General features: G+C 34.2%; 16 protein-coding genes across 26 annotated transcripts; 7 read left to right on the top strand and 9 right to left on the bottom strand.

The window, feature by feature from the left end:
* Positions 1–35,403: 35,403 nt before the first annotated feature.
* LOC105157290 (trimethyltridecatetraene synthase) lies at positions 35,404–41,094 on the bottom strand. The gene is made up of 3 exons (XM_011073666.3): positions 40,093–41,094; positions 36,818–37,066; positions 35,404–36,087 (listed from the first exon to the last, which is right to left on the bottom strand). The coding sequence occupies exons 1-3, from the start codon at positions 40,984–40,986 to the stop codon at positions 35,707–35,709; spliced, it is 1,524 nt and encodes a 507-aa protein (XP_011071968.1). The 5' UTR covers positions 40,987–41,094; the 3' UTR covers positions 35,404–35,706.
* Positions 41,095–54,231: 13,137 nt separating this feature from the next.
* Positions 54,232–55,126, bottom strand: LOC105157289 (high-affinity nitrate transporter-like protein). Its single transcript, XM_011073665.3, has 2 exons — positions 54,878–55,126; positions 54,232–54,771 (listed from the first exon to the last, which is right to left on the bottom strand). Exons 1-2 carry the CDS (start codon positions 55,005–55,007, stop codon positions 54,287–54,289), a joined length of 615 nt encoding a protein of 204 aa, XP_011071967.1. The 5' UTR covers positions 55,008–55,126; the 3' UTR covers positions 54,232–54,286.
* Positions 55,127–60,634: 5,508 nt separating this feature from the next.
* Positions 60,635–64,726, top strand: LOC110011696 (uncharacterized). Its single transcript, XM_020692423.2, has 9 exons — positions 60,635–61,206; positions 61,302–62,014; positions 62,150–62,364; positions 62,529–62,609; positions 62,712–62,798; positions 62,899–63,031; positions 63,133–63,204; positions 63,328–63,453; positions 64,440–64,726. The coding sequence occupies exons 1-9, from the start codon at positions 60,716–60,718 to the stop codon at positions 64,541–64,543; spliced, it is 2,022 nt and encodes a 673-aa protein (XP_020548082.1). The 5' UTR covers positions 60,635–60,715; the 3' UTR covers positions 64,544–64,726.
* Positions 64,727–66,121: 1,395 nt separating this feature from the next.
* Positions 66,122–67,943, bottom strand: LOC105157288 (uncharacterized). The gene has a single exon (XM_011073664.3). The coding sequence runs from the start codon at positions 67,526–67,528 to the stop codon at positions 66,590–66,592; it is 939 nt and encodes a 312-aa protein (XP_011071966.1). The 5' UTR covers positions 67,529–67,943; the 3' UTR covers positions 66,122–66,589.
* A 5,084-nt stretch (positions 67,944–73,027) lies between these two features.
* Positions 73,028–76,574, top strand: LOC105157287 (large ribosomal subunit protein bL19cz). 3 transcript variants are annotated; one of them, XM_011073662.3, is made up of 7 exons: positions 73,028–73,184; positions 73,280–73,469; positions 74,826–75,086; positions 75,182–75,268; positions 75,400–75,533; positions 76,053–76,186; positions 76,280–76,574. In XM_011073662.3, exons 2-6 carry the CDS (start codon positions 73,302–73,304, stop codon positions 76,156–76,158), a joined length of 756 nt encoding a protein of 251 aa, XP_011071964.1. In that variant the 5' UTR covers positions 73,028–73,184; positions 73,280–73,301; the 3' UTR covers positions 76,159–76,186; positions 76,280–76,574. The 3 variants fall into 3 exon arrangements, with proteins under 3 accessions (XP_011071964.1, XP_011071963.1, XP_011071965.1); XM_011073661.3 differs by having other exon boundaries at positions 76,053–76,574; XM_011073663.3 differs by having other exon boundaries at positions 73,029–73,184; positions 74,844–75,086; positions 76,053–76,574.
* Positions 76,575–78,522: 1,948 nt separating this feature from the next.
* On the top strand, positions 78,523–83,121 carry LOC105157286 (putative serine/threonine-protein kinase WNK3). 2 transcript variants are annotated; one of them, XM_020692738.2, is made up of 9 exons: positions 78,523–79,053; positions 79,265–79,302; positions 79,429–79,656; positions 79,754–79,977; positions 80,064–80,221; positions 81,109–81,292; positions 81,412–81,507; positions 81,603–82,479; positions 82,556–83,121. In XM_020692738.2, the coding sequence occupies exons 1-9, from the start codon at positions 78,961–78,963 to the stop codon at positions 82,575–82,577; spliced, it is 1,920 nt and encodes a 639-aa protein (XP_020548397.1). In that variant the 5' UTR covers positions 78,523–78,960; the 3' UTR covers positions 82,578–83,121. The 2 variants fall into 2 exon arrangements, with proteins under 2 accessions (XP_020548397.1, XP_020548396.1); XM_020692737.2 differs by having other exon boundaries at positions 78,525–79,053; positions 81,370–81,507.
* Positions 83,122–84,669: 1,548 nt separating this feature from the next.
* On the top strand, positions 84,670–86,406 carry LOC105157285 (elongation factor Tu, chloroplastic). Its single transcript, XM_020692285.2, has one exon. It carries the CDS (start codon positions 84,784–84,786, stop codon positions 86,215–86,217), a length of 1,434 nt encoding a protein of 477 aa, XP_020547944.1. The 5' UTR covers positions 84,670–84,783; the 3' UTR covers positions 86,218–86,406.
* An 836-nt stretch (positions 86,407–87,242) lies between these two features.
* On the bottom strand, positions 87,243–90,219 carry LOC105157284 (protein DEHYDRATION-INDUCED 19 homolog 5). 2 transcript variants are annotated; one of them, XM_011073656.3, is made up of 5 exons: positions 89,877–90,219; positions 89,250–89,389; positions 88,816–88,893; positions 88,499–88,737; positions 87,243–87,614 (listed from the first exon to the last, which is right to left on the bottom strand). In XM_011073656.3, exons 1-5 carry the CDS (start codon positions 89,950–89,952, stop codon positions 87,515–87,517), a joined length of 633 nt encoding a protein of 210 aa, XP_011071958.1. In that variant the 5' UTR covers positions 89,953–90,219; the 3' UTR covers positions 87,243–87,514. The 2 variants fall into 2 exon arrangements, with proteins under 2 accessions (XP_011071958.1, XP_011071957.1); XM_011073655.3 differs by having other exon boundaries at positions 87,243–87,617; positions 89,877–90,202.
* A 14,048-nt stretch (positions 90,220–104,267) lies between these two features.
* Positions 104,268–106,333, top strand: BIR6 (Pentatricopeptide repeat (PPR) superfamily protein). The gene has a single exon (XM_011073654.3). It carries the CDS (start codon positions 104,339–104,341, stop codon positions 106,214–106,216), a length of 1,878 nt encoding a protein of 625 aa, XP_011071956.1. The 5' UTR covers positions 104,268–104,338; the 3' UTR covers positions 106,217–106,333.
* Positions 106,334–106,958: 625 nt separating this feature from the next.
* LOC105157281 (pachytene checkpoint-like protein) lies at positions 106,959–111,860 on the bottom strand. 2 transcript variants are annotated; one of them, XM_011073653.3, is made up of 14 exons: positions 111,595–111,860; positions 111,359–111,422; positions 111,101–111,207; positions 110,862–110,929; positions 110,520–110,623; positions 110,340–110,444; positions 110,041–110,130; positions 109,868–109,943; positions 109,140–109,209; positions 108,977–109,047; positions 108,798–108,888; positions 108,043–108,176; positions 107,781–107,900; positions 106,959–107,599 (listed from the first exon to the last, which is right to left on the bottom strand). In XM_011073653.3, exons 1-14 carry the CDS (start codon positions 111,779–111,781, stop codon positions 107,459–107,461), a joined length of 1,428 nt encoding a protein of 475 aa, XP_011071955.2. In that variant the 5' UTR covers positions 111,782–111,860; the 3' UTR covers positions 106,959–107,458. The 2 variants fall into 2 exon arrangements, with proteins under 2 accessions (XP_011071955.2, XP_088735258.1); XM_088879132.1 differs by lacking the exon at positions 110,041–110,130.
* A 4,247-nt stretch (positions 111,861–116,107) lies between these two features.
* Positions 116,108–116,870, top strand: LOC105157280 (uncharacterized). Its single transcript, XM_011073652.3, has one exon. It carries the CDS (start codon positions 116,303–116,305, stop codon positions 116,735–116,737), a length of 435 nt encoding a protein of 144 aa, XP_011071954.1. The 5' UTR covers positions 116,108–116,302; the 3' UTR covers positions 116,738–116,870.
* A 153-nt stretch (positions 116,871–117,023) lies between these two features.
* LOC105157277 (pentatricopeptide repeat-containing protein At1g08070, chloroplastic-like) lies at positions 117,024–121,633 on the top strand. Its single transcript, XM_011073645.3, has 2 exons — positions 117,024–117,251; positions 119,537–121,633. Exons 1-2 carry the CDS (start codon positions 117,239–117,241, stop codon positions 121,591–121,593), a joined length of 2,070 nt encoding a protein of 689 aa, XP_011071947.3. The 5' UTR covers positions 117,024–117,238; the 3' UTR covers positions 121,594–121,633.
* A 176-nt stretch (positions 121,634–121,809) lies between these two features.
* On the bottom strand, positions 121,810–126,370 carry NBR1 (ubiquitin-associated (UBA)/TS-N domain-containing protein / octicosapeptide/Phox/Bemp1 (PB1) domain-containing protein). Of its 6 annotated transcripts, none has more exons than XM_011073649.3 (8): positions 126,230–126,370; positions 125,972–126,110; positions 124,207–125,564; positions 123,989–124,109; positions 123,656–123,889; positions 123,057–123,206; positions 122,300–122,971; positions 121,810–122,193 (listed from the first exon to the last, which is right to left on the bottom strand). In XM_011073649.3, the coding sequence occupies exons 2-8, from the start codon at positions 125,999–126,001 to the stop codon at positions 122,095–122,097; spliced, it is 2,664 nt and encodes an 887-aa protein (XP_011071951.1). In that variant the 5' UTR covers positions 126,002–126,110; positions 126,230–126,370; the 3' UTR covers positions 121,810–122,094. The 6 variants fall into 6 exon arrangements, with proteins under 6 accessions (XP_011071951.1, XP_020548687.1, XP_011071949.1 ...); XM_020693028.2 differs by having other exon boundaries at positions 126,201–126,366; XM_011073647.3 differs by having other exon boundaries at positions 125,972–126,082; positions 126,201–126,366.
* A 5,038-nt stretch (positions 126,371–131,408) lies between these two features.
* On the bottom strand, positions 131,409–131,810 carry LOC105157276 (uncharacterized). The gene has a single exon (XM_011073644.3). It carries the CDS (start codon positions 131,808–131,810, stop codon positions 131,409–131,411), a length of 402 nt encoding a protein of 133 aa, XP_011071946.1.
* Positions 131,811–132,601: 791 nt separating this feature from the next.
* On the bottom strand, positions 132,602–134,941 carry LOC105157275 (plant intracellular Ras-group-related LRR protein 3). Its single transcript, XM_011073643.3, has 3 exons — positions 134,206–134,941; positions 133,468–133,634; positions 132,602–133,390 (listed from the first exon to the last, which is right to left on the bottom strand). Exons 1-3 carry the CDS (start codon positions 134,884–134,886, stop codon positions 132,745–132,747), a joined length of 1,494 nt encoding a protein of 497 aa, XP_011071945.1. The 5' UTR covers positions 134,887–134,941; the 3' UTR covers positions 132,602–132,744.
* Positions 134,942–135,906: 965 nt separating this feature from the next.
* On the bottom strand, positions 135,907–141,403 carry LOC105157273 (C2 calcium/lipid-binding and GRAM domain containing protein). The gene is made up of 9 exons (XM_011073642.3): positions 140,845–141,403; positions 138,767–139,972; positions 138,498–138,680; positions 137,878–138,161; positions 137,686–137,802; positions 137,198–137,460; positions 136,914–137,088; positions 136,368–136,640; positions 135,907–136,287 (listed from the first exon to the last, which is right to left on the bottom strand). The coding sequence occupies exons 1-9, from the start codon at positions 141,197–141,199 to the stop codon at positions 136,090–136,092; spliced, it is 3,054 nt and encodes a 1,017-aa protein (XP_011071944.1). The 5' UTR covers positions 141,200–141,403; the 3' UTR covers positions 135,907–136,089.
* Between the last annotated feature and the right edge of the window lie 1,369 nt (positions 141,404–142,772).

The raw sequence follows: 142,772 nt of genomic DNA, 5'->3' as shown, positions 1-142,772 counted from the left end.
ACAAAGTAAACAATAATGTAAGAATTAAATAATAAGTTAGAAATATGCAAATTCTGGTGCTATGCACGAGTTAATTATTTAATATTTTATAAAATAAAATTAATTATGGGGTTGACAGAAATATTTTTTTAATTAGATCTAGATATAGGACAAAGTTATGTATTTTTTTTCCCTCTAAATTATTAGAATGCATGGTTATCAATTAAATTTTGTACCAATTGATCCAACAACCACATGTGGATGTCCCCAGTAAATGGATCCTCAAGCAAGTGGTCTTGGATGTGCAGAAGTGCGCCCTTTGGGTTCCGTGGAAAAAGAAGAGGGCTTCCCCTAATTTATGTCGTTTACAACCTAATATATTTTTATGAAAAGTTTGCAATAAATATTGCTTGCTAATTTTAAGATAATAATTTTTTGATTGATTACGGAGAATAAAATATAAAGTAATTTAATCGAAAATTTTCTAATCATCTAGATGACTGATGCATTGAAAAAATGCACAAGCCCAATGGATATGGACTATTGTTCGAAGTTTGAGCCGAACCGAATGCAAATTTTCAAGGAGGGACCTGCAAAAAAGGCGTTAGCACTCTGACGCTCAAGTTAGTATGGATTTAAAATTGAATAAAGCCAAAAACTAAATAAGTATGATTGAAAATCGAGATATGGTAAATAAAGTCGGTGAAAAATATAAAAACACTTAATAATGTGCTTGTAAAGTGCTTAGATAATGTTTAGAGAGTAAAAGGAGTGAGGGACGTGAGGAGTGTCGTCCAAAGTGTAAGAAATGTGTCAGGAAGGTCTTAGAAAGGTGTGAGAGACGTTAGAGGGTGTCTGGGAGGTCTCATTCGTATGAAGTAGTAAACCCTGTATTTATAGGGGGTGTCCCCCTATGATAGGGCTCTGTACGTTTCCTTCATTCTCGAGGAGAAATTGATAAGGGTCATTTGGATAACCATAGTCTATTTTTATCTTCTGTTAATCTTGTTGTTGAATGCTTATCTCCGAGTTGGGCTCATCAGCAAGGTCTCCTAACCGCTAGGTAATCCTAGCCACCAAGGAGTCTAGAGCTTTGGGAAGACCTCCCTTGTCTACAAGGAGTCACAGCCATCAGAGAGTCCTAGATTCCAGGGAGTTCTTCCTTACTACGGTTAATGTGGTTACTAACACCTAAGCTAATTGGATATCGAGGTGGAATGTGGGCTGCCACGTGGGCCTTTTAGGCCGAATGTTTTATTAGGCTTTGATCATGGTCCGTGTAGGGGGATGTCTTGGGCCTCCTCCCTTTGCCAATTTGTTTTGGGGGACACCCACCAGAGCAGCCTGACAGGTTCCCTTACGCCTCAAAGGATGTTATGTACCTCTCATTTCTCTCTTTCTTTTTGGATTGCTTGTGCCTCTTTGGGTCTACTTGTTTATATGCACATCACTAGCCCCCAAATCTAATTTTAGTGGAGATTTCGAGACTTATTATAGTAGACCTCTTTAGAGGTGAGGTGCGAAGAAGAAACTTCTTCTTCTATTTTCTTTTCTGAATTCTGCAAATATGTTAATAGCATAAGCATGTTTAGAAAAAGAAAAGCTTATATATATATATATATATATATATATATATATTACGAATAACTTTTCCACGGAGCAAAATTATTGTGCCTCGGAGGAGGAGGGCTTATTTAAGGGGGCCCTCCTTGGAACAGGGCTTAGGAGTCTCTCTGAAGGAAGCATAAGGTGTACGCCTGAAGCATAGTTTAGATGCCTCCGCGAGGAGGGCTTAAGTGCATGTACGAGACAGAGTTTATAAGTTCCCTAGAGAAGAACGTAAATGCCTGCCCGGAAGGAGGCTGGGGTGTCTCCCTGGAGTAGCCTTGCATGCCTCCTGAAGGAGAATTTGTGTACTTGTGTGGAAGATATGGCTTTATTTTGAGAAGGCTGAGAAGGATGCCTCCATCATGAAATACCTACAAGAGGCACATGTTAGCACATCGAAGGTGGTAGAATAAACCTCCAAGGTTATAAATTAAAATATTAAAGATACTCCTTAAGGTAAGCTTGTATTTGAAGATTTATTCGCTGAGGGGGATGCCTACTTAAGGGCAAGGCTTATTCCATTAAGGATGTCTACTTGGGGGCAGGACTTTTTTTCTGAGGGGGATGCCTACCTAGGGGTAGGGCTTATTTTCTGAGGAAGATGCTTGCCTGGGGGCACGACTTATTCTTATTTTCTTAGGAGGATGTCCGCCTTGGGGCAAGACTTTTTTAGGAGGATGCCTACCTAGGGGCAGGGCATATCTTTTAAGGAGGATGCCCCCTCCCCTTTTAGGGGGATGTCCTGCACATTAAAGATCGAATTAGTAGGATATTAGAATTAAATAATGATAATGATGGGGCCGCTGAAGTTAGGTCTTGAACAAATGTAGTACTCATCCGTAGGGGGTCTTCCAGCGTGAGGGGGGGTCATCTTTTTGGGGGAGTCATTTGAGAAAGTGCGGACTCCTTCCATTATTCTCACGTCTTAGATCTGTGTTTCCACAGACGGCGCCATGAAGCATTCAAAAAATTGCACTGGTCTAATAGATATAGACTATTGTCCGAAACTTGGGCCGAAGCGAATGCAAATCCTGAAAGGGAGACCAAAAGTGTTATTACTCCGACGCCCACGTTAGTATTGGATTTGAAATTGAATGAAACCAAAAACTAAATAAGTATGATTAAAAATCGAGATATATTGAAAAAATCAATGAAAAGTATAAAAACACTTGATAAAATGCTAGTAGCGTGCTTAGAGAATGTTTAGAGAGTAAGAGAGGTGTGAGAGACATGAAGAATGTCGTCTAGAGTGTGAGAAGGGTGTCAGGAATGTCTTGCAGAGGTGTGAGAGACGTAGAGAGTGTCTGTAAGGTTTCTTTCGTATGGTGGAGTAAACCTGTATTTATAAGGGTGTGTCTCCTAATAATGGGGCTCTGCTTCTGTTAATCTTGTTGTTGAATACTTATCTTCGAGTTGGGGGACCCTTCATCAGCAAGGACTCCTAACCGCTAGGAAGTCCTAGCCGCCAAGGAATCCAAGGCTTTCGGGGGACCTCCCCCATCTGTAAGGAGTCCCAGCAATCAGGGAGTCTTGCCTTACTAGGGCTGATGTGGTCCCAAGATGGCTGCTAATACCTAAGCCAACTAGAGGCCACGGTCGAGTGTGCACTGCCATGCAGGCCTTTCGGGCCGAATGTTTTGTCGAGCCTTTGATCATGGTCCGAATAGAGGGATGTCTTGAGCCTCCTATTTTTATCAATCTAATTTGGGAAACACCCGTCAAGACTACCTGACAGGTCCCATTGGGCTTCAAAGGATGTTACAGGCCACTCATTTCTCTCTCTCTCTCTCTCTTTTCTTTCTTTCTTTTTTTTTTTTATCATTTGAGCCTTTTTGGACTAACTTATTTTTATACACATCAACGACCATTAATGGTTTCATTGGTAAATATTAAAGATATCCAGTTTTCAAAATATGTACTGTTGAGGTAAATTCAAGATGATAACATTCCCAATTAGGAATTTTAATTCAAATACATAATATTGGTATATGTAAATAAAGTCAGTTAATTATATATTTTAAGTCCAGCAACGAAGCCGGATTCAACGAGGAAATAATATCTTATTGATAATAAGGAAAACTAAAACTAATTAAATTCTGAAAATCTAGGAGTTCAGCCAAAATAAAGAAACTAATATTCAAAATTATGAATTTAAGATAAATAATATTGATAAATTTAAATTAAAATTAATTAGCAGTATTTTTTAAATCCGTAACAAAGCTATATAAGTTCTCTATGCACTGAGAAAACAATTTAGAAATTATAATGCAGTAAAAAGTTAATTAAATTGTAACAAAGTCTTTCATATATACAATACTCCATATATATATATATATATATATATTTCCGAGGGTGTGGGACATATACATATATATTTATGTTATAATCATTATTTTTAAAATTATAAAATGTAATAGTAAATATTAAAAAAGAATTAAAAATTATGAACATCGTCATTAATGCTTACCTACTAATTAGAATATGTTTCTTATAATTTAACAATTCGAAAATCTACAAAACAAATAACATTTAGTCAAAATTGAAAGATTGAAGTCCATGACCCCTTCAAATATATATAATAATAGATAATATATATGGATATCGTGATCATCTTGTCGTGTTTTCCATATTAAATTAATTAAACTATAATTAAAAAATTGAAAGTTGTTATATAGTTCAATCATTGATGGTTAACCTTATGTACGTCACAGCTATTAACAAAATTAATTTTTTTTAAAAGAAAATTTGCACAAATACTGCAACACAAGAAAACTTTGCAATTTAGTGCAAGTCGTAACTTGAGGATTGGCACTTTTTGTTTCAAATAAAAAAACTGGAGCCGTCACCCGAAGTGTCAAATCCAAAAAAATTAAAAATAAATTGTTAAGTAGTGATGTTTTATTTTTTTTTAAATCATTTATTTAACCAATAAAAAACTTACAATTAACTTTTAATAATTAATTGATGCTTAATATTATTAGAATGTTAAATTTAATCATAAAATAAAATTTTAATTTATAATTAAGAATAAATCGAGTATTTTTACGAATTATATGTACCAAGAATTGACAAAATTAATATTGTTTAACTTTGTGAGGAAAAATTACTAATATAAAAAACTGATACAAGGATTAATTTGAAAAACTAAGATTGTGTGGCTTTATTAACATAATGTATAAATAATTGACAAAATAATAATATTGTGTAACTTTGTATAAATTAAATGACATAGACAAAATACAATATGAATTGACTGGATCTGCGTGCAGCATACCACATCCAATAAATTGTCAAGTGGCATAGAAAATACAAAATAATTGTTGGACCATCGGTCGAGAAAATTATGATTTTCGTTCCTGTACTTAATTATTTATTTAGTTTTGATCACTAAATTTTTGGGCTTAATAATATTAATTTTCAAATTGATATTTTTTTAAGTGCTTTTTTTACCTATCGTGCATTAGATTTGGTGTTACAACAGAGAAATATCATGTGATGTGCACGTGAAGCAAAAATGATAGCAAAAAATAGGAAGAATTATGATTTTGGTCCCTAAGTTAACCACTTATTTTGTTTTGATTCTCAAACTATTGGATTGGGGGTGGCAACGGGGCGGGTTGGGGTGTACCAGGGACTCGCCCTGCCAAGTTCTGGAGGAACTCGAGGCCCGCTCCACTTTGGACTTTCTTCTGTGTAGCCCCGCCCTACTACAGAATTAGTCGGGACATGTCTAACCCGATTGACCAGGATCCTCTTTCTCTCTCTCTATCTCTCTCTCTCTCTCTCTTTTCAAATAATGAAAAGGAAGAAAAGATGGAGAAGGGAAGAGCGGTGGAGCGACGGCAAGGAACAAAGGCGACGCAACGGCGGGGAAGAGAGGCTATGTGAGGCGGCGAGGAAAAGAGGGAGAAACATAAGACAAAATAATAAAGAAGAAGACGGAGAGCAGGTGGGGTGTTAAGGGCCGCCCGCACACTCGACATCCTTAACGGGCATTTCGGCCACTCAACTGTTTTACATGGCCGACCAATCAACCTTCGCCGACAGACGCTGGACTTCTGCAATCTTAGAATTTTGGGTGTTGGTCTTTTACTTTGCATTGTTATGTTGCTTTATTTTGTTTAGAATGCTCAGGGGACGTTAGGCCTCTTGAGCTGCATTTTTCAATCCTTTTAATGTCTATTGCTTTTAATAGGATTTTCTTTTTTAAGCCTATTATGGGGGGGGGGGGAGAATGAGTTCAAGAAGCTTGGTTTAGTGACGTGTTAGAATCCCCCTCAAGGCGATCCCCTTGTTCTAGCATCGTTGTCCACTATATACGCATTTTTCAGTTCAATAAAATCTCCTTTCTGAAATTGCGTGTGCAATTTGTTGTCGTTGCTGTTGTTGCTCTCATTATTGTGATTCCTATCAGCACGTTGCGTTTAGTGCCGAGTGGGAGTGTGTTGCGATTAGCGGAAGTAGTCAGCAGACTACTAACCACACGGTGCGCATCGCGGAAGGCGCCTCGTGAGACGGTGGGAGGAGAGAGAGAGAGAGAGAATTGAGAGAAGACTGAAAGAGCAAGGGTTTTGGCTTAGTACATAATTTTTGTTTAAAAATATGTATTAAATCAGTTTCTGGGCAGGTTCTCATTAATCGGTCCGGGGTAGGTCTTAATTTTTAAGACCCGCTACCTGCCTCGGTCTTTATTTTCTGGACTCGAATTGGCAGGTTGAGGGCGGGTTTTATTGGATCCAAATTTAATTGCCATCCCTATATTGGGCTTGACAATATTAGTCCTCAATCTAATTATTTTTTAACAACTTGTGCTTCATTCTCTTATTTTTTCAAACTCCCATTCTTTCCCAAAGGAACCGTAGCTCGATTTCCACTAGATTTTCTCAAATTCACTGATAATTTTTATCTATTCACTAAATTAAACCAATTTTCCTCATTTTTCTTCAAAATTCATTTGATATTTTTGAGTTTTTAAGCCAAATACCCAAAGTTTAGAACCCTCAAACTCTAATCATAATTTGGACAAGTTTGAATTTTTTTTTTCCAGCCCGGAATGCAAGGAGTCCACAATGTTAAAAATGGATGCTTTTTCTAATGAGAATTATTTTTCCCCCAATTATCTCTAAAGTAAACCGTCTTCCTTGAACAAAAATGGTAAAAATTGATGTTTTTAACCAATTTCATAAAGCATCCAAGTTCTAAGGTGGGAAAAAGAAGGTTTTTTTCCTTCCAACCTGGCCTCCGTCATTTCTAATGGAAAATCTAATAGTAGAGACCAAATTTGTCAAAAAAAAAGTGTCAGTTTGTGATGTATATTAGTAAAAAATATTAATTTCTAAGGGTAAAAATGTAATTTTATAGTTATGAGACACACCTTAAGCAAATAGAACCCATCACACCATATAATTTACCATACCACTATAAATACCAAAATACTAATTTTTTAATCTAAGCCACTATTCATTGACAAGACCCAATTCTCCTGAAATTTACACATTTTGCGGAAATTACATTTCACCTGGTGCGCACTTTCGTCGTGGTAAAATCCCGATTTCATCTTTTAACAAAAAAAATCTCGACCACATCATTGGCGCCGTCTGTGGGAAACATTTACCTCGACGTTGAGCATGCAGACCAGGTCCCGAGCCCATGACGTACACGATCTAGACGCAATCCGAGAAGCCCAAGCAAACGGAATAGAACAGAACCCCTCTAGCGAACAATCAGTTCCTCAGGAGGTAACCCCCCTAACGCACCAGCAGACTCCCCTCAATGGGGGAGTCCCCTCGTCACATCAAAAATCTCCGACCGTACCCCCAACCGGAGTACTCCCCTCGGATGCTCCACCCCAAGAACCGATAATTCGGCTGACACAGGAGGCCTTGGTAGCCTTGATACGAGACGCGTCTACACGAGCTGCGGCTCAAGCCGTGGCCCAATTTGTGGCGCAACAACCAGTGAACCCGCCCCCTCCTTCCCCTCGCAGAAGTCGAGAACTATCCTCGACTCCCGAGGAGGAGGAACAGAGGCGAGAGGAAGTAAACAGTCAGATCTCCAGACCCGAAGTTGCACAAACTAAAGATCGGAATCTCTATAATCGAGAATCTTCTACCCCCCCACCAACTCGGAGAGCCGAGGATTCCTACTCGCCGTTGGCTGTGGCACCTACAAGACGGAGCCCATTTGCCTCCAACATTCTGGCCGAAGCGCTCCCAGCTGGTCTCAAGGTGTCGAATCTATTGGAGTATGATGGAACGGGAGACCCACAAGAACACTTAGACAAATTTTATGCCAAGATTGATTGGTATGATCTGAGTGACGCCGCCTACTGTAAGGTTTTCCGCATTACACTCTCAAAACGAGCGTTGGCTTGGTTTAACCAACTGCCCGCTGGAACTATTTCTAGCCTCGAGCAGTTGGTTCAGCGCTTTTTGCACCACTTCTCCATGAACAAAAAGGTCCCGAAAATAGCGGCATATCTATTTACTATTCGTCAGAGGGAAGATGAGACTCTGAGAGACTTCATGCAAAGGTTCGTAGATGCAGTGCATGAGGTTCCTCATGTTAATCAAGAGTTGTTAGCCAGTATTGTCCAACAGAATCTACAATCGGGAAGATTCAAAGAGTCTATAGCCGGCAAGCCCCTAGCACCATGGAAGACTTACTCGTACGCTCCCAGAAATACATCCGAATTGAGGAGTCTAATGCTTTGAATCCTTCCCTTAGCGAAAAAAGGAAGGGCCGTGAAGAGGAAAAAGTGCCGAAAAAGAAAGAGGAACGCAAGCATGTACCTCCGGCGGGGTTTGCTCACTATACCCCCTTGAACGCTCCCAGGGGGGAGATATTAATAGTGGCGGAACAGCAAGGGCTAATCAGTCAATGGACGGCAAAGATGAAAGAGAACCCCAAGAGACTAAAATCCGATAAGTATTGTTGTTTTCACCGGGACAGGGGACACACGACGGAGGAATGCCATCACCTGAAGAATGAGATAGAAAAATTGATCCAGCGGGGATACTTAGAGGAGTATGTCAACCACTATCAACAAGGACGCACTTTGACCGTGGGCTGAATGTGCCAAATCCGCGTGACGATAACTATCCCACCGCAGGAGTCATCCCGTGACCTCAAAAAGATCAACAAGCCACGAAGGAGTAACTCAGAGTTCAGGTAGCGGAAAAATTATGTTTTGGCTATTCACTTGTAATAGGAGAAAACTCGAGTAGTAGCTCGACATATCTTTCTCCTCTTTTGATTCTCCAAAAATATTGTACTTCGAATTTTAAGTAATGAAGTTAGTTTTCTTGTCGTAGTCCCAATAAACGAAAAGAATTTAGGCGTAGAGATCCTTGAAGTTTCAGGAGGACCCTAGAGGCAAAAATCATCATTGTCATATAGACAAAATTCGCCATTGCCCCGGGACCCCCTAAATGGAACTTTCATTGAGATCCTCATCGATAATATCGCTCCGGAAATTTTACATCCCTTTGAAGTTGGTAAAAGACCGATTCCAGGACATGAAGTATCCTTTGAGGCAACATCCCCTTATCAAATTCTTGAGGCAACGCCTCAGCATAAAAATGTTGAACTCGAAAAATTTTGCCCCCCCCTTCCGAAGTTGGTAAAAACCTAACTCTGGGGCTTGAGCAAAAACATCCCTTGAGATAGCATCTAACGAATATAAATCATAAGAGAACAAAACAACAGTTTAGTAAGTGTAATAACTACATTTATTAATATGGAATACTATCGGATTACCCACCAAAAATTTCAACCGTGTGGATGGTGAGAAAATCACCCTAAGAGGCAACGTCTTCAAAAAAAGAAAAAAAATGCGTCGCTTCAGTTTCTCCAAAGTCTTGGGGGGCTCCATCACCACATGTAAGAATCATTTATGGGAAGTCTCTCTTGAAAATGATGTCGAAATCCTCATGACAAATGAAAAAATTTAGCGAAAGAGATGAATAAACTCTGAATAACTCCTACTAATAGAGAATGGAAACAAATATTATCTAAAAATAAGTGATGGTGTAGTGGTAGGAGTTTCTACTTACTATTTTTTTGACCTGGATTCAAAATCCAGGGGACGCAAAAATAAGTACCTCCTCTCAACACTTGAAAACTCAAGCCAAGCTTGAGGAGGGCTCGGGGTGCACTAGGTGGTGCACCCCGCCGGCCTCAGCAGTGAGCGCGGGGTGCGACGCCCCCCACCTCCCCGGCTGGCAGCAGCTCGAGGCTCGAGCTGGACGTGGGCGCGGGGTGCGAAACGCACCCTGCCCCCCGGCGGACCAGCACAGCTCGAGGCAATGCCTCGAGCTGGACGTGGGCGCGGGGTGCGTTTCGCACCCCCCCCCCCAGTAGACCAGTAGCTCAACGCACCCTACCCCTCCGGCGGACCAGCAGCTCGAGGCAATGCCTTGAGCTGGTGGTGGGGTGCACCACTTAGTGAATCCCCAGCTCGAGCCGGGCACTAGATACTGTTGGCCAAGAATTCGCACACCCCAGTGAATTAAAAATAAGAAACGACTGCCCAACCATCCACTCCCATGTGTTAACTCAATCCTGAAAAGTGTTTTACTCTCGGACGAAATATTACAACGGGTGTGCATATTTCATCCGAGAGTGGGGGGCTATATGATGTATATTAGTAAAAAATATTAATTTCTAAGGGTAAAAATGTAATTTTATAGGTATGAGATACACCTTAAGCAAATAGAACCCATCACACCATATAATTTACCATACCACTATAAATACTAAAATACTAATTTTTTAATCCAAGCCACTATTCATTGACAAGACCCAATTCTCCTGAAATTTACACATTTTGCGGAAGTTACATTTCACCTGGTGCGCACTTCCGTCGTGGTAAAATCCCGATTTCATCTTTTAACAAAAACCCTCGACCACATCAGTTTGAAAACTAATATTGTCAAGCTCAAAAGTTTGGAAACCAAAACTGAATAAGTGGTTAAGCATAGGGACTAAAATTATAATTCTCCACAATCGGTAAATTTCAGATGGCATTGATATCAAATTTAAAATATTATGTGGTAAAGTTTTGCCATAATTTTTGCAACAACTTACTATTAAAGTGTGCCACCTTACAGTTGATTAAATTTTTACCATGAAATTTACTATGAAAATTTAAAATTTAAAATTATATAATAAACTCGTGACAAATTTGCCACGGATTTACCTTGTAGTGCAAGTTCAGTTGTTTGTGTTGAAGTATTCAGTAGGAGGTAAATGAATACGTGCAACAAAAGACATGCACACAAAATTGGGGAAAAAAATGCAATTTTGGTCCACTAATATACCGGTGGTAGCAATTTTTTATCCAGCGAATTCGAGATTTATTAAAAAGACTATAATTTATGAAAATGACAATTTTGATCCAAAAAACCCGAACTTGGCTAGAAATTTAAAAATTCTCAATTTTTAGGTATCACGTGCAGGCTATGTGATAAATTTCGTCCAAATCAGGATTTGTTGGACCAAAATTACAATCGTTTATTATAAATTTTGAATTAACATAAATTGAAATTGCCACCATCCTTATGTTAGTGGACCAAAGCTGATTTAGGGAATAACAATTTTTATCCACTAACATAGGAATGGTGGCATTTCCAATTCGTATATTCATGCGTATATTTGTAAAAGTAGCACTACACTCTAAAACATGCCGCTAATATCCACATTCGCTTACACGAATTGTGTGCGTTACAAGATTGGCATACTAGATATGTTGTGTCAAAAGAGTTCTTTCAGGGCTAAGATAGCTAAAGCATTATTTGTTCATGATCACGACGTCAAGATGCTTTTGCTGATTCAGAAGCTTGAGAACTTGGACACCGGTATGAACGATGACACTTGTATTAATGTGATCCTCCAATCTTTTCCACCCTATTTTCCGGAATTGATTAATATGTTGACATATATGGCTAAGAAATATACACTCGTTATGCTTGTAGCCCTGTCCACTTTTGGATCCAAAGGAAAGATAAGCTCGGCATTGGAAAAAGAAAGGGAAGCCTAACAGACAATAAGGAGACTCAAGAGAAGGGAAAGAAGAGGAAGAAGTCCAAGAGCAATGAGACAAATGATAAATGTCATTACTATCATGAGAAAGGCTACTGAAAGAGGAACTTTAAAAAATATCTTGCATTGATCCAAGGTATCTTTATGGTTGAAATTAATATGGTGGCTAACACCAGTTCTTGGGTATTAGATTAATTTTAGTGCCCATATTTGTAATAATTTGTAGGTGATGATAAGAAGCAAAAGACTAAATGAAGAAGATGTGATCATAAGTCTAGAGATGGAAGATTTAGACAACCTCTCAACTTGTGAATCCTGACTAAAAAAGAAATTAAAAAAGAAGTCATTTGTAAAACAAAGTAGTGATGGAAGGATATGATTTATTCAATTGTCTGTGAGACACTAAATAATCAAACAAGAGATGGGTTTAGCTACTCCATAACCTTTCTCGACTACCATTGTGATTATGGTTATGTATGCTTAATGAAGCATAAGTGTGCGGCCTTTGAAAAGTTTAGAGAATTGAGACTTGAATTAAAAAACCAAACTAGTGAAAAAAAATTAAAAAATTGTTCTATTTTATTAAGGTGTTGAGTGTTTGAGTGGATAAATTATGTGGGGAAAGTTATTTAAAAAAGAATGGAATTCTCTCTCAATAAACATCCCCTGCCACTTCACAACTCAATGGCATCACTGAAAAGATCAAACCTCCCTGGACATAGTTTCATTTATGATGAGTTTTATCGAGTTAGCACTATCTTTTTGGTTTACCCAGTTGCTTCTGTACGTTTGGGCTAAGCGGTTGAAACGACTGTCAAGTTGTTGAACATGGCGTAGTCTAAAATTGTGGCCCAAACACTAGATGAAATGGGGTATGTCAAACCTCCTTTCTACGAACTTAAGAGTTTAGGGAAGTTCAGGCTAAGTTAACAGACTAGGGAAGATAAGTTGGACTCTAAATCCACCTTATAAGAAAACTGTTGGATACTTCTTTTATGAATATCGCCAGGAACAAAAAGTGTTTATTTGGAGAAATGCAATATTCCAGGAAAGAAGTTGCCCATCGGATACTTAACACTAGGAGTCGCTACTTGAGGAGTCAAGTGGAGCAACGCCTCAACATCATCATGAACAACTGAGGTTCCTACTAACGACATACCAACCCTTCAAAGGTCATCTAGAGTTTTTGCAACTGCCTAAGAGATACAATATGCTAGAAAAATGATTAGTCAGCAGTTGGATAAACGATCCAAAGACATTCAGACAACCGATGCTTGATGTCAATTTGTGAAAATAGTTTCAAGCTATTAGATCCGAAATGGACTCTATGCATTCCAAAAGGTATGAACCTTGGTAGAACCACCTAAAGGTTTAGGCTAATAGGAAAAAATTGGGAAATTACAATTTTGGTCTTCATATATTACCACTAATTCGTTTCCAATCCCAAAGCTTATTGAAATTCTATTTAGTCCTTCAACTTTTAAAATATTAACATTTTTTGTCCTTAAACATAACTAATAGATAGTCCAACTATATTTTTCCTATGCTCATGATCAGACCCATCAAAAATAAAATTAAACCTCTATAAATTCATACACTAGAAAAAAGATTAATAGTGGCTGCAATATTAATGGCTATGGCTAAAAACCTTGGTAAATAACTACGATTAACTATGGTTAAACAAAATTGAAGTAAAAAACTAGCTTTTCCACCATGAAAAAATTATTTTCCATGACTAAAAAACTATAGTCATAAAATCCATGGCAAATGTTTTAGCCACCTTTACAAAAATCACGGCCAACAACCATTGTATGGTCGTGGTTAATAACTATTTGCTGCAATTATTTGCTATTAATCATGACAATCGATCGTAGTTAAATGCTATAATTCTTCTAGTAATACCTTTCTTTGACCGCCTTGTTCCCGAAATATTCTAGGTCCTCGATTTTACGGAGCTCCTTAAACGTTGATGTAGGAAGAAGGGATAAGGGGCAGAGGTTGTCCCACTAGGGGCAAGATTGTAAATACGAGTCCCTCGAACGGTTCAAACTTAGCAAGTCCTACCGATATCAAGTCGAAATCCACGCCTTTCGCTATCTTCCCCACCATGATTACTAACGTGATCGCAACGAAGGAACAATTAGCACAAATGGTCCAAGCCATCGCTCTTCAAAAGATCGCCGAGGACAAAGACCTCCAGATCAGGCAATTGACGAGCAACCAAAAGCATACAAATGTTGAAGAACCTCATGACAACTACAAGCACGCCTCCTTCTCAAACCATGTTGAAAACGAGAAACAAGTAGATAAAGCACCATCGACGCATGACTCTGTGCAAAGTCTACATATTCCCAAACATTTATTGCTACATTGTCTATTCAACAATTGCAAGAGATGATCACAAACACCATCAAATCCACTACGGCGGAACAACCCAAAGGTTGTTAGCATATTCAATGACATATAACAAGCATTGATGCTTGAGGATGCTGGTAGGATATCAGCCACCAAAATTGCAACAAATTGATGGAAAAGGCAACCGAAGACAACACTTCGCCCACTTTATCAAGACATGGGACATTGCCGGCACTGATGGTGATCTCTTAGTGAAGCAGTTTGTCCAATCAATTAGAAAAATGCCTTTGATTAGTACGTCAATCTTGAGCCCGAGTCAATAAATGGATGGGATGAAATGAAAAAGAACCTCCTAAGTCGCTTCTACAGCACAAGCCGAACGGTGAGCATGGTTGAATTCACCAGCACAAAGGCAGTGAAAAGATGAGCCAGTCATTGATTACATTAACCGTTGGCTCGCTCTAAGCTTGAACTGCAAAGACAAATTTTCAGAGGGCTCTGAGATGGAAATGTGTATCCAAGGTATGCATTGGGATCTCATTACATTTTACAGGGAATCAAGCCAAGAAAATCTGAGGAGTTGGTTACCCGTGCCCATGATATGGAGTTAAGTATTGCCAATCATAACCAAAATTTTCAATTGGCCACCAAAACAAAAATTCAAAGGATGAAGGTTTCAAGTGAGAAAAGAAGTGAAGGGTCTCAACACCAACATAGCCCATATTACAATGGTTGGCTTACTTTGGATGACGAAGACATGGCAAGCACGAATATCACAAGCGTTACTCCAACAAAAGACATGCATGTTTCGAAAAACGAGTAGAAAACTCTGCCATCTCGCCACCAAAACTTCGGCTGAATAGTCTTAAGTCCATACAAATGGAGGCCTTTGTTGCCAACATGGAACCCTTCACCAAGGCGGAGTCATACTTGGTGATGCCAAGCTCTACCTCAACCTTGACAAGATGCAGGAAGCAATACATCAAAGTTTTCGACCAATCAACTAATCAAAGAAGTGCACTCGAAAGTCATTCATTCGAAAAGCAATGTCAAAGAATTCAACAAATTGACCATCAGCGAAGTGCCAACCAGTGAAAATTATAATTTAAAGAAGCCATCTTACTCGTTAGTATTCCCTTACGTGGCTCACTGAAACATAAAGAAACGAACAATGCTTGTCACAAGACCATGCTCCTCCACTATCCAAAGGGATCAAACAATCAAGTAAGTGAAATTCAATGACTCTAAGGTGCTGAGGTTGAGCTAATCGACCCCGTCGCAGGTCTACACCCGTTGGTTTCAAATGAACCACTTCTTCTGAAAAATCAACCCAAAGAAATGTCGAGGGCATTCAGCTCAAAAGCTTACCGCCTCTTGGCAAAATCAGGGTATGACTTTTGCACTCCACCCTTTGCCGCTTCGGATAACGATGCTCGGTATAATTCTCGAAGCCCATCTCTGTCAAAGAAACAAATAAACACAAGAAAATGAGAAGTTGGGCCAGATACATGTTTGACTACAGCCTTTTATAAGACTCACTTATGTCAAAGCCCACGGTGCACAAGCCCAAGGAAGTGAACCCAAGCTGCCTAGAGTCCTACTCAAAGGCCTTCACCTCTCACAAGTCATTACATACGGACACACACAAGTCACAACAAATCTAAAAGGACTCAAGTTCAAAAGCTCTCTGCCACAACAAAGCACTGCAACCGCGAAGGTTATACATCTTCCTCGGCATCAAATTATCAAGCCTTGATACCAAATTTTAATATTATATGTAGTTTGCTCCACAAATTTGGAGGAGATTACACATCAATGTCGAAGAAAAAGCTTCAAGCCCTTTTTCTTCATATTCAAACTGAAGAATCAGGAGATTATCTTCATATCAAAGATTGCATCAACTTTTTCTTTAAATTAATAAAATTCATTTGTCCACATTTTCTTGTTTTGTAATTATTTTTACAGATACAAAATTGTGTCAACACTCTCCCCTTCCATTAGTTGTCATTGACAACGTTAAATTTTTTTGCTGAACTACCATTATACCCTTATTATGATCGTCATTGATCTTGAATAGTTAAAAAAATAAACGATCCAATTTATAGTAATGTAAAAAATATATTATTTATTTATTTATATATAATTATATATATACCAGACATAATATGATATATGTATATATAACAGAGGTGGCAACGGTAGATCCAGGGGGATTGCGATCGCCTAGCACAACATTTCTACTGGCCGGAGGAGAGGCGGTGGAAAAGAAGTATGATGATGTTTGTTTTTTTCTTTTTTGAAAATTCAGTAAATTTATGTAAAATTTTCAAATTTCAAATTTATTTAAATACATTCGTTTGAAATTAAATATTATTTATAATAAATAATATTAATTTAAATAAGTATGCTATAATTTTTTATTTTGATATTTAATTAATATTATGAATAAATATAATTTATTGAAACATATTTAAGTAAAATAATAGTTTGATTTAGGTAGTATTACGTAATTATATAATTGATTTTTATTTATATTTATATGATTATTTAAATTTTAAAAAGTGATTTTTAGGATATTAAATTTCGTATTGTGTTTTTTAGATTTAAAAGTATATATTTTTTAGGTATTTTATATTTAAATTAATCTAATTCATTAATAAAATAATTTTTTGAAATATATTTTAACTCAACAATAATTTTAGTTAATCAATTATACAATTTATTAAAATATAAATATAAAAGAAAGACAATGGACATTTTTACACTTACAGTAACATTAAGAAAGATGAAAAATGAAGTCCACTCGCACAATAGACGAGTGTAAGACACTAATGAAGAGGATTTTTTTTACTGTGTTTTAAAAAATATAGGGAAGGTTTTTCCTATAAATTAATATAGGAAAATTTCATGCTATTTCAGTAAAACATAAAAAGGTGTTATACAATTTATCAAATATATATATATATATATATATATATATATATATATATTTGTTGTTTCGTGTACCGACGCTCTGTAAGTTAAATCTTTCTGAAGCAAATTTGAAAGCACAAAGGTTCTACACATGAAATTATTAATTGGATTTAACATGACATGATTGATCCAGGTTTGTGAAGGTTAATATATATATATATATATATATATATATTGATAGAGAATTATTGTTATTATTGCAAAATGATATAAAATACCCCCAAAGTGGAGCTCCTTTTACAATTTATACAAAGGATCTGCATTTTGACCCGCTCCATCGACTTGACTTAAAAGACTCGATTTTTAAAGCCGTTTACTTATCTGACAACACCCAACGAGAGAGCAACACATGACTCAAGCAAGTACCCACATTTAACCCTATAAATTCATGCATACTTCATTTATGGTAAGACACTCATTTCACCCATACTCACATTGAATACACTCAGATCGTATTATTCTATCTCGATCTCAGATCAATTTAAGTATCGAACGATTTTAATTGGGGTCATCTTAGCAAGTATACCAATCTTCTCTTTTCTCAGGTTTCAAATACTATTTCGAATACGATTAAGGTGAAAAACGACCTCCTACCCAAATCATATATATATATATATATATAATTAGCACATTTTGATGATCTGAATGTACCATATGACGGGTTCCTGCGTACAAGTAAACCAAAATTAAGAATTGCAAGTTGCCCTTAATTTTAATTAAAAAGCTAGCCTGTCGTCTTCAGCGGCTATTAGGTTCCTATAAACGCAATTTTCTACGCTCTCACACATATACCAACTACAAATATTAATGAGTTTTTTTTTTAATAAATTGTGTTTGGTGTACCAGTAATTCTTCCCATCTCATGCCACATATATAATTTTATGAGAAAAATGTATTCAATCTCGAATAATATTGTAAATGAATAAATTATTTTTTATAAAAAAATAGCAATTTATCTCCCCGTATTTTCTAAAATACAATAATTTATCTCCTTATATATTTTAAAATTAAGTAATTTACCTCCTTAGACAGGGAGGTAAATTATATAAATTGCTCTATATTAGAAAACATAAGGGAGGGTAAATTGCTTTTTTATTTTTTTTCATATAAGGGTAATTTATTCATTTACAATATCACATAGGAGTAAATTGTTATTCACCCAAAATTGGGAAAATGACACTTTTTGTCCCATAACTTGGGGTTTTTTACTTTTGGTTTCATTTGTTACAAAATTCTCAATTTTGGTCTGGTAACTTTAAAAAAATAGCATTTTTGGTGCCGTGACATCTTTTCATTAGATATTTAACGAAAAAAATCCACGTGGCTGTAAAATAATGAGACTAAAAATACTATTTTTTTAAAGTTATGGGACTAAAGATGCTACTTTTTTAAGTTATGAGATTAAAGGTGAAATTCCATAATATATGGGACAAAAAGTGTAAAAGTTCTAACAGCCACATGCTAAGCACATGGCACATTCCATTAAAATATATAACGAAAATGTGTGATGGAACTAAAAGTGTTATTTTCTAAAAGTTACATGATCAAAAGTATTATTTTCTAAAATATATAACAAAAATGAGTTATGAGATCAAAAGTATTATTTTCTGGCCAATCTTTAGTTCTCAATTGTTTAGCTTACCAAGATGGAAGGCATGAACTAGAAGTTAGCATCTAAGCAGAAAATACAAGAATGGGTAATTAGTGAGCTTAAATGCAATTTTTATTTCATAACTCATGTAATTTAGTATTTTTATTCTTTAATTTTCTACTATCGTATTTTGTTCATACATCTTTTTAAATTTTATAATTTCAATCTTTTTTTCAACCGAAAGTCATATTTTTCGTCGAAAAAATGCATGGTACATCTCACATGACCTTTTAAAATTGGGTATATTGTTCCTATTAGTTCATTTTTTCTTCTTTTAATTATTATGATAGTATTTTAGTCGATCGTACATATCTTTAATTTTCATAATTTTAATCTTTTTTTTTTGTTGGAGTTCACCCTTCTCATCAATGGGGGTGAACTCCAATGGAAAAAGGCTGAAATTATTGAAATTAAAAAAATACCTGATCAAAATACTATATTCAAAGATTAAAGAACAAAGACATCAAATAATTTAAATTACAAAATCAAAAATACATTTAATCCTTAATTAAAGGGATCGATCAACAATTTAATTATGTCATTGTTGCAATTGAAAATTAGTTTATTTTATAAATAAGCATACAATAGTTAACTAGTGGAGTCCATCAACACTTTTCGCAAATTTGTATGTGTTAGATGTCAATAATTAAAATCATATTACCAAGCACGGAAGGCATGTTTGTCGCAAATCTATTATTTGTGTCCGATGCCTTTGTTACAAACGGGTATTTTGCGATTGTAGTTCAAAAGTTGTCACAAAGTAATCGCAAATGTGCAACAAGTTTAAATTCTCAAATTGCAGCAATCAGCTAGTGTCACAAATTTGCCACAGATTTGTGACGACTATCAATAAATTGTGACGAGTTCTCGTGCTAAAGTCCTACCAAATATACGAATGAAATTTGTGATAAATGAATTCTTGCAAATTTTGGTTGTGATTTTGCAATCGACACTGCAATAACTTTTGCTAACAATGAATGTTTGTCAATATTCTATTACAAGGTTCATCACAAAATGCACCAACTAACTATAAAAATTGTATTTTGTAGTGTATAAGATTACACATATACATTCTTAAAGAAACTACTCATAGATATATGCATCAAGAAATATTGTATTTAAGAATAAATTAAAATTGAGGAGGTGAAGATGTTGAGCATGGGTAATCTGTAAAATAGGCTTAGTCAACAGGTCTGTTGTGTATTCCAATGAAGTAAACACGATCCACCTACACGTCATCTCTTCCTACTATGTCTCTGATCAGATGGTAGCATCTAAGGATGTGTTTGACCTTGTGATGAGATCTTGGTTCTTTTGCTAGTTAGCGCAATCGCCCTGTTGTTATCACAATATAAAGCTACTGCCTCGGCACCACATCCAACTCTTGGATGTAGTTTTTCATCCACACTGCATCCTTAGCAACTTCTGAAACTGTTATGTAATTAGGCTCAATGGAGTTGTAGCATCTTGGTTGGAACCCTTCCAATCAACTACTCCTCCGTTGAGCTTAAATATATAATCAAACTGAAATTTGACATCATCTACCAAAAAGCTAGCATTATTATACACTTCAAATATCAGCTCTCCATCTTCAATAAATTCTTTGTTATTCTCAAGTATTTAAAGATAGTCTTGATGGAAATCCAATGTTGACAACCAGCATATGCCTGGTAGCGGCTCGTGACACTCAAGGCATGTACTACATCAGGTGTTGTATACTGGAAAAAGTATTGTATGCATGCCAGTGTAGGCATAGGGAACGTTAGGCATTTCTTTCTTAATCTCCTCATCAGTCTTAGGAGACTGATTTTTGGGGAGTGCCACACCATGCCTCATGAGAAGAAAACCTCATCTCAAACTCTCTATCAGAACCTTTTATAGGCTTTGTCGATGTACAAGGAACGAGTCAAACCTAACATCCTCTTTGATCTATGTCTAAAGATTTTGATGCTCAATATATAGGATGTGTCATTCATATCCTTCATAAAGAACAAGGTAGATACCCATACTTTAGTATCTCTTGACATCTTCGCATCATTTCAAAAGAAGAAGTTTTCATCCATATAAATCTCTTCGGGTTGATCCATATAAATTTCTTTTTCAACAAACTCATTGAGGAACGCCATTTTTACATCACTTTGTCATATTTTGTAGTCATAATATGCTACTATGACAAGTAAAATCCTAATTAATTTGGACATGGCCATTACGGAATAGGTTTTCTCAAAATTCACTCCATGTCTTTGAGTATAAGTCACTTAACACCTTTAGGTGTATCTACTAAGGTCTATACCTTGTTGAAATACATGGAATCCATTTCAAATCTCACGTCCTCAAGCCATTTTTCTAAATCAATGTCGGACATTGTATCTCCGAACATCTTTAGATCATTGTCGAACTTATTAGTCAATTCTAGTATATCGTATCTCTTAGGCGGAAGACATACTCTAAATGACCTTCAAAGGGTTTGTGTGATGATCAAGCAACACCTCCTCCCATTGAGTATCCGATGGAAAACCTTTATACTATTATCAAGATTATATCTCATATAATCATGGGCCTTGATATCTTTTAATTAGACTCCTACCATTGGGTCTCCACCCATTTATATTTTACAATAAAGTGAAGTCATCATTCCTAATATATTTTCAAATACAACTTAAATGAAAAAATCCCAATCATACTTTACGGGGAGGTACATAGAAGAGAGAAAGAAGTCCTTTATTTCAAGATAAAAGATAAGAGAGAGAGAGAGAGAGAGAGAGAGTTAAAGAAATATTTAGGTCTCATCATACATATAACATTAAAGAAACTAATCAATCACATGGGTCTAAGCGTTTCATGATCATCATTATTTGTTATTCTCACATAAATAACAAACACATATCATATATGTCACATAATATCTTATATTGAAACTGTTATAAAAATGTGGCCGAAAACTCAAGCCCACTTGGTGGCCCACCAACCGGACTAGGCCCACCTGGAGGCCCTCGACCCAATTTGACCCACCACCACTACCCGACCCAGATTGCCTCATATTTAAATCCTAACATAACCCTAAATCTATTATTATGTGTTGAAAATATAAACTAGATTAATTAAATAATTAGTCAAAGTTCATAAATAAGTTTTTGGATAAACATTGAAGAATGCATGAATGACCTTTGAACTCTTGGTCAATACATGCATTTAATTCATTAGTTGAGTTAATTTTGATTCATGAATATGTTTTAAAAACATCTTGGGTATCACCTATAAATACCCATGTATCCATCATTTTGTAACAAGTCAAGAACTAAAGTTAAAAGATAATACAAATTAGTTTTCTCCACTCCTAGAATTTATAAAGATCAATGCTCTCCAATTTCTAACAAATTGGTATTAAAGCTAATTTGTGTTTGGAGACAAAGCTTGAAGATGTTGAACGGAACTCCATTTATTGTTCCATCTCTCACCAAGGATAATTATGATAATTGGTGCATAAGAATGAAAGCTTTGCTTGGATCATATGAAGAATGTGATCCTGTGGAGAATGACGTAGATGAAAATGATACATCCGCCAAGAAGAAGGATCAAAAGGCACTCACCCTCATCCATCAAAGTTTGGATGAAAAGATGTTCGAAAAAGTTGTTGCGGCAACTACTTCCAAGTAAGCATGGGAAACTCTTCAAGCTTCCTTCAAAGGTGTTGATAAAGTAAAGAAGGTGCGTCTCCAAACATTGAGAGGGGAGTTTGAATCTCTATGCATGAGGGATTTTGAATCTATTTCGGATTACATTTCAAGAGTTTTGGCTATCACAAATCAAATGAAAAGATATGGAGAAGATATGAAAGATGATCGCATTGTTGCAAAAATTTTGAGATCATTGGATCCAAAATATAATTATAGTGTGGTTGCCATCGAAGAATCTAAGGATTTAGACAATATGACCATTGATAAACTTGCCAGATCATTGCAAGCTCATGAAGAAAGAATGTTGAAACCGATTCAAGAATCGGTTGAACAAGTTTTAAAGGCAAATCGGTCTTTGAAGGAGACAAATCAAAGAATATCCCATAGAGGTCGAGGACGTGGAGGATCTCGAGGACAAAGTCGAGAACGTGGTCATGGAAGAGGAGAACGAAGTGACAGAAATACCTCATATAATGAGAGGAGTCAAAATTCCAATCAAGGAAGAACCCATGGAAGAGGAAGAAATCGCGGAGGTAATAGGCCAAATCAAATGAGGTATGAAAAATCTGAAGTTGAGTGTTTTTCTTGTCATCGTCTTGGCCATTATGCTTGGGAATGTAGAAATAAAGTGGAGGAGACAAATAATTTTGTGGAGAGCAGTAATGTAAAAGAAATGAAGATTCTACTTTGCTTCTAGCATGCAAAACAAATCAAAAGAAAATGAAGATCGATAGTATCTCGATTCTGGTGTAAGTAGTCACATTTGTGGAAGAAGAAAATTGTTCGTGGAACTTGATGAATCAACAAGTGGAGATATAACCTTTGGGGACTCTTCGAAAGTTCAAGTAAAGGAAAAAGGTACGATCTTAATTCGTTCAAAAGATGGAAGTCATCAATTAATTTCAAATGTGTTTTATGTGCCGGCCATGAAAAGTAATATTTTAAGTTTGACAATGAAAGATGAAAATGGGAGAATGATCGCTAAGGTGCCTATGACCAAAAATCGAATGTTTTTGCTTAACATTCAACGTGGTGTTCCTATATGCTTGAAATCTTGTTACAAAGATCTATCTTGGCTATAGCATATGAGATTTGGGCATTTAAATTTTGATGGGTTGAAATTGATGAGCAAAGGAAGAATGGTGAAAGGAATGCCTTCTATGGACAACCCTAATCAACTTTGTGAAGGATTTCTTTTTGGCAAACAAGCAAGAAAGAGTTTTTCGAAGGAGTCTTTGACAAGGGCTCAATATCCATTGGAGTTGATACACTCGGGTGTATGTGGACCAATTAATCCATCATCATTTGGTGAGAGTAAATATTTTGTACTTTTTGTTGATGATTATTCTCGAAAAACATGGGTGTATTTTTTGAAGGCAAAAACGGAGGTGTTTGGAATCTTTAAAAGGTTCAAATTGATAGACAAAGTGCATAAAATCCCCCTGTATTTTAAAAAGTCTGCAAACAGCACCTTCCTGTTTTCAGAATAGGCTAAAAGCTCCCATGTGTTTTGTAAAACTCAGTTTAATCGCCCCCTCTCCGTTAAATCCAACTAACAGTGTTAATTTTTTAGAAAATGACCATTATACCCTTACTTAATATATATTATTTCTTATTTTAGTGACCGTTGGATCTTTTTTTATCAAATATTGATCGTTACTAATCAATTAATCTGAACCGTTAGATTTTAAAAAATTAAAAGGTCTAGATTCAACATATTATTTAATTTATATTATATAAATAATTTAAAATTTTAAAAATATATTATTATTATATATTGAAAAAAATAACTAACTACCCCACCCACCCCCCTTTACCACCCCCCCCCCCCCGGTGCCCCCCCACCCCCACCCCCTTTACCCCTGCTTCCCCCCCACCAAATCTCGTTGCCGGAGATGAGATTTCGATTTCGATTAAATCATCATATCTCCAAATTCTTTACCAAATTGAGTGAGGCCGATCTCGTTAGAATCGTCTTGAAGAGACGAGTCTGATGGTGCTATTTTGAGATCGAGATTCGATCGGACGGAGACGAATCCATGGCAAATATGTTTGGCGATCGCTGCTTGAGCCAACTCTCTAAGATCGACAAAAACTCAAATTGAAGGTATGAAAATGTTCGTCTTGAAGAGAGGATTCTAATGGTACCATGGGGCGTCGAAAATTCTTCCGGACGGCGCTGGAAACTTGTTTCGAAGTTTCCGACGTAAAAGGGCGAAATACCAGATTTTCTTTTTTTTTTAATTAATTTTAATTATATTAGTTAAAATATATTTTAGTTAATTATAATATTTAAGATAATTATAATAATTAAATATTTTGGCTAATTAATAATAATTATAATAATAATTATTGTAATTAAATATATATTTTAATTAATTAAAAATAATAGGTAGATTTAATAAAATTATTTGAAATTAAATTATACGAGCCTTACTGCATTCCTTGTATGACTTCGGAATGCTCGGCTCGGTTAGCTCTCTTGGCTTACAGACAGGCTTATCAGCCGGGTCTTCAGCCGCTAGCTCAGAGCTCATGGATCGGTAGCGCCTAGGTAGATTTAATAAAATTATTTGAATTTAAATATAATTTAATTTAATATTTCAATTTAAATTTACTATGTCAAAATTTAATTTATTTTTTAAGGTGAGAAATGACAAAAGAAATACACAAAACAAGCAAAAAACCCCTTTGTGTGTTATATAGACCCATAGAGGGGTATTTTGGTCCAAAAAATCATTAAATATCAATCTAAATCGCAAAAAAAGACTACCAAACGCAGCAGACGCGCGTCTTCTTCACTTCCCATTAGTTGCTAATAGAATGGGGGTTTTTTGCTGACTAAAACAAAACAGAAGGGGGGTTTTAGCCTATTCTGAAAACAGGGAGGTGCTTTTTGCAAACTTTTTAAACCACAGGGGGGTTTTATGCATTTTGTCCCAAATTGATGGTGGAAAAACAAAGTGGTTATCAAATTAAATCTCTTCGATCCGATCGTGGTGGAGAATTCACCTCAAATGAATTTAAAGCCTTTTGTAAAGAGCATGGCATTCATTGTCCTATGACAACTCCATATTCACCTCAACAAAATGGAGTGGTAGAAAGAAAGAATCGTACCATTCTCAATATGGTGAGGAGCATGTTCAAAAGCAAGAACATGCCAAATAAATATTGGGCTGAAGCTGTTTCTTGTGCTGTCTACTTGATGAATCGGTGTCATACTAAAAGTGTTCGTGGTATGACTCCTCAAGAAGCTTGGAGTGGATACAAGCCTAGCGTTTCACACTTGAGGGTGTTTGGAAGTATTGCCTACACGCATATTCCTGATGTGAAAAGAACTAAACTTGATAATAAAAGTGAAAAGTATCTCTTCATTAGGTATGATCAAAGCTCTAAAGGCTACAAGTTGCATAATCCAATCACTGGGAATATTGTCATCAGCAGAGATGTAGAGTTTGATGAAGAAGGTGTTTGGGAGTGGAGTACTTCAAAAAGGGAGACTGAATATAGCACTTTCTTTGATGATGATGAGGAAGAAGAAGACTCGATAGAAACTAACACTCCACCACCAACACAAAATGCACAAGTTGATGAAGCAAGTTCGAGTCAAAGGCCTCGAAAATTTAGAAGCTTGAGAGACATTTATGATGCTCCTGAAGAGGTAAACTTGAGTGAGTTTACTCAATATTGCTTAATTGCAGAAACTGAGCCCCAAAGTTATGAAGATGCTACTCATGAAAGAAAATGGAGGAAAGCTATGGATGAAGAAATAAAAGCAATCACAAAGAATGATACTTGGGAGCTTGTACCATTACCAAAAGACAAGAACGTCATTGGAATAAAGTGGGTGTACAAAATAAAGAGAAATGCAACAGGCGAGATTGAAAAATACAAGGCAAGATCGGTGGCAAAAGGGTATAAGCAAAAGACAGGAATTAACTACAACGAAGTATTTGCTCCTGTTGCTCGCCTGGAGTCACTTAGGTTGATCATTTCACTTGCAGCTCAAAATCACTGGAAAATCCATCAAATGTGAAATCCACTTTTCTAAATGGAGTTTTGAAGGAAGAAGTATATATTACTCAACCTCCAGGTTACGTGGTACAAGGCTAAGAAAATAAGGTGCTAAAATTGAAGAAAGTTCTTTATGGCTTGAAGCAAGCCCCACGCGCATGGAACAATCAAATTGATCAATATTTTTGACAAAATGGTTTTGAAAAATGTCCATACAAGCATGCTCTCTATGTAAAGATGAGCAAAAATTGTGATATACTACTTGTATGCTTGTACGTGGATGATTTGATTTTTACAAGAAACAATCCAAAGATGTTCGATGATTTCAAGAGAGCTATGTCAAAAGAATTTGAGATGACAAATATTGGTTTGATGTCCTACTATCTTGGCATCAAAGTGAAGCAACAAGAAGATGGAATATTTATTTCGCAAGAAGCATATGCGAAATAAATTCTCAAGAAATTCGAAATGGAGAATGCAAGCCGGTGAGCACCCCAGTGGAGTGTGGAGTAAAGCTGTCCTTTTATGAAGATGGTGAGAAAATTGATCCAACATTTTTCAAAAGTCTCATTGGAAGTTTAAGATATTTAACTTGTACGAGATCGGATATTCTCTTTGGTATTGGACTTGTTAGTCGGTACATGGAGGCTCCTACTTCATCACATTTGAAGGTGGCAAAAAGGATTCTTCGTTATATTAAAGGTACGGTTAATCATTGAATTTTCTATGGTAATTTTCAATATTTTAAGCTTGTTGGCAATTGTGATAGCGATTGGGCTGGTGATGTTGATAGTCAGAAAAGTACTACCGGGTTTGTTTCTTTATGGGAAATTCAGCATTCACGTGGAACTCAAAGAAACAGCCTATTGTGACTCTTTCAACATGTGAACCGGAGTATGTGGCTGCAACATCGTGTGTTTGTCACGCTATTTGGTTGAGGAGTTTTTTGAAAAACCTCAAATTTGCCCAAGAAGGTCCGACGGAAATTTATGTTGATAACAAGTCGGCAATTGCATTGGTAAAGAATCCGGTGCTTCATGAGAGGAGCAAACATATTGATACTAGGTATCATTTTATTCGAGAATGCATATCGAAGGAAGAAGTGAAGCTCGAGTATGTAAAGTTTCAAGATCAAGTTGTTGATATCTTCACAAAACCGTTGAAGTCCAATGTCTTCAAAAGGCTACGTTGTTTGCTCAGAGTAATTAATCTAGTTTGAGAGGGAATGTTGAAAATATAAACTAGATTAATTAAATAATTAGTCAAAGTTCATAAATAAGTTTTTGGATAAACATTAGAGAATGCATGAATGACCTTTGAACTCTTGGTCAATACATGCACTTAATTTATTAGTTGAGTTAATTTTGATTCATGAATATGTGTAAGATACATCTTGGGTATCACCTATAACTACCCATGTATCCATCATTTTGTAACAAGTCAAGAACTCAAGTTAGAAGATAATACAAATTAGTTTTCTCCACTCTTAGAATTTATAAAGATCAATGCTCTTCAATTTCTAACATTCTACTTCTCCCTCTTCTTGTTTCCGCCGACTGTAATCTCTCTCACTCTCACTCTGTAATCTTCCATGGCTATATTCCTTCCCTCTTTCCAAAGCCAAATCAATGGCTTTTAGAAGGTCACCCAAGTTTCCTTTTCTACTATCTTTCTTCACCCTATAAAGAGGAGTCATCATCTCCTCTGGAGATACACTAAAATCTGTTTTCTTCTCTTAATCTCTGTGTTCCAAGTGAACGTGAATGGCGGTTTGTTGACTATCTTTCTGATCTTTGTGATCTAAGGCCCTGTTGTGAGTTCAGGTGCAATCATGGTGTTTTGGTTCGGTGCCTTGTGATCGTGTCCCTATATTTTAGATCTGGCATTATCCTGAGCCATTTTCAAATAAGTTTTTGTTATTTCTTTATTCGTTATGTTCTCTGTTAATTTCATTATAAATCTTTAATATTTATTCTTGGTCTGTAACTTAAGGAGTTTCGTACTCCATATCTTTGTAATAGTTGGTGAGGTTACTTTGTGTGAAACAGATACCACGGGGTTGATACCCTACAGAAACATACATCAAATATGTATCGGTATCCAATATCATACATATTCATTTGATATATCAAAGCACATATAATCTCAAACAATTTGAATTGAAAATAAATGATGAGCATCAAAGTGATTCTAAAATCAAGATTAACAATTAATTTCAAAATCAAAATGTGGAACATCTTGGAGTTTCCAAGTAGAGTTTTAATCTACGAACATCACATACTAATTGAACTTCCAATTTTCCAACAAACTCAATTTAACAATATTAAATTATTTTGCTGAAAATACATTTAGTTAAAACCATCAATATTGGACATTTCAATAAAATAATAGTAAAAGATAGTTTGAACAACAAACCACCAGGTGGTAAAGTGGTGAAGTACTGTGAAGAGAAAAAGATAATCCGTCCCAAGTCAACTCATAGTCATCTTGGAACCTTCAGAGTACATGTGGTCCACTTCAGGCGAAGTGTTGTTCTCGAAGCTTTGCATTGAAGGAAGCTTAAAAGAAGAAATATTTTTGGCGGCGTATTTAGCGTGTGGCTCACATTGTCACTCTTTCCATTGATAATGTCAGTTTAATACATCCAAGTACTTTCAAAGTGACGATTATCATGGTAGCTTGTCCAAAAGTTGGTCTTGTTGCTCCTTTCTTGGCGATCATTTACAAATGTTTGATTAAGATTTCTAACTCTTCAAGACCAACCCGTGTGCATTCTCTATTTTCGATTCACTTTGTTTATAATTGGATAACACACTATTTCAAGACCCACTATCAAGTTTTTCAAGGTGCACGTGGGCCCAAAATGACACTCTCTCATTTGAAGTGGGTGTGAAATACTATGATCCATATAGGCGAGAAAATAACTTCACAAAGGTGATTTTGTCTCTTGGACTTGTAATATGATTACAAAGGATAAGGACTTCTTGTTAGTAGATGATAGGCATGCCAAAGAATTTGAGGAAGCTTATTTTATGATCATATTTTCAGATACCTTCCTTTACGACAAGGAATCGTTTTGCAATTGAGCTTTACAACCCTCATAAATTGAGTCACTAATTCGGGTTCCAAGAAGTACGGAGAATACTTTCAAAAGACGTTTGCAAAGCTTCTTCGGAAGGTGAAATTCGTTATTGGCATTTATGCATCTCTTCCAAGTCTATGAAAAATGTATGGTTTCCTTCTGTACCCCAAAATGCAAAGAGATTCTCCCCTGAGGTGTACGAAAAATGGTGGCCAAAATCCATGATGACTATCTTGAACAAAGCATGACGAGTTTGCTTGTTTTGAGCTCAACTAAGAATCTTCCCAAAGACAACAGACACGATAAAGGAGTTGGTCAAAAAGCACCTTTGGAGCATTTTGGTTCTCTTCCTCCCAAGGAATTGCTATTGCTTTCATATTTCATTACAATCTATTATGCGTTTAGTTTTTTCTTCATTTACAACTTTATACAATTTCTTTGTGTCTCCTTTCACTTGTGATTTGTTCTTACTGCTAAATGCTAAGATATTATGCTAAAATCAGTAGGGAGACAAGTCAAAAATTTCAAAATCAATAAAAATATGTAAACAAATTCATTTAAAGGGTTAAAAATATAAAAAATGAATTAATAAAATGAAATGGCTATGAAGTATGAGCTATAATTAAATCCCTAAGTAATGGATTCATAATGCAAAACTTGCTTTGTAATTTGTAGATAATTTAATAAAGAATGATGCAACTTTTGGTGAAGGTATGAGATCCCGCCACCAATGAATTGGGGGATACGAATTCTACCTGAGAAGAAGGCATATGTTGTTGAGCGATTTGGGAGATATGTGAAGACATTGACTCCTGGAATCCACGTGTTGATTCCATTTATTGATAGAATTGCTTATGTGCATCATTAAAGAAGAGACAATCCCCATTCCCAACCAGTCTGCAATTACCAAGGACAATGTCAGCATTCTAATTCATGAAGTCCTCTATGTCAAGGCACGTAGACCTAGTATATGATGTTGGTTGACATGAATGTGAATACCTATCAATAAACTTCTAAAATGTTGATATATTTCTTTTGAATCTGCAGATAGTAATCCTCAAGTTGTCGAGCCTCTTGAAGCAAGTAAAGCGAAAAGTACTTTTTGTTCTTCGGAAAAAAGTCGGAGCAGCAACCCTGTCCATCATTGAAAAAGACCGAAGAGGAATTCCAACATTTCAAAGCCAACGAACATTGATGTTGATGATGCCTCAAGTCATGCACCATCAATGTTGAATTTTGCGAAAGAGGTCATTTATTTATTTTTTTTACTTTTCTCCTTTATTTTGAAAAATAGGATCTTCTTTTCTTTCTAACTTAAGTTGACACGTTGTTGCAGTTATAAAATGAAGTCCTATATGTTGAAGATGACAAGATTTTTCAAGATGGTCAAGAATCAATTTTAGGGCCTAATTTTTTGGTTACAGGTCTTCCATTTCGAATGGGATTTAAGGGAAAACAACCTCTTCGCCATCTGCAGTGTGCATATTTGAAGGAAAGAGATTCATCCTTAATCATCAAAAGGAATTTTTTCAAAATACGTGGAGTGATCTTCTTGTGAAAATATACACTCCAATTGACTTTATTTCATCAATGAAGAAGATGTTCACTTCATACTTGAATCCATGAAGAGTTTTCATAAGTTTGACATTTTGAAAGAGGAAGAATCATTGAACGTGTTCTTTGGCAAGACTGTTGCTTATGACAAAGCAAGATCATTTTCTTCTGAAAGGTTGTCCAAAAGTCTTCTCAAACAACAACTAAAAGAAACCAACAATTGTATACAAAATAGTCAATTCAAAGAGAGTGAAGAGGTTTCTAAGATCCAATCCACTATGGACGAGTTGGAGCGTATTGAGAACAAAAATTGTAAAATTGAATAAACAAATAACAAACTTGTGTGCCACTTTGAAGGGGCAAAAATAACTTCTTCATGATTCTCAAGTTGAAGTTCATGATATCGAGGAGGAAATTGCAATACTCAAGAATACGACCCCAAATTTAATCTATTTATAGTTGCTACTATGATATGGATCTTATGCATAAATGAGTTAATTGAATCGTTTTGGTGTACCTATCTTTGGTGCATGCCGGTTGATGTAGATGATGTGAACGTTCTAAAAAACGATCAACGTAATCAGTGGGAAATGGCTACTAGTTATCTGATTCGGTGAAGTCTTTCCAATCATTGTTCACTGTAGAAAAATGCATGTAATTCCTCTAAAGATAATCCACACCACCTACAAAGGAATCTCCTTTAACCCTATACTGGAGGGTGTTATAGGATTACTGTATATCAACAATTTATCAACGAAAAGACAAGATAACTTGTTTTTCTTTAACAAAAGATGAGAGCAAGAGAGTACGGTGTGTTGTGTGTTTCTCTTGCAGCTAAAGTCCCTTAATTATAGACCTCCACAGCACAATTTGTCTTCTTCTTAATCTTACGAAGAAAACTCAAATTTGCTTCTTTATCTTAAAAAGGGACAAAATGCATAAAACTCCCCTGTGTTTTAAAAAGTCTGCAAAAAGCACCTCCCTGTTTTCAGAATAGGCTAAAAGCTCCCATGTGTTTTGTAAAACTCAACTCAATCGCCCCCTCTCCGTTAAATCCAACTAACGGTGTTAATTTTTTAGAAAATGATCGTTATACCCTTACTTAATATATATTATTTCTTATTCTAATGACTGTTGGATCTTTCTTGATCAAATATTGATCGTTAGATCTAATCAATTAATCTCAACCGTTAGATTTTGAAAAAATAAAAGGTCTAGATTCAACATATTATTTAATTTATATTATATATAAATAATTTAAAATTCTAAAATATATTATTATTATTATATATTAAAAAAATAACTAACTACCCCACCCACCCCCTGCCCCCCCCACCCCCTTTATCCCGGCTTCCCCCCACCACATCACGTCGCCGACGACGAGATTTCGATTAAATCATCATATCTCCATAAATTCTTTACCAAATCGAGTGAGGCTGGTCTAGATAGAATCGTCTTGAAGAGACGAGTCTGATGGTGCTAGTTTGAGACCGAGATTCGATCGGACGGAGACGAATCGATGAAAAATATGTTCAGCGATCGTTGCTTGAGCCCACTCTCTATGATCGACTAAAACTCAAATTGAAGGTATGAAAATGTTCGTCTTGAAGAGAGGATTCTAATGGTACCATTGGGCGTCGGAAATTCGTCCGGACGGCGTCGAAAAATTATTTCGAAGTTTTCGGCGAAAATGAGCGAAATACCAGATTTTCTTTTTTTTTAATTTTTTAATTAATTTTAATTATATTAGTTAAACTATATTTTAGTAAATTAAGAATATTTTTTAGATAATTATAATAATTAATATTTTGGCTAATTAATAATAATTATAATAATAATTATTGTAATTAAATATATATTTTAATTAATTAAAAATAATAGTTAGATTTAATAATTAACAATTACAAAATTATTTGAATTTAAATATAATTTAATTTAATATTTCAATTTAAATTTACTATGTCAAAATTTAATTTATTTTTTAAGGTGAGAAATGACAAAAGAAATACACAAAACAAGCAAAAAACCCCTTTGTGTGTTATATAGACCCATAGAGGGGTATTTTAGTCCAAAAAATCATTAAATATCAATCTAAATCGCAAAAAAAGACTACCAAACGCAGCAGACGCGCGTCTTCTCCACTTCCGGTTAGTTGCTAACAGAATGGGGTTTTTTTGCTGATTAAAACAAAAAAGGAGGGGGTTTTAGCCTATTCTGAAAACAGGGAGGTGCTTTTTACAAATTTTTTAAAACACAGGGGGGTTTTATACATTTTGTCCCTTAAAGATAAAGAAAACTTTGCTTCTTCATCTATGTATCTTCATCACATAATGAGGAAGTCAATTTGGCTATTTCATCTCATGAAAAAAAAGACAATTTGGTTCTTTCATCTTATGAAGAGAATTAACAACTTTATTTCTTCATCTTACAAAGACAAATATATTTTGCTTCATCTTATAAAAAGTAATACAACTTCTCCTTTTCATCTCATAGATCCATTAATTTAACAACATAAATCAATTGCTATCTTTTGGAAAAATCTCATGTTTTATCTCATATATTAGACCCTGTTCAATTTTTGTCTCATTCATTATAAAAATCTCAATTTTAAGACATTATCTTTTGATTTGTCTCAATTTTGGTCCCACCATTGATTATTTGACGGAAAACGTTAAAGTGGTGACATGCTTCTTATGTGACATATCATTGATCCGTATTTGGGAAAAAAATTATACATCTGAACCCAATTTTTTTCCAAATCCTCCTTTTTCTTTACGAAATTTCTCTGCCAAAAACCATCTAACTATTCCCCACATTCTGTTCATAAATGTGGGGTGAATTTTCATGTCAAAACTGCAATTCTACATGGCTTGGGGGAAAAATAAAGATTCTTTCTGAACACTTACACAAGAAATTCACTTTCTTTTTCATTTCAGCCACTTCTTCTTCCATTTCATGCAACAAATTCACCTTCTTTCTCATTTCGGAGAATTCTATTTTGTTCATCTTGCTAAGGAGCCTAGGTATGAATTTTTTTGCCCTTGTGAATACTGGTGAGTTTTCCCACACAAAAAATTCTCACCCACTTACAATATCATCACAATCATGGAATCTTCTTCCCGAATCTGAGTTTGTCAATGAGGTTCTTAGACATGCTTTCTTACCACAATAACACATGACAGTTCTGATTGTAGAAGTTGAAACACTTGACGCCATCTTTTCAGAGATTGAAGCTGGATTTCAGTTAAAAGCGAAGAGAGAAGATGATGGAACCCTAATTCTAATTTCCCCTCTTTCCTGTCCTGCCTAGTATAGATTTACTTTCAAATACGCATCATTTGATATACCACGTGAGAAGTACATGACCAATTTAACATTTTTCATCAAATAATTGGCGGTTGGACCAAAATTGAGACAAATCCAAAAATAAGGTCCTGATATTAAGATTTTTGTAATGAATGGGACCAAAATTGAACATGGCCTAATATATGAGACCAAAAATGAGATTTTTTCGATATCTTCTCCATAATTATTTCAAAAAATTCCATCGTGGATTTGTATGTGATCCTTTAGGCTCACTACTCAGCTAAGTTTAGGCTTTTATTTCATTTGCAATCACCCTTGATCAACTATTTAATGCAACATAATCTATTGAACATGGGTGGCCCCCAAGCAGTGGTCCATGCCTCTAAAGAATAAGTGAATTTTTGTGAACTTATAAGTATCAGTTTCATGTAAATGTAGTCCTTCCATCAAGCCAATCTCTCAATCGAAGTCCAGGGCATGGAATCTCAATCAATTCCTATCCAGGAGTTCAATATCTATATATCAACTTTATACTTGTGCTTCTCACTTATCAATATAGGAAACCCTTTTGCTATAATCAACTATCGTGGCTGCAAATTTTGGAAAACACAATATAGAGAATGTAGGAGATTCTTCATCATTTCATGATAAGCGTTGAATCCTATTTTGAAACTCATCAACCTCCACACCTACTTTAACTATGTTTAAAACATGGAGTTTTAGCAACTACAAAAGAAACCATAGTTGCGTCAGCCATGTTCAAGTCATAGCTATCATATGAAGGTCATTATGGAACCTCAAATCAAAGTACCATTTGATGGACTATCATAACAAAAGAGAATCATGTCATATCGATCATGCCCCACGAGGCTTCCATATGACATTCTAAAAAGCCAGTTCAGTGAACTTAATAACTCCTTATCAAGCACCCACCAAAATATGCAAGCATCATGTGTTATTGTCTATGAAACACGACAATCATCATATGAATCTATTAGTTAGTGAAAGTATCTAAGGATCATGGTTGGTGCCCCTTCTGGATCAATTCATCAACTTGAAATATTTTAGATCAAATTATAGAATTTTGTTTCATATTCGCCATCATATGTTGAGCCAATCCCATAGCATTATGATCTAAGGACTTCAGGTATAATATGAAGATGTCCAAAGAACATTTCTCAATAGTAATATATTATTGAAAAGACTCATTCAGTATGGCTAACATTGAGCCAAGAATTTGCTTCAGGTTACCATTCTAAAAACATCATGATTTCAACATATAAAATAAATACAGAACAATAATAACATATATACTAATATAACAAAGCATATAAATTCACATAAATCAACTTCACCAACAATCTCCTCTCATTCAACAACTAATTTTCTCTTTGTGAAGATATGTCATCCTTATTATCATCTTTGTATTAAACACAACACATGAACAAGATCATGAAACTTTAATATCAAAGGTTATAAACCTCAGGTGGCAGCCTGGGCTCTGCCACAGCAGCAAGAGGGAACTTTCTCGGAGTTGAAAGCCCGAAAATTTCCTCCATGTTCAAATCTTCAGGTCGCATTTTATTCGGTAGCTTCCAGTTGAACCCATGAAGGAGGTTAGCCAGACTCGAACTAATCACTCTCATGCCCAAACTGTAGGCTGGGCACATTCTTCGGCCCGACCCGAATGGCAAGAATTGAAAGTCATGTCCCTTGGCGTCGATCGCCTTTTCGATAAATCTCTCGGGACAAAAATCTGTGGGGTTTTCCCATAGTGATGGATCTGTCCCAATCGTCCATGTGTTCACAAATACTTGGGTCCCCTTTTTGATATCATATCCAGCTACCTACATATAGATAAAAGTCACAAATTTAAAATAAATAAATTTAGTACAGGCTTTATGAAATTAATATGACATTCTCAAAGGATGTATATCTTTCAACACTCACGTTTTTTAAATTGTACATTTATAAAAACTAATTGACTTGGTTATGTATCAACATGAATTATTTTAAGGATAATATTGTAATATTAGTCCCATATATTATGTGGCGGGGAATGTTATCCTGTAAGTAACACGCTGGCAATTTCACACCTTCAATTTACAAAAAACCTTCCAGCAGAAATCAATCAGAAATTCAGTGGAGGTATTGGAGATTTTAGAGAAAAGGCTTTTTGGACAACTGGACGACAATTTACATATGGCAACTCACATGGCATTAGGTCTACACATTTTGGAGAAAAACTTTGGACATTTTGCATATAATTGTTGATTTTTTGTTTATTCTATTGTGTGTAGGGAATGTAAAAGGGGTTTAAATTTCCCTTCAAAACACCTAGACCTAATGACACGTAAGCTGCCATGTCTAAAATTGGCATTCAATTAGCAATGTGTTAGAAGGACTAAACTGCCAGAATTGTAGGATTAAAATTATCAATACATTACCTATAGACAACACTTGCCATCCTCTAACATACAAGATTAAAATTGTAATTTTTTTTTAAATTATAAATAAATAGTACTTGATAGACTTAATTTATCAATCAATCAAAAATAATAATGAATTAAAAAATACCTTGCAATCTTCACGCACGAGTCTAGGCATGAGAAGTGGTGCGACTGGATGGAGCCTCATGGTTTCCTTGACAATGGCCTCTACGTAAGGGAGGTTAGGCATATCCTTTTCTTGAACCCACCTATTTTGTCCGATGACACGGTCAATCTCTTCGGTTGCCTTCTTGAAAATTTCAGGCTTCTTTAGGAGTTCTGAGATTGCCCACTCCACTGTCACTGCTGAGCTTTCAGTTCCACCAGCTAGCAAGTCCTGCATCATCATTCAAAATATAGAAGATGATAAATTGTTGAAAAATAAAACTTAATAAAAAAAACACTACAAAAATTTTATTATAAATCACCACGACTTAAAAATCATAATAAATCAATACTATCTACCATGGTCAGACCTAACCAATTCAAAAATTTAAATTTTGACCACGATTAATTAACATTCATTATGATTTTTCTTATGGCCAAAATATTTGTCACAGCTTTTACTTGTAGCAAATACTTTGGATTCACTTGCAAAAACAACGGTTAATAGCCATTATAGAGGCATAATTAATTAATATTCACCACATCCATTTTACTTTTATTCATGATAAGTAATTAATAATAAAAAAATTATATATTTCTTCTAGTGGAAAGAGATATATTTATTTATAAAAGAAAGAATTTTTTTGTAAATTTCTTGACCCGAGATTGTGCCTGAGATTACCCAGTTGACCATTTGCACTATCTTTTCACCAAATACTTTATTTTATTTTTCTCCACTAAATTAGTAATTAAATCATTTTTGGTATTTTATGTTTCCACCTTATTAATATCAGTTTTTAATATTTTTTAAAAATAATCAAAGATAGTCTGTCCGTTAATTGACAAACTAAATTATTAATGGCAAAACTCATACGTTAGTCACATGTTCATTTTGGAAAATGGGTGTAGAATTTCAGACTTGCATCGTGTTTCTGACTAATCAATTCCCAATTTCTCTTCTAGAAAACCCTAGTTCCTCAATTTCTACTCGTATTTTTGTTCGATTACCTTTAGAAATTGACTCAAAGGCCTCATTTAAACCAGTTAATCTATAATTTAATATTATTGGTCGTTCAATTTGGCCTTTAATTGTTCGTATAGCGTCTTTTTCATTTCCTTTTAAAAAAGGTATTTTCGTTAATTTAGACGAAAAATTAATAATCAAGACTAATTTTAATTATTTTAAAATAATTGATATAATGAGATCAAAATATAGAATATCAAAAATAATTTAATAACTAACTTAAAGCACCATCGGACGCAACGTGTGTACTTTTGATAGTGTCTTGAATATCATGCAATCACTGCATTTGCACTTCTCTAAAAGTCACCCATTCACAAGTAAATTACACATCATAGATACGTACTTCATCTATTAGGTATAATAAGCTAATAATAACATATATTTGAGGTATGCATCAAATTATAGAAATAAATTATTGAATTAAAGGCAATTTTGGTCCGGCAATTCTCATTTTAGTCTCGTAATTTACTAGGGTTCTATTTTAGTCCTTTATAACTTAAAAAAGCTCAATTTTGGTACACATTTGGTCGAAAATTTGCCTCAGTCACCGGAAAAAGTCACATGACCTTCACGTGACTTTTTAAATTGGGGGTTTCATTTTTATTGGCTTAAAATGCTCACGTGGCGACGACGTGGAAATAAAAACGTGTACCAAAATTGAGTTTTTTTAAGTTATAGATGACTAAAATGGAACCCTAGTAAGTTAAGGGACTAAAATGAAAATTGCCTGAAGTTAGAGGACTAAAATTGCCTTTAATTCGTTAGGCCATGTGATTTTTTAAGCCAATAAAAACGAAAATCCCAATTTAAAAAGTCACGTGAAGGCAATGTGACTTTTTCCGGTGATTGGGGCAAATTTTCGATCAAATATGTACCAAAATTGAACATTTTAAGCTATAAAAAACTAAAATGAAACCCTAGTAAATTACGGGACTAAAATAAAAATTACCTAAAATTAGAGGACTAAAATTGCCTTTAAGTATTTCGACCCAACTCATAGAGACTTTTATAACACTTATATTTTGCTCAACTCATATAAAGACTTGGGAAGTGTTTGCAAAAAACATTCTTCTTTAGAAAAGTGATTTTTCTTTTTTTTTTTTTTTAAATGTAAGTTATAATATAATTAAAAGTGGGTTGTATTTATAAAAAAAATAAAAAATAAATTAGGTAGTATTTAAGAAAATTATTTTTAAAAATAAGTTAAAGTGATTAAAGATCATTTTTTCCTCCTTATGTGTTATAAAAATATATTGTTTTTGCTTATTATTTGTACTTATCTTTTGTTAATAATATTTTTTTTCAAAAAATAATAAATTTTATTTCAATTATTATATCTCATATTTAATTTTTTTATAAATATTTGTCATTTATATTTTTATTAAAATATTGGATACTAATAGTCAAATTGACTGTTCATCCAATAATTCCCCTATTAAATAATATAATTGTCCATTCATACACAATAAATACATTTATATGATTGCCAAAGAATAATATTTTCTTTATAACCATAGCAATTTAATTTATATTTTTCTGTAATATAGGAATAATATAAGATAATATAAAAAATAAAATATAATAATTCTGAAATTAATAGTAAAATCTGGAATTTTAAAGTTTTATTAGTGTTAAATTATTTAAAAATTATAACATCAACTTTAATTGAGAAATTCTAAAAATAATGTTTCTAATTTTTGGTTTTAAAATATTTTTTATCGCAATTTTAAAAATAAAAGTTAACATCTCAAATATCAAAAAGTAAAAAATATTTTTTCAAAACTATCACCGACAACAATCCTTTAAGCTCAAACTCTAAAAGGAAAGTCAAGTCCGAGTCGACTTAGATCCAATCAGAATCAAATAAGAACCATCATGAACTCAAGAAAATGCAAATCAAATTCTGAAATACTAGGTTTAAATCATCACATTAACCCACTTAATAATCCTTCTCGATACTTCGACTTAAGTGAAGAAACTTACGATCTAACTCAACTCATATTCATAAAAAACAAAAATACTGAAATTCAAATAAAAAATTAGAAAATTTTCATTCAAATCAGGGTCGGTCGATTCAAATCGATCACTAAGCGAGTAAAATATTTTGTTGTGTGATTGATTATTTTTCTTAAATTATAATTTAAATGTATTGAACTTGTCATATAATTAGTTCAAATTCGACTAAATTCAATCTGAATTGGAATTTTGGGAAAGAAATGTGCTCGTATTCTTACCTGAGTTAACGCCTTGACATTATGCCTTTCCATCTTGACCTCCAAAGTCGGATCCTCCGCCTGCTCGAGCAGAACATCCACCATATCTCTGCTCACATACCCCTCGACTTTCCTCCTCCTCTCCTGATGCTCATCGAGAACATGTTCCAAAAACCTGTCAAGTTTCTTGCTAACAATCTTCATCCTCTTCACATACCCCTGCAAATCGAAGAAACTGAGCCAGGGAATCACATCCCCCACGTTGATCACCCCATTCAGATAAATCAGCTCGTCCAGCATTTTCTTGAACTCGTCCAGCGAAACCACCGCGTTCTCATTGTCTTTGTCCAGGTACTTCTTCCCCAGAACCATGCGGCTGATCACGCTCAGGGTCACTGTCGACAGATAATCCTTCAGAAAAATGGGTTGACCCGAGGATTTGTACAGGCTTTTTAGCATAGAGTTGATTTCCTCGACCCGGATGTACTCGTAGGATTCAAGCCTCTTATTGCTGAAAAGCTCCGTCAAGCACATTTTCCGGGCCTGTTTCAAATACGGGCCGTAGGGCGACCACGTGATGTCCGAATAGTTATAGGTGGTGTACTTCCCGGCGGCAGTTCTCGGCCGTGAGGAGAAGTTAACATCCATCGTTTTCAGGATGACCTTGGCCATTTCCACGGAGGAGCCCACCACCACGGGGCAGGACCCGAATTGGAGGTGCATTAAGGGCCCGTATTTCTGGGAGAGTTCGTGTAAGGATTTGTGTGGGAGAGAGCCTATGAGGTTTAGGTTCCCTATCACGGGCCAGGGTTTCGGGCCGGGCGGCAAGTTCAGTTTTCTACGTCGGAGTATTTTCGCTAGAACATAAACGAATACGAGCAACGAAAGACATGCAGACCAAATTTTGGCTTCCATGTTCAATTCTAATCAGACAACACTGCCCAAAAACTATGAGAAGTAGGAAGGAAAAATAATACGAGAGATCAAGAATCTTGGAAGTGGTGGGATGTGGTCGTGTTCATAGAAGGTATACTTATAGGCTTATTTTATTTATTTAAATATTATAAAAAAATCGAAAAAATTGTAAAATAACCGTGGTTTCCAAAGTAGTCATGGAGCTCCAATAATGGAAGACAAAATATCTAGATTATGTACCAAGTCTTCTCTCTTCTTTCTTGTTCTTATTAAGTTTGTTTTATTATCACACTAGAGAATTAAATAAAAATAATTTTCTATCACAATGATAGAAGATATCTCTCTCTCTCTATATATATATATATTCTATATATATTATTAATTTCTTTCTCACTCAAAACAGAAAATTTATCGTTTTTTATTGATAGTCGATTTAAAAAAAATAAATTATATATGAGTGTACAATCTTTGTAATAACACACTTTACAAGCTATCAAAAATTAATAAAATTTACATCAATTCTCACGAGGTGTAGAGTAATCATTTTAGTGTGCATTGACTAAATTACCCTCCTACGTAAAAAGAAATGACAAGTAAACTTTTTTTCCTTTTTTTCTTTTCCTTCTCTCTTTTTTTTTTTTTTTTCTAATTTTTGCTCTCTCCTTTTCGTTGTTGTGTGCTCTGTATCGCCATAAATTTGACAATACATTTCGCAAATACATTCATCAAGTTCATGATAAATATAACATATATTTATTTAATCTTGAAAAAACATCAAAATACGATATATATATATATATAGTTAATTACACTTTTTCATAAAAAAAATTAAAATTATACTTATGCCTCCTTCAAAAATTCACTATTCACACTTGACTCTCGTTCGTTAGGATTTAGACTAGAACAAGACTGATGTTAAGAAAAAAATTACATACTTTTTTAATTTTATTCCTCATTTAATAATTCTATAGAAAAAAATATAATGATGTTAACCTCACTCAGATCTTATATTTATCCCTTTATATAAGTACAAAAATATACATAGGAATATTAAATAAGGGGCAAAATTTAAATTTTTTGTAATTTTTTGTAATTTTTTGCTAATATCAGCATTTTCCGTTCAAATCCAAACAAAAAGGAGTTAAGCGTAAATATAATTTTAAAATAATTAAAAAAAATATAATTTCACATTTTTAAAATAGACCTACGTATGATTAATTTATATATATATATATATATATAATTGGCGCGCTCAACTTGCCAAGAAGTCCACCAATGAACTATAGTTAAAAGAAATCTCTAAAGTCTTAATTAAGATTTCATAAATAAGTTAGAGATCGTAATTTTAAGTCCGATCAGAATGTGGGTGTTTGTCTTAATTATATGAGCTTATTATAATATTAATTTATTGTACAATGAGTTTATTGATCGAATTAATATATATATTAATTTATTACTGTTCATATAATTTATTATCATTTTTTAAATAAAAACAAAAAAAAAATATAGAGAGAGAAAGAAAGACAGAAAGAATTGACCGTTTACTTGTATAATCGGGCTTATTATATGCTATCGTGCAACATGCACGTATCGCCATTTTGAAACAAACGCACATGATTGGTTTTTCTAGATCAACTAACTTTAATTATAATAATTAGACATTTTAATTATATATTCACTATCTTTAATTATTGATTATTTGATATGACATCAAACCATTAAATATATTTTTAGTCTCGTAATTTAAGATATTTCGAATTTTCGTCTTTTGGCTTTCTAAAGTAGTATTTTGGTCTTACATCTTTTTAATTTTTGTAATTTTAATCCTTATTTCATCGGATTTCACTTCTCTTCGAAAAAAATACATGTGCCTCGTCACATGTATCTTGAAATTGAGGCTTTTGCTCCTATTGGTCTATTTTGCCAGCATTTCTGTCATTTAATTTTCTAGAATAGAATTTTGTTCTATATCTTTAAAATTCTCACAATTTCAGTTCTTTTTTTGCAGGCCCTTTTCGCTGATGGAGGTGAACTCCAGCAAACAAAATGATTAAAATAAAAAAAATTAAAAGAACACAGAATCGAAATACTATCATAAAAAAATAAAAATAAATAAAAATACTAAATAATTTAAATTATGGAACCAAAAATACGTTTAATCCTAATATCAAATAGAGACCATCTAAAATATATATTAGCATTATCATTGATTTAAAATGTATGCAAGTGATGCTACATTAATTAGCAACATAGTTGGCGACTTGCCCATTTATAATTTAAGTCAATATAAAAACGAAAACGTAGGATTATGGTGTGTTGCATCAATCGTGATAATGTTAGCAATTGACTAACTATAATAAATTGTTGCACGTTATCTTGAATATTCAATCATATATATATATATATATATATATATATAGAAAGAGAGAGAGATACAGATCGTGATCATCGTGTTTCGTATTATAAACAATTTCGACTCGGAAAATGCTTTTTATTTTAACATTTAAAGAAAATAAAATTTCAAAATATATTCCTTTTTTATAATTTATTTTATATATAGGAAAAATTACAATTATATGTACGGACTATGTTAACTTCATATATATGCCAATAATGTCTTAGGCTAGCAATTAAGATTAAGGCTGAGGTTCATAAACAAGTTTGAAATCACGGGTTCGAGTCCCGCAGATTATTTGGGTATTCGTCTCACTTTATATGTGTTATTATAATTTATTACTGTTCTTAGTTATATTTATGTATTGATTGAATTTATGTAATTTAATACTGTTCTTAGTCATATTAATGTATTGATTGAATTGACGTATTACTTAAAAAAAATAACTTCATATATATGAAAAAAGAAATGACAAGTGAACATCTTTTCCTTTTTCTTTTTTTCTTTTCCTTCCCACATCATTTCTCTAATTTTGGTTCATATATATATATATATATATATATGTATGCGTCGTGATTTTCGTGTTTCCTATTTTAGAGTAAACTATATTTAATTAAGAAATTGAAAGTTGGTGTACAGTAGTTACAATCAATTAATAGCCCGTCATTGATAGTTACACTTATGTATGCCAGATTGTCCAAACAATGTCTAGTTACAAAGTCTTCTCTCTTATTATATATATATATATATATATATATATATATATATATATATATATATATTCTCTAATCAATCTTTATGTTCAGCGAATTTAATAAACACGTTCGAAGTTACGGGTTTGCGTTCCACTATATATATAGGTATTTATTTAATTTTATGTGAACTACTATAATATATTTATAATTATATTTATTTTTTATTATTAATTATTTTTAGTGTATTGATATATTGATTGAATTGATAAAATAATTATAAAAATAAAAATAAAAAAGAATTGTTGAGCGGATCATGCCATCAGATCTGTATGCACAAAGTAAACTATAATTAAGAATTAACTAAGAATAAATTAGAGTGTGCATGGTCCGTGCTATGCATTAATTAATATTTTATAATAAAAAAATTTAATTATGTGGTTGGCAGAAATATTGTTTTAATTAGATTCATCAATATCAATTTATTTAGTTGAATTTCATCATAATTATCATAACATGTACAAAATTATGTATGACAACCAAAAAATGAGCATTTACTCGTGTATAAATTTAGATCGCATTAACCAGTTTTATTAATTAAATAAAAATTGTTGATGCAACATGCGATTTATTCAGTGCTCCACAATCATAATGTATTGTTTGTTCTAATTTTATATGGGTCTCATGGATTTATTCTAATAAGGCACCTCGCTAGGCAAAGAAGGATTGGAGCTTATATTAAACACTCAAACTCCTCGTCTGTAACCAAAACGGGGCACATGACCTCGTTCCCGCATATGACGGCAATAATATGGATGTAGGTTGTATAAGGGATTCATTGGGAAATTTTTTTTAATAGTGTCACTTCTATTCGGTTAAAAGCCTTTTTCTATTTTAAAAATAGGCTAAAAGTCCCTCTGTATTTTTTAAACGTAGTTTAATCGCCCCATCTTCGTTATGTCTAACTAATGGTGTTAATTATTTTTATAAAATTACTGTTATACCATATTATTTCTTATTTTAATGACCGTTGGATCTTCTTTGATCAAATATTGATCATTAGATCTAATCAATTAGTCTCAACCGTTAGATTTTAAACAATGAAAGATATAGATTCAATAAATTATTTAACTTATATTATATATAAATAATTTAAAATTAAAAATATATTATTACTATTATTATTATTATTATTATTATTATTATATATATATATATATATATAAAACTAAATACCCCACCACCATCTCCGTCGCGACGGTAAATTCTTTAAACAGTCAGATCTCTGCAAATGCATTACCAAAATGAGTAAGGTCGGTTTCGTTAGAATCGTCTTGAAAAGACAATGATGGTCGTGGTCTACGATCGAGATTCAATCGGACGGCGATGAGTCAAAGACAAAAATGTTCGGCGGTCGTGGTTTGAGTCCAATCTCTCCGATTGACGAAAACTCAAATTGAAAGTATGAAAATGTTCCTTTTGAAAAGAGGATTTGAATGATACTATTAGCAGTCAGAAACTCGTCTGGACGGAGCCGAAAACTTAGAGACAAATTTCTGACGAAAAAGGAGCGAAACGTGTAGTTTTTTCTTTTCTTTTTTAATTTTTTAATTAATTTTAATTATACTAATTAAAATATATTTTAATTAATTAAAAATATTTAAATAATTATAATAATTAAATATTTTAGCTAATTAAGAATCATTATAATAATTATTATTGTAATGAAATATATATTTTTTAACGTTCATAAATTAGTGGGTTGTCTATTGGAAGGTGCGACCCCGGAGAACTAGTGTAGCAATTCCTCAAGGCAAAAGACAACATTTCACTTTATTTCATTTCTAAATGATGTGCTGCGACGTCGTTGCAAGTTTGTTTATAAGTCCTTTCTTTTCTTTTTTTTCTTTAAAGAAGCGCTAAGTGGGTGTGCAGAGTTTTCTGAAATCCTCATTCCTTCTATATTAAAGAAAAAAAAAATTAGAGGTACAACGGGGGTACTGACTCCCCAATAATTCTAAAAAAGCTGCAAACAAATAGTGTTACTTCCTTTACAATATGAATGTTCAGAAGTATCAATAAAGAGTACTACTCCTTTATAAATCTGATACAAGAAAAATCTTATTTTTTTACGTATAATCTAATAGCACAAGCTATTAAAAATTAATTATAAAAAATATTAAAAAAAAATTACAAGCTCAACACCAAAGAGAAGCTGAATTAATAAAATTAACAGAAATGTCCGTTGTTCGTGTAATATTAAAATACTAAAAATATCAATAATTTTATTTATAAATTTAAATTTAAAAGATAATATACTAAATTTTATTTTTAAAATTTTATTTGTATTAATAATAATAATTATCAACTAAGTTAAATTATTTTTCAATTTAAATATATATTAATAAATTATATTATTTACTATAAATAATATTTAGATCTAAATTACCAGTATGTTTATTTATAATGAAAATATGAATACTTTCTTTATTATTTTTAAATTAACTTAATTTTTTTAATTTATTTTGATTATTTTTATTAAATTAATTAAAAACTTAAGTAAAACTTTTAATTTTTTCAGAAAGCGAATAACGACACTGATATGTGTTTAAGAGGGGATGCTATGGAAATACCAAAAAAGCCCTTCATTAAGGGCATTTTCGCCATTTAAGCAAGGATCCGCGCCTTTTCTATCGGTCGGGTCAACCGTGACCCGACTCGGATCCATCTGCCTTCGAAGACCCGGACAATCATAGCCGTCTGATCATAGACGCGGGTCAGTAGGATGAGACCACGTGGCAGGTCAACACCATCCTGCTGAGCCCTATATATAGACCCGAAACGCCGTCATTAAAGGTACCTGTTACACATTTATTGTGACCGAACTTTGAGATAGAACATTTTTCTCTCAATCAACCTGACTTGAGCGTCGAAGGGTCATTGTCGTGGATGTGCCCGACGAGCTCACTATACTTGTTTCATTCTCAGGGAACCCAAAAAATCTGGTCTTGGACGAATCAGCAGTCTTAGTGGAGATCGAATCTCGAGATCGCATAATTCGATCAGGATCAGACACCATCACCAAAAATTTCTGGTCTAAACAACAGCGACATTGCCCAGATTTGGAGTGATGGCCTCTTCCCATCTACAGGGTCGGCATTGGTGTCGTCATAGCCTCCCTCCGTGGGTGGCGCGCGGTGGAGGGGTGGGGTGAGCAGGCTATGTGGAGCACGAACGTGTGGCCATGGAAAGGAGGGTTTGGCGGGAGTGGGGGCAAGGGTTTAGGGATTAATATATTTTTTAGTAGTTTGAATTGATAATGTTGTAAACCTCGACTCCAATTGTTCATAATATGTACTTGTGGAACAGACATCATTATTAATTAGAATCGAACTCTACAACGTTATTAAATAGGTTGCACATTAATGTCAATATAGATGTTCAAGAGCACAATGATCCAACAGATTCAGTAAATGAGGAAAGAAGACCTCGGCATCAACTCCAACAGAATACTTATGGGACGGACAATCATTATTAATATTTACAGTTATCACTAGTTTAGTAATTGTTGATCACATTTTTTCAAGTATAATTTTTATTTATGAATTATTAAAATATCAATTAAACACTAATTAAAATTTTAAAAATTATTTATTTATTAAAAATGTTTAACATCTTATTAAATAATAAATATAATTATTAAATATAAATAAGGGAGATAATCACTCCCTTCTGACATTTTTTGATAAAAAAAAAAATAAAAGTTTTTTTCATGAGTTGCTATCATAGATAATGACTCACTAAAAAAAATTAAAAATAAAAATAAAAAAATGTAAGGTCGTTATCTCGTGTCAATGGGGTAGACTTGCGAAATTATTTTTGTTATAATAAAATTATACATAAGCCTATGAATATTTGCATTGAATGATTCGGATCTTTTTCGTAAAAAAATCTTAATAATTTTAATTTTTTATTATATATTGCATAATTAAAATCAAAATAATAAAATAATTTTTCAAGAGGCAAATAATAAAAAAAAATAAAATTGCAATGAAAGTATTGAATCTTACTGGTAAAAGAGTATCTACAAAATCCAATCTCTACTGAAGATTATTAATAAGATACAAAATACAAATGATAGTAAATATAAATTAAATAACAATACGATAATTAACACATAAAATCACATATGCATTAACTCACAAAACAAAGTATGAAACAAAATAATTTATATATATATTACATGAACTTAAAATAATACAAAGGCATTAATCAAGCCTTATTTTAGCATATAAAAAATAAGAGTAAGATATTTTTCGTTTTTCCTGAAAATACATAATTTTTATTTACCATAAATATTTTAGCAATGCATAAATTTTGAAAACTAAATAATGCCACTAGGAAAAAAAAAATTACTATTGATTACAACGTTAGTAGCTATTAGGGGTGGGCGTCGGGTCGGGTTTTTCGGGACGGGTACCCGACAGTCGGGTTCGGGTTTTGACTGCTTGCAAAAATGTAGATAGGTCAATTTTTCATAATAAAAGTAATTCACTAAAATATATCCATGTAAGTCTAAAATGTAATTTATAGACACAAATATTTAAAGCTATGGCTAAAAGTTATGGCAAATAAGTACTATTAACTACAGTTAAATAAATCTGATACAAAAATTAATATTTTTACCATGAAAAAATTATTTGAAACGGCTATGCGCCATGGTCAAAACAGTCATGGCAAATATTTTAGCCACCCAAAAAACCACGATCAACAATTGTTGTGTGGTCATTGTCAATAATTATTTGGTACGACTATTTGTTATTAATTATGACAATTAACAGTAATTAAATGTTATAATTCTCATTGTTGCAAATTTGAAAAATAAGAAAGGAGTTTAAAAATTAAGGAAAAGTACAAAATTCTTTGTTAACCTTTAATATTTGTCATAAATATTAAACAATCATTTGGTCAAAATTTGAATTGGTATGTTTGAAACAAAACAAAAAAATTAAAATTTTAGAAATATAGCGTTTGGTCAAAATTAAATGATTGCCCCTAATATATATAATAATAATAATAATAATCGATAGATAATAGATATCGTATCATCTTTCCGTGATCATTGTCATTCCCACTCCAGAATTGTATTTCTAAATAAATTGTGGAATCGTACTTTGAGTAACGACTTCACAAAAGTTTTATTTTTTGAAAAAAAAAATAAACCAAATACTTACAATTAATTATTAATAATTAATTACATATGTTATTATTATTAGAATGTAAAATTTAATAATATGAAGAATAAATTAAATTATTTTAAAATTATTTGTACAAAAAATTGACAAAAACAATATATATTATATGAGTTTGTGAGAGAAAAATACTAATATAAAAAAAAATACAAAGAATTGACAAAAATGATATTGTGTACAAATAATTGATAAAAATAATCAAGTACATATATATATAATATATATATTATTTTAATATCAACTTATGTCTACATCAATATATTTTGATGGAGTTAAACTGACCCTAAGAAGAATGATAATATTTTTTCAACAAAATAATATTATTAATTTTTAATGGTGCGAATATTTTTTAATGCTATTTACTATTTGACTTAATATAAATTTTCATGATTTTTAGATATTATTTATTTTACATAATACTATTGCGAGGCAATAGTAAATTTTGTGTATAAAAATAAATCATATATTATAATATTAGTAGAATAATGCACGTAAGTACTGCATGCCACATGATTACTGGTAGTAGCAATTTAAATTCTAGAAGCTGGGAGGATATGACTCATCAGTTACTCCCAACTGTAAAAGAAAGGGTATATTTCGTTTTCATCCGACAATTGTTCACTGTGACGTAATTAGTCTCGTTAAATTTAAGAAAAAATTACAACAATCTCCCTTGAAATTAGACATAATTACAAATACCTTCTCGTTGTTTGAAAAATTATAAATACCCCCAACTCTAACAATCACCTAAAAATTAGTCTAATCTGTTAGTTTTCGTTAGATTTTCATCCATATTTTGTGGAGAACTGATTAAAATGCCTTTATGGAATAAGAACTCTGTTTTGTTTATTTTTTAAAACTTTTTGATATTTTTTATGGGTCAAGTGGATGATTTTTTTATAATTTTTTTTAATTTTTTTCTATCCATCCAATCTATTTTTTTTATTTTTATAAAAAAAAATAATAAAGTAAGGGCAAAGTTGACAATTTTATACTTTTATCCAAGAATTACATAATTACTATTAAATTATTCAAAATATTTAAAAACTTCAACATCAACTTTAAATATATAGTTTTAAAAATAAATAAAAAAAGGTAAAGTTGAATTAAGATTATTGTAATAAGGGTATAGTAGTAAAAAATAAAGTTGAATTTATTTGGGAACCAAAAAAAAAAAACAAAGCAACTAAAAGCACCCCCATAGCATTTTTTTAGCCGTTTCAGAAACAAAAATTGACATTCTAAATACTTTAAATATATTTTTTAAAAATTAAAAGTTGCAAAGCGATTTAGACACAAACACTCCCATAGCCCCTTTTTTAGCTTTAACACCTTTTTTAACACAAAACAATTAAGAAAAATGCTTAATTTTCCACTTGTCAACATCTCCACTCAGTTGGGTGCCCAAGCAGAAAAATGAGCCCATATTTTCAACCTATCTTCACCTGCGGATTAATTATTTTTTTATTATAAAAAAAATAAAAAACTTATATTAATATAATTTAATTAAATATATTAACATTTTAACGACGAGTCGTGATTACAAATTATGACTCAAATTAAAAATACCCAAAATGTGACTATAAATCACGACATGAAGTGATGATCCAAGTCGTGAACACGACTTGGGTCATCTTTTGTTTTTATTATTTTGTTTAATTAATTTTTTTATAAATTAATTATATAAAATTAATTTTTAACAAATATATTAAAGTTCAAAAAATTATAATATTAAAATTATATTAATTTGATTACTACAATTAAGTGTAGTGTATATTTTTTTGTAAAATTATAAAAAATATAATGAAGTATACAATTTCAAATGTAAAAAATGTCCACTAAGTTCCACAATTGCGTCTGTGGCGTGTGATTTTTAGTATTCATGAGGTTTGCTTTCGTCTAATAAATAATTCAATCTATTAGCCAAAATTTATCGAATTTCTCGATATTAACAATTCTTTTTAATAAAAATATATATTTACCAATTGACTTATACGATTTATTGCAAGTCGAATAAAATTTTTATAATCAAATTACTCTCGTACGTCTTCACACGTTAATGCATGTGATGATCTATATTTTCACCGTTATAAAAATAGTTTAATTAAACAAAATAATAAAAAAAAAAAGATGACCCAAGTCGTGAATTACTTGGATCATCATCACTTCATGTCGTGATTTGTAATCATGTTTTGGGCATTTTTTTTAAAAAAAAAAAATTAATTCGAACAAATTACGACTCGTCATAAAAATGTTAATATATTTAATTAATGTATATTAATATAATTTTTTTATTTTTTTATAATAAAAAAGTACTTAACCCCTTCAACTGCCCATTAGAAATACTAGAAATCATAAAAAAATTAGCAAAAATTGAAGAAATTCTAGTTCAAATTGAATCTAACGCAATCAACCAATCATATAACAAATATAATTTCAATGATATAATTTAATTTGAATAATATGATTTTTATCTGATTTGAATAAATTTCAAGAAAATACTAAAAATATTTCATATATCTCAACCTATCGGGAATAATGGCCCAAAAATCCAAGTTTTACTACAATTAAATTGACATTAATGAAAGGAATAATTATACTCCTCGATGCAATTATACGTAAATTTTTTGTAGTTATGAAAATTATATTTGGTATTCCTAAAGTTTGCTTCTATCTAATAAATAAGTTCCCCGTTAGTCAAAATTTTTCGAATTTGCTAATATTAATAAAAAATAAAAAAAATCTATATTAACTCCTAATTAATTTATTATAGGTCAAATAAATCTTTTTATGATCAAACTACCTTCATGCGTCTTCACGCATTAATGCATGTGAGGAGGTACATCTTCACCGTTATAAGGGTTGTTTAGTTCCCAAAAAATTATTTGACCTGCAATAAATATCAGTGAATATCGTTCAATTAAGGGTAAATATCAACTTTCATTCAATTTTTTTTTAATTCATATCAACAAATTCAGTGAATTTTGACTAACAAATGGACTTGTTTGTTAGAGGGGAGCAAACTTTAAAGGTGCTAGATGCAATTTTTCAAATCATAGAAAGTTTATGTATAATTACATCAAATCTCAAAGAAGAGGAGTATAATTATCCCTTAATGAAATTGATTACCATGTTACTAAGTTATGAATATTTTCAACTACGTATTCACAAAATTGAACCTAGAGGTCATAGTTGTAATTACAACTATACTCTCTATTCAAATGCAAAATTTACACAAAGACTCTCTAAAAAATATTACACTAGCACACAAACACCTCTCAAAAAGTGTATCTACAATTTTGCAAAAGATATGGGGTATTTGTGTAAATTGGCCTAACCTTAAGAAGTGTTAATGTTATTTATTCAAATTGTTAATATTCATTAATCAATATTTTTAAATTATATATTTTGTTCAATTTTTTGTGAAGTCAAATATGCCCTTCACAATAAAATAACTGACTTATTCAACTTTTCAAAATTTATATTAATTGATAAAATATTTTTTTCGTTTTTTTTTATTGATGTAATGTACTTGTTTATATTTTTTTACTCTTATTTACAATATATTTTAAAATATAAAATATTATTTATTATATACATGCAGAAACGGCTTGTCATGATGGCTAGTATATATATACTTTATAAAAAGAAAAGGTCTTTTTCTCTCGCAAAAGGCAGTTATGACACCATAGCACAAATTTTATTATTATGTCGATAATACACCTAAGCTGATTTTTTTTCTTTTTATTTGTTGCTTTCTTTTTTCTTTTTTAGAAATATGATGGAGTAATTTATATATTTTTTTATTTTTAATATATTCTAAAATATAAAATATTATTTGTAATATGCAAGTAGGAACGGCATGCCACAACAGCTAGTATTAAAAGAAGAATTTGAGTAGACGTGGTTGAAAATATATAAGGACATTTATGGTAATTAAAAAAATTAGTGATTGTGGTATAAATAAGCGTTATTTATGAATAAAAATAAAATTTTATTTTTTATATTGAGTAAATAAATATTTTAAAATATAAAATATTATTTACTATATACCTAATAAAGTATCAGGGGTAGTTAAATATAAAACAAGGGAAGTTCCACATGACAGTTGAAAAATACAAAATTAAAAGCCCTTTTCTGCAAATCTCACACCCCGGAAAATAACCCACAGTCAAGATTCAGATCATGTTTGTCTAAATTTATTTAAAATATCTTATAAATTTAATAATATATAAAATATTTTTAGAGTTTATAAAATAATGTATAGGTTTTATTCAAAAAATAAAAAATTTTAAAATATTTGAATAAAATAAGAATTTAAAATTTATAAATTAGTAAACACAATTATAATTAATTTGAAAGAGCTTATTAAGATTAAAAATAAATTAGAAAGTCAAACGTCTAATAAAATGTGATGTTTTTGTTTAAATTGTGGGGTTTAATTATTAAATTACAATATTATGTCAAGAATATGATTAAAAAATGTAAGTGGGACGTAATTGCAATTTTTTTTACACTTAAGGGACTGAATATGGTGAGAGGTGAAACAATGGGATCAATATCATAAACGGTGTAAGTTGTGAAACGTAAATTACAATTTTTTTGAATTTGGGACTCATAAAGTGAGGCGTAGATGCCACATTTCAGCTTGCTAATTTTGAAATATTCGACGAATTTGACCTTAATATGCTATTTTTCCTAGGACGGAGACGTAATTGGCAAATTAAATCCAAGAAAACTAAAATTACCCCCTCTTATAGTTGCGGAATCAAAATTGTAATTTTTCCATAGGTAAAATTAAGCCTTAAGATTGTGAAATTTGGGAGCTAAGTGGAAGTTGCAACTCAAGAATTCTACAACACATGAATCTAGACATAAGTCTACATGTAGGAAATTAAGGCCTGGCTTGAATAGGAAAAAACCTCCAATCTCAGATTATTCAAGTAAATATTTATGTACATTCACTTGTGCTGAGAAGATTTGGATTTCCTCTTCTCCAGGAAGAAAAATCCAAACAAGGAAACAACAGAGAAAGCAGAGAAGCAAACTGAGGCGACGTGGAGGGAGACATGGCTGCCGGAGATCGCCTGGATGTCGAACAAGTTGGTAGCCTTGTGCGCATCCGTGGTCTGGCCGTAGGCCACCACCTCATCCGCAGAGTTATGCACGTATGCCCTTACAAAATATGTGCCTGTCGGCACGTCTTTCTGCAACGTCCAAGTGAACGTGCTGCTTGAACTGCTGTACGCCTGACTAGCAATCTTGTGCTGGCAGGTCTTATCCTTTGCTAGATCGTCCACTGTTTTCCTCCACGCTCGATCCTTTTGGCTAATAGGCGCGTAGCAGAGCTTCAGCTTCACCGTCTTGTATCCTGAGTCCGTCCCGACTGGGAGGCTCGTGTTGAGCGACCATGCCAATGTTATATTGTCTTCCCCAGCTCTCAGAACTGCATAACATTACGAATTTATAACATAATTGTCCATAACATACTGAAATTATGTATATATATATACATAGTATCATGTGATTTATTAAGATTAAAGGAAATGCACCGTGTCCTTGCGTCGTAGAGACGGAGAGGACTAGAGTCCGGGGAAGGGAAGAGAAGGTTACGGCGTAAGAAGTGACTGCAAGACAGGAGAGAAGGAGTGCTGAGGCTGCAAGAAAATGTTGAACTGCCATACTTTGATGATGTCTTGTGTTTTCAGTTTGAAGTTTGTTGAGATCCTAGCTAGTGATGCTCAAAGTGGTGGAGTTGATGGGCTTAGGGTTGATCGATTTATAGGGATCTCAACACAAAGAAGGCAATAATTTGTTTGTATTTCTTTGGTCTTTTGTCCGAATGGTTAAGGCTGGCAGTTACTGTTATTACAAGCACAACAACTCATACACTACCAATTTTGTGCTGCCCTCATCACTTTGTCTATCCCCATCGTACGTTTTTAGGGAGGTATGAGCCTTACAAATTTATTTTTGAAAAATGTCTTGTCGAGAAAAGATACCATCGACACTTATATACACTACAAAAAAAATAGAAGATTAGTGACCAAAAAAAAAAACAATAAGGGACAATTTTAATATTATATCACTAATTACATATATTTAGTGATAAGATTGTTTAATTTGTCACAATAAAGAAGTTTCATAATTTTAATAATTACTATTATTTTGTAAAAATTGTTATTAATATGAATTAATGATAAAAAAAAATACGTACAAAGTTGTCACTAAATACAATAAGTGACGTATGTATAGTGATGATCTAGTGACAACAAATAATAGTTGTCACTATTTTATGTTGTCACTATACATGAGTCACTAATTGTTTTAGTGACAATTTTATGCACACTTTTTGTCACTAATAATTATATAGTGACAAGATAAAATTATTGTCACTTGATATATATATGTTATTAATGATAACTTTTAGTTTATCACTTACTAGTATTATATTTTCTTGTAGTGATACTGCTCCAGTCACAAGGAAAAAGAATACTATTATCTACCCTTTTAATGGCTACAGACTAAAAACAGTGATAAATAACTATTATTAACTATAGTAAGATAAAAGTTATATTAAAATTTAGGGAAAAGTATTATTTTAGTCCGCTAAGTATGCCTAATTTTAATTTTAGTCCGATAACTATATCCATTTTTGTTTAGGTTCAGTAACTTATGAAATTGCTTACTTTTAGTCATCTGGTAGGTTTTTGGACAATTTTACCCCTATGCAACTTTAAAAGGCAGTTTTAGTCCATATGCACTCATAGGGGTAAAAATGTCCGAAAATCTGCCAGATGACTAAAAGTAAGCAATTTCGTAAGTTACTGGACCTAAACAAAAATGGACATAATTATCAGACTAAAATTAAAATTAGGATACTTAGCGGACTAAAATAGTACTTTTCCCTAAAATTTAGCTTATTCATCATGAAAAATATATTTTACCATGATTATGAGTCATGACAAATGTTTTTGTCATGGTTTTTAGCAATGATAAATATTTTACTCAAACTATTAAAAACCACGATCAACAATCGTTGTGTGGCTGTGGTCAATGAATATTTACTACGATAATTTATTTTTAATTTTAATAATTAATCATGATTAAAAGATTTTTTTCTTCTAATAAATCTTTACTTTATCAGATACCGGAAGACAGTACACGTTCCTTATTAAATTCTAATATTTTATAAGGGTGATGAATAAAGAATGATTGTTGAGATGGTAAAATGACTCTAAGTCGTGTTGAAGGGGTTAAATCAATAATTTATGAACACTTTTAGATTTATGTGGGTAGGGTTTGTATAGAAATATGTACAAGTGTTGTTTACATGGCAAGAAATGCATGGAAATTTAAATTAAATTAATTACAGAGTAAGTGTATCATATTTATTATATGATTGATCATTTTTACTGAACTGTATAGTAATTACACGACAAGTGTATTGCATTTACCATTTAATTGATTTAGATTCGACTGGGCCAGATCCAAACTAAACTTTCCTAAAATACATTGGTATCATCCGCTGCAACTTTTGTACGTTTTTTCAAGCGGTAATATTTAAGTATATCACTTTGATTTATATATTAATATGATTTAATGATTAAGTTAAAAAAATACAATTTATATAAAATGAGATAAATATTCATATATCAAAATTTAAAATTATGACCCGATGAATTTGTTCATAAAACCTCGACCCTAAACACCATACTAAGATATCATAAAATTATAGAACTCTATCCGTTCACAAATCTCTATTATGATGAAACATTGTATTCCAAATAAAAACTTGAAATAACAAAAATTATAATAAATGTCTTTTTACAATAATTTTTTCAAAAATAAAAGCATGAGAGTCAAGAACATCAATCGCACTATTATTTAAAGTGGGGAAGTAGCTATGAGTTTTATTTTAAAAATTAATAACAATAATAATAATAATTACAATCAGTGCTCTTTATATTTAGGATAATTTCACGCCCCTTATATTTGATAAAATTACGTAATTGCTAGATGGACGCCTAAAATATCCACTTTCCACTTATTTTTTTTTTTTAAAACAAAAGTTGACAATTAAAAAAACACTACTTTTTTACAAATGAAATAACAAAATACTTAATTAAATAAATAAAAAGAAAAAAGTAGAAAAATGTATTGTAGCCGTGTACGTCATGTTTCTAGCTATTTTCTTGAAATCTTTCTTTCGTCTTATGATTCTTTAAAAATGTGTAATTGATGCCATTTTCTTCTTTATAAACATATATGAGAAATGTGTATTTGTAGGTAGTTAGGTTGTTTCATTCATTTGGATAATTAAGTCACGTTACATTAATTGATAGAAATAAATGTGGCTATTGTGAGTTTCATGTTAAAGATGAGCCTATTTTGTGATTTCAATATAATTTTATTTAAATCTACCCATACACAAACATTCCAGGGACGGGATGCAATACATGTCCGGTGAAATTCGAACCCATAATTTTCAAATTCCTAGTAATAGACAGTTTGAATTTGTTTGGGTAATTTTAATTCAAAGGATTTTAAATCCCTCGATTTTAAATTTGATGATGAATATGAATGAATTTCAAATTCGTCCTTTGTTTAAAATCCTTTCTTGAATCCTGCTTTTAAATCTAAACCCATGGATTCAAATATTGATAAAATTTATGTTTGGACTTTATACAAAAAAAAAATTAATTATTTAATCACATTCAAGTTTTAAACCCATTTGACGATCGTCTCGATTTTTCATTCATTTTTTCTCCCTTGTTTTTATTTTCTTCCCGTTTTGCTCTTCTCTCTTTTTTCTCTTACCGCTTTTTGTGTTATGTCTTTTTGCCTTTTATCTTTATTCTCTCAAAAACCAATCATCAGCCTTTGTTAAATTAAGTGTTTTCATATTAGATTAATATAATTGATCTTAATTTTAATCTGCTTAAAGTTGTAAAGAGTGTTGGTGTTCAATGGTGCATAATGTTGGTTTTTCTTGCTTGTTACATACAAACACTTGTTTTATTTTTATAAGTCTCAACATCTTATTTTTGTTATAAGTATTAAAACCGCCATACGTCCCAAAACCGCACCTTTGATTTTGATTTTAAAAGTGTCAATCTAAAAAATTATTTTATAAAATTGTCAATGTCAATTCGATTTAAAAATAGGTCTAAAAAACAAAAATTGCACCGTGAGCACCACTAACAACTAGTACCCTAGCATTTGTTTCTGTTTAAAAAATAGATTCCTTAGTCAATCAAAATTCACAAAATTTGCTAATATTAGCAACAACAAGAGCCCAAAAAAATAAAAAATCCAACAACAACAACAATTGAATAAAAATTTATATTTACCACCGATTGGCTTATTCCAGGTCAAGCAAATCTTTCATAATCTATTTGTTACAAGGATGAAGATATACCTTCTCAATGTAAATTATATTTTTAGTCCCATAAGTGGACCTATTTCTAATTTTGATCTCACACTCAGGCCAATTCGCACATTGAGTCCTATATGTATTTTTTTTTTTTTTTCAATTTGAGGACCATTGAGGGATTTCCGTCTAATTGATAAAGGTAGATGCTCTCTCCATTAGTCAATACAATCAAAATAAGGTTAAATTATATTTTTAGTTCCATATGTGGACCTGTTTTCAATTTTGGTCCCACACCCTCAAGCCAATTCGCATATTCACATTTGGGACCAAAATTGAAAATAGGTCCACTTATGGAATCAAAAACGTAATTTACCCTTATTTTGATTGTATTGACTAACGGAGAGAGCAGCTGTCGTTATTAATTGGACGAAAATCCCTCAATGGTCCTCAAATTGAAAAAAAAAAAAAAAAACCACCACATATGAGACTCAATATACAAATTGGCCTAAATGTGGGACAAAAATTAGAAATAAGTTTACTTATGGGACAATAAATATTATTAATCCTACCTCCTCGCATATATTAGCTTGTGAAGATGTAATTAGGATAGTTTGGTAAAGAAAAGATTTGTTTGACTTGCAATAAATCAATAATAAATTAGCCGAAATTAAATATAAATGTTTATTCAAATTTTTTTATTAATAAAAAAAATCAATGAAATTTAAATAATAAATAAATCTATTTATTAGATAAAAATAAATATTAACAATATTAAATATAATTTTTTAAATTATAAAAGTTTTGTATTTAATTACATCAAACTTCTGAACAAAAATCCAAGCGTCCCGGATGAGTTGTTTTGTCGGATACGGTGTTTTTGGTTACTCCCAACATTAAATTTTCACAAAGCCTATACCCAACTCGAATTTGTACATGGATGACTGAAGACACTTGCTCCGTTTCTATTGGGCCGTTTAGTCCAACAAAGCTCCTACACTTATATTTTTTAACTCACTTACAACCACAAAACGGCTACCACAAAGAAGCCCTTCAAATAATTCATAAGGAGGAAATTACGTTTGGTTGGATTGTATTTGAACTAATTATATAATAAATATATTATATTTATAAATTAAGTATTTTATAATTAAAAATAGTAATTAATTATTTAATAAATATAATTAAATTTTATATTAAAATAGTTTGTTTGATGATTTTATACTATATGCTAACAATTTTACCCTTAAATTTTCGATATTAAGTTATTCCAAAAAAATTATAATAAATTACAATGTTCATAAGATTTAATATAATTATAAATATCCCTCATTGTTCCTGAACCTTGGTCGGAGGTTTACATTTGTCAACTTTATCTTTGCTGTATTTTTTTCTTATTTTAAAAAAATAAAAAATTATGAAAAATGTAGGACGAGGTGGATGAATATTTTTAAAAAATTAAAAAAAATAAATTATCCACTTAATTCATAAAAAATTTTAGAAAAAATTAAAATTTAAGTGAAATTATAATTCATAGTCCATAAAAGCATTTTAATCAATTTACCACAAAAATGGATAAAAGTCTAACGAAAATTAACGGATTAGACTAATCGTTAGACGATCGTTAAAATGAATGGAAAAATTAATAATTTTTTAAATAATAAAAAATATTTATAATTACACGAAACATCTTTAAATTTAACAAAAAAAATATGAGAAGCTCTCTGTTTATTGATGTTGTATCTTGGACTGGGTACGCCTCATTTAATAATCTCAGAAACTCACAAATGCAGCCTAATATGCCAACGCCCCATTCACAAGGGCCGATCGACCACACTCAATTACACACACAACAGACAGTTCTTGAGGCCGGCATTTATTTTAATATAAGTGCATCTTTCCATGCACTTTGATCAACTATGCACACAATGTTCATCATCGCCTCTTGATTTTTCAGTCCTCTTCCCTCACTTCACAAAACTACCTCTTTTTTTCTTTACGTGTTTTTTCAAGTTTCATGTGTGCGGCTGCTCGTGAGACCGATTCTTTTGGTCAGATGATGAAAATGGAGGTCATGGACCGGAGATTCAATCGGCACATGCCTAGTGAAGGCAGGGAAACCGCCAGCTTGCAACGGAAGCTAGCAAAGCCGAGACGTGTTGGCCAAACTGCCACTCAAATGCCGGACCTAACTGATTTTATGAATGATGCCTTCTTTGGAACGGTAAATGGTGGTGATCAAAAGATAGCGTACAACCTAAATGGTGGTGGTAGGCGCGTGCTCCGTTATCATGATGAAGATGATTTTGACTCGAGCACTAGGAGCGTTAGCAGTAAGCAAACTCAGGAGTGGTTGGAGGAGGCCAAGCGAATGGTGGCGTCCTCTCCTTCGAGGGGGGGTGATTCGCCCTCTAGGCTTGTCGGGTCACCGAGGTTTGGCATGTCTCAAGGCCGATTTTCAACTTCGTCCCTTGATAAGAGAGATCCACTTTCTAGGTCTGCTAGAAGGTAAAACAAGCACAATATTGAACAATTTTTTTTTTTTTTTTGGTTTTATATACCTCTTTATAAGATATTGTAAATTCTTCTCTTTGCCCTAATAGGAACAGGGGAATGGAAGGGTTGAGTGGGGAAATCCTATCAAAAACAGCAATTCATACCCGCAATAGATCCGAGACCAATTTGGACCCTCCACAAGCAGATGGATCCCCTGCATCAGAACTCCACAAATGGTTATCATTGTACGGCCATGATCCCACCAATTTCCCTGACCCCTCACCACCAAGCCCCACAAGCCATCTGTCGGGCCCACCCCTCCCGCCCCGCCAATCAATGCACCGCAAGTCCCGCTTCCAAATTGACCCCAATCCACCCTCGCCGCACCCTATCCCAACCCCAACTAACCTTCCCGCCATTAAACAGAATTTCAAAAACACTAGTACTAGTCCAAACAACAATGATGCACCAACGGCAACCTCGTTCACAAACTTGCTCTCCCCACCGAAAAATCTTGTACACTCAGCTCACCAACGGTCGCGATCATTGAGTACGTGCCCAGTGCCGGAGGGCGAGGTCTTATCGCCACCCCGCAACTTGGTGGAGTCGGTCCACCGACGGTCCATATCTTCATCAACGTGCAGAGTGGACAGGATCTTGCAGAAGGATAATAATACCGATGATGGGCAGTTGAAAAATGGAGATTCTATGGGAGAAGAGTTAAATATGTTCTTGAAAGAACAAAGGGCCAAAATTGAGAAGCTTTTGAGTGGAGAAATCTATGGAAAAGCCAAGATTGTGCTCTCCGGACCCTCAAACAGTTGAGTTTCAATTTTTCTCTTTTATGGGATCATACACATAGTGATAATTTTTTATTTTTCTGGAAATATATATAGTATTATTACAACCTATCAAATATCTATCAAATGCTGACTGTAGTTTTGAGTATTTTCAGGTACAAGTTCAATGGTGGCAGCGACATGTTACGCGTGGTTGCTCGAAAACAGAATGAGAGGTAACAAGAAGGATGGAGGTCGGAACGACAACAATTTGGAGTTTGTCGTGCCTGTGATGAACATGAGGAGAGGGAAAATGTGGAAACAACGACAAGCGGCTTGGCTCTTCCACCACGCCGGCCTTGGTGCTACTTCTCTGCTCTTCTCCAATGAGGTAATTGTTGCCCTCTTTCATCGGAGAAAACAAATTATAAACTACGTTTTCATTGATTTCTCGTTGCAACGACTCTTTTCTTTTTTTACATTTATAGCTATAGGGTTGACTCTTAATGATCACGGCTATTCATGAATATTTTGTCCATGTTATATCTCAACCAGGTTGACTTGGAGACGCTAATGATGGAAAAGCAGTTGAGCTTGCTCGTAGTCGGGGAAGACATCCTTAAAACCAATGGCGAGGTTCGTTATCCTACCGTTAACAAGCCTAAGTATTGACTCAGGGACATCAGCACAAATACAGCTTTTAGAAACTCATCTGTTTGTCCTCTTTCTCGTCCTTAGGTGGGATCGCCCTGTACCGTTCTCACCGATAACTATTGTGAGGACGCGTACGACCTGCTTCAGAACCCGATCTTGAAGAAACTTCTGGTAGAAAAATAAGTTGCAAATTTTCTCAGTTTTCAACCATTTTACGCAGAGCATCTATAGTTAGTGATATGAACTTACACAAATATATACTTATGATCAGCTAGCAGGTATTCTGCTGGACACACAAAATTTAAGTACATCTCCCAAATTGTCGATGACTAGAGATGCAGAGGCAGTTCAGCTGCTCTCCGTTGGCTCCACCCCCAACTATAGGAACACACTCTATGATCAGCGTATGCCTGATTTTCTCTATTTTTTCATCATCGTTCTATCACGTTGAGAACGTCTACAGTCTACGTCTGATCGAATCCAAGTTTGTCGTTTCTTGTTGCAGTGGTGCAAGATCAGAGAGGTGACAAGTTCTTTGACGTTCTGCTTCAGACTTACGGGAAACCTCCTAGCGATAGTAAGCTAAATAATCCTACTTAGATAGACCGGACGACGCGTAGACAATATTGTAATGATACAAGAATGATATCCTTCAACTGACTCATCTTCTCAGCAATTTTCACTGGTGAATTGAATGCAGTTAACTGGGACAGTGAGCATAGAGTCCCTGAGAAGATTAAGTCCGAGAAAGTGATTGCAGGAAGCGATGACAAGAAGCAAAACAACACAAATGATGTAAGAACAAAGAAGGCTTCACCTGTTCCAGGTAATTCTGTCATGTTTTAACTACATCTGGTAAAATATCCGAAACATCTTACATGTTTCTAGCATCGGATATTTTCCTTTCAAATCAATTTAGTATTGGTAGGTTTTGTCTGAATTGCAATTTATATATACAGTCCAAAATCGTGGTACCGGTGATAATATCAGTAGGTTTTGTTTCGCATTTATTGGATGAGACACTATGTGATATTATTGGCATACACATTCCATTATAGAGTCCTTAGTATCGCGGTATCATGATTCTATCCAACACTAAAACCACTAGGGAGAAAAATATTACTTTTAATAATGGCTAATTATTATGGTTAAATGTGAAAAAGAGTGTTTTAAATCTTAGTGATTTTAGTGTAGGGAATAATCCATGTTTTTGTAGTGCCAATAAAGACGAAAAAACATTATATTTTACGTCCCACAAGTTAACCTCTTCCATATTTTGATCCCGTTGTTTTTGAACTCGTCACGTTACATTCATATCTCTAAAAATTATTGCAATTTCAGTCCCAAACCTCAATTTCGTTAAACTTCTAACTGGAACAATCTTAATTCCTATCAAGGCTAAACGGAGCTCGTGTCATGAACGTGTTGTTTCCATCATTTTTTTGGAATTATGGATATGCTATCTAGTGAACTCGAAAATAATGGGACTGGAATCACAAAAAGACTAACTTGTGAAACATAAAATGCTAATTTTTCTAATAAAGACTGATTCAAATACGAATCGGTATATACTTTTTTTTACTAATAATAATAAATTACAATAACTCATCTTGATATGTTGAATAGAGAAAAACACTCACATGAAATGAGATAAATAGCCGTATATTCAAAAAATTCAAACCTATAATCTCGAATTTATTCATGAAATCTCAATCGTAACGTTAACCACTAAATTAAAACACTTTTCGACTATCAGCATGTACTTTAAACTACTTAGATGTGTTTCATTTGAACTGTTTCTTTCATCTGCAGGTAAACCAACACCATCTCCTGTCCCGGCAAAATCAAATGTCGACACATCTCGTGGAAAGAAACAAAACTTTTTTGCAAAATTGTTCGGATTTGGATCAAAATAATGACAAAGAAATGTGTGGAGATATTTATTTTTATGGCATCATCAACTTCTTTGAGGTTGTATGATTGACAAGGTTGCCAGAACAACCCCTCCATACACTATTGGAGTTTTCTGTGTTTTTTTTTTTTTTTTTAAATTTTGAAAATGTATTTTTTATTATTTGATGTAGCAAACAATAATTTGAGAAATTAGTTGTCTGCATGTTAATGTTTTCATAACAGCTGGTTGCCTCTTCAAATAAATTTCCTGTGTCTTTCTGTCACATAGTGCAGAAACATAAATTATTGTGTGAACTTCTGAAAACTTTCAACTATTTTCTTTGTCCTAATTAATTAATTCTTTCTTTTTTTGCAAGTTGATGGGAGACTGATAGATCTTTCCGTAACTCTTCTTCTAAGAATTGACCTTTTCCTCTATATTACTATTAGTAAATTTAGGGTTTTTGGACAATTTAATTATTTATTAATTATATAATCTTGTAAGAAATATGTGGCTATGTAAGACACTTTAATAAAAATAGAATATTTCCTATATTATAATTATTATACTTAAAAACCCAAGCAAATTAATATTATCTACCACTGATCAAACACAACTATATGAAAATTTAAGTTTTACATATGAACAAAATATTTATTATTATTTTTAGTTATTTTACTAATTACTAATGTTTTGACTCCAGCTGTAGAAACAATGGATAATGGTGATGTTATGTTATTCTTCTAGTGAGACCCTTGTTCCAAAGTAATTAATAGGACTACTAGAAATGATTCTTTTCTTCGTTTTAAGCTATAATATCGCAATTGAACGAGTTTTTTTTTAAAAAAAAAAGGGAAAAAGTATTATTTTAGTTCGCTAAGTATGTCTAATTTAAATTTTAATCCAATAACTATGTTTATTTTTGTTTAGGTCCAATAACTTATGAAATTGCTTACTTTTAGTCCCTTGGCATATTTTCGGACAATTTTACCCCTATGAGTGCATATAGACTAAAACTGCCTTTCAAATGTTGCATAGGGGTAAAATTGTTTGAAAATCTACCAAAGGACTAAAAGTAAGCAATTTCATAAGTCACTGGACCTAAACAAAAATGGACATAGTTATCGGACTAAAATTAAAATTAGGCATACTTAGCAGACTAAAATAATACTTTTTCCAAAAAAAAGATATACTTAAAGAAATAAGAAACAACTCGGGATACATTGAACGAGTCGTACTTCAAGAGAAAATATATAACTACAACTAGTAATGGGACATACCTTTTGCAAGGAGTCCGGGTGGGTGGGTCGAGGGACGATCCTTTAAAAGTTGCAATTTTCTCGATTTTAAATTTAGGGTAGGTAACAAAAGAACAGAAAAGTAATTAGGATGAAATATTTCTTTAATTTGTGGAACAAGAATGAGTTTTGAAGAAAAAAAATTCTTCAAGAATACATTTTTCTAAAATGAGATGGTCGTTGGGTGCAACTTAAATTACAATTCATTCAATAAAGTACAAAGAATCAACGAAATTTAAGTCCTAATCAAATGCAAATCCTTTAATAAATGAAGTTTGATAATCAATTTTTGACTGATAACATAACAACAAAATAGCTCATTGTTGATGCATATCATTAATTAGTACAATATACAATAATGTGAACTTCTTAGTATATGTAATTGGGAAAAATTAAAATATCACATATAGTTGCTCACTCAAGACTAGATCAAGAAAAACTTTAGGGTTGGGAAAAAAAATAAAAATAAATAATTGCCTCTAGATTGGAGCTTATTGGGTATGTATGTTATCCAATCTGTCCTCTTCAATCATGCCACTTTGTTCACAACCAGCTGTAAACTAACTTCCAACCTCAATTAGGGGTCCACCTACTTCCCATGTGCTTTGCTACATCATTTCCATTTCCTTTTTCAATCATACAGCGATGATAATATTAGCTATATTATACTTGTCGTATAATTGATGTATGATATAAAAAAGTGATGGTGCAATAACACTATGATTAACTGAGTCTTGTCCGACTTAATTTGGATGAAAAAGTTTGCTTCCTCATTCCACCTTCCAGGCATAAAGGAATAGGCAAAAGTCAGGAGCTCCGCTCCCTCCAAACCCATCCGACGTGGAGCTCGAACTCCCTGTCCGGGACGACAGCGGCGTCGATGGCAAGGATGAGGGTGGCGTGGACGACGACATGGACAATAAAGTCGGCTTGAAAATAAACAAGGCGTGCCTTAAACCAGGGCTAAAAAGCCAATCATGGACATCCCAGAAAACCTCAATTCTTGCCTTGTTGAGATGAACTGACTCATTCCCTCTGAACTTCCATTGCAAATGCTTCACATGGATGACCAAATGCCCATCGATCCGAATCTCCATTTCGGGCTCGGCCCCGTCCGACGGATTGCTGGTTTTGTTCTTGCACTCGATTGATATTTCATGGAAACTGCCCTTGTCATGGAACTTAACTCTTGTAATAAACTTCCTCTTACCGAATATGTGCTCTTTTCTAGACACCAACATGGGGTCAATGAGTGCAGGCCTGCAGCCTGTCTTTCTATAAGCCTCTTTCCTCAAATTGCCAAGAAGCAGAACAACCTCGTCATCACACACGACAGCTACATAGTAGTCCGACGTCGGCTCAGTCTCTCCGTTGAATTTCGCAACCCTGAGATCCCAGAAAACGTCGACGGGCTTACCGTCGACGTTGAATCGCTTCGACCCTTGTTTCTTCCAGAAGTACCAGGGCTTGAGCTCAACTTTGCAGGTATACTGGCTGTCTCCATCGGGCCCTTCGACCGACACCGACAGGCCGTGGAGGAGGAGGTTCTTGCACCAGGTGACGGTGATCAAACGACATTGATCGGCCATCTTCGTCCGGTAGACAGACATGAAAACGTTTTGGCCGGACCTGGCGACAGCAACAGGATCGTCGGCGAGCTTCTCGCCCGAGGACGAGAAGCAGGCAGGAATGCCTAATTGTTCTTGCATAATAATAGCAGGAAGCGGATTGAAGTGATGAGATGACAGTGAAATTTCGATGGGAGAATAGAAAGAGATATAGAGGGAGGGGTGAAGGTGAAGTTGCTAAATGTGTGTGTGAGTGATGGATGCTGCCAGCGCCAGAGGGTTTCTTGGCAGCATTAATGAAACAAAAGAATATAAATATGGGCTTTTGCAAACTGGCAGATAATAAAATGAGTGTGAGTGAAGAATCAAGATTCAATCAAACCCTCCATTATATATATGTGTTTACATTGTAGGAAAATTTTTGTCCCGATTAGATTTAGTCGAATTAAATCAATTACAGAGTAAGTGTATTATACTTACTATGTAATTGGTCATTTTTTCTAAATTGTACATTAATCACACGACAAGTATATTGTACTTGTCATATTATTAGTTTAAATTTGGTCAGGTCAAGTCCGAGTTAGAATTTTTCGTGTATTGAATTACAGAGTAAATTATATCAAGCTCACACTTTCGCCTTGTTTAAGAATTGTCAGTACTCTCTAAAATATGACATAATTATGTAACCCTTGAACGAGATAAGATGAAAATGTTAATTTAATCCTTACTGAATAACAAAACGACATACGTTGTTATAAAAAAAATGTAATAATCTAATGTCGGACGGGTACTATTATTAATAATTTAAGATTCAAAAGGGTATTTTCGATAATTCAATATAAAATTCGAATGACATCCTAATGAAAGGTAACGAAACTGGTCAATTATTGGAAGAACGTTGTTATGAAAGGTATTAATAATTTCTCAAACAACAAAAAAATATTTATAAGAACGTCAAATCTTACAAAAACTCAACGTAATTTACTTTGAATCAAATATGTGGTGGTTTAATTTACTACCTAGCTTTCATTAATTAATTAATAACATATTAATTATTATTTTTATGTTTTCTAGGTTCCATGTCAATTTATGTACACATTTTAACCTGACCAACTTTTGTGAATCCAAGGTTGGGTTGGTTCTGTTAAAAATGCAAGTGAAGTCTCTTCTTCTTCACCAGATCTGTGGCATAGATTTCTACAAAACACTGATTTGACTCCTAGAAACTAGTATTAAAGCACATCATGTGGGGAAAGTGAAACATTAGGACAGTCAAAAAATTAACTTATGGTAATAATTACTAAGAGTTGGCTTTTCAATGTCCCACTTTTTTATACTCCCTTTTCTTGCTTTCATTGGAAAATATTAGCACTGCTAGTAAGTAGATTTTACTATGAACTTAATGTAATTTATGTTATTTATTTATTTTTATAATTATAGATTAATACTTACTCTTATTTAAAAAATTATAAATATTTTTTTAAATAAAAATAATTATATAGCTACTAGAAAGTGTAGTGGGATTACTATTTTATTTTTATTGAATTTTAAAAGATAAGTATTTGAAAAAAAATTGAAAATAAAACTCTAATAAAATGAAACATTGAAATCAATGAATATTTATAATTTTGTAAAACACCATGACATATTTATTATTGCTTTAAACCTCTCAGGACATGTGGCTATAATGTATCTTATTATTTTTACTGACATTAAAAATAGAGAAGTGAAAAAAACACTAGACTACTAGGAGAAGAATCTAGGACTATAGGTCCTTGTTGCAGATCTTGTCCAAAAATAATATCATTATATTTGATTTTTTAACTTATTTTAATATTTTATGTGAATATAGAGAGAGAAAAATAAAGATAAATGAGTACGTGTTAAAGATAGTGTGTATGTTTGAATTTATTTTTGGAGATAATATAAAATCAGTATGTTATGTTTAATGTTGGCTAGTGGGAGACAAAAAGTACTGTTCATTGTCAAATCATGTCTCTTATATATATATATATAATTTATTTAGTTGTAAATGGATTAAAATAAATAGTATTTTTTATCATAATACTGTTCCAAAACACTAAAAAATTAATAAAAAATAAATAAAATAATTCAACCCAAATATGAAAATGTTTCGGGCCATCTCTGAGATGGCCCGAAACCGAAACCAAACACTTTGAATATTTTTTTCTACCTCTTTCTATTTTCTATTTTTCTTTTTCTTTTTGCCCTTAATTGTTCTTGTAATTTTCTAATAGGGTGAATTATAATTGTTTTTCCTGATATTTGGTATGATTATAAATACTCTCTCATTATTTGAAAATTATAAATATCCCCTATTAAAAAAAATTATGTAGCCTTTAGACGGTGAAGTGAACATTACTATATTACCCTTATTGAATTTTTTTAAAAACTAAAAAAAGTATTTGAAAAAATATTTTCGAAGGTGGGTACAATAGATAATCTAGAGGGAATATTAGTTCATAAAAATATTTTAAAAAATTATAATATATATATATATATAAATTATAAATGGAAAAATAGTTGTAATTTACCCCTTCTAATATGTGAACAAAGTAATCCAAAAAAAGAAAAAAAATACCCAATTTGCTGTCGAAATGCAGGTGAAATAATAGACTAGTTTCTTGTAAATTAACGAGCCTGAGCTTTATGTACTGAATAAATATGTCTACTCTTTTTGGAAAAGTTTCATTCTTTTTTGGTAAAAGGGTCATATTTTAGTGACTCTTACGTAATTACCATTAAAAGTGAAGATATTCCACCTAAAACCCTATTTTTGTTATTTTCTCTTTTTTTTTAATAATTTTTTTTTTATCTACATCAGATCTCCCCGTATAATAAATGTTAAGAAAAACGGCATTTTTCGTCTCATATTTTAGGGGATTCGTATATTTTTCGTCTCCTTAGTTACAAAATTCTTGTTAATGATCTCAATAGTTACAACAATTTTCACTTTTAGTTCTTTCCTCAATTTCCGTTTCAAAATGACTAAAATTGAAAATGTCTGTAATTTATGGGACTATTAATAAATATTTCATAATTAATAGAAGGAAAAATACAATTTTTTCTATATGTATTATTGCACCTATTGTCATATGATCAGTCACTTTCTTAAACTATACATTAATCACATGAAATTACCATACACTTGCCATATGATTTGTTTGAGTACGACAAAACTTAGTTTAGCCCACAAATTTCTTGTTGGGTATACTACAGTGGCACCACTTGATATTAAATTAAATTATACAAACACACCATGTACTTACAAATATTACAAACAGAGACCTTTGAAGGGGTATTGTCAGTATAACATACATGTAAAAAAATTTTCACTTGAATAACGGATACACTTATAGTTAATTATAATTACATTCTCAAATCGTGTATTTATAATTTTATAAACAATAAAAAAAATATTTATATAATTAGATATAATAGCAAGATTTGCTGCCTGGAAACTGGCCAACCCTAATTCCAAGACATAGTTTGGATAAAATAGGTGGAGAAGTAGTGTGTGTTTTGTGGTTTGCAGAGTTTGGTTCATTTCACCAATCTAAGACCATACATGAAAACATAGAACGTGAGGTGAACCGGCAAAAGGCATGTTCTTGCGAAGCCTGGTCCCTGTTTGAATTAGTGTAGAGAGATCACAAGTGGGAGAAAGGGGAAGTGAAGGGATACCATGAATACTACACATTCTTGTTTTGGACAAACAAGGTAGATATGATGAATGTATCTACCATTACAACATCCTTTTTTCATTACCCAATCTTCATTTTTCTCACATTAATTGCTGCATTTTTCAATTTATGATCATAAGGGTGCCAATTAAATTAAAGGGCCTAAATCGATTCTTTCGACTCTATATGTTTCAGGGCTGTGGCACGTGGCGACAACGCACTGGACGGAATATAGTTTTTTTTAGTTTTTATTTTTACGGTTAATAGATAATGCCTACACTATATATTACTACACTCTAAAATTCATGACAAATTAATGTTATTTAAAATGAGCTAAAAATTTCAGTTTTCACCACAACTGATCAACATTTGCCGTGATTTCGCCTATAGTCAAAGCATGCGCGATAATGTCTAGCTGTAGCTAATGTTTTTGCCTCGTTTATAAAAACAACAGCTAATAATTGTTGCACATGATTATGAGTGTTTCAAAGCTTATAATTAAGTTATGATGGAAATTAATTTGAAATTATGTATAGAACAATATGCAAGAAAAAGGTAACATTGAAATTTCTTACATTCTAGTACACTTTTACAATATTTAATAATTACATGAGAACTGACCTATTCCTACTCTTGACTTTACTTTTACTAACCCTGATAATGAAATTTCAAGCCATAATTATTAATATATAAATATATGTATGTATACTATATAGGGTAGTTAATATGAGCACATGGGCAGTGACTCTCACCCCTTGCTCTAACATGGAATCCTAGGAGATTTTGATACCTTTCCCCATATGGGTGGGAAAGGAAGTTACGAATTTGAATTTATGATCTCAAATTTATTTATAAAATTTTAATTTTAATTATTAAATTAAAATATTATTAATAATTTTCTACATATATAAACCATTTAGTTTATTTCATATCGTTACTGATTATTGTATTGTAGTCCTCTAATTTTTCAACCAAAAACCATTTCGATCATTTTTCAATGTTTAAAAAGAATTAATTAATTTCATCATTATATTTAGATTTTCCTTAAATCCAACAAATAAAATATGTAAATTGTGTCTAAATGGCATGATTAACTTTTGTCCAGATGTCCATAAATAAAAATAATAGTAAGAAATATTTCGAGATGGGCCATACTACTCTTTTGGGCCCCTGGTTATTAGGCCATAAGAATTGGGCCTTAGCATTATTTGCTTCTGAATTTTTTAATTTCAACCATTTTCTCCATCCTATTTCCTTTTTTTCTTTTAAAAAAAATAGAATTTACTTTTTGTTTATAATATTCTAAGAATTTCCAATTTTATAGGTAAAATAAGTCGAATTATAAATATCGAACGTTAGCATTTAGAAAAATAATCGTCGAAATGTGCTCATACTGAGCGTTTGAATTGGGTAGTTCGGATCCTGATCCGATTTAATTTGATTAGAATAATTTTTTAAATTTTTTTTTTAAAGTTGGGATATTGAGTTATTCATACTCGATTTAAAAAATCGGGTTAAATTCAAATAAGAGAATCTTATTTGAACTACACGATTGGGTACTCGAAATTTTTTCAGATTGGTGGAATTCTGAATTTCGTTCGGAGGCAATACTTTGCCACTGAATGAGATAATATTTCAATTCAAAGACAAGATGCGTTTGAATTTTCACCCCATAATTTTTGGGTTGGGATTGGATAGCTGAAATAGTTATTCAAAAGTTCATATATCCGATCTGAACTACCTAAACTTACATTATGTGATTCGATGCATATATTATTTATAGGTACACGTTATACGTATTTATTTGGTTATTTAAAAAAAGATTAATTTTTATTTTATTTTTATGAAATTTCTATAAATTTATACCAGCTGATGTGTATATATATATATATGGGGGGGGGGGGTTGAAAATTAGAGTTTTAAAAAAGAGTACTAATAATTCTTCAAAACTCATAACGGCATTGCTGAGAAATAGAGAAATCTCAAGGGCTAATAAGTCCATCAACATTCTGAAATCCAAAACCTCCCCACTGCCACTCCTGACTAGGGTTTTTGCCTTCAATCTCTTGAATCCCATTTTCATTAATCCAAAGGTTACCAATTTTTTCTTCTTTTTTGTTTACGGTCTGATTATGGAAAACTGAATGAATTGAACCCTTTTCTTCCCTTCGTTGCTTATGAATGCCAGGTTTTGATTCGGGGAGAAAGAGATGCAGTCGCTGTACGGCAAACTTCGGCTTGTTATGAAGCAAATGGTCGACAATGTGAAAAATGTTGAACGAATCGTATCTTTTGAATCGAAATTCTTGGGTTGCTCGATGAATCAGTGGTCGGGGTTCAACTCTCCGCAATCTTGTTCTAGCTCAGCATTCTTCTTGGTATGTATTAATTTAAGTTTTTCTGCTGATGCTTGCTGATTATTTAGTTTAATTGGAGTTTATGTTATTCGGCGAATTCTTCGGTTTGTTAGCTTATGAAAGGCCTAATCTTGATATGGGTTTCGAAATGACAGTAATTTTCTGTTATCCTGCTAAATAGTGTTTACTTTTTTGGTTGGGGGAGGCTGTATAGGACTTTATGGGACTTCGATGATCTAGTGAAATTGCTGCAATTGCATGTTATTTTAATGTTGCAATCATAATAAAGAGAGTGCATAACTCTAATGCGGGTTGCTTGAATGAGGATAAGACAAGGTATTGTTAATGTAAATTAAGAAGGAAAGAAAGGTAAATCATGTGTACTGATGGTTAAGTAATTGCATACTCTTCTTTTCATGGCTAGTTTAGAGTTTGGCGCTTTGTGTTTTAAGTGAAGAAGTCTCAGTGAAGATTTCAGCAAACTAAGATTGGGTTTAGGATTCTCAAGCTAGGTGGCCTGCCTTAATCTCAATCTTGGTTCTTTTATTCATGGGACCAATTTGGATGAGCTTTCTACACTGACTTTGTACTTGATCTAGGATTTTATAGTTGAAAATGATATGATGTTTTTGAGCACAAGCCTTTTGCTAGTGAGCTTACAGTGGCATCTAAAGAATTGATGTAAAAGAGAGTAGATTCAAATTGTGAACTTCACGTGATGAGTGACATCGTGAACCTGCTTTTTTTTACTCTATGCAATTTTTTATGCATCTCAGAATCAATGGTTTACATTACATCAACTTTTCTTGCACGTGACCATCATTCAAGCTCAGCTCACACAGTCACGCACGAGTTGCGTGATAATCATGCAAATTGCAGTTTTGCTCAGTGAATGTATGATATCAATTTAATTCACTATAGAACCCATCTAAGTACCTTCTGCAAGTTTCTCCTGATGCTTCACTGAAATCTGCTGCATTGTCTTCTACAGGAATCAGGATAAAAAGACGCAAGTTGTCATTATAATTTTGTCAGACCAATATTTAAAATTAAATTTTACAGTTTACTGCTGGAAATGAATGTCTGACTGGTATAGGTTGATTTAGTACGCTTATTGATGTTCTAAAAGAAGGTTGAAGGGGCATGCTACTCTTACTGATGACTGGAAGTATGAAAGAAAAATGCCAATGCTTTTATAGTTTGATCCATATGGTGGAAAATGTATCTTTAACAATCTGAGTGAGGAAGAAATCAACCTAAATATTACTGAGGCATGTTGTCTTGATGTTTTCCTTTGTCACCGTATAGTACTGTATGAGCATCCACATTACTCTTTTCATTTTTCTCTGGTTAGTTTTGTGTTTGATCTGATCACAGGAGAGTCTTTTGCTTCAGAACAAAAGCTTTGGCACTAAAGTCGTCCTGCCAGCATCCTCCAAAAGTTATGGTATAGTTTCAGAGTTGCCATCTCTCAGAGGTCTAAGCTCATGTTTGAATCAGTCAGGTCCTTCGGTATTCACTTTGGCAACTAGGAATATGACTACAGGATCTACTTCTCAAGATGTTTCTGCCTCTCCTGATGTACCCCAACGCATCAAATTCAAGAGACTCGATAAAACAGCAAGGCACATAATGCAGGCACAAATATTTGACTTTCCTTCTCCCTTTTCATTTATATAGCTGGCAATTCTCATTATGCAATGAGGATTTTATTATCTTGATGCAAACTGCAGATAATTGATAAAGAAGCAGTCGAGGAAGTGAAAACAAGCCGAGAGATACCTGAAATCAAGCCTGGTTATATAGTCCAGCTCAAACTGGTACTGATTTCTTCCTGAAAAAGTCATGATTCTTTGATTTTATAATTTGTTGGCTATTATATGCTGCCAACTTTTTGTTGGCGATTTCATTATTTCTTAGTTTCTGAACTGTCGTGATCTTGTCATCACAGGAAGTACCGGAGAACAAGAGGCGTGTTTCAGTTATAAAAGGCATTGTTATAGCTAGACGTAATGCTGGTTTAAATACGACTTTCAGAATAAGAAGGCTTGTAGCTGGAGTTGGCATTGAATCTCTCTTCCCTCTGTGAGTATTTGCAAGTAGTGTTATTTTGCTTGGATTTTAGAAACCATACCTCGTTTTTCTTATACTCTCTCTTTCGCATGTGTCTGTGTGTCTATTTGTATGCTGCAACTTACTCAAACTTTAACTTGGTGATTTCTTGAATTCTCTGTTATTACTTGTTCTAGTTGTGTGTGCTTATCTTTCTTGATTCTAGAGCATAAAAAAAAATGGAAAATACAATAAGAATTTCTTACTGAAAATTGTATGGTTTGGGTGTGGTGAAGGGTAGTTATGGAGTTACTATTGGGTGCAGAAATATTAAGTATGCATTTCAACCTATTTATTGAAGCCATGTTGCATCACATGCCCTTGAAGTTTAATATTTGATGGGAGAAAAGTATATTATATCCCTAATGACGTGTGATACAAATTTATGCTTTGTGCTAGTACTTGAGAATTTGCTTTCTTCACCAGCTTATCTGTTATTTTCACCAGACAATTCCACAAATGATGACTAATCAAGTGGGTGATGACTGACAGGTATTCTCCCAATATAAAGGAGATAAAAGTGTTGGACAAGAAGAAAGTGAGGAGGGCCAAGCTTTACTATCTCAGAGATAAGATGAACGCACTTAAGAAGCAATAACCTCTTGTTTAGATAGTGGATAGAAAAGGTATGTCTATGTGCTGATTGTGGGCTCTGCTGAGCAGTAGGATGAGGTTATCCTTAAACTAATAAGACTTTCATATACACTGTTCCTTCATAGTCAACTTGAGGAACCAAAGTTTGTGGAGACACAACTGGATTGCTTAGCTAGCCGCAAACTGTTACACATGCTCTCTCTTTGGCTTAATTACTCGAGGATGGAATTTGTAGAGCAACTTCTAACGCAAGTATAACACTTATGTTGTTATAATTGTTTACGTATTGAATGTGAAGAATATAAAGCGTCGACGCTTTTGACACTGTCCTCGTTTATTGAGATGTGTTGGACAGTTGTAATCAAGAAGTTCTTGCAGAAAAAACTACATCTCTTTCGTAGGCATTGAGATTACCGACTAGATGATTGTGTTTGCAACTTATGGCGTGCTCGTTAAGCTTTGTGATCCGAAAACAAGCTTGACCCCCTGCATAGTGATGCTTCTTTTAGAACTTTTCTTCTTTCCTTGTGATGGCTTTGAGAAATCTCGAAAGTTATGGTTCACGAGTTTGAGTTGATTCTCGAATTAAAACTTTTGTCCAACACACGCTTTTCTGGATGTTGCCAGGTTCATCTTAACTGCATGGTCTAAACCTAAATTGTTTAGACCTGAAGGGTATGGAAATGTGTAGAATTTGCATAGAAAATGAGTTTGTATTATTCTCCTTTGTGGTACATGTTCTTATGCCATTTTTATCTTCATACACAGGGTCTAATTCTTTCTACATGCATGCAAAATTTTCACTATTTCAATCATTTTTCATTACGACATACTACCAAGTGCATCTTTCAAAATGTCGTCCTTACGCTACGCCTACTGCATAACGACATCAAGTATTTGGATGAGTTACGTCAATTTATTCTAATTCATTGAATGAGTTAGGTCGAATTGTTCTAATTCATTCAAGATCATTGGATTATAATACTGCGAAAATTTATTTATTTTTTTCAATGTAATGATTGGTGACCAATCAAATGTGTAGTTGGACATTCATTCATATAAAATAACTTTAAATTAATAACCAATCAAAATGAGTGATCTTTCTAGTAACCCTTGATTTGACCAATTACAATAATTTTGTTACATGGATTTTCAGGTGTGCTTTTTTTTTTTTTTAAAAAAAAAAATCTATAGATAAGTTGTGTCAAACTTCGTGGGCCATTATAATAATCAAGATTTCCACTAAGATCTTAAAAGGCCATTGACTTTGCATATCCCTCCAAATCATTTTTATTTATTTATTTTTGTATGAATATTAAATGGTAAAAATTCTTGATTTTTTAATTACTGTATGATATTTTTCACATTCAGTGCATATTAATACTACCATCGATTAATAAGAAGACGTGCATTTTGGTGGATGGATTTTGAGCTATAGATTTTAAATCCCTAGTAATAATTATTTAAATTTATTTTAATAATTTTATACTCGAATATTAAATCAAGTCCATAAATTATTTGAATTTGTTTCGATAATTCTATAAATTTGAATAATTACAGCACGCTCCATTGAAGTTTGGTGTAATTATACGTGGATCTCATGTAATTTGAAAAATTATATTTAATACCCTTATATTTGTTCTTATTTAACATATACATCCACTCGATAGTTGCAATTCAGCGAATTTGATGATATTTGAAAAAAAAAATTGAATGAAAATTCATATTTACTTTTGGTTGACTTATTACTGTCTTATTGCAAATTAAATAATTCTTTTTTTTTTTTAACTAAACTACCCTTATACATCTTCATATGCTAATGCATGCGAAAAAATATATCTTCAATTTTATAAGGGTTATTTAGCCATAAATGCAATAAGTCAATAATAAACCAGTCGGAGGTTCATATGTATTTTTTGTCCAATACTTTTACTAATATCGGCAAATTTGAGAATGTAACTAACGGTTAGATCTATTTATTAAATAGAAACAAATCATAATTACGTATAATTACATCAAAGGATAAAAAAGAGCAGAGTAATTAGTGTTTCTAAATCTGAAAGATGTTAAATACTTCAATTCTAATTTTGAACTATATTATATTAATTATTAATAAATTTTAAATTCTTTTGACACAAAATCGATTAAAATTATTTATTCAAGATTTTTTTGAATTCCAAATTTATCAATCCAAATATAGCATGCGGAGTCATTCATCCAATATATGCACTAAAACAAATTAAATAATTTATAACTTTTAATATCAAGCTATTAAGATATATATATATATATATATATATATTTGAAGTATTGTTGGACATCAAATGAAACTGCAAAAATTAGAACTAAACCTAGATTTTGTGTATGTTGAGACATACATAATAATCTCAAACAAGAAATTATTAAGGTGGGGAGAATAAAAAAGGGAAAATAGGCGGCGGAAAAGGGAGAATAAACAGTCCCCAGCTGGAATCAGTTAATTAATTAAGCTGATTCGATTTGCTTTCTTTTTTCCTTTGATCCTCAAACCTTATATAGCCCACCTGAGTTTCGAATTCAAATCCTCCAAAACTGATATTTCGCACTGCGCAAAATCGTATTTTTACTATATATAATTCTCATTTTCCACTGCCGCAAAACTGCTCCGTCTGTTTGTTCTATTCGATTCGAATGTCAAATTGGCCAAGAATTAGTTGATTTCCATATAAGCACACGGAATTTCGATAGCTAGATCTGAATCGAAGTGTTTTTTTCTTTTTTTTTTTTTGTGTGTGTTTTTTGGGGTTTTTTTTATTGAACTAGGAGAATGCCACAAGACTCAACGTCGGAACCCGACCCGGACGAATCCGACACCGAACCCGATTTCGTTGAGGTTGATCCCTCCGGTCGATATGGTCGGGTTCGTACAATTCTACAGATTTCTTATGTATCTTTTTGGGTTTTTGTACTTTGTGTTGCATTAATTTTTATTGTTTTTGTAAGTGATGTATGATTTTGTAGGGAAGTCTCGTTTTCAGTGTGTTTATTTGATTGGTTTGCATTTCTGCATCATCCTTCAACTTTTCTGCGTGCAAAGTTCATTAATTCTTTCTAATGCATTTTCTGTGCAGTACAAGGAGGTACTAGGTAAAGGAGCTTTCAAGAAAGTGTATCCTTTCCGGATTCTCTGTACCTTTATTTTCATTTATTTGTAGTATCTTTGAGAATTGGAAATAGAATTTGAGTGCCAATGGTGTCATTGGGTGATGCCTTAATATTTATGCTGGCAATATAGATATAGAGCATTTGATGAATGGGAAGGAATCGAGGTGGCTTGGAATCAGGTCAAAGTCGGGGATCTCTTGAGGAACTCTGTGGATTTGGAGCGGTTGTATTCTGAAGTGCACTTGCTAAAAACCCTTAAGCACAAAAATATTATCAAATTCTACAACTCGTGGGTGGATACAAAGAATGAGCATATCAACTTCATTACTGAAATTTTCACATCCGGGAATCTGCGACAGTATGTTAAAAGTTTCAAAAGACCTGTTTTTATTTGTTTAGAGATCCATTTAATGAAATGTGAACCTCAGGTGGAGCTGGTTAATGTGTCTTTATAGGTATAGGAAGAAACATAAACATGTTGATGTGAGGGCATTGAAGAAATGGTCTAGACAAATTCTAGAGGGGCTTTTGTATCTTCATAGTCATGACCCACCAGTTATTCATCGTGACTTGAAGTGTGATAATATTTTTGTTAACGGGAACCAAGGGGAGGTGAAGATTGGTGACCTGGGTCTCGCTGCTATTCTTGAGCAGGCTCGTGCTGCTCACAGTGTCATAGGTAGGTTTGATTTTATTGTTGCTCCTCACTGAATGAACTTGACATTTTCTGGAGATTAGATGATTGTGAAATGTGAATGATTCTAGGCACGCCGGAATTCATGGCACCTGAGCTTTATGAGGAAGAATACAATGAGCTTGTCGATATATATGCCTTTGGTATGTGCTTACTGGAGCTTGTGACGCTTGAATATCCATATGTCGAATGTGCCAATGCTGCTCAGATATATAAGAAAGTGACAGCAGTAAGTTACCCTTGACTTCTGAACATTCCTTTTCTTTAACTATCTTTCTTTAATAGCCTGTTCTCAGTGAAAACCGTAATTATGTCCCAAAAAGTTCTTGAGAATTGTTTATAGTTAACCAGGAGAGCACAAGAAAATAACAGAGCCAAACAGGAACAGGTGGAGAGAGGACACAGGGCCTTCTGTTTTGTGGCTGACTTTAGGCCAATATTTACCCACAAAGGCAATCATCCACTATAGTCAAGTGATCACCAAGATATTTTATGCTCTTACATCCAAATACACTCAATATGTGCACTCCATCTACAGGAAGTCTCGATCACAGCAGCCCAACTATATGTATGTCGCAACTAGTGAATACAATGAAGTTCTCAACCCAACACCCTCATAAGCCAGTTTCCTTGCAAGTTGTAAAGCCTGAGCCTCCACTTTGCAAACTGATAGTGTTGTTCCAATTCGAAACTTTGAGACCCATAAGCATAATTAGTTTTGATTGGGGTCTCAATGCATGACATCTTCTCATTTTTATCTTTCTTTCATTACTGGACTCACATCTGTCTATTGCGATGTATCAGTCATGGAGGCCATTAAGTTTGTCCAAGTATGAGGTCTAACATTGAGGACAGAATAGGAGATTAGTTGTCAAGCTTATCTTGGTGCATAAAAGATGTTCCAGTCATTCTAAAAGACCAATCATCAGGAAGATCAATAATTAATTGTCTTTATTTTAGCTGGAGATATAGAAAAAGCAGAAAGTTGATCATTTTTGCTTTTAGAAGTTCGGTCGTCGAGTTTAAGATGTATGAGGAGAGCTGACTGATTTTTACCTTTACTTTCCTCTGTCTTTCGTGCCACTGAACTTTTTATCAATTTTCTACTTGCTGAAGGGAATCAAGCCTGCATCATTAGAAAAGGTGAAGGATCCTGGAGTAAGGGCATTCATAGAGAAATGCATTGCAAAAGTCTCTGACCGGTTATCAGCCAAAGAACTATTGATGGACCCATTTCTCCAGTCAGACGAGGATTCTGGGAGTATAGGTTGTTCGCGACAGCCTCAGTCCTCAAATGCAGGTGCACTTTGCAAGAATTCTTTAGTCCTTGTTTGCATTGGGATGATCCTTTTCCGTGTTTTGACACTATATTTGCAGATGATTATGATAACCAATTTGACACTGGAAAACCTCCTGAAGATTCTGTCCTCGAAGGAGGTCTAGATTTTATGGTGCAGGGCCAAAGAAAAGACCATAATACAATATTTTTGAAACTTCGTATAGCAGATTCATCAGGTTCTCCTTTCTTTTTGTCCTTATCCAGTTGTTGCTCTAACGCAGAAAATGTCCTTTCATGGGTACAATCAGTCTTATTTTCTTTTTTAGCTCAGGTCATATTCGCAACATTCACTTCCCCTTTGATATAGAGGTGGATACTTCAACCAATGTTGCTAGTGAAATGGTGGAAGAGCTGGATTTGACTGATCATGACGTCTCCGTTATTGCTGCAATGATTGATTCCGAAATTCGATCCCATATTCCTGATTGGGCACCAAGAGAACACTTGAATAACAACAGTTCTGGCGATAAAGCAATTACAGGAGATGCTGGTAGTGTAGCGCAGGATGATACTTCACCCGGAGCCACTAATTCTTCTAAATCTGGCCCTGTTCTGGAAAGACTTCCATCGGGACGGAAATATTGGTCAAATTCATCCAGAGCTAGCAGTGGAAGCTCTCCACTAAGACCTGGCCCATCTAACTTGTTGCTGCCAGAGTCAGTCAACTCCGGAGATAGCTGGTTTGAAGAAAATTTTCAATCGCCTGGTAGTCATACATATGTAAAAAGTCCCTCTGATGCTTCCCCTCTCAGAAATGTGGATTATGATTCCGATCATGATGGATGTAGAAAACAGGAGCCTGATTCAGTACCCCATGATCCACCCTTTGGTGATGTCGACCACGGCGTTGACACATCTGGTGACGGGCCTCTAACAATGGAAGAAAATACAGTGCTGAGTGAAATGGATTCAAATGACATCACAAGTATTTTCGAAAAGCTTGAGCATGTACTGGATGAGCAGCTGAGGGAGCTAGATGAACTTAATAAGAAGCATGAACTGGCTATTTTGGATCTTTTAAAGGAATTTCCCCCGGAGATTCGTCAGAGAGCTCTTAGCATTTGTAACAGGAAAAGATCTGAGCATATATTTCATGACGAGGTTCGTCATTCATCAAGAAAATCTTTGGATCAGTCATCCTTGATGATGTAAGTCTCGAATTTACTTTTCTAACTCCAGCATAAAGTTATATGGGTAGTCTCATTCATCATCCTTATCATGAAGGTTCCAAGATATGCCAGAATGACGTAAATTTTCAACACTATCGGGAGAGACAAGAAACAAAGGTCAGTTGTTGAAAGACGCATGCATGGACCTATTTCTGCATTCTGCTTCAACAGGGTGATGGAGAGTATTAGATCCACTTTTTTATTGCTGTGATTCAGATAAGGTGGTAAAATCATAGCTGTATATATGTGCTTGTTACTTGCCGGCCTAAATAGGATAAGAGTTGCTTTGAAGTGAGATTTAAGCTGGATTGCAACCTTGAGATTGTCTCATCCTATCACAGATATATGTACCTTTTGCACATTTTTCTACAACCAATAGGTCCTCCTTTGTTTAAAGTATACCTGTACAGTTTCAGTTTGGTATTAACAACACGAAGACTGATTGTTCCAGAAAGCGCAAGTTTAGGGAACACCTTTGTTACTTTGGTTTTGCAAACTAAATTTGACATGGACGGCTAGTTTGGCATATGGTACTACTTATGCTTGATACCTGATAGATTTTGGACAAGAAAATATTTGTGTACAGAATAGATAAATTCAATCTGATTTATGTTCTTTTAATCTCGTAGTCGCCACAGGAAAATTTGTGGATTGTGTACTACTGCCAGTGGTTGTGTTTCTTGAAATCTACATCAGTAGAATGATTTGACCAATTATGTTAAGCCTTCTGTTCATTGGACTAGTTTCTTGTGACACTTTCTTGCATAGTTTGGCGCTGTATAATGCTCATCCGTTTCTTGAAGTTTTGTCTTGTTAATATTTCTGTTTTTGCTTTGAGAAATTCTAGGCTATTTGTGGAACCTCTTCTGCGCTCTTTCCTGGTTCATAACAGCAGTAGAAAGTTTTACGCTGACTACTGATTAAGAGAGATTGATAAATTCTGTGTCGTGAACTCGGTTTTCTCTGTGATCAATCTTTAACCCTACGATATGCCAGTTACAAATTTCATACACTCTGATAAAGGTGATGCATGTTTGATGCGAACTGAAACTTGTTAAACTGAATTCTGTTCTTTTTCCTCGATACTCCTGGAGAAACTCTTGCAGTAAATACATATAAGCGCATTCAATTAATTTGTGATGTTCATATGTAAGATTCTTGATGTTCCAGGCAGTGCAACCAGACAAAAATAGTAATGTGTTCTTGGTGGTTCGTGAATGCATAAACTTTCTGTTTGTAGCCTCATCTTTATGGATGCAGAAAAGAGTGAAACTGTCCTCATCTCCCTCTCTCTCTCTCTCTCTCTCTGTAGAGTAGAAAAGAGTGAGCCCCAAATAAGGAACGTGGCCAAAATACTGACTCAACTTTGTTGTGGGGCTCTCGTTCTTCAATGAGTGGTTCCATTCTAACCTTCCTTTCACACTTCTTAAAGCCACATATTAAACACTAGGAGTAGAAGGTACCCAAAACAAAAAAATATCCATATTAATGTGATTGCTTGAAAATCCATCTGCCCACACACAAATTCATCTAAAGAAATCAGTTATAGTAGTCTAAATTACCACTTTTTTTTTTATTTTTTTTAAGATTTAATGTAATTATACATACTTTTTGTTATTTTAACGGTTTCCCAATTGCTAATTCAAGACAAAAAAATATCATTGTGGATTATGAATATAATTATACTTATTTTTATAATTTTTTAAAAACTTTTTAATGTGTTAAGTGGATAACATTTTATAATTTTTTAAATTACTTTTATTTACCTCATCTGAAATTTTTTTTATATAAAAATTTCAAATTCTTTCTTTTTCTTTTAAAGAAAAGTACAAAAAAATAAAATTGACAATTCCAAAACTCCATTTAAAAAGTACATAATTTTATCAAACATCGACATATATTGAAAATTTTTAAATAATAAATAAATATTTATGATTATACTAAATTTGAAAAAAAACCCGTTATGATTGACCAATTATATTATGCTGCAGTAAATAAAGTATTTAAGAAACAAGAAATTGAAATAATTTATTTTTTGCTTTTCATTAATGGGATGAGAAATGGTAAAACCCCTATAATTTGAATCATGGCCATACACGTGTCATCAGATGAGCACAGTAGCAGAGAAACCCCATACCTGGAATACAGCTGAGTTATCCAAGAGGAGGTAGAAATGGATAGAAAGCGTAGACACCACACAGACTGCTTCTCACTATATCCGCTCCTCTAATCCCCCCACTCTTCATCCACTCTCTCTACGCTCCCCATCCTCCGTTGTCCGCCATGGCCTCAATCGCCGCTACCACTTCTGCCGCTGCTGTGGTGAAGCTCGCCCACCTCTCTACCACCCCTTCTCTCTCAAATCCCGCTTCGTCTAAACCCACTAAAATTATTCTTTCCTCTTCCTTTACTCCCTCCTCCACCACCCTCTTCCTCCGCCCCACCACCACCACCAGCCAACGCACCCTCCGCCGCTTCTCCGTCCGCGCCGCCCGCGGCAAGTTCGAGCGGAAGAAACCCCACGTTAATATCGGCACCATCGGCCATGTCGACCACGGGAAGACCACACTCACTGCTGCTCTCACAATGGCCTTAGCCTCCCTTGGAAACTCCGCCCCCAAGAAATATGACGAAATTGACGCTGCCCCTGAAGAAAGAGCCCGTGGTATCACTATCAACACGGCCACTGTTGAGTACGAGACTGAGAACCGGCACTACGCCCACGTCGACTGCCCTGGCCACGCGGATTATGTTAAGAATATGATTACTGGGGCTGCCCAAATGGATGGAGCAATTTTGGTGGTGTCTGGGGCTGATGGGCCGATGCCGCAGACGAAGGAACACATTCTGTTGGCTAAACAGGTTGGAGTTCCGAATATGGTGGTTTTCTTGAATAAACAAGATCAGGTTGATGATGAGGAGTTGCTTCAGTTGGTGGAATTGGAGGTAAGGGAACTGCTTTCCTCTTATGAGTTTCCTGGTGATGATATTCCGATTGTGTCTGGTTCTGCTTTGCTTGCTTTGGAGGCTTTGATGGCAAATCCAGGGATTAAGAGGGGAGAGAATGAGTGGGTAGATAAAATTTATCAATTGATGGACGAAGTGGATAATTACATCCCTATTCCTCAGAGACAGACTGATTTACCATTCTTGATGGCCATTGAGGATGTTTTCTCGATTACAGGTAGAGGAACGGTAGCTACCGGGAGAGTCGAGAGAGGTACGATTAAGGTGGGTGATACAGTAGATATTGTGGGTTTGAGGGATACAAAGAGCACAACCGTTACTGGAGTTGAGATGTTCCAGAAGACTTTGGATGAGGCCATGGCTGGGGACAACGTGGGATTGTTGTTGAGAGGTGTTCAGAAGGATGATATTCAGAGAGGAATGGTTTTGGCGAAGCCCGGAACCATTACTCCACACAGGAAGTTTATGGCTATTGTTTATGTGTTGAAGAAAGAGGAGGGTGGACGACACTCACCGTTCTTTTCGGGCTACAGGCCTCAGTTTTACATGAGAACTACCGATGTGACAGGGAAAGTGAATACCATCATGAACGACAAGGATGAGGAATCGAAGATGGTCATGCCCGGTGACCGTGTGAAAATGGAGGTCGAGCTTATTACCCCAATTGCTTGTGAGCAGGGAATGAGATTTGCTATCAGAGAAGGAGGCAAGACTGTGGGTGCCGGTGTCATTCAATCCATTATTGAGTAAAGGGTGAGCTTCACTTGACAGTGTATGCCCGATTTTGCCAATTTCGGTTGTGTCGCTGGCTGCAAGATCTTCTGTTTATTTGTCATATATGATGGAGGATTTTTTGGGTTATTGTTATGCATTAGTGAATTAGTTTAGCTCAAGAACATTGTTGTCATAATTGAATGGAATATTTTACTTTTGTTTCAATTACTTGTGCTGTGCTCTGAGCAATTATAGTATAGCCCTCTCAACTATTGGAGAAAATGAAGTCTCTCTTCTTTGGTTTGCAGAGCTTGAACTTGTCTGAATTAGATTGCTGTTCCTTTAATGCTGATATGCAGTTTTGATGAAGCCCAGCGGATATATCTGAATCTTGCATCATCTTTCAATTTATTCCACCAAGTATTTTTGAATCTTGATTAGCAAGTGATTTTCATTTTTCAGTAAGCAGCCTGAAGTTTGGGGCTTTCAACGACAGAAAGTAGAATTTTCTTCAGTTTTGCACATTTCTGACGTGAATAGTGGTAGCATAAGAGTACATGGAATTAATTCAAATGGTTGTAGCTCAAATTCTTTGAATTTTCTCTCTTAAACTTCAGTTAAGCGACAAGGCTGATTGCATGACCAATCTCAGACAGAAGCAAAGGGTGGATCAAATTTTAAAGTTTCTCCATGGTAGGAACTGCAACAGCAGGAAGCATCTATTGCGATACCCTTGGAAAATTTCAGTTCATCGACATCATACAATAGAAAGGAAACTTCAAGTAAATTGCATTCAAATGAGAGAAACAACAATTAGTTGATTCTGAGAAACAAAAATAACTTGCAGGAATACATCAGTTAATCAAGATTTTTCCAGAAATACTATAGACATGATCCTTGTCGTATAAATTCACGAACAATGTAGTGAGGCGGTACGTTGTTCATGTTGATCTCTGTTTCAAGAAAATAAGAACCAAGAGATTTCCACAAGAAACCCTTTCTGATATACTGAAGAGCTTCCATAATCATAATTTATCTAGTAAAAGTCGATGTTATGCATATGAAAAAGAAAAACAGCCAACGGAATATATAGCATATATTATATTATATCATGTTCACAGTAGATAGTACAATTACATAGGCTCATAAGATATCATGCTGACATTGTATTGCCAATTTTGATATCTTCGAACATTCTTTTGTCGCCATCTTTAGTAATGAGCTTCCAACAATGTGATACTCTGAAACCAATCACCATAGTAAAACCTGGTGGCTTCCCTTAAGCATCGACACATTCCTTTGATCGCTTTTCCACTGAGGAGCTCCAGAAGTTCTAAAATATAGTCGACAACAGAAGCTCCTGGATGAATGCAGCTTGCTGTCTCCTTTCCTCATAGTCTTTGCTGTCAACTTCATCTGGAGGCGACGGTTTGCTGCTGCAAGAAACAAAATATTCGAGGTGGGGGTTTTTCACTTTCAGTTTCATTCTACAAATTATTTCCACCACAGAAGCATAAACTATTACAAACACCCCTAGATAAATAAGCAAAGGTCAGCAGTAGAGAGCTCATGGAAATCAAAACTAATCCTGCACTTGTTTAAATAGCTAATGATTTTTTAACTCAAGCAGAGTGCGGTTCATAAGAGGAAATGGAGTTCAGGTGGGAGGGCTAATATACAAAATAATCAACTTGGTGTTTCCTGATCGTCTGGTTATCAAACCAATTACATAGCAATAATTGTGGAAACAAATCTAGGTAGCTACTGCAATTCACATGCCATTTCCTTTGGAAAAAGGAAGGTTTTTCACTGATCTATCAAAAAGTTATGCATAATGTAACACTAGGGCATATTTGGTGGTCGGGTCGACGAAAGACCATCAGACGAAGAGATTGTATCTAGATTAGCCTCTTCTTGTTAACATAATCCTTAAACAAGATCAATTCTTTAGTGTGCTTCACCAATGAGATCAGCTCAGACCATTGTCCAACCAGAAACATTGAACTGAGGAGGCAGCTAGTCCAAGAATCATTGTTGAGCATTGAAATCTAGGCCCTCTTGATTTAGAACTAATAAATGTAACTTACTCTCTACCAGAACATTCAAGTGATTTATATAAGATTTTAGATTTCAAACTTAAACCTCTGAAGAAATATCAATTTATTGACATCTTTGCACAACTAAGGATTTTTAGGGCTGTAAGCATAAAGAAAAATTCTACCTTTTAACCATAAGATTTATGGATGCTTCTATATCAGAATCATCTGAAAAACTACGATACCTAGAAATTCCACCAGTTGGGATTTAAAAGTCATACCTTTCTGCATCGCTTGTTGCAGCAATGCATGCGGATATATCTTTGTGGAGGTCTTTAGAGACTGTCAGAGGCACGGTGCAGAGAAACGGTGAAAGGAGTGGATCAGGAGCAGGTTCATTCCCACTGGGCGCCCCACTGAGTGAATTAGCACCAAGAAATGAACTTAGTTCCCGCAAGTCCTTGACGATATTTGTGGACATATTACTCCAGAAGCCAGACTTTTGAGACTTTTTCCTCCGCTGAGAAGAAAAGATAGCATTTCTTAAATTCAAAATCTACATGTCACATTATTTGCATCACATGGAAAAAGGACACACCTTAATTGAATGTGCATGCTGCACCGTGAAATGAGCAAGTGGATCTTTCCCTAAGTTTGCTGCACATATGGGACAAACCTGGAAGCAAAAAAAAAGTTGAGAATGACATGAAACCATCAAAGTGTGTATGAGAAAACATTATGTCAGCACACTGAGCCCTCTCACCATAATCCTCCACCCTGTAAACGATTAATCCCAGTCATCCAACAGAAAGAACATAGTATAGGTGAAGTCAGAAATTTCTTACTACATATGTAAGGTTGTTACTTTATGAAAAATTGAAGAGGAATGACCAATTGAAACTAATAGTTCTTGTGAATAGGTGAACAACACAATCATATTAACCTATAGTTGTCGTCACGACAAAGGACAAGGAAATGTACATTCTTGTTGGCAAAAAAGGGGCAGGAAAACGCATAATATGCAACACTTACCGCATTTTTCAAGTCAAAGCAATGCTCTTCTTGCAGATGGACACAAAGCAGCGGAACCTCAATTTCCACATAACAGAAAGGGCAAGGAAACCAAGCTCTCACTTCATCGCCCCCTTCATCATCCATGAGGACATGATTACCTATTCAAGAATTTTATAATTCAATTTTATAATACCATAGCTATTTGGATCACAGTGAAAAGCACAAATAATTACTCTCCATCCCAACACAAAATGTAAATAATACTTAGATCCTTTTCTAAATTTTCTCTATTCCTAAAAGAAACCTTCTTCAGTGACATGAATGCAGAGAACAAACAAGTCACAAAATCAAGAATTTTAAGAGCCCATACTCAAAGAAACTAACTTCATACCAACAATTTAATTCATTGCTGAAAACAAAACTCCCAGGAATTACAAGCAAGAAACATAGATCAGTAGACAAATAAAGCACCGTTTGAAGGAATAAAACATACTTCTCTAGAGTAGATCAACAGCAGCATAAAAATCCCCAAAATCAATTGAAAAAAAAAAATCCTACCCACAAACAGTCACTTAAACCAGAAGACTAATGCTCAGAAGAATTCCCACTATTCAAGAAATCAAACTCAGATAAAGCATAACTCACCAAAATTGCTAACCCTAGCAGATTGAACAGAAGGGATTTGCCTATGAACTCTTGCAGCCCAGAAATCCACATCCATTTCAACCTCACTTTCTTGAGAAAATGTAAAGATTTATCTTTTATCTGATTTTTCTCCCCAGTACCAGAAAGATCAGTGGTAAATCAAAGAAAAGAAAACAGTAATTTCACTCAGTACAAAAACCCAACAAAAATTTCCCAGATTGAGTTAAGGATTGCACTCAAAACACTGAGAAAAAGGGTTTTCTTGTGCAGAATACAGAATACTTTCACTGAATAGTAGTGCTGTGGGCTGAGAAGCTCATATATATTTCTCTGACAATGGAAAGCTTTTCTGACACACAAAAGCCAGTAAATGGATATCTGACACATGGCAATTAGTACAACAATTTTATTATTTGTCTAAGTTTACTTCATTCTTGGTTTAAGTTTAATCTATAATTCTTTTTCTTCAACCTTTTTAGGTATTTGTGTTAATTTCATTTTTCAATCCTATGAAGCTCACTTCTTGTCTAGGGGAGTGGTTATTGTGTTTAAGATCATTTCAACAATGTAAGATTTTTATATATTAAGAGTGAAATTATTAGGCAAGATTATATAAAGTTAGAAATTTTACATGTAAATTAAAATTTACTCGTTTTAATATAAATCGATCATATTTTACATCAACACTTTCAAAATTTATATATATGTTCAAACTCACACGCTTTAGCATAAATCGTGATGTCTCTAATGAAATATTATAATTGATTCAAGAATTAAAAAATTTTGTTGACGTTGGAGACGACAAGTATATAAACTTTTGAATATTATATATAATAAACAACAGTATATTTATGACATCGATGCATATATTCATTGTACAACAAAAGTACAAAAGAAGGATGCAAATAAGGCAATATTAAAATTGAAAAAGCTAAGATGTGGATGCACATATACATGTAAAGTTATTAAATAAGTGTACACAAAAATACATAAGTTAAAAGCAAACAACTTAAATTAAGCTAAAAGCATGTAGCATACCTAAAACATTGATGGAAAGAAGTAGCAATAATAATAAATAATATATATATATGTATATAAAGGTTGTGGAATTGGACAACCTAACATGGACAATACCGCACTAGCAAACACTTCGGACCAGCTATTGATTATTGTCAAGGATGGCGACTATGTAAATATTGAATATTATTACATGAAATTGTGGGCCAGTTTTTTTCTGGGCAATTATACACACAGAGAAAGGGCAAAAAAACAAAAGATAATAAATCATATATATATTCTCGGTGGGCGCTTTTTTTGTTTTTTTTTGTTATATTGACATCGTTTAAAATTAAATTTAATTATATAAACACATTTTATCTCTATTTTTGTAAAACAAGCTGTCTTGACATGTTGTTCTACGTTCATATAATAAATAAAGTTTCACGTTTTGAAATATATTATAAATAAGAATAAAATATAAACCAACAAATTACATTAAAAAAAAATAAAGAAAAGAAAACTTACTGAAGTTATAATCGACACAACATTGGTGTAGTGGTTTTTAAATCTCGTGGAGTTACTTTTGTTAAAAAAAATAATTCTAATTAATTTTTAAAATGATCTAATTAGGAGTATAATGTCATATTTAATTTTTATTGTGACAGTATCACTAACTCTCTTTTGTGAGTATAGAGAGTCTTTATTTCCTGTATTAATAAATATTACAAGTAGATTTCTTGAGGTGACGTAAATGTAATGTACCTCATAGAGTGTTTATGTGAAATTTAGCCACTAAATAGCGAATAAATTTATAATTATAACTGTAACATCAAAAGATATATTTGTGATTTTCGTAAAGAATTTGTATAATTAAATCTGACATTATTATATCTCAGTATAATTACCCTTTTCGTTTTGGAAGAAAACAAAGAAGGGTTGAAGAGCAAAGTGCAATTTGAAGGGTAATTGCAATAGTTTTTACCTTTGTAGTGAATATATGTTATAAAATAAAGTATTTGGGGAAAAAAAACTTAATATCTATTCTTTTATCAATAAATTGTAAATGTTTGTGGAGTGAAAACAAAAGGTTGATAAGAATTTAAATTTGGATAAATTGTAGTAAACTCTCATAAAATTTAAAATAATTATGAATACTTACTCGTTATTTAAAAATTTTTTCCATCCACCTCATTCGATTTATTTCTATTTTCTAATAGGAGTGCACTTTATCATAGTTTCAAGTGATATTTTGCTATCTTTTGCTGCTAAAATGCTCCTAATTAAATGTCAGCATTAGCTTATAATAGATTGATAGAAAGAAGTCAAATTCCACAACTTGACAGATCAAAATGATGAGTTAGGCGTGCCCACGCCTAAATCTACGGGAATGTGGCTGAAAAGAGAAAAGTCCAAGAGCGAATTTTGGAAGGTCTTGAAGTTGATTGGAAGACCTTTGGCTGATTGAGAACTATCTTTGTTGGAAGAATCCCTTTAGGATAATAGTTTTATTTTCTTAGGATTTTTAATATTATTTGGAATCTACCTTTCTTAGTTCTAATAGAATTAGGTAACTAATAGTATATATGTGTGATGTAATTCACCATAAGGATAAGTTTTGGTGATCCTTGGATCTTTTCTTCTCCGCATTTTTTTTTTATAGAATTCTCCTTTTCTTTTGTGTTCTCTCATTAGCATGTTAGGCTAGTTCTCTAATTTCGGTTAAAGATTTGATGAGCTTAATTCCAGTGAGTTGTGAGATCTAATTTATACTTTATACTTTCATTCATATTGATATTTGTGTTATTATCTGTACCTTTATTATGAATAATATGGCTCATTGTTCATTGTCAAAGATATTTCCTAAGCCAATTGAACTTGTAAATCCGTAATTGTTTGTTTAGTTCAATACTCAGCAGTAATGTATCATAATTGATTATGTCTTAGTTTTCGATTATGTTATAGGAATGTACAATTTAACTTAAATAAATCATCGTAGGAGTTTATTAGTTAGAATTGGGCCTTTCTAATTTTTAATGTTGCTGGTAAATTAAATTTCGTTCCCAATGTTGTTTATTGATTAGGAATTTAGTCGACGGACGTTCCTTGACTATCAACAAGGTAAGAAAATTAAGGTGAGGTTGCAAGGTCATACCAATGGTCATAACCAATTTACCTATCATGGATGATTATCATCTTTGCATTTATGATCAACTGTCGAATTGAGCATGATTTTGATTTTAACTGGAATGTTTTTCTCATATTTACTTCGTCCTTAAGTGTTTTCTTTTTATTTAGTTTTAGGTTAAGATTTTAAACAAGCTCCACCTTTTTCTTCTACTCTTGAAGAAATTAATTTAAAATCAATCTCTATGGATTCGACCCTACTGACTACTGTTACAAGTTTTTAGTAGGATAATATTTTTGGTGGATTCAACACTCATTATTTCTTTATTTTTTTTAAGAAAAGAGAAAAAATATAGCAAGAGCAAAATTAACAATTCTAAATTTTATTTAAAATTTATATAATTTCATCAAACATCTGAGTAATTGTAATTTTTTAAATAATACGAGGGTATTCGATTATAACAAACATTAAAAAGCTACTTGTAATTTATCTTTTAAATTAAATTATTACAAGCACCCCTCTAGTATTGAAACTCAGACTCATTGAGTACAAATTCATATTTGGTGCATATATGACTGGGAAAAAATAATTATTATTAGCTATAATATTAATGGTTATGTCTAAAAATCATAGTAAATGACTACTATTAACTATAATTTTTAGCCATAGCCATTAATATTGTAGCCTACTATTAACTACGGTTAAATAAAATCGATGCAAAAAAAAATTAGTTTTTCTATTATGAAAAAATTATTTGCCACAGCTAAGAGTCATGACAAATGTTTTAACTACCCTCGCAAAACTATGGTCAATAATCGTTGTGTGGTTGTGATCTATAACTATTACAACTATTTATTATTAAACATGATAATGAATTTTTCAATTATGTTGTTGAATTAAAAAATAATAATTTATCCCTCTATAATTTTTAAAATGAAATAATTTACCTCCTTATACAGGGAAGTAAAGTGCTTCATTTAAAATTATAGAGGAGTAAATTGCTATAAATTTTTTATAGGAGAGTAATGTGCTATTTTCAATATCACAAAAGATAAATTACTTTTCAATCTATATATATAGTTCACAAAGACCAGCAAAGTTCGTTAGGATCGAAAAACACACTACTGATAAATATTCGTAATCAATAATTTGAAAAGAGTTTTTAATTTGTGAACATCTTTTACTTGGTGGGCTTTGCTTTAGATTTAAGAGCTCAGCCACAATAAGTGTTAATGGGCCAGTATTTATAAACATAAAGTAAAGATACTCAAACAGTAAAGCATAGTGTTGCTTCATGAAAACCCATATATTTATACAACTTTTTTTTAATTGGATCCCAAGTTATATATATATATATATATATATATGTTTGATACCATACACAAATTATATAGTTTATTGTTACTAATTAAGAAAGAGAACATACATTGTGTTTTTAACTATGATGACCACTGCAAATATCTTTTTGAATCTAATAACTCAATCTAACGTAAATTCCAACTAAAAAGTCAGGCCCCATTTATGAAGTCCAGTCCTACTGCCCTGCTAACAGAGCAATGCCCAAAAACAAACCTAATACTAGCAGACGTAGTACGTATTGAATAACAAGACCGTCACGTCAAGAGGTCATATCACTATAAAAGCTCAGTTGATGAAAACAACAATTAACACTCTATATTTTCGATTGACCTGACAAGATCTTTTGTTGTTGACATATCTTTTAGGGAATAATTCCAACAACTTAAGGAATAAACATTCAATTATTTCAGGGATATTTTAACCATCTGATCCCTAAATCTCTCCAAACATGCTCTTACACTTCTCAATAGAGAGGCTGCACGATTTTTCTTCTATCTGTCCACGCGGATTTCAGCTCCATTTTTTATATTCAAACACTCCACTTTTGACTACATAATTCATTTCATTACGATTTCACGATCTTGAGTTTCTATTTTATTTAGTTGAATCATTTACTGGTCTAAGTATAAATAGAAGTACTAATTCCCATTTTGCAAATTAGCCATATGATAATCTTAGGATTTCAAGAAACTCCTTCAATTCTTTTGTACTGTTCGACCCTAGTATGCATCAAACTTCACTTGAAAAAGAATTCAAATGAAAATTAAACGACATATAAAATCGTGAGTTCATTTCACTCTCTTTCTTAAGTGAAACATTGAATACGACAATTTCGACTTTCTATCGCAAAACATCATCGTACCTTACAGTTTATTTATAATGTAAAAATTTTGTGCATATAATCTATGTATATTAAATAAAATACGAGATGTAACATCGTTCCATAATTTAGTAATAGAAATCGATGGCTTAGCTCTTTTCTTTGGCACCAAAATGAAGAAATATTAAAATGCGCTTTAAAACATTATCAATTCTTGATGATATTCTCGTGTTTGATTTAATAGAAAAATAAAAAGATTGATTGACTAACCAATATTCAAACTGTAACCACGAATACAACTTGACTATGTATCGTAACACTATAAAAGCAAGAGAAATCGTGTTTCGTGCACATGAAAACAAGTTGGTCGTTGGTGCTCCCGGAAAACCCGACATTCTTTGTAAAAATAAAGGTGGCAAACAGCGACTTAATAAACACTCATGATCATTAACCTTAAACGACAGTAAAGGGACTGATGATTGAGATCCAACAAAGCTAAGCACAACACATCATTTAGATTTTAGCTTCGAATATCTGTCTTCATTTTTCTTGGCACGACATTTTTTTCTTTTTGACTATATATATATACCAATTTTTTACTTTTAAATAAAGGTAAATACTAAGCAATATCTTAATTCAATCAATAAATTAATATTATTAACAATAATAAATAAATTACAATAATTCACGTAACGTGAGACAAGTAACTACATCTTTAATAGAATTTAAACCCGTGTAGTGCACGTGACACGTTAATTTGTAAATTTTCGGCCAATTTATTAATTTTTTGCAGAATTATCCCAAACTTTTTAATTGTAGGACCAAATTGCAAAATTGATTCGAGCAGGATCAAATCACCCCTACGCTTTAGGACCAAACTCACAATTTTCAAATTCTCACTCAAACTTTAAGTTATTTTTTCGATCATTATAATGAACTTAGGATTTCAAATTTACTCAGTACCATATACAGTCATTTAAATTAATTACCTCAAAATCTTCCACAGATCCATATGCGCTTGGAATTGCACACAGATACGAAAAATATTGCATTTTATACACATAATTATGTATATAAGATTCATATAATCTATATATTTTTAAAAATACTTCAATTATACACTTGTCGTATATATAAAATGAAATATCGATTCGTAATAAAAGATTTTAATTAAAAAATAATATATCAGCAAATGCTCAAAACAAGACATTGAAGGTAAAAAAAAAAATACAGTTATGCAATAATACATGAAATACCTAGTACTATAATTCAGAAATAAATCAAAACAGGTGACAAAAATTATAAGAAGATGAAGAGCAAGCTAGAGAAGAACCTCAAAATTCTCACACAATACATTAATTAGTTAACAGAATATATATATAGCTAATTTATATGCATATATATACTACAGCAGCAAGATCCAAACACAAAAAATAACTAATTATTAATTAATACATAAATAAAAGTAAGTAGTGATCTTGATATCGATCGGACCGGACCAGGAGTGCTTGATTCCCCTTTGCATAGGCGACATGGAGGACATGATCATCATCCATTCGATCTCATCTAGAAACAAATAATCATCCCAGATCGCGGAAATGGAAGAACGCAGCTCGGTTGCTTGTATTCGATGGATAGTATGTATTTAATTGGTATTGCAGACGTACTCTTTCCGTATCCATGTCAACAAATTAAAACAGATGAACCTGATCAGCTGCCTGAAGTATACTGAGAAATTCTTGGTTGTTATGAAACTAACATGGGTTGATCATACATTGATATGTACAGACAGAAACCTTGTACAGATCAAGAAAGTGTGTTTCTGTGTGTGTGTTTTATGTTAATGTATGTATATGCATGTATATATAGTATAAAGCTAGCCCTAAACTTGTAGTATATATCTATATATATATATATGGAGAGAGAGAGAGAGAGAGAGAGAGAGAGAGAGAGAGAGAGAGAGAATTCCGCATGCAGGGTTTTGGTCTTTAATGTACAGTGAAGGGCACGTTTCCACAGGGACAGTGAAAGGGGGGTGAGGAGAGAGAGTGAAATTTTCATATGTTTGTTGCCCTAAAGCTAGGGTTCTTTATTAAAGTGGTTTTGTAAGGCGATCCCATTATCAATTCCAAAAAGGCTCTTTCTTTCAATATGTTTTTCTTTTTAGATCTTTATGTTTTCTTTTTTTGTAAAGCATTTCTTGCAAAGGAGATTTGTCATCTTCTTCTCCACATCTATCTTTATATGTTATGTCTCTCTTACAACCTTCAATCATCTATTGGCATCTTAACAATTCTTGTCTTCCCTCAACATTTCTATGTTTTTTTCCTTAATTTATGCAACAATTTGATGGCACCTACCCTCCTTCGTACTTATCAGCTTGTTTTGTTGAGTACATACAGGGAAAATTTTAAGCTCACAAATATAAGGATGGCAATGATAGTTCCGTACGAATCTATTTTATTAATTTTGTCTTGTAATTTTAAAATTTTACATATTGAATACAAAAATGGCTCGAACCTGATAAAATGGTCGGAAAGTGCATGTGACATGCGCATAACCGACTTAATTGTATGCACTTTTTTGTTACCATTTCATAAAAGAATTACAAAATAAAATTATTGAAATAATTGTAAGGGATTATCAATAGGTATACTTAGTTATATGACTAAAATTACAATTTCCCTTTCAAGATTTTCACTTTGAAGTTAAGGAAACATCATTTGAGAAATCAAGTGAATGCAATTACAAAATATTCAAATAATTACTTTTAACTATTGCTTTAATATATATGGTTAAAAGTAAAAGTAAAATTATAGCGAATGCTAACTAATTACGACTATGCAATAGATATTAGCCATTATTTCTAAAAGTGAAGACAAAATATTTACTACAACTAAAAATTATGGCAATTTGTTTGGCCATAGGTACGTGAAATCATATCAAATATTAACTAACTGTGATTAAAAAAATTAAATTTTCACATCAATTTTGTTTGATTGTGGTAGATATTTTTTATTTACTATGATTTTTAATTAAGTCGTAATGACTCATAGTATAGAGAATAACCAATTTTTTTGTAGTAGTACTTATCAGTTCGTTTTGTTGAGTAGATATAGGAAAAATTATAATTTTAGTCCTGTAAGTATATGGATAACAACGGCAGTGCATGTAACATGCGCGTGAAACAAAAATAGCTCCAACTTGCTAAATTGGTTGGAAAAGTGCATGTAACATGCGCGTGACCAGCTTAATTATGTGCTCGTTTCTGAATATTTTACAATATTAATATCCGTTATTTTTATTCTTAATGTAAATAAATTTTAAAATTATAGGATAAAATTACCAAAGTAAATATGTAGAGAAGTAAATTTACAGTGCCTATATATATATATATATATATAGATGAGTCGATTTTGAGATTGAAGTTAAGCAGCTTGAATGTGTGGGTTCCAGAATATTGAGGGTGGTTGGGTGGATGGAAGGGTGAGTTTGTAGGTATGGTGGAGGTGGAAGTGGAGCAGGATGATAAGGGGCCGGGGGTAAGCAACATGGAATGCTCATATTCACTTTTCGCGTTGTTGAATAGGAAAGTGAAAGGCAGCTTTAAAAGCAAAGCTATGTGCATCCATCATCGCACGCCTTCATTTCTTATTAAAGTCTCCGTGGGACCAATTCAATTTAAACGACGGGGAGACGTCGCGTGGAAGACAATTCTACCGCACCCCCCACCCCCACCTACTATTTAATATTTCTTTTCTTACAACCCACACACACACACACAGTAGCATTGATAGAGAAAGCACTTGTCCTAATTTTTTTGGGTACCCCTAAAAATTCAAAGGCCCAGCAAGGAGCCCAACCACCTCCAGGGGAGAAAAAGAAGGCCCAGGCTTGCGGCAAGCTTCAAGTCCCTGAACCAGAACGAAGGCCTAAGCTAGCGGGCCCTCGCGTGACGCCCTGCTGGCACCCACGTTTGCCTACATTGGAGGCACTATCTAGGTGGTCGGCTTGTGCCCGATGCTGCCAACTAGGTCACCCCAATGAGTTACGAATTCTGGCCGAAGGAATCGTCTCAACCGCCCCATGGGCGACGCAAAGGAGACCTTATCCTCGAAGGGCTGCCCTTATCTTAGAGATGACACTATCCACTGCAGATCCTTATCCGCGACGAGCCAACAACTCCCGTAAATCTAAGGGAATCCGGGTGATAGAGGCATAACTACTCCCCTACCAAGGTGGTATGCCCTCCCCCAGCTATTGAGGAGGTTGCCTATGAATATCCAAGCCCTCTTACATTCAGTGGGTAACTTCCAATTACACGTGCACACGACAAGTATGAACACACAAAGCAAGGAGAGATCTATCGAGATCCAGTTAGAACATAGCAAGGAGAGATCTCATTTATTTTTTTAGTTCAAGAGTTCCATTTTCATAAGTACATGAATTAATCTATATTCATAATTTTGAACTGTCTTTTGGATCTCTCTTAAATTTTGAAAGAAATTTATTTGCGCCTCCTTCCGAAATTGCTCGTTCGTAAAGGGACCTCTTTGCTATCATCGAGATCGAATTTTTGGTGGAGTAATCGTGGAACCCACAAAATTCATTGGATTCTTGGCATCGATTATGTGATAGTAAACTGGCGGTAGGTTTGGGTTTTCAGAAGCAGCTATAGCGCATCCTAACTCAGCAGGAAAAGCTTCTTAGTTCTATTCTTAAGGCCAGATATCGTTATCGGTCGGGATTTAGCAAGAATGCAACGAAAGTGTGAAAAATTAGCATGTTTAAATTCTAAACCGAAAAGGAACTAGTCCCTTAATCCCGGGCATACGACAGTCAACAAGCATAAAACAAGTGGCTATTGTAATAAAGAGTGATGGTGGAATGTAATAACGAAATTTTACATTTCCGATTTGAATACTTTCTTCAAATTTTTCTCCTCCAACTGTGTGCTCACACAAAAACCAACGAGATCTTCTTTACGTCGAACACACACTATACCACAAGGTGGTCTATACTAAACCTTGCTAGATGTAAAATTTATGTAATATACGAGACTTGATTATACTAATAACTTAGTACATCAAACTCAAGAGAACCTTGTTCTAACTTGAAACTAGTTTAAGAAGAACAAGAATAGAGAGAAAATAGAGGAGAATGAGAGGTGTCAAGATGATAAGTATGAGAGGAGTAGTAGTGTTGTCTTTTGTATCATATATCGCAAGCCTATACACTATACACAGACACAAGAGACATCTCATGTATTTGTTGTATGATGTAAAAAATAGGTACAATGTGTATCCCCATAGTACACTACCTACTAGTATTACAAGTATTCAAGCAATAACTTTCTTATCCTTACAACTTCGTATATATATATATATATATATTTATATTCAAGCTTAATTCAAAATAATCTAATCAATTCTTAAAACCCCAAATGGAATTTATTTGATTTTATCAAATAAATCTTAGCCCATAGCCCAATTAATTAATCCATAAAATAATTGAGTCTAACCCGATTTATTTAATCTTATTAAATTATCAAGTCAAAAACTCTAATTAATTGACCCTATTAATTAAAATTCATCTGGTTCAATTATGATCTTATAAACTTAATTAAACCTAACTCAAATTTAATTAATCTCATTAATTAAGTCTTGGGCTTTCCATCACATGGGTTCTCCCATTTAATGATCGTATCATTTAATCTCTCAAATCATTTTAAACTCTCTAAATTAATTCATTCCTTCTAAAATTAATTTATATTTAATTCTACTACTTCCTTGAGTGGTGTTTTATATGACTCTGTAGGTTCACCCTCAACTAGACTTTAACTTGTGTCAAAATACAATTTAATTAGCAAATATTTTTGCGCTAGATTTTAATTAAATTATATTTAATTAATCACTTTCGATTAACACTTAATTCGAAAGCACCCGTTACTATAGGTGGCCATCTAGTAACGATCCATGACACTAGAAAATAGGTGAAAATGACGTGAACCTTCAGGCTACCGAGTGCTATACGGGTATGGTTATTCCATCAGCCATCTCTTGGTCCTAATGTAGGGCATGGAATTGGTCATCGGTTCTCATCTTGAACTAGACATCTATACTTAATATTCTAATTATATTTCTGCACTTAATCAACTTAGAAAAACACTTTCCTATTTGATCATCCATTGTGGCCACAAACTCCCGGGAGCACAACACACATCAGAACGAGGAGGTCGCTATCATCTCATGATAAGCGACGGATCCTCTCTTGGAACTCACCAATCTTCATACACATTCTGACTACACTAGAACAAGGCTTATAATAACCACATCAGAATATAGTCATCTTTTACCAGGCTCTAGATACAGTCGTCCTATATATGAGACTGCGTGGATCCTCAAATCTGAGGACTAAAATCCATACTATCGGAGTCGAGAAGTTCAAGTCATACCGACCAAACCTCGCAAGCTTCCATATGATGACTCCCACGAGTCAGGTCAATCAGCTTGACAACCTTTGTCAACCACCCACTAAAATTACATAAACGTCATCCCTCTGTCGCCTATGAAACACAACACCTATCATATGGATGCAATATTTAGTGAGTCTCAATAGAACCCTCGATGTCCATTCTCAAGGCTCCCGACTTGAAACATTTCAGATCCAACCCTCGAAAGGTGGTTTTATAGTTGCCATAAATGTGCAACCTAACTTCATTGGTAGATTAGTGATCTGTGGACTTTGTTGCAATGTATGAAAATTATAAAAGTAAGAACAACAAAGTAAGGCTAAAGGAATACTTACTCTTATTTATTTAATTCAATATTACAAAAATGAATAAGAATTTGCTTAAATAGATTACAAAATAACCAATCTAATGGCACACTCGTTTGATCGGCCGGGATGCTCAAATAAGATCGCTATACACCAGCCAAAATAATGCACGCATCTTACCTGAGTCCCAATCCCCACAAGCAGGATCAATCAATTCAGCGATACACATGTTACCTGATAAAGTTGGAACAGGAGTGATGGGACGAAACGATCTCGGCCTAGGTAGCTAAGGATCAGACCATGTTCAGACTTGGTCTCCCGAGCCCACCAGGCACCGACAGCCTGCCTGGAAGAGGTTTCGAGCTGGCAGAGTAGCAGAAAACACATCTTCGTTGGGGAAGTATTGTTAGAATAGGTGACTCACTATTCAGCAAATGGTCTTTTTTCTTGGTCCGGAGTGCCTATCATCTTGCTTGTTCTGTGGAGGACCGTCCTCGAGTCTAGTTCCCTTGCTCAGAATTAATGAACAGCAATGGTGGAGGAACTATGGCAGACAAACCTTCCCAGCAAAATCAAGGTATTCGCTTGGCGTGTGTGTCTCATCGCTCTCCCAACTAGTGTTAATCTAGCTAAGCGTATTCGGGAGTTCTTGGGGGTGCCCTTTCTGTCATTTTAGGATGAGGATACTATGCATGTTTTGTTTCATTGCGCTTTTGCTCGCCAGGTATGGGGTCTTTCTCCCTTCACTCGGGTTCTCTCTTCTGCCGTAAGCCTAGATCCTAGTCTTTGGCTGCAATCGGTGGCCTCCCAACTTGATAACCGGGAATTTAGCCTTGTTTTGTGCTTGTGTTGGTCTATATGGTGGTGTAAGAACCGTAAGCTTATGGAGGGTGCTTGCTTCGAACCCAGTTAGGTGTTGTCCTTTGCTGCACATTACTTAGAATCATTCTTTGTCCAGACTTTCAGTTCAGGTAGCACTCAAAGGCACTAAGCTGCCTCTCGCTGGCAAGTTCCCCCCTTTGACGTTGTTAAGGTAAAATTTGACGGGGCTACGTTTGACTATGGGAAGATGATTGGTGTTGGGGTGGTGGCTCGGGATGCCTCTGCCTGGTGCTTGGCGTGGTTACCTAGAAGTTTTGATTGGCCTGGTGATGGTGAATTTGTTGAGACATTGGCCGCTCGGAGGCAGTTCTCTTAGCTCTTCGTCGTGGCTGGAGATGGATGATTGTTAAGGGGGATTGTGCCACCTTTATTCATAAGTTTTGTTCTCGTGGATGAAACCTCTCGACAGTAGGGCCGATTGTCATGGACATCCTTAATATTTCCTCTCAATTTCAGTCTTGTTCCTTTAATTTTGTCAAGCGTTCATGTAATTCTGTTGCGCATTTCTTTGCTCAGTGTGCTCGTGGCTCTAATGAGGGTGATTCAATCATTCCTCCGGCAGCTACTCGTCTTGTACCTGCAGATTCTGTGATTTAATGAAAGTATATTTTTTCTGTCAAAAAAAAAGAAAGAAATACAAATTGTGGGAAGAAGGAAAAAATAAAAGACTAATTGAAAATTGAAAGGAATTTTTGTTGGGATAGAAGAAAATTTGAAGGAAGGAGAAAGAAAATAATTTATTTTTAAATATCAGTTACCTTATCTAAAATCCAACCCAACTTTTGAAAATTAGGTACCGGACTAGATATCCATTTTTTTCCAAAAGGAATTCAATAAAAAAACATAACCCCGAACCCTATCAGGTTAGGTCGGGTCGGTGTCCAAATTATCTGATCCGAACATCCTCCCCTAAAAATGTCAAACTCTACTAATATAATTTGAAATAGCAAAATTAATCTATATATCAATATATTGTTATTTTTCTCACTTTATGTGATTTTGTTATAACTTAGTTTATAGTATTATTTATTATATTGATCAAATTGATCTATTATCATCTTATTGAAGTACTGACATAATCCAGTAACTCCTATTTTTATAAAAAAATATATATATATTAATTAAACACACAACAAACTTTATATCAACATTATTTAATTTGGGGGGAATATATACAAAATAACGCGGAATATTCTTTTTTAAAATGTTTTAATTTTTTTTTTTAACTTTAAATTTCTTTTCCGCAGATGGAATAGAAAATGCAACTCGTATTTGAGTGAAGTAATGAAGAAATTTGATTGATTATTACTGGCAGTATCCGGTCAAGAACTATAGTGAGGCAGAATTCAAACGATGAAGGGCTATAACGGAATATTTGAAAATTTTAGGACTGGAATGAGATAAAATAAAGATTCGGGGTTGTGATTTGGAGTTCTAAACGAAACGCCTAAACCCTTGCAAAACCCTCCACAATAGTTCAGAGAAATCCATATAGCAGCCATGAACAAAGCAAAGAGAATTCTGACTCACTGCCGACTCGCTAGCACGCTCCGCTCGCCTCAGCCCTCCGGAACTCAATCCATTAACAGACAGGTGACTCATTTTGCTCATTTCTCCGCTTTTCGTTCCGCAAAAATCCTCTCTTTGATCAATCTCAAACCTCATAGTCAAAGACTCTACTTTTCATCAAAACCGGAATCGTTTTTGGAGATCTTTTCATCCAATGATTGGCCCAAGAATTTGGATAAAGAGCTGAAAGCTTCAAATTTGGAGCTAACCCATGAAACTATTGTGTATGTATTGAAGAAACTGAGTAAAGATCCGGAAAAGGCTTCAAGATTCTTGAAATGGGCTGTGGAGGAAAATGGGTTCCAACCAAGTTCTTCTATTTATAGCTTGATGCTAAGAATTTATGCGAATAAGGATTTCATGAAGGAGTTTTGGGTTACGATCAAGGAAATGAAAGAGAAGGGGTATTATGTTGATGAGGAGACGTATAGAACTATTTTTGCAATATTTAGGGGTTTAAAGATGGAAAATGAGGCCACTGCTTTGAGGCATTTCTATGAGAGGTTGATTAAAGAAAATGCCATGGATGATAGAGTGAAAGAAGTGGTTGAGGTGATTAAAAGTGTTGAATGGGGAGAACAGGTTGAGAGTCAATTGGGGAAGATGAAAATTACGGTTTCGGATAATTTTGCATTGAGGGTGCTGAAGGAGCTTAGAGGAAAAGGATACCCCGTGAAATCTTATAGATTTTTTAAGTGGGTTGATGAGAGTCTTGGTTTCAAGCACAATAGTGTTACTTATAATGGCATTTTGAGAGTTCTTTGTTGGGAAGACTCGATTTCTGAATTCTGGAGTGTGCTGGAGGAGATGAAAAGTGCAGGTTTCGAGTTGGACATAGACACGTATATAAAGGTATCGAGGCAGCTTCAGAAGAACAAAATGTTGGGGGATGCTGTGAAGCTATATGAGCATATGATGGATAGTTCATTTAAGCCCTCAGTTAAAGAATGCAATTTGCTTTTGCGGGCCATTGCAACTCACAGCGCTCCAGATCTTGATTTGGTTTATAGGGTTGTGAACAAATTTGAAGCTGCTGGAAATTCCTTCTCAAAGAATGTATATGATGGGATTCATAGGTCTCTGACTAGTCTGGGAAAGTTTGAGGAAGCAGAGCAAATTGTAGAAAAAATGAGGAACGCCGGATATGAACCTGATAACATCACCTACAGCCAATTAGTATTTGGACTTTGTAAAGCAAGAAGGTTCGATGAAGCAGCTAAGGTCCTAGATGTGATGGAAGAACAAGGTTGTACTCCTGATATTATGACCTGGACCATTTTGATAAAAGGGCATTGTGCAGCTCACGAGATTGAGAAGGCGTTGCTTTGTTTTGCTAAGATGATGGAAAAGGGCTTCGATGCTGATGCTGACCTCTTGGATGTTCTAATAAATGGGTTCCTGAGTCGGTCAAGAACAATAGGTGCATACACATTGCTGCTTGAGTTGGTGCAGAAGGCTCGTTTGAGGCCTTGGCAATCAACTTACAAGAATTTGATTCAAAAGCTTCTGGGAGAGAGGAAACTTGAAGAAGCTATGGAACTTCTTCGTCTGATGAAGAAACACAATTACCCACCTTTTCCAGAACCTTTTGTCCAGTATATTTCCAAACTCGGGTCTGTGGAGGATGCATGGGAGTTCTTGATGGCCTTGAGTGTGAAAGAGTATCCAACAGTCTCAGCTTACCAGCATGTACTTAAATCCTTCTTTGATGAAGGTAGACATTCTGAGGCCAAAGATCTGCTCTTTAAGTGTCCACATCATATTCGTAAACACCCAGCAATTTGCTCTCTTTTTGGTTCTGCTATATAGTGGCTTTATGTGCTTATGATTACTCGAGATAGAAGATGTTTTGGCTGTAGCGTTACTGGGCAGGAGTGTACTTAGTTGACATTCATAACAAGTATCTATTGAATTATGAGTACAATACATCCTGGTTAGCAGAAAGACGGTATTCCTGCTCATTATCAGACAATTACTTATTCACAAACTTCGTGTGGGACTAATACTTTGCATTTCCCATCTCATGGAAAACCCTTTTCGCTCCGCTTAGCCTTATCCCCCTCTAGGGGGATTTTAGTAATAGGTTCTATAGGAACTGGACAATCCTATTGGTCAAATACCTAGCGACAAACACCAATGTTCCTTTCATTACGGTATTTCTGAACAAGTTCTTGGATAACAAGCCTAAAGGTTTTCCTATGGATGATAAGTGATATTGATGATAGTGACGATATTGATCGTGACGATATCGATCGTGACCTTGATACAAAGTTGAAACTGCTAACTATGATGAATGATATGGATATGATGTCGGAACTAGACGGACCTCTTTATATCACCCTTCAATTCGAATTAGTAATCTTTACCACAATTAGCTAGAGTCATGCTTCTGCCGAGACAAGTTCACGTTTCTGTTTATCGCAGTCCCAAAATGCAAGCAGAATCAGATTAGGTTCATTGTAATTGCTCATATTCTGTCTGTAAACCTATACGCTTGGAGAGCTGCTCATCGGTGGCTATTTTTTACAATGATATACATTTGTTCAGTCAGTTGAGTAATAAAGAACATTGACATACCAACTTACAATGTCTCAATTGTGTATCTAGAATTTACTCGAGGAAAGTAAAAAGAAAAGGAAAGCTTAAGGCATTTCCTTCACATTTTCCTTCAGAGCCAAGGTAAACATTCTCTTTCGTGCTTTCCTAATTGGAATCAATATTATAACAGAGTGGCCATTTCCCTGTCAAGTACTTAAAAATCTAAAACCACAAATTACACCAACAAATGAGTTTGTATCCCAACCTGCGCCAATTTACACATTTCAGTGGTGAGATGCTTGATTTCACTCTACGGTGCAGACCATTACATAATAGTACCACACTTATAATACTCATGCCTAAGATGCTATGCTATAGATCAGTGGGATTGGGCAGGCAAGCCTTTGCAAATTGAGACTTTCTCAATGTCCTTCATCTCAGTTCTGGGACACCATTACTCGAGTTCAAAGCTTAGCTTGCAAGTCAGTTATATGGTTGAAAGACTGTCATAATTCAGTCGGGTATCTCAGAACATTCTCTCCTAGTTGTCTCAATCATCTTATGCAAGAATTTTCCAGGTTCACAACCAAAAGGATTTGCAAGGGCCGCATGAGTCAAAAATGGAAGCTTTCTGAGTGAACGGCCACTCAATCCCTGAAGATGAAGAGAGCAAAGTTCAGCAACCATTCGAGCCTAATATTTGGTTTTAGGAGTTGTTAAAGCGAAGGAGCTTGAGAGCATCTAAAATGTCGCTTAATTCAGTCAATGAATCTATCACATATTGCACTAAATGGGATACAGGCTTTCTATATCGAAAGAACAAGAATTGAGTTACCTCACATGCTTCTGCAGCTGCAAGCAATTGTTTACAAAGATTTAATCGGGGTGCAGCCTCAGGAATTACGAGTGAATTCAGTTGTTCTCTCAGACTAGTAAAACTTGGAAAATCACAGTCCTGCATGAATTTCAGATTAGTCCAAGACTCAGCATGATCATAAAAATAGACTTTCTGCAGGAGGCATAAATTCTGTACTCATAATATTTTAAAGTATTGCAAATTAGATACCCTAAGCAAACATGGACATTGAAACAAGTACCTGAAACTCAGAATCCGACAGTATTCCAGACCTTAAAAGCTCTACCAAGCACGATCTCAAAATTTCATAACGTGCTTGGAGAGTTGGAGGACCAACGTAGGCCTTTATATCAGCTCGATCGACGAATGCTATATCTGCAACCAAAGATTGTTATAGAGTTGGAGTCATCTTACATCTTAAGATTGCACTAATAGAGACACGTGCTTAGATGACATTCATGAAATCCTTCTCAAGTCTTAACCAACACATGCAGCCACATACAAATCGCAGTATGTTGTGTGTCTTCACATATCTTGTGTTCTTTCAATTTGTAAATCTTTAATGGGCTGCGGCTATTCAAAAACAATATGGAGGGGTAAAAACGAGAATTTCAAACAGTAAACCTAAAACCCTCCAGCTCTAAAGGAGAATGGTGTGAACGGCTCAACCATACAAGTTCATATATTTTACACATGGACGATGAAAAGTAGGAATGAATTGGATAAAAATGCATAATAAGGCATAAAAGTGCAACTGATGTTGACAGTAAGCAAGTATAATCAAAGTGTGGCAAGTCAACATTCAATAATTTCTTCCCTTTCTTGTTTCAGAAAGTTAACCTCCTAGCAGGCCCAGAAAAGCAAACCATCAATCTATTTCAGAGACATAATAGCACAGAATAGAGAGGATTTTTCTTGAATAAAATATGAGATAACTTTTCAAACAGCATTAAAAATGTCATAAAACTTCAAAACATCAGAAAATTCATATCTTACCAATAGCAGCAGTTATGTTTGATGTAGTTAGAATTATGACGTTAGGTGAGGACTTCAACTTGTCCATCTGGGTCAGAAGGGCATTCACAACCTGGGAACCACATTTTGAGTTTATCAAGGGAGAAGCAGGTAATACGCAATAACCCAAGTTTGTTCTATCTCAAGAGCAAGAAAGATACCCTTATAGAATCTGAAGGCTCAGACCCAGATAAAGCAGCCTTCCTGGCAGCAGCAAGGCTTTCAACTTCATCTACATAATTTTGTTAAACAAACAAAGCATTGTTATAATAAAATCCAATTAGGCCAAGGAAAATTGCCAATATCTGTCATCAATATTCTCACCAATCAAGACAAATACCAGATTGTTTTCTTCCTCTACCATTTCTTGGATTTTGGAGAAAAGCTTTGCAACCTGAAATTGGAATATCCAAATCAAGCATGGCAATTTCGGGTGAGTAATAATGCAAAACCCCTGCTTGTATCTAACAACTTAAGCACAACTCATAGTAGTCATCTCTAATCCTTCAGAATGTAAACGGGTATGATGCAACATGTGATCTAACAACTTAAGCACAACTCTTACCTGGAATTATAATACTGAAAGATACTTTTCCAGTTCATATATTTGACTTAGATAAGTATAGCATGCCGCATGCGTACCTCAATTATATATAAGTATACACATCTAAATAGAAATGTGTTTTTCTTGATTAAGAAAGATATAAGATGTTTGATTCTTGAAGTGAATAGATACAGGCATTTATCACTCGTCTCAAACTGACATTGCATTTCATGGAAATAAAACTAAATTTTATGATTTTCATTGTCCAAAAAATCATCTGTTTGTCTATCAATGCTGATCATCATTTTTCCAGTTCATAACTATTTACATCCAGTTAAACACATGTTAAGTATGCTATGTATGCTTGCTAAAAGATTCTACTTCTCCACCTATCTCTATCAAATGTTTCCAAAGTCAAACGGCAAGTATTTCCTAATCACAGTAGAGGTAACCTCCATCTGATAATGGAGCATGAAAGTAAAAGTAAATGAAGAGCATATGGACTTACCAGCTTCCCACTTTCAGAAAACCATTTACTGAACAAGGAATGTGCATTAACCTCAATCAACTGGCATTGTGGGTATCTGATATGGAAAAAAAGGGATGGCCAAATGAATAACTGTCATGCAAATGAAGATCATGTAAACATGGGGAGCCATGACAGGAGTTTACTGTCATAACCTTGAGCTAAAGCGTATTGAGAGTTTTTGTGCCAATGCTTTGCATAGGGATGTCTTGCCTGTGCCAGGAGGTCCATGAAGAAGAACAATGCTGTACAGCCATTCTTAAATGGATCACCATTCCAATGATAACTTAACAAAATACAAGTTGAAAACATGAATCCTTGGATGCAAAGTACGGATTTCTAGTTCCAGCTATTATTGGCATAACAGAGGATCGTTTCCTTTAACTTTGAATCCCATCTAGTCTAAAATAGATGAAGAATTCAAGTCTTTCAGGAATCACCAAAAGTTACTTACCGGTTCCATGATACAAGGAAAGGATTGACACCTTTCTCAGTGAAAAGCAGAGCACTTGCTGCATATCGTAATAACCTCTGTTTGAGACCAGAATCATAAATTAAGCTGCATAAAAGAATAAAAACAAGTCCTTTAGTTCCTCTTTTCATCAACTCTAAAACTGGATTTTGTTCAACAAACCTTTCCCACATTCCATCAAATTCCTTTGCAGGAAGAATCCATTCATTGAAGCTAGCAAGTTGGCCATCATTGCTCAATTCTTCACATGGCCCTTCCTCACTGAGCTGAAAAAAAAAGTAAAGTAACAATGTAACATCACATGCTACACGTACTTATTTATTCGTCAACTTTCAATCATACCAATGGCTAGAAACCAAGATACTTAAAACTGTTGCTATCTTTTGGTTAATGTCTTAACTCAATATGATTTCTTTCCTTACCCCGACATAAGTTTTAAACAATACAGCTTAGCGAGCTCAATAACATGAGAAATGGATAAGCACCATGAGTGGCACAACTGACCTGGAAAACATGCACGACAGGTTTTACTTGCCAGAATAAAAGAACATCGTGCTTTTCCACCCACACATCTGAAGATCATCAAAAAGAATTATACAGGACATAGGAACCAAAATAGACAAAAGGACTTTACTTGTACACTATTCAGATGAAAAGAGCAAGACAAAGATAGACAGAATGTTAATTTCATTTGAAGATCTCTTTCTAAAGAAACCAACTTTAGACACGCAAAATGTAGACACCTGAATCACATATACATATCCGTTCCACATTGTCCACAAGAACTGCATCGTCCATCGGAACTGGAATTGGACCATCAGTGTAGCTCATGCTTCTCTTTTCCAGCATTCTATGCAGTGACAACAAACATATCATATTCTTTAATCAGCAGAATAAACTAAATGCTGAAACCAGAAAAGGTAAAATAAAGGATAAAGTCATCTCTTTTCTTAACACACCAACAAACAACAAAGTCTGCATTTGCAGCATCGTAATTTTACCTTTCAACTGCTGAGCGGACATCATCAGCCCGTGCTGTGCTAGACGGTTTCAACAAAACTTCAACTGTACCACAGTTTATTTAGATCAAATTAAACAAAAACCACATTGCTAAAACAATCGAATATAGAAATAAATAAGGTCCACCACCCCCACCACACACGCACACACAAAAAGGAGCTTCTCCAATTACGTAATATACATTTTCATTCACATCTGCACGGATTTGTACACTCACCTGACACAAGAATTTTATCTTCGCTTAGTGAAGGAGGAGGAGGCGGTGGTGGAGGCGGCGGAGCAGATGGCCCAACTGGTGGCTCGCTAAAAACAGCATCTTGGCCGGGTAAATTGCATTCGCCAGGATTAGGCACAGAAATGTCCATTGGAGCACACATCTCGGTAGCAGACATCAGCTCCGGCATCAGTGAACTCTTAGCAGAGAAGATCAATAGCCAAAACCCTAGGCAAACTGGGGATTGGGGGTTTTAATTTGAAACTGTGCGCGGGAAATCGAAAATACCGAGTCAAACTAAATTAGGGGTATTTATAGCAGTAATTGTCAAATACTCAAGTCAAATAATCCAGTCATTAATTTAAAAATTCTTTTAATATTATACTACTATCTGTTAGAAAATTATTTATTTTGTTCTATACATATTTTTTTTCTAAATTAATATATTTATATATCAAAGTTCTACTAAAAATAAAAACACATAAATAAATTGTATTGATAATTTATTTTTAAAAAAGTTCGATATATATAACAACACAAATAAAAATTATGTAAATCTTTCACTAGTTATGTAAAAAATAATAAAATTGTAAATTTTTTAAATTTATACAAATTCTATATTTTATAATAAAAATCATAAATTTTGGATAGTGTTTATTTTAAATATAAAATTTTATAATAATTCAAATTATATTTAGAAAAATAATTATAATAGATATATTTTAGGGGTGTAAATTATAAGGTTATTATCGTCACAAAAAAAATTTTAATCCATATTATGAGGGGCTGTTTTGTTATATTTTATAATTTAGGGGTGTAAATGCACTTTATACATAGTTTAGGGGTACAAAATATAATTAACCCTTAATTTAAACATTCATTTATTTTATTCTATAAATATTTTTTTCTAAATGAATATGTTTATATATCAAAGTTCTAGTAAAAGTAAAAACAAACAAATAAATAAATATTTATATTGATTGCATAATTAATTAACACTACAATGGCCATGACAAAATTTAAGTTTTAGCCACCTAACTTTCCCCATGGGTGCATAATGGTCCCTCAAGTTATAAAAGAGAAAATAAACAATCGCCCAAATATTTAAATAAATTATATTTTCAGTCCAAAAAACTAGTGTTTCTGAATATGGGTGATCAAAAAAGTTTTAAAATCGTTCAAATAGCCCAAATCAAATTTAGACGAATCATTTATTATGATTTGCTAAATAAATCACAATTTTAAATTTATAATAAAATCGCACCGCACTTATTAGTTTTAATTTTGTTCAGTACTAAAAAAAATCGTTCAATATATATTATTTATTTTTTTTAGTACATGTATAAAATAATTTAACAAAATTAAATAGTTGTTTAGAAGATTTTAATATTGTTTTATAGAAGTCAAAGTGCATAAGTTCTTAATAATCCTATTTTTATAAAAGTTAGAATTGCACTCTCAAGATATTTTTTTATTTAAAATTCTTTTATTTCTCAAAGGGAAAAATAAATAAAAAATGGTGATGAAAATTCTTTCTGTTGAAGAACTATCTTTTTGTAGTTGTAAAATAGACAATATATTACTTTTGGTCCCATTAGATAGGGTTTTTTTCACTTGCAGTACCACACTTTACGTGTTGAACACCTTTAGTCCCAAAATCCTATTTTTTTAACAGAAATGGTCCTATTCCGTTAACAACTAACGGAAACGGCACGTGCCGTTAGTCAACTGGGGCAAAATATCACTTTTGGTCCCATTAGATAAGGCTCTTCTCATTTGCAGTCCCACGCTTTAAGTGTTCGACACCTTTAGTCCCAAAATCCTATTTTTTTTAACAGAAATAATCATGTTCCATTAACAATTAACGGAAATGGCATGTGAGTTGTCACGTGCCGTTAGTCAACTGGCAACTGACGTAAAAAATAAAGACCAAGCTTGTGTTCAGTTTTTGGAGGAAAGAAAAGACGTCAAAAAAGTATTTTTTTTGTTATTTATATATGTAAATAACCCACAAACACCACACAATATTTTTATCTTTTTTTCATCACTTAATCTTGAGAGCAATGTGCTAAGGCCTAGTACACACACCTACAGCCTTTACTTTGCTCTCGTTTTTTTCATTTCAAACCATCATCTTCTCCACTTGTGCAAAATCCCGCGTTAAAGGGAACATCTTCCAAGTAGCTACCGTCCTCATCGCGTGGAGGTGAGTTCATCGTCGCCATTTACTTCGATGCCGATTAGGACATTAGTGTGTACCAACGTATCTTACTCCGAAACACTGAGTTGTAACATGTATCATCGTCAGTGTCAACTTTTTCTGTAATATATATAATTTATATTGTTAATTTTTTTTTGTCTTTTTTGGAGTGGTGCAGGAATCATCGCCGGAGGTGCACTTGACGTTGTCCCGTGAGATTTGTTCACATTCATCGGTGTTGTTTTAAGGAACAAAATATTGCAAGGTATTATAAGACATTTGGGGGATGTTTTGGCACATTTTGGGTTTGTAAAGTGGTAGTATTTGGCATATTTTAAGCATGCACGTTGCACTTTACAACACGTTTCATTAATGATCAAAATTAGTGGATTTCAGTATATTTTTTATTTTTTTGCAATTTAGTGCTTTTGTGCAATTTTAGCTTCCGTTTTTATTGCTTTCAAGATTTATACTTACACATTTAAACACAACATAAACTATAATTACTTGCAAAAAAGGCATATCCATTAGTCCTTTTACACATAATTCACCATTACTAAAAGGTCATCTAGTAATATACAAGAAGATCCTTTTACACATAATTCACCACTACAATAGCATTCAATATTTGAAGTATTTTGAGATGTTTGTGATATCTTTTGGCCTATTGCTCTCAAGATTAAGTGATGAAAATATTATGTGGTGTTTTGTGGGTTATTTACATATATAAATAGCAAAAAAATATTTTTTTGGCGCATTTTTTTCCCTCCAAAAACTGAAACAAGCCTGGTCTTTGTTTTTTTCGCCAGCTACCAATTGACTAACGGCACGTGACAACTCACATGCCGTTTTCATTAGTTGTTAACGGAACATGACTATTTCTGTTAAACAAATAGGATTTTGGGACTAAAGGTGTTGAACACGTAAAGTGTGGGACTGCAAGTGAGAAGAGCCCTATCTAGTGGGACTAAAAGTGATATTTTGCCCCAGTTGACTAACGGCACGTGACATTCCATTAGTTGTTAACGGAATATGACCATTTTTGTTAAAAAAATAGAGTTTTGGGACTAAAGGTGTTGAATACGAAAGCGTGGGACTGCAAGTGAGAAGGGCCATATTTAATGAGACCAAAAATGATATTTTTCCTGTAAAATATTTAGATAAAGATAATACATTTGTAAAATTAATTTAAAATGAACTTTCATCAGGTTTGAATATATATTAATGATTAAATGTCGTTTTGGTATTTTAATTTTGCTAACATATTAAATTTTTTATGTTTCTTGGCAGTTTTTTTTTGTTCTGTATCAGTATTTGTTGGTTGGAAGTTGGACTTTAAGATGCTTTTAAAAAGCTTTAGTCTTGGTCTCTTTGTTGCACATGGTTTCCGTAGCTAGCTAGTTGGCCCCTTGCTTCCCCTCTCTGTAATGTGGTTGTACCAAATCTATATTCAGCTCCTGAGGTTGGTTCTGAAAATGACATTTTGACAAATTAAATTTTGAAAGAATTCGATTTGAAAAAAATCGAAATCAACCCTCAATCAAATTCAAAAAAATGCTTAGAATATGGGTGCTTGCAATTTTCTTGAGACCAAAAATTGCTTTTACTCGGTAAAATTTTAAATTAATTATTTTTCTCTATAAATATAAAAAAAATACAATTAATAATCACCTATGTAGGCGGTGGGCGATATAGGAAAATTGATATAAATAAATTGTGGACACGGTTAGGTATATATTCACCCAATTTTCCTACTCAATTCGGGTATTCATCGCTTTCAAAATAAGTACTAATTAATTATATACCCTATTTAGTTCTTCAAAATTATGTGTTCAGCCCTAAATTTAAAGATGGGGAGCCACTTTATTTAATTATCATTAATTTATGGGATAATTACACGCTCATTTCCTGAAGTGTGGTGTAATTATAGGAAAATTTTCTATGATTTAGAAAATTGTATCTAGCACCCTTAAAGTTTGCTTACATCTAACAAATAAGTCCATCTATTAGTCAAAATTTGATGGGTTTATGGATTCTCTCGATATTTGTAATAATTATAAATAACTTCTTATTGTTTGAAAGATTGTAAAACACTTCTCCTGAAATTAATGACTATCTAACAAGTACTTTCTCGTGACAGCTTATTGTAAAGAGTATTTGTTAGGCTGTCGTTAATTCCAAAAAAATATTTATAATTTTCCAAACAACGAGGGGAATATTTATAATTATAAGAAGCTTCAAGGAGCCCTTCGTAATTTACCGTAATATTTTATTTCTTTTTGTAGTCCATATGATACAAGGATGAGACAAATAAAACCATCCATATCTCTCATATACTCTCTAACATCTCAAGAGCCAATCTTGAGTGTTGAATGATAGCAAACACACAAACATATGCAAAGAAGATAGCCTGCTGCCAAACTCTAACATGAGGCTCAAATTCTCCCTCAACCTAGCTAACAACATGGCCCATAAACAACCCAGTAAACACCAATAAAAACAGGGTAAACTATGAGGAAAAACCAGAACCATAATGATCAAGAACATAATACTGAAATCCTCAAGGCTGTTGCCCAGGCATGGCATGGCCGTTCCAGCAGTTCTAAGTCGTCAACGACAACGTCAGAGTTCGACGCCCACAGGCTATACTTCAAGGGCCGGCCTAGTCGGTTCAAGCTTGAAGCGATGAACATGGCAGCTAAGAAGGAACAATGTGGGACTAGTTGGGATTTTGGGCAATCACTTTGGGATTCTTATGAGATTCTGGCTGTTTCGAAGAAGTTGGAGACGGGCTTAGTTCTGGATAATCCGTATTCTTCTGCATCGAACGAGCAGGGACACGGTGTCAAGAAGCGGAAAGAGAGTAAGAATAGCTTGAGGAATTTGTTCAGCAGAGTGTCCTCAAGAAGATTCAGTCAAGCAGATTTACCCTCAGAAGGAGACTAGTCATTTGATACATTTTTTTTCTGTCAGTTTCGTCTCTCATGATGTAACTTCAGATTTGAGGGAGCAAAGTTCCCATTTTTACTCAACTTATCGATTGGAATAAAGGGAGGAACAGTTCATTTTGAGTACATAAGGTGTTTTGTCTCTTGCGATGGTGGAAATCAAGAAACTAGACATGATTGTAGCCTCTTATATTTTTCTAGACAAGAATTCTTGTCCTTCAGATGTACCTTAAGTGCATTACTCAGATTGCATTTCACCACTAGAAATGTATCGGTCCTGTTGCACGAACCCCTAAAGTCTCGAATAATGTTGAAAAATATCACGTGTCTTCCATGTTTGCGTACAAGCAAAGATTATTCTCCTCCTCGTCTTTTGTCCTAGCGAGCAACTTGGTTTAGGCACATTGTTGCTAGAAATATGCTGCGGCACAGAATTTGAATATGCTGAATTGTCAATATCATATAAAAGATAAGACCGCAATGACTTCTGCAGAATCTCATGCTCAGAACAGGTATTTTTCATATCTTGGATATTTGAGATCTGAAACTACACTCCATTGATGAATTTTATAAAGTTATGCATATTATGTTTACTGAAGAAGATCCTGAGGTACCAGATTGGCCTTTGAGAACAAGCGTATAATGAGTGAATGATTTTTTTTCTGTAATTTTTGTAATAAGTTCAGAGTATATGGATTTGATGTTAACAAGTACAGTATCAGATATATCAGTAGGATAATGTCTGTAAGGAACTTCTGCTTTTAGTTCTGTACTTTTGGCCAAAGGAATGCTCTGAGTGAAGTTCACAAAATGGTATAGTTTCCCCAACCTTCTGACCGAACATCTTGATGAATATCCTGTTAATAACAGTTTTATTAGACTCTACAAGAGAGTTATATTTTGTTTCAGGTATGCGAATACGTCTATTAGTTTAAACTTGAAACAAGAAAAACTATATTTAGTGTCTTTTAATAAGATAGACGGATGTTTTGGTTCTCAAAGGTTAGAACCAGGTTAACCTCTACTTAATGAAGCTATGAACTTTTCAATCAATAAAGGCAGCTAAAAGTTTTCTGTCTTAGTGTAAATAAAATGAAGCAAAAAAGTATGTTCTATTGGAAGATCATTCCCCACCTGATACCCTCGCTCTTCAAGAGAGTCCACTCAGATTTACGACAGAGTTCCATGGTCTAGATATCAAGGCAACGTTTCGGGGGACTCATCAAGCTGGGTCAAAACTTTTTCGGCTCATTTAGCTCTCTTGGCTTACAGCCGCTATAGGAGCAGTAGACCACTTATTCTGTTATTCAGTTCAGTCAGAATGGTGCTGGTCACTTCTGTCTTGGTTTAGAAATACCAGTAGAGCAATTCTTTATTACATACAATTAGTTAAAGGATAAAGATGAATAGACAATCTTCTTCTACATCCAATTTGAATATATATATACAGAAGCCCTTACGTTTATCTGTTCGGTTTGCTCTGTTGAGAAGGTATTAACTTTCAATAGAAAATTTAGGTGGTTTCTGTTCTTTTTGTGAAGTGTCCGACTATATTAAGATCGTTGCGTGCTCTTACACAAGAACAGCAGAGAAATGCAGGTAATAATAGTAGTTCTATTTCTGACATGCATAACAGCATAGGGAAACGCCTTTCACTGAAAGGACTTAGGGATACATTACACAATGGAGTTGAAAACGCATGGTAGAAATATTTTCAAAGCCAATGAATATATGAAAGACAGGCATTTTATTTTAGCTAGCAGTAAATATTACTTAGACTGCAATATGCCTGCCTGCCATGATTCTAACTTAATACACCTTGAAAGTATCCCATTTGGACAACTCAAAGTTCTTGTGGTGCTGCTGGATGAATCCTTCGGCTTCCACATCAATGCTTTTTTCTTGATAAACTTCACATTTCCTATCCCTACCAACCTCAGTCACGCTTTCCTGTTCAACAAAGTGGACTTTCTTGTGCAACTCATGGGGATGATGCTGATGACTCCCACGGAAATTCTTCACGTGATGATGTTCGTGTTTCTCAGCATAGGGAGGGTGGTTGTGTCGACTCTTGTGGGCATGTTGGACGTCGGGGTAATCACAGATGACTGTAGGCGTCCTTTGCATTCGTGTAACACGATCAAGGTATTCATCAATGGAGGACTCAGAGTCCTCAACATAATAGTTGTCGTGATGGTACTCAAAGCTTCTTCTCATTGTTTAGCCTCAGTTTATTGCTCTGCAGAACTTGTAGTAAAAAAGCTCAAGATTTATAGGCTGATGCTTTGCAAAAGATATTCCGATTTGAGATATTGCTCTGATCTTTCATGAATCAGATTCTTATCTTTAGTCAGTTTCAAATGTTTGCTTTTGTCACTAGTCATGTTGCCGTTACAAAAAATTATAACCAAAATCAGATTTGTTCGAATCGAACCAATTACAAAAAATATGTAATACAATTGCCATATAATTGGTCACTTTTGCTCAACTATACACCAATTCGGTTATCCATAATGCCAAATGACAGTGAATGGAAGGCAGAGATGATTCTGGGAAGTTGTAAAGATTGCTGCTTTTGTGAAAGCATAATCATATATTTTACATTTACAGTTTTGGAAATTACAGTCAAATATAGAGAAGTGGAAATTGACAATGATTGATTTGTTTAGGGTTCTTGTTATTATGTTTGCATGCTACTTTTTTTACAAATAGCTGAAAGTCGAAAACTGGTTTATTGGAGAGCAAAAAATGGTGTATGCTCTGATAGCTTTTTCCTCACAATTCTTGACGAGAAAAGATTCCATTGCTGACTTCCAAGAGAACCCGAAAACCTTGATTCTCGAACGATGCAAGACCAGCAAAGAGCTAAACCAAGTGCATGCCCACCTGATCAAGACCCGGCGTCTCCACCACCCGGCGGTAGCGGAGCCCCTCCTCGAGTCGGCCGCGCTCGTTCTCCCCGACCCCGCCATTGACTATGCTGTCTCCATCTTTCGTAAACTGGAAAATCTCGACTCGTCGGCCTATAATGTTATGATAAGGGGGTTTAACAAGAGACAATCCCCCGAAAAATCCCTTCTTTTGTTCAGGCAAATGGTTGAACACTCGGTGCGACCAGATGAGTTCACATTCCCCAGCGTTTTGAAAGCGTGTTCGAAGCTAAGGGCGTTGAGGGAAGGCGAACAAATTCACGCCCACATTGTGAAGTTGATAGACGGGTTTGGATGTAAAGAGTTTGTTGAGAATTCTTTAGTTTATATGTATGCTTGCTGCGACAGACTTGAATTGGCGCGCCAAGTATTTGATGGGATGTCTGAAAGAAGTCCCGTTGCCTGGAAATCGATGTTTGCAGGTTATGTTAGGTGTGGTTATTGGGCAGAGGTAGTGTCGCTGTTTCAGAACATGTTGAAAATGGGCGTTGAGTTTAATGAAGTGACATTGATCACTGTTCTGACAGCTTGTGGAAAGCTTGGTGATTTGGAGTTGGGGAACTGGATTTATGAGTATGTAGTTGCGAATGAACTCATGGGACATGATAACTTGATTACTTCTCTCGTTGATATGTATGCTAAGTGTGGTTGTGTGGACACTGCGAGGAGTTTATTCGATAATATGTCTACTAGAGATGTCGTTGCATGGAGCGCCATGATCTCCGGTTATAGCCAGTCGAATCGATGTAAGGAGGCACTTGCTCTCTTCCATGACATGCAAAAGGCAAATGTGGAACCAAATGAGGTAACAATGGTTAGTGTGCTCTCTGCTTGTGCTTTTCTTGGAGCTTTACAAACTGGAAAATGGGTCCATTCTTACATAAAAAAGAAGAATCTGAAGCTTACTATCAATCTTGGAACCACTCTTGTTGATTTCTATGCAAAATGTGGGTGTCCTGATAGAGCTATTGAAGTATTCAAAGAGGCGCGTTACAAGAACGTCTGGACATGGACAGCACTAATTCAAGGTCTTGCAATTAATGGACGAGGAAAACATGCCCTAGAATTCTTCAATATGATGCGGAAAGAAAAAGTTGAACCAAATGATGTGACTTTCATTAGTGTTCTTGGCGCTTGCAGCCATGCAGGTTTGGTTGATGAAGGGCGGGGTTATTTCGTTAGTATGAGTCGAGATTTTGGCATTGAGCCGAGAATTGAGCACTACGGTTGTGTGGTTGACATGTTTGGGCGAGCAGGAATGATTGAAGAAGCCTACGAATTTATAAAGAACATGCCCATCAAACCAAATGCAGTTATATGGAGAACTTTGCTTGCATCATGTAGAGTACATAAGCTCGTCGAAATTGGGGAAGTAGCGCTGAAGCATGCTCTCAGATTGGAGCCAGCACATAGTGGGGATTATATACTATTATCTAATCTATATGCATCAGTAGGTAGATCAAATGATGCTGCAAGACTGAGAGATGAGATGAAAAGACTTGGTATCAAGAAGAGCCCAGGGTGCAGCTACATTGAATTGGACGGTATCATCAATGAGTTTTTGGCGGAAGATGACAAACACCCTGAGTCTAAGGAGATATACAACGCAATAGAAAACACCATGGCACAGATCAAGCTGGCTGGCTATGTACCTGACAAAGCACAGGCAAGGTTAGAAGCAGAGGAAGATGACAGAGAAGCATCTGTTTCTCATCACAGTGAGAAGCTGGCCATTGCTTTTGGCCTTATTAGGACATCTCCAGGGGCAACAATCAGGGTAACTAAAAACCTCAGAATATGCACAGACTGCCACAATGCAGCAAAAGTTATTTCGAAGGTTTTCTGCCGAGAAATTGTTGTTAGGGATAGAAGCCGATTTCACCACTTCAAAGATGGGTCATGTTCCTGTAACGATTTCTGGTGATCTACGAATTGTTCAATTGAGATTCAGCATTTATGTTGTATGAGCGTTATGATCTTTCATAATCAGAGGTTCTTGTCTACAGTCATAACAAGAAATTATTGCTACAATTCTCAAAGTTGGAGATCATTAAGGAACTGGTGGAGGTTGTTGCAAAACATCCTTAGTTCTTCCATCTTGAATCCTTGCACTATTCAATGTTAAGGTCACAAGTGCACATAACGAATAATTACTTTAAGCTAAAATTGCTGAAAAATTGTGCACTAAATACAAATGCTACCCTTCCAGATAGCAATGCGAACATACCTTCGAGGACATCCAAGAACCAAGATAGACAAAAGAAGTACAAGCAGAACTTAAGTTATATATAAACAGCTATTAAAACAGGTTCAACCAGCACAACTTAACATAAGCAAAGGATCAGACGGAAGAGCCAAAAAGGGTACCATTAAAGCTCCTAAAGTACTGGCATTTATTGATAAAATGTACTAGGATGTCTATATACTAGATCTTCCCTGCAATGATAAGATCCATAACCACGCGCATGATACTTCCCTTATTCTTCTTCAGCAGCATCTTGTTCATTTCTGTATCATGAAAACCCTGCATCAGCATCCATATTATATACTTACACATGATCAAGGAAACAAAGAGGACGAGGGAGGGGGGGGGGGGCCTTCTGGCATTGGATTGTAGAAGAGAATCTTACCATCTCCCACAAATCCTCAAGGATAGAATCCCAATCAACACCACCACAAAGATCATTCACGGCTTGCTCCAAATCATAGTCATTCATCCTCAAGATTTCCCTGTTTAAAGCAACATGTTTGAAGCCCATCTCCTCAAGCTCCTTAAGGAGTTGCTCCTCCACTTCCTTTTTTGCACGGAGCTCTACTGCTGATTCCTCTGAACTCGAAATAGCTGCTGCAGGTGGAGGTGATTGATCAAGCATATGAATAATAGGACTTGGAATAGAGTTTGATGCACCATTTCCAGCCATCTTTCCTGGGAGCTCTAGTGTGTCTACATTTGCACTTGTAGTGGGTGCTGGTGGAAGTGGGGGATCAAGCATATGAATAACAGGACATGGAACGGATGGATCAGCGAAACGAACAGTGCTTGATGCACCACTGCCAACCAGCAAGCTGTCATTGATTGGGAATTTCATGTCCTGAAAATTGTTTGGCTGCAAGTCTAGTACTGGTTCCACTATTTCAGCCATCTTTTTGTAGTTATTGCGCTTGGGCTCACTATCTTTCACAATTGGCTCTGCCTCTGCATTGACAGTTTCAGAACCAATTAAGCCGTTGGTTACAGGAGGTAAGTTCAGGTTCAAGCTCCTAATGCTTTCATATGGTGTCCCTCTCACAGAAGCATCAACCTGCATCAATGCATAAAGGATTGACCAATAAATCACAACATAACCAGAAGAAATTAATATTGATGTCGACATAACAGTAGCCAACCTGGATAAGAACCCAAACACGTTGCCCAAACTTTTGGCCAGAGGGTGAAATCATTCTCCAGTAAGAAATGTACTGACCAGGAAGCTCAGGAGCAATGAAATCAACCATGATATCAAGCTCATGGTCTACCGGCAAACCAGCTGCAGGAATCTGGCATGACATGATATTCATTGCATATAAGTAGTTTTTTTAATAATTATTGTAAGTAATCTGACAAAATATCAAGACAGCAGGACCAAGAGAACAACAATAGTCATTTGCCAACGAAAGTTAAAAGACAACTAGTTCATAGAATCAACTATGGCACAGAGAGAAAGTAGCCTAATTGATCTAAGGATTTCAAACGAGGAATGCTAAGTACAACTTTCAAAAGATCAACTATCATGGAGAGCATCCATGGCGTAATTGTCCTCTACACATCAATCGATAAGCATTTAACCCCTTTTTTTGAGAGAGAACATGCAATGTATTTTTAGAGATTAAATAATAGAGCACCGGAAAAATCCAAAAAGATAATACAGTCCCCTAAAATGAAAAATTAGAGGACAGATAAACAGAATTAAGGATCATATCAGAGGATGACGATGAAGTTAACTCACCTCCAATTCAATAGAATTATGACTGCTCAATCTATGTCCACCAATCCAGATAAGCTGTGTTTTCTGGGGCCATACAACCATACCATTGTTCCTCATTCGCCAAATCTTGATAAATGGAGTTAGAGGTGCCACAGTAGTGCCATCAAATACATTCACATCCTGAATGAAGCAACTATCTAGCTTGGATGCACATGGTTTGATCTTAGAGACTTCTGGTAGCATTGGAGCCTGGTTCTGAAGTTGGGATACAACATATGTATGCCATATTAGCATGAAATAAAAACATGCTAAAAATGAAGGAAACGATGATCAAGAAAGAATAAATGTACTTACTGAATCATAGAACCCCTCAGACATATGGTGTCGACGAACTACTGGGCGTTCCATTCTGATATAGTCAGTGTCATTTCCAATTTCTGAAAAGCAGATTCTGCATAGATCATAGTCCACCTTTCTGCAGCAAGAGGAGAATTGAAAGCATTAGTAGCAAAAGATTTACCCTGAGATTATACTTAAGAGAAGATTAATTAGTTTACTCTATTAGTTCTTACACTTTTGACTTGAACCTGGGACCAGTTATTGGATGGACCCCACAACCATCACAACGAACACCCCGGTGGAAGACAATACCAATGCTGTCATTCTGACTGCTGCTGCTCCTAAACGGAACTGCCTGGGAAGTGTGAGACAACGGAGCAGCTGAGGTATTTCCAATAGGTGTTCCAGAAAATGAGCACTCGTATATGGGGTTAGAGCCAGACAGTAAGACTGGCAAATTTGAACTAACAGAATTAGGAGGTCCCCATATTGAGCCTGGAGATGCCCACAAACCACCAGGAAATACACATCTCATCCTTCCATCAAGACAATCCCCCTTCATAGGATGAGGAGCACTGGTATCAGCAGTTTTGTGTCCAACATGAGGCTCACTAGGCTCATGAACCTCCTTTTCAGTAGGAACATTATTTCCTTCAGATGGCAGATTAACAGATGTGCAAGAAGATTTTCCAAGCTTCTTCTTCGGAGGAACTAGTGAATGAGAAGATATCAGATGAGACTTTTCATTTAAATAACGGTCCTTGATTTTATTGACCTTTTCTTGCTTACCAACACTAACATTTCCAAGGGCTGATGACACAGCTTTTAAGCCAATCACTTCTGAAGATGAAGTCTCCATGTTCCCTCCAGTTACATTAATAAGTTTCACCTTGTTGTGTTCCATGGTCTCCTCAGGTTGAAGTTTTGTCAAGCTCTCACCACTCTTCGAGGATTGCCCTTCTCTGCCATTTGATGGAACCTTCAGAGTGGCAGCATCAATCTTGGACATCATAGAGTCTTTGGTTTCTGTTAGTGCTCGCCTGGTTTCAAGAGCATCATTGTTTGTGGTGGGCTGCGCTCTAGTTTGGAACTCAGAAAGCTGAACCAGACAGGACAAGCCCACTTTCGAGAAGTAGTCAACAAACTCTGTAATACCTGGAGCAGATAATGACACTTTTGAGGTCAAATCAGTGGAGAGCTTAGTGAGTGTTGCACGTAGAGGCTCTGGCACTGTTTTCAGGATCTCTGATACCCCAGCTTGCAGATTTTGCAATGTTGGTTGCACCCTAGGTGATTTGAGGGGTATAGAACTTTCACTTGAACTATTAAACCGTCTTGTGGTTTTTCCAGAACTCAGCTTAACAGTTATTCTAATAGGGTTCAAACCCTGCTTCATCACATCACGGAGATCATCAGCATCAACAAGGGTCACCATATCACCATCTTCATCAATATAAGAGAGCATTAACTCAGTGTCCGGAGCAAAGCTGAAGAGGGAAAGGATCTTCCCTCTTAGTCCGTCCATACTGAGACCCAATTCCTCATCAACAATTAGAGCATTGAAACGCCTCAGCATATCCCCATACTTGACCTGTGGAAATGGTGCGTTCAAATGGAATCAAAGACAAATGATACCAAATGCTACTTCAAAATCAGAGAAAAGAGATAAAAAAAAAAAAAGAAGCAAAACAATCGTGCATGCAAAACATGTCAACATATACAGAACTAAAACTATAGAAAATTACATAACAAGAACAAAAAATCGACTAATAATTTAACCAACTAAATCAGAAAAGTTAAGATGAACCGCCAAAGCCTAGCTCCCAAAAGATCTGAGACAAAAACGCGCATGCATGACAATCAACTACACCCCAAAACGAAAACTCTCTTAGACGTGAAGAAAGTCCCGCAAAACACCAACCGCGCCAATACACAATCGCTAAAACCAACATGAACAATTAGAAAACAAAAACAGAGTGTAACCAGAAAAAAATATACCTTGATCACCACAGTAGAAGCAGCCTCCATGGATGAACTCCAAATCTCGTTTAAGCTGCAAACGAGAAGCCCCTTTACACCCTCGTTTCCGTGGATTCCACACACAATACACTAAATCAAAAGGAAGACCCCCTTAGCCCTAAAATCAACGGAAAATCTCAAATTATCATAGTGAAACCCACAATGTAAGGAAAAAACCGAGAAGAAAACTAAACACGAGAAGACTTACACACCGATTAGGTTAAAATGAATCAAAACCTTAAAAGGATTCTTGGGGCAAAGATGTGAGCCGCGAATCGCTCTGCACGTATCTCTGTAACAGCACCGAAATGTGATGTGAGTGCGTACATGCGAATGAATGAAGAGGTGAGGAGGTGTGTTTGGAAGTGTGGGTTTTGCTCTCTTTTCCAATTTCATTCTTTATTTTCTTTTCTTACTTCCACATAAAACCTATTGGGTAAATTTCAACATCTGCCCATAAAATTTGTCATAATTACAAAATTTCAACAGTGATTATTGTAATTTCCCAAAACAATAACATAATGTTTGGATTCGTTTTCGAAATGTTTTGTTGTGTTTTGTGAAAATAGAGAGAGAAAAACAAAAATAAATAAGTGTGTGTTAGAGATAATATATACTGTATGTTTGGGTTTGTTTTTGGAGATAATTTAAAATAAGTATTATATATTTAATGTTGTGTTTTGGGAGACAAAAATTACTACTCATTGTCAAATCATGTCTTTGGAGATAATTTAAAATAAGTATTATATGTTTAATGTTGTATTTTAGGAGACAAAAATTACTATTCATTGTCAAATCATGCCTTTTTTTATATATATTTATATATATATGTGTGTATATATATATATATATATTTTATGCTAAAACAGTTAAAAACACCTAAATAAGGTGTTTTTGAATGATGGCAAACATTGGGTATATTTTGACTTATCTCGGAAATAAGTTGGAAATGAAAACAAACATAGTGTAAAAGTCCTCTAAAAATTGTATTGAAATTTGTATCTTAAATTTAGAGATAATTACATCTCCTGATAATTGATATAATTACACTTAAATCCTCTATAATTTAAAAAATTATATCTAATACTCTTAAAGTTTGCTCTCTACCAGATAAATCCCTTTGTTAGTGAAAAAATTTACCAAATTTGCTTATATTAACAAAATAAAAAAAATTATATTTACATCTGTTAAGTTATTACTGACTTATTGCATGTCAAATAATTTTTTATGATCAAATTACCCTCATACATCTTCATGTGTTAATGTATGTGAGGATGTATATATTCACCATTATAAGGGTAATTTAATCCGAAAAAATTATTTGACATGCAATCAATCGTAACAAGTTAATCAAAGGTAAATATGGATCTTTCTTTAATTTTTTTTATTAATATCAACAAATTCAGTAAATTTTGACCAATATGAAACTTATTTGTTAGACGAAAATAAATTTTAGGGGTGCTAGATGTAATTTTCAAATTGCAGAGATCCACGTGTGATTACACCAAATCTTAGGTGAGCATAATTATCCCTAAATTTTAAGAATAAATTATATTGAAATTTCCAAAAATTAGACCAAAATATACAAATATTTCTTATCTTTGCAAATTTACAACTACACTAGCCTGAGTAAGGGTGAAAATAAATCATACTATTCGATACTCTATTGAAATTGATTAGTTAAAACTCATTTGAATTCGAATTATTAAACTTAACAAAACCAAGATTGAACAAAAAAATTTGTTCAATAAGCTTTCGAACTCGATTCGATTTAGTACGAAAATAAAATATATTAAAAAGTATCAAATTACTCAAATCCTACTAATGTTTGATTCAATTAAAACTCGTTCGAACTCGTTTAGATTAATAATCAAATCAAATTCTATCGTAATTTTTCAAGTCCGATAATAATTCAAACAAGCTTGAACAATGATGTATTTGGCTCGATTCGGACCATTTACAATCCTACCCCTGAGCAGTGTTAGTGTAATGCTTTTCAAAAGTTATTTGAGTAAGCTTTAACTTTAAATAAGGGGTGTAGTTGTATCACAACTATAATATTACGAGGTATATTTATAATTATGCAAAAAAGAGAGAATATTTGTATAACTTGATTTAATTTCAGGAGATGTCAATGTAACGTACGGTAAATTTATAATATTTTTTTATTATACTTAATATATATTTTTTAAATGTATAAATATAATATTACTATTTTTTTGTTTAAAAAAATTTATACAGATAATATATGTACATTAAATATAATAAAAAATTTAATTCACCGGTAAAAATGTAATCTTGAAGGAAAAATTGAACTGTTGTAGATGAAATTGTATGCGCATTAAAATTCTTAGTTGTTGAGGTATTAAACTTTTTGGAGGAATAGATTTATAAAATTCGGAATGTGAAGAAGATAATATCATAGATGATTAATTACAATTAAATCTCTTTAAAAATATAAAATTACACTAGAAGTTGCGAAATTCTACTTACACTCTCTTGATCCCTCATGCAATATTTCCATAGTTATAAGTATAAATATATATATATATATAAATTTGTAATTTTAGATATAATCTAAGTATAATTAATCCAATAATAAATGAAATCTTAATTTGTTATATATAATTGAAAATTACTAAATATAATGTTTGTGATTTGGGAAACTACTACATTTTCTAACTTTGTTTTTCCCCTATCCAATTCACATTAATTATCTCAATCGCACTGATTATTTTTTCTTTCTCTTTAATTACGTAATTCTTGTTCTCTGATTATATATATATATATATATATATTCTTATATTAGTTAAAAATGGCCCATGACCCTAAGGTAGACCCATTATTCACCTGGATGGCTCAGGCCCGGTATCTTCGGCTCACTCCTTTAGCCCAAGCCCATGGCCCAAAACCCTTTTGACTGCGGACAACAAAAGTGGACAAAGAAAAAGACTATCTCCTTCCTTCTCCCTCTTTCTGTCCGAGAGAAATTGATTTTGTGTAAACCACTTTTTTGAATTATTGTGGTCTCTGAAAAAAAGCCTTTGTGGCGAAGGACTAAGTGTTAAAACCTTGAGCAACCGTGAGTATTTAAGGTTGTCGGTCTTTGTGACAGTGAGAAAAATTTAAATAACGGATCTGGCTGTTTAAGTCTTGTTATACTTGTTCTTTTACTGATAATATAAATTTGTGTAATTTTGTTCTGTAATCTGTAAATCATCTTGTATTTTAAGGGCATGAGAACCCACTAGTTTGTAATGGTAAATAGGGTTTCCACTTTCCATCCAACACTTCAAAATATATATTTCTTCATTTAAAGAGATATCAAATAAAAATCTAGAATTATATCTATATTTTTGGTGCTATTACTATATATTGACAGTACTTTTAGTTCTATAATTTTACTTTATTTATCCATTTAATTTTTTATTTTACGAATTTAGTAATGAGCATCTTATATTTGGTCATATTTTGATAAATTTAATCCAGTATTTCACAATTTTGATACTAACAATATATAGTTACAGGACTAAAAACGAAACCTATTTGAGCGTGAAGGGACCAAAATTGCCATACATGATTAAATTTGCCAAAAAGAAATGTTCAAAACTAAAATTGCCGAAAAAAATGACTAAATATACAAATAAAGTAAGTTATATGACCAAAAATATAATTTTAGCAAGTTATATATGCATAATTTCAAGAAATTTCCAACAATCTTCAAGGCCGATAGCATTCAAAACAACTTTGCAATTTTTCACTATGAAAAAATATTTAATTAAATGCTTGAAATTTCAGCTTCTGCTTTGCCAAATTCAAAATATTATTTTCTTACAAACGCCAAAAGCAAGTAACGACGCTTCAACTCATTCCAATATTTTCTTTTTTTTAAAAAAAAAAAATTCAAGAATTATTTATACATAATTTCTATTTTTTCATTAAACGCTCCAACTTTAAACTCTCACTATGTTTGGTTTCATGATTTGACATTTTTCTTGACAAGATAAAATATATTTAATGTTTGCTTTTGTATTTTTTATACCTTATCTGTGTGTTTTTTTATTTTTTAACTTTCTATACATAATATATATATACAGTTATATATTATTTTTTAAATTTTTATATATAATATAAAAAAGACATAATTTGACAATTAACAGTACTTTTTGTCTCCAAAAAACATAATACTAAACATATAATATTTATATATACACATATTTATATATAAAACTATATATAAAAAAGATATAATTTCACAATGAGCAATGATTTTTATTTTTCAAATCCCAACATCACACCTACACCACTTATTTTAAAATATTTTAAATTACCTCAAAACACAAATTTAAATATATTATTTATTTACAACACACACTTATTTATCTGTTATTTTCTCTCTCTATCTCTAAAACACCAAAACAAAAACTCAAAACACAAAGCCAAATACTATGTTTGCTTTCCAATTCTTGCTTATTGCAAAAACTCTTGAATTTGCTTTGCTTCAATTTCAACATACCTTACATTTTATCGTTACTTTAAAAGCATAAGTTTCCACAAACACTGTCCTACATTACTAACTAGGATTAATTATACTTAGATTTCCTTTAAAAATGTAAAATTATACTTTTTCTAGAAAAAAAATTTTAAGATTACACTTACATCCCCTCCAAAAATTCATATTATACCTAATCCCCTTTGCTATCGTTTGGCCAAAACATATTGATGTTATAAAAAAAATTACATAAAATTTTAATTACACCTCATTTAACATTCCCAAGTAATAATTTTGTACTTATAAGGAAAAAAATATAATGATGTTAACTTCATTTCATACATATATATATGTTACATTTATCATTTTATAAGTACAAAATATACACGAAAATGGTAAATAAGGAAAAAAATTTGAAAAATTATGCAATTTTTTTTGGTAACATCAGTATTTTTCGTTCAAACCCTAACGGATGGGGATCAAGTGTGAACGGAGAATTTTCAGAGGAGGTAAAAGTGTAATCTCAATTTTTTTTCAGAAAAAGTGTAATTCTGCATTTTTAGAGAGAGTTTAAGTGCAATTAAGCCTTTAAACTAAGACTAACTTTTACTGATTTAATTATGTTTTTGCAAAAAGTCCTGTTAATTAGGAGGAGGGGAAAAGGGAGAGAGACAAGCTGGAGACATTTGCTCTTCTTTACGCAGTCCTTTGCTTTCTCTTCTTAGCCAGAATTACACAATTTCTTGGTATATTTCTGGGTTGAGAAGAGAACTGAAACTGTAACACCAAATGACAAACAAAAAGGATTTTGTTCTAGAATAAAAGGAAGAAGACAAGAAAGAAAACAAGAAGAATTATTGCATCCCATGTACTTTCTACAACCTACATGAAGTATGATCCTAACTTCAACAGCTTACCAAGTTATCACAAAGAATTTTGATCAGCTATTCTTAACCGGGCCATTAACATAAGACTGATAATAGTGGCACAACCAAAAGCCACAAGGCCCTTGTCCTTGAGCAGAACCTGCACCAAGTACATTGCAACATCTGATGTGATCTTCCTGCCCTCCCTGGCCAAAACCCTGCGGCGCTTTCCGGCAAAAGCCAGCAGCACCATCACTGTTATCCATGTCAAGATGGTGGTCCTGACAGCAAAAACAACCAGAACTGCGAGCAACAATGCCAGGAGAAATGGCAAGAACGATGAGTAGTAGGTCGAAGAATGGCTTGGCCTGTCAAGTGATGAGAGGAAAATGTAGGAGGAAATCAAGAAAAAGAAGAAGAGGCATGTTGTGGCCTTGGATGCTTTGGTGATTTGGTTCATCTGTTGGCGAGGGGAATGTTTGGAGAAAGAAAAGAGGGAGGGTGGAACTGTGAGTTGTATTGAAATGTGAAGTATGGGAGGGAATTTGAAGCCATGTGCTGCACATGGCAAGGTTGGCAATTGGGGACACCAACCTTAATAATGGATGACAATAGCAACCAATTACTGAATATTAGTTGGTACATTAAATGACTACCAAAAACAAGGTTTTTTTCCCCTCCCTCAGGACAATTTCCTTGAAGAGGTGATGAACATTTTCAATATATCATCCTAGCTAAAATTTTTGACATTTATCAAAGTAAAGATGCAGTGGTTAGAGTATTCAAGTTTCTGCATTAGCTGGATACTGAAAGCCACTCCTCAAGGATTGGCAAGATAAGCATATGCAAACACACAATTGAGTGATGACCAATCATACCAATCACCATTCACTAGTAAAGCCAGTTCCGTAACAGAACAGTATCCAACTAATTATAAGGACTGACTCTTTGGAATAGCTGAGGAAACTCCAGAAAGAAAGCAGGAGGTGAATATTCGTGCTATATTTAGTTATCTTCAAGAAACTGGACATGGATGACTCTAGGCCGGCAGAGTGTTTGCGACAAGAACGATAAAAGCACGGTCAATTTCAGAAAATCAAAGTCTTCACCTGACTTCGTTCACAATTCCAGACAATATGGGAATGAACTCTAATCAAGTAAATTCTTTTAAACAAAATTACAGAGAAATAAGTGTTCTCGACATTGTACACAAGTCTAAGATTCAACTTGTTGAAAAGTAATATTCAATCATTGAGAGAATATTTTCTTAAATTTAGAATCATGTCAAGTTTCAACTTTTCACATACAACAATGGGACAACAGATAGTAGTTGATCCTTCCTCTTCAGATGTTTATGTGGTTAAAGGAAAAAGGGAAATAACTAGAAGATGAAGTTATAGCTGCTGATCCAGGTAAGGGTCAGCATTTGATTTTCCCATGCCTCCCAAGTATCCTGAAACGGTACCAGTAACATTAGATACAAAGGTACTCAACCAGGAGGTGCTTCGAGTTAATAAACTAGCTTGTGTCTGCTCCTGTACTTCATGCACGCTCTTCCTCTCTTCCTCCAGTATCTCAGCCCATCTTTTGGCCATATAATCCTTGATTGCTTCAACTCCTTCAGCCACAACCTCCTTCGGAGGTATTGCAAGAGGGTTCTGGTCCACATTCAGTGTAGTTAAGTTCACTAAGCGACCGAAGGTGTCAGGCAATGCATGAATCTGGTTGTTGCTCAGATCAAGTTCTTTCAGGCTGGTCAGATCAGCAATTGTATCGGGAAGCTCAGTCAGGTCACTGAAGTTGCTGCTAAGATTAAGGGTCTCAAGATTGGTCAACTTTCCAATTGAATGTGGAAGACCATGGAGCTCATTGAAATGCACGTCCAAGAGGCGCAAAGATTTCATCTCACCAATAGATGTAGGAAGAGAGCGAATCTTGTTCAGGTAGATTATGAGCCTTTCAAGATTCACCAGTTCAAAACCTATATTTGTTGGTAGGTAAGTGAGTTTGTTGAAACTTGCATTCAGCTCCACCAACAACCTGGAAAAGGGATTGAAAACTCAGTAACATATCATGAGAAATAAGTTTCTCATCTTTTGTCAGTATTAAAGTTGTACCTGCAATGAGAAATACTGTCAGGCAGGGCGGTAAGCTTGTTTCCAGAAACATCTAAGATCTTCAACTTAAACAACAGGCCAATGGAATCAGGCAATGACTCTAAAAGATTAGCTGAAATATTGAGCTCCTCAAGATTCTCTAATCCAGCAACCGAGTCAGGAATTGCCTGTTTTGCCACAAAAGAAAGCCAAATGTTAATGAATCAATTTCAATGGCCTACTCTACAATGCAAACTTGTAAAATCATCTCCTTCGTTGGAGAAAAGTCAAACTCATCTAGCCTTTTGCAGACTCAGAGGTTGATTGATGAAAAGAACACAGTATCGAACAAGAACATTGACTTAAAAAGTTGAATCCCCAAAATAGAAATCCAAATAGTAAACTCTTCCTAGATTTGAGCAAAATCGTGCTGCAATCGCTCAGCTAAAGTGCTGCCTGAGCCACAATCTGCCAACTTCCTACTGCTCACAAACTCCACCAACATATAAAGAATCTCAAATAATACAGCTTTGTAAGGGTTTATTACAGAATAACAATAACAGCTCATATCTGCAAGAGTACACAACCTTTCCAATCTAAGTAAATGAGAGGTCAACTCAAAATATACGATGCAACCATAAACAAGCAAATATAAACGCATACGAGTTCAAATTCAAACACATTCAAAGTAACAAAAGAAGTCAAACAATTCAAGTAGATTTCTCCAGATTTATATGCGCTAGTAGCAGTAAGCTTAACCTCAAGCAGATTATTGGACAAATTCAGCACAACCAACGACTTCAACTTCCCAAAGGCCTCCGGAAAATCCCTCAACTTTCTGTTTGACAAATCCACCCTCTCAAGCGCCTTCCCCGATTCCGCCTCCTTCAAAATCTCCACTACTTTCTCATCCATTTCCTCCTCCTCCTCCAAAACCCTCCCCTCATTTCCCCCATCCTCCTCAATCAACTCATCCCCGGCCACCGCCGCCTCGTAAATCCTCTCCAACCTCCTCTCCGCCTCACTCAACATCCTCTCATACGCCTCGTGCATCTCATCCAGCGTAATCACCGCCTCATAAATCTTATAATCCTCATTCTGTTGTTCCACATCTCCGAAAGATTGAGCCTTAAGTTCAGAAAGTCTGAACCGGGCCGCGTCGACAGCCTCGTGATCGGGTCGGGTGCCGAGGGTTACCAGGGCGGATCGGGTCTGCGCAACATCGTTCACAGCACGGCGCATGGCGGAGATGAGTTTGGGGTTCTTGAGGTGCGGCATTCTCTCGGTGAGCTCGAAGTGAGGCTCCTGGGGCTTGGGCTCCGGGTCAGCCGGGTTCTCGACGTCGAAATCAGCGGGAACGCCAGAGAAGGAGCGTTTGACGGCGGGGAGCTTGGCCATGACGTAGGAGAGGATAGGGAAGTTCTTGGGGTTTGGATCCATCGCTGCTGCAGCTGTTCACCTGTGAGTGTGTGTGGGAGATGGGATGGCTTTATCTCACACACTATAAAGTATACAGCCGGCTCGTCCAAACCGGGTTTTTTCGTGCTTCTAACTTCTTTTTTTATTTATTTATTGGCTTATTCGATTTATATCAATTAATTGTTTCATAGTGTTAAATAAACTTATATTATTTTAAAATTCGTCTTACATCACGTACAAATTTTTTCGTTTATACCCGATCTCTTTCTGTTAGTATAAATTTTTAAATTTATTTTTATTAATATTTTTATATTTATAAAAAAATAAATATATTATATATATGTGAAGTGAGTTAATACGATTCTATTTTTTTTATAAATATAAAATAATCATTTGAAAATATTAAAATAAAGTATAAAATTAAAATTTTATATAATTTATTTTATAACGTTAATATTTTTTTTTCAGAATATAATAAAATATGTAAGCGGTGAATTTTTTTAAAGAGATGTAAATATCATTTTAGAGTTTTTTTTTAAAAAATATATATAATTTTGACATCTTTAAAGGGCTTAAATGCAATTAATCCTTTTCTCTTTTTTATATTAGGATGTATTTGAAAAAGATAAGATGCCTGCAGAAGAATCTGATTCAGTTGAGATCTTTTGCCGATACTTTGTGATGGAGCTGTTTTCGAGGGTTTTTTTTTTTATTTCAGAAAATAAATTTTAAAATTATGAATTTCAAATCTTTAAAAGATAATTTTTTTAATTTATTATTCAGTTCTAAATTTAAATTAAATTTTATTAAACGTTGCTGAAGTCTAATATAAAATTATTTAAAATATTTTCTCTGAATACTTCCCTTAAATCGAAACGTAACGTTGAAGAACACAAACGCGCGTGTGAAAACATGTAATAACAGTCGAAAGGAACATGGAAATCCAAGATTGCAGTTACACTAATTGAACCAGTGTCGATTGAATTTTTTATTTCAAATTCTATATCTTTTATTTCGCCTAATAAACACACTATATGTATATGTACAAAAATAACGTTGTCATCTTTTTTTTTTTTTTTTCTTTCCTAAGAGGAGATTTGTACATGTGATAAATGAAATAAAAATACAATAGAATTAGAAATAGAAAATCCAATACGATATTAGCAAAACATCCTGAGAGGTCTAAATTGCTACATCCAATCGTTGGATGAAATGCCTGTATCACTATTGACTCGTTAGCAAAACCTCTCGCTCTACCAACTGCAGTATTTCCTCTGACCGATGGGCGAACTTCCCGACAACGTTCCTCGTTATTCTGGGCTCAAACTTGGTATTTTTTAGCCACATTACTCCTATGTAAACATCACACTTGCAGGAATTGTGGGTGAAAGAAGATTTCTCAATCTGGTATCGGAACTGTACCTGCATGAGCAAGAAATCGATTATTAGCTGCCCACGAGCGTTAAGCCGTTTATTCTGTTGTCCAGGGGAAATGTACTTACTCGGAAGTGATCGCTGAATGGGACGTCGTGGAGGGTCATGATCTCAGTGACGACCCATCCACCATCATTGGGTAATGGAGATTTTTGCTGTGTGCAGGTGACTTCTCCTCCAAAGATTGAGATCCGACGGCTAAACTTGTAACATACGCGTCGTTCTTGTACATCTGAGGTCGCCGGTTCCCATGTGGTTGTGATGTAGTTGAGGCAACCAGACTTGCTCATCACTCTGTGCTCCAGCTCTCCTCCGTCAAACATCTTCATCAGCGATTTGAGCTGTGGATTAACGCAGAAAAATTCAAGATTTGTGTAGAAAAGAGAACATCGAAACTAGTTTCAATCTAATAGTTCACAGGAATACAACGGGAGCAAGAGGAAATTTGATTAGAGAACTGCACAAACTCTGGAAGAATGCAAAAACTGGAACGAGAAGTTTTCTGTTCTTTTGCTTTGGTGGTTGTAAAACACAATGATGCCTATATGTATAAGTTTGCCTGTACAGGCTCCTAAAAGGATTTTCAAATGATGACTAAGTTATGTTATACTTACATTCATAGGCAGTTCCATAGTATAAACTTTGGTCATCTTTACATCTTCGACAACCAAGTAGGATCCGGTGTCTTCGAGCAGACAAGGCTTCCCATCATCATCGAGCTGCTCCTCTGCAATTTGAGCTTTCTGATCAGGTTCAAGTGTTCTTGTTCTCCATAAGGCCATAATTGTCCTGTTATTACCAGTTCATAAAGCATTCAAGTTACACAAACCATTACTGTAAGTGATAACAGAAAAAGTCTGCACAGAATTGCTCAAGATAAAGTTTTAAGGAAAAATACCTGCTTGCAACATTGAAAGAAACGAAAGCATGGAAGTAAAAATGAAGTCTTCCTTCCTCATCTAAAATCTTGGCTCCATGCCTGGAATCAAGGCCTCGACCCTTGTGCAAAATTATTGCAAGTGAGGGGCTTCCAACTGTCCAAAGAGATGGTGGCAGCACCTGAATATCTTCTATGTCCTCCCAGAGGAAGAAAAATCTAGTTTTGTGTCCGAACAAGTTTGCATAGAATCCAACAATTCTGGCAGAAAGAAAAAGCCGGCCCTGCAGAAAATTAGATGGCGTTTCAAAGCACAGTAGCGGAAACTCGATCAGAGATAAAAGCAAAGAATAAGTTATTCCTCAAATGAATAAATGATAACTAGATACTTGGAGAAAACAAAAGGACTATGAACAGTGATTTGAAAACAAAAGGACTAAGAACAGTGATTTGATTTCCATTGTCATCAGAACCGCAACGGATTTGCAAAAATATAGTGTTAATGGTACCTGCAACGGCATCTTTCTCTTCAGAGAGCACGAGAAATCACTGATGAGAAATTCTTCCGGAGGCAATCCGAAGATTTTCTGAAAATTTGAATTCCTGTGAGGTGACCGGAGGTTCAACTGCAACACAAAAAATGTGGATGCTTTAGAATTGCTAATGACAATTGGTTAACTTATTATGACGCACGACCTTACCTTCTTTCCAACCTCCTTCTCCAAGTTCGCCAGATAATCTCTAATTGTCTCTACTCCATTATTGTTGTCCAAGAAAATCCTCAAGTGCAGCTTCGACTGAGAAGACTGAGCAAGTTTCCCCTCCAGAGGAACCCACAGATCAGCAAGCTCGGCAGCTGTGTGCTTCAAGAAGTTGATCTCAGCATGCCCGAGGGAAGAAGCTTGGTCAAACGGGCCTTCAAAATCAAAAACTTCCACATCCAACACGGAAGGGGGATCTTCTACGGCATCAAACTCGAGTATCTCTGTATAGATTGTGAAGAATGACTACTCCACTAGATATGACCAACAAAAAGGTATAATAAGAATAGGGCTGATTATAACACTTCCCCTAATTATTAGTATACCAACTGTACCCCTACCCTTTTCCAAATACCAAAACATCTCCTATGAAGGAATTCAAACATTGGTAATGCCTTATAAATTTTGATGGGATATAAACATACTATTTCCATAAACATAGGGATGTAGTTATTCTATATATCCTCCCGAAATCGAGCTAATTCTAAGGTTTACGATAACTTCTAGAAGAGGTGGTTGTAATTAACCCTAAAAAAGAAACCAAGAACACGAGGATATACCATTCCATTGAGGATCACGAGTTTGAAGCTTGACGGAGCTTGTTCTCGTCTTGCCATTACAAGTGAACACAACATAAGGATCTGGGATCTCTGTCTGATTTGACGAGGCTAAGTTCACCCCTTCAATCAAAGCTGCTGTAAGAATCCATCCGTCACCTTGTGCTTTGACTCCATGATCGTTTCCTGTTAGTATATCCAAGTGAGAAGACTATAATGCAGAAACTAAAGTGAATTTCAACAACCTCAGAGTTATCTGACTTAGCGGTTACCTTTTCGTAGCCTAGCTTCGACAAAATGTGAAATCATATTATAAACTCGCTCCAACTGAATGACCAATATGCCACAGGTGATAAGTTCTCCAAAACTGTCTGGTAACTCAAGCCCATGAAATTCTAATCCATGTGGCTTGCTTGGTTCACAGAGAAAAATGTGAACAAGAACATATAACAATATAATAACAGTTGAGACCATTGTGAAATTCCTAAAGTATGGAATCACCAATTCTGAATCAGACTGGTGCTCTGTCTCTAGAGTTGCCAACACCTGATCTTTGTCCAACATATCTGCAGCTCTTATCGCTTTGAATCTTTGAGATAATAAGCTGGAGAACTGCTCAAAACTCTCCTTCAAACCCTGCCTAGCTCCACCTTCAATCATTCCTTTCATCATGGTATTTTGACTGAAGTTAATAGCCCAAGATACAACCAGACGGGCAGATTCCTCTCCCGACGATAACCCCACACTTGGCATTATCTTATAAAGTAATTCAATCTTGAAAGTACTTCCATATGGAACATCTGGAGTACTCACATTAACAAGAACAGCAAATTCATTACGGCCTGCCTTGAGATAGGTTTGCTCTTCAGTGGCTTTGACAGCCTTAACTAATTTAGTTGCTGCCTTAGTATATGAGACGACCCTCCTCAAACATGATATGCCATCTGATTTCCATTTCCACGGTTCCTCTTGAAAATCTGTTGTTCCCTGCAACTCAGCCAAATTTCTTCCTAACTCAGAATTGGGAGCAAAGAGAGCCATATTAAGATCCTCTGGGGACACCACATAAGTCTGATCAAGAAGGACGCCACTCTGCAGATTCTCTGGCATTTCAATGTTATCGTTCCTGGACTGCACAAATTCGATCAACTCTTCAAAGCTGGAGTTGCTAGGAGATTCCTCCAGGGAATCTTCATAATCTGATGAAGTGCACAACTCAGAGGAATTGTCAACCCGTGATGTTTGCTCCTTCTTATTCAATAACTTCTCCAAACGACCAGCAAGTGCTTTCATCAATGGTTTCCCCTCCAGTGTCTTTCTGGATGGAGCAGCAGATGCCTGAGCATCAGGAGATGAGGTGCCTTTACCATTCCGCTGTAACAAATTATTGCTCTCGGGACTTGATTGTACAAAGAAAGGATGGTCAGTTGTAGTGACCCGGTCTTTTCCATGCAGAGACAGGGCTAGAAGAAGTTTACCTACGTTTACAGGACAAAAAGGCTCATATCGACCATCAAAAACTAAATTATCTTAACAAATTTGGTAAGATCATCAGAAGCCAAAATGGATAAAATCTTTAATACAAGGAAACGCCCTATCAACTTGTTCTGGATACTACTCACACATTATTTTCTACAATTTAGACGCGAACAAGTATCATTCACATAAGAAACTATACAGGTATATTTACTAGAGGTGCTAATCAAAAGATAAGCCATTCTCAGCTCATAACGTGACTTCAAGGCCCAAAGCATAAGGCTGATGCCCATGTAGACCATAGTTTACATATTGCAGCTATTTTACTGCATCTACATTAGCTGCTGTGGCATAGAAAGAATGCTCGAGCTACTGCAAGTAATCCACCACCATATAAAGCATTCTCCTTCAAGACGAACACTCTATCCTGAATGCATTGAAGCAATCAAGCAATAAACTATGATCATTCTACAACATAACCCAATCACACAAATACTCTCCATGCCTCATTTCGCTATCGCAAATTACATATCTGTAGAGCAATGTTTTTCCTTCATTCAATAAACTTGGATAAATTGTTATCCACTCAATGACTGTCTAAGCAAACAACACAAAGCAGAACGAACCATATCGTAGCAACTGGAACCTAAAAGAACTTAGCATAATTAGAAGTAACTAAAAACGATTTTCATCAACATCTGAATAAACATTGAATCCCAAATGAATCAAAGACCATTAACCATTCTCCATCCATGAACAAAGAAACCCAATTTAAACCAAAAGAACCGAATCCAAAGCTGCAATTAAAAGTGATTGAATTACATAAAGTTTCACAATCCAAACAAGGGCAATACCCACAGCAAGAAAAACTAACCACAATCGTTATTGTTTGATTTCACACTCTTAGGCCGCTCAACAGAGAACCAAGTCGGGGGCAAGCTCAGATTCTCCTCAGTCGCAACACTCCAAACAGGAATCTTGACCCGACCCACCAACTCCCCAGCAGAAACATTAAAGAATCCGGGTTCATGATCATCATATCTATACACAGACACCACGAGCTCATCATCCAAATCATGCACCCTGAACACAAACTCCTCATTCCAAAATGGGTTTTCATTGTTCCTCAAAACTCTAGTCTTGGACTTGTACTTCCCGAGTCGTAGCTTCACATAAGAGTCCTTCACCGCCCAATCTCTCCCCTCCAACAAATACACGTACAGCCTCATTTTCCCTTCTCTTTTCTTGCAGAAAAACTCAGCTAATAGCACCCCATTAATGCAGCAACACAAAATAGAAAAGAAGAGTTGTTAATAAAGCGGCAGAGTTGTAGGAAAGTGGAGGGGAAGAGGATTGTGGGTGAAGCCATGAAGAGACGTGGGCCTATTCTAAAAGTGACACGAGGAACAATAGAGGAAAAGAACACATTGCTCCTACTATGGAATTTTGCCTCTATTGGGAGTGGGCGGTTTGGTATAAATTTCGATTTTTTTTTTTGTTTTCTCTAATACAAGAGTATTACCTTATGTTTGGATTAATGTTTTGAATATTTTTGTTTTGATGTTTTTGAGATAAAGAGAGAAAAATACAGATAAATAAGTATGTGTTTTGAGATAGATAGTATTTTTGGATTTGTATTTTGATATAATATAAAATAGTGTAAAATAAGTGGTGTAGGTTTGATGTTGGGATTTGGGAGACAAGAGTTACTGTTCCTTGTCAAATCATACTTTGAATATATATATATATATTTAGTAATATAAATATGTATGTATATAATATTTTATTTGTTAGTAAAATATAATATATATATATATATTTATGTTAAGAGAATAATCAAAAAAAAAAAAAATTACAATTGCACACCTAATGGTGTGCAAAACACAAAACCAAACATAGCAGTGTTGGTTTCCCAACCATTTTTTAAGTGACTCAAATTTATGATCAAATCATAGGTGCAAGCAAGGTGTTCTTACCAACTTCTTGTCATAAATTACCATTTATCGGTTCACGAAAAATATATATATATATATATATATTTGTGTTCTTTAGGCTTGATAAATAAATTAAAATAACATGATACTTTATCGAAATTTATCAATAAACTCTCATTTGAACTTGGGTTATTAAATTTGTCAAACTAAGTTTGAATAAATTTTTTGTTCAATAAGAAATGAGCTCAATTCAATTAATTTAAAAATATTAAGGTATCGAAGCTTGATTTATATTTGATTTAATTAAATTTTCATTTGGGTTCAATTAGATTGATAATCGAATCAAATTCAAACATAATTGGCTTTGAGTCCGACCCTTTGCCGCCCTAGTTCTCGAGAGGAAGATAGAAAATATATATATATATATTTGTGTATATTTAAGGTTTTTAATATATTTAATTTGTAGTTTGTATTTGTATAGTTGAATAAAATAAAACTAAATAATTCTTAATTATTTTAAATTATATGAAGAAATAAATAAACTCCTCTAAAAAAATAAAGATATAGATAAACATTCATTATGTTTTAATTATTTTTCAAATAACGAAAAATGAAAACAAACAAAGCCAACTAGAAGAAGAAGATAGGCCATTTGTTTTGTTTTAAAAATAAAATTTGGATACACCTGAAACAAATTGTGGTTAGTAGCCGTAATACTAAGGTTAAAGTCCCACGAATAAATTTGATATTCTGGATTTAAATATCATCAGATATATGGTATTTATCTCATTTTAGATAAATTATTATAATTTATTTATTATTATTAGTCATATTGATATATTGTTTGAATTTATGTATTATTAAATGT

The sequence above is a fragment of the Sesamum indicum genome, linkage group LG3 (genome assembly GCF_026168435.1).
Source record: "Sesamum indicum cultivar Baizhima isolate 11 linkage group LG3, ASM2616843v1, whole genome shotgun sequence".
Classification (NCBI taxonomy): Eukaryota; Viridiplantae; Streptophyta; class Magnoliopsida; order Lamiales; family Pedaliaceae; genus Sesamum; species Sesamum indicum.
This window is presented reverse-complemented; position numbering and strand designations above follow the sequence as displayed.

Coding starts and splice junctions, on each gene's coding strand:
- LOC105157290 (XM_011073666.3), bottom strand. CDS start 40,986: ATGGAAGCCAAAATTTGGTCTGCATGTCTTTCGTTGCTCGTATTCGTT. Junction 37,067..40,092: donor ATGTCAAGGCGTTAACTCAG/GTAAGAATACGA, acceptor ATGATGATGCAG/GACTTGCTAGCTGGTGGAAC. Junction 36,088..36,817: donor TCGTGCGTGAAGATTGCAAG/GTATTTTTTAAT, acceptor ATCTATATGTAG/GTAGCTGGATATGATATCAA.
- LOC105157289 (XM_011073665.3), bottom strand. CDS start 55,007: ATGGCAGTTCAACATTTTCTTGCAGCCTCAGCACTCCTTCTCTCCTGT. Junction 54,772..54,877: donor CTCTACGACGCAAGGACACG/GTGCATTTCCTT, acceptor AATGTTATGCAG/TTCTGAGAGCTGGGGAAGAC.
- LOC110011696 (XM_020692423.2), top strand. CDS start 60,716: ATGTGTGCGGCTGCTCGTGAGACCGATTCTTTTGGTCAGATGATGAAA. Junction 62,365..62,528: donor CTCTGCTCTTCTCCAATGAG/GTAATTGTTGCC, acceptor TATCTCAACCAG/GTTGACTTGGAGACGCTAAT. Junction 62,610..62,711: donor TCCTTAAAACCAATGGCGAG/GTTCGTTATCCT, acceptor TCTCGTCCTTAG/GTGGGATCGCCCTGTACCGT.
- LOC105157288 (XM_011073664.3), bottom strand. CDS start 67,528: ATGCAAGAACAATTAGGCATTCCTGCCTGCTTCTCGTCCTCGGGCGAG.
- LOC105157287 (XM_011073662.3), top strand. CDS start 73,302: ATGCAGTCGCTGTACGGCAAACTTCGGCTTGTTATGAAGCAAATGGTC. Junction 75,087..75,181: donor CAGCAAGGCACATAATGCAG/GCACAAATATTT, acceptor TGCAAACTGCAG/ATAATTGATAAAGAAGCAGT. Junction 75,269..75,399: donor ATATAGTCCAGCTCAAACTG/GTACTGATTTCT, acceptor TTGTCATCACAG/GAAGTACCGGAGAACAAGAG.
- LOC105157286 (XM_020692737.2), top strand. CDS start 78,961: ATGCCACAAGACTCAACGTCGGAACCCGACCCGGACGAATCCGACACC. Junction 81,293..81,369: donor GCCTCAGTCCTCAAATGCAG/GTGCACTTTGCA, acceptor CTATATTTGCAG/ATGATTATGATAACCAATTT. Junction 81,508..81,602: donor TCGTATAGCAGATTCATCAG/GTTCTCCTTTCT, acceptor TTTTTAGCTCAG/GTCATATTCGCAACATTCAC.
- LOC105157285 (XM_020692285.2), top strand. CDS start 84,784: ATGGCCTCAATCGCCGCTACCACTTCTGCCGCTGCTGTGGTGAAGCTC.
- LOC105157284 (XM_011073655.3), bottom strand. CDS start 89,952: ATGGATGTGGATTTCTGGGCTGCAAGAGTTCATAGGCAAATCCCTTCT. Junction 88,738..88,815: donor AGCATGCACATTCAATTAAG/GTGTGTCCTTTT, acceptor TTTTCTTCTCAG/CGGAGGAAAAAGTCTCAAAA. Junction 87,618..88,498: donor GCAACAAGCGATGCAGAAAG/GTATGACTTTTA, acceptor TGTTTCTTGCAG/CAGCAAACCGTCGCCTCCAG.
- BIR6 (XM_011073654.3), top strand. CDS start 104,339: ATGAACAAAGCAAAGAGAATTCTGACTCACTGCCGACTCGCTAGCACG.
- LOC105157281 (XM_011073653.3), bottom strand. CDS start 111,781: ATGCCGGAGCTGATGTCTGCTACCGAGATGTGTGCTCCAATGGACATT. Junction 110,930..111,100: donor GATATGTATATGTGATTCAG/GTGTCTACATTT, acceptor GATGATCTTCAG/ATGTGTGGGTGGAAAAGCAC. Junction 109,944..110,040: donor TCAATACGCTTTAGCTCAAG/GTTATGACAGTA, acceptor TTTCCATATCAG/ATACCCACAATGCCAGTTGA.
- LOC105157280 (XM_011073652.3), top strand. CDS start 116,303: ATGAGGAAAAACCAGAACCATAATGATCAAGAACATAATACTGAAATC.
- NBR1 (XM_011073649.3), bottom strand. CDS start 126,001: ATGGAGGCTGCTTCTACTGTGGTGATCAAG. Junction 125,565..125,971: donor CTTCTACTGTGGTGATCAAG/GTATATTTTTTT, acceptor CCATTTCCACAG/GTCAAGTATGGGGATATGCT. Junction 123,890..123,988: donor CTGAGGGGTTCTATGATTCA/GTAAGTACATTT, acceptor TCCCAACTTCAG/AACCAGGCTCCAATGCTACC.
- LOC105157276 (XM_011073644.3), bottom strand. CDS start 131,810: ATGAACCAAATCACCAAAGCATCCAAGGCCACAACATGCCTCTTCTTC.
- LOC105157275 (XM_011073643.3), bottom strand. CDS start 134,886: ATGGATCCAAACCCCAAGAACTTCCCTATCCTCTCCTACGTCATGGCC. Junction 133,635..134,205: donor TGTCCAATAATCTGCTTGAG/GTTAAGCTTACT, acceptor GTGGCAAAACAG/GCAATTCCTGACTCGGTTGC. Junction 133,391..133,467: donor GACAGTATTTCTCATTGCAG/GTACAACTTTAA, acceptor TCCCTTTTCCAG/GTTGTTGGTGGAGCTGAATG.
- LOC105157273 (XM_011073642.3), bottom strand. CDS start 141,199: ATGAGGCTGTACGTGTATTTGTTGGAGGGGAGAGATTGGGCGGTGAAG. Junction 139,973..140,844: donor ATCAAACAATAACGATTGTG/GTTAGTTTTTCT, acceptor CTGTAAACGTAG/GTAAACTTCTTCTAGCCCTG. Junction 137,089..137,197: donor TCTTTCAATGTTGCAAGCAG/GTATTTTTCCTT, acceptor TGGTAATAACAG/GACAATTATGGCCTTATGGA.